We start from the raw sequence: 113,791 nt of genomic DNA, 5'->3' as shown, positions 1-113,791 counted from the left end.
AAGTTTGAGCATTACTACTTTATGGCCGAAAACCATTTCAGCTCATTGTTACCAGCTCAGTCTGCCTTGGGCACCAACGTATTCTGTTCCTAATCCTGTAGGAGCCTGCAAATTCAATTAAAATCTGGTGTGACTTCCTGAAAATCACCAGTTAGGATGACTGCATTTCCTTAATTGGGCAGGATGGCACATGTCCTAAAACTTGCTGCTGTATCATATTAGTAGCTTTTTTTTTTACCACCCACAGTCCAAGAAAAACGTCCTCGCTCTGTGGTCATCATTTCTTCTGTGGACTTTCAGCTCTCACCGTGTGTTTTCTCAGTATCATGTGCATGGAGCAGGTTGCCTTTGAATGTCATGGTTATTGAGCAAATTTGAAAATAAGTGGGTTTGCAGGAGTCAGAGTGAGAAGTTAACGGACTGTAGGAGGCATGAGTCATAGCTGCTCTGAGCTTCAGAAACAGCTCAGCTTGGCCAGCTGTGGGCACCTGCCTCACATTTTTTAGCAAGTGAATCAATCCTTACTCCCCTAAAATGGGTGGGACAGGGGTGAGTTGGGAAGTCTTGAATAAGAAAGTCCACATTTAAAAACTCTACCTTAGTATGTCAGTTTCACTCGAGGACAGTCTTTGAGGGCTGGTCATCCGTCTGAGCTCACGGGAGTGACCGGAAGCAGGAACTACAAAGATGACAGAGGTTGGAATACAAAGAGTCTCACTTTTGCTGCTAGAGGTGCCCTGAAGGGTCTGCTAATACTGCATATTCAAAACCAGGACATCCTTAATGCTTCATCCTTCTTCTCACTTCCAACATCAAAAAATTCACCTGTACGTTTACACACCACGCCCCCAAGTGTGTTAGGAGGAAAAAGTTTGTAATAGAAAGAAGCTGACAAAAAGAGGCATAGCAACGTGGTTAGGTTCCATGTGTACTATAGTGATCGCTCTAGAAAGCAGCTCAGACATGTCAGAGATGCAGAGAGACGAGAAGGCGAGCAGTTCCAGGTTGGATCCACCATTCAGCCTAACACAGGCATCTTCAAACAGGAGTTGTCCAAAGAGACTCCTGGATTTCGTAGCTCCCTGAAGGATGCTGTGGCCTGTGATCTTGGTGGGGCTATGAGGTTAGGTATAGAGCAGGGGAGTAGATGGAGGAATGTTCCTTTTTTTCCCTGCTTCATGGCTTTCCTTCTTTTCTGTGTCCTTTTAGTATACCTTACAAGGATCCCCAATCGTGACTCCCTTTATGGTTGAAGGACCCTACTATAAAAGGCCCTTCAGCTCTTAGGCAAATGCAGAAAGTTGAAGACACTCTACACATGCCTCTGAGTCGTAGCTCGGAGTTAAGATATTTGCTCTTGTGATCCCAGTGGCCACCTCTGGGAAACTCTGAGGGCTCTCATACCCCTGTGTCTAAGCTGCTTGGCACTAAAGGAACATAGATAGATACTAGCTAGCTCTCACATGAGAAAACCCAGCAAGGTTGGCTTTATCAGGCCCATATCGAGTTTCCTGTGAACATTACAGTATAACAAACCCCAGGGTCTCTTCTCCTGAATAAGATCCTCAGGGTTGGGACAAGGAGAGAGAAAGAGTCAGCTGTAACATCTCTGTGCCCCAAATCGTCGTGTGTAACCTTGCATCCCAGGCCCCAAAGTCACCTCTGTCAAGGACATCTTGTTTGGTGGAAAGTAAATATTTTTCTGAAAGTTGCCACTCACCACCTGGCTCTCATCTGGGGGGAGAAAAATTAAATTGATACATATGACAAGCCAGTGGCAAAAACAAGACCTTGACATTTTGTTTCTATTCTAGCTTTACCGCAGAAACAAAAGCAAGACAGCGAATTTGAATAGATAATAGAAGACCATGACAATTATACCCATTATGTCTTTTTTCTAATTCTAGAATCTATAACCATTACTCAAATATTCCTCCAGAACACAACTAAATACTATTATTTCACACTTAGTGTTAAAGATATTTGGTTTAAGTATTTGGAATGTAACCGACTCTAGTGTGGTCAATCCTAAACAATTTGAAAAGAACAGTAGGTGTTAGCCTAGCAATAATCCAGGGTCTAATGGCCACCGGAATGGAAATGCATGGATAAAAAAGGACACAGGGTATAAGGGAGATCTGCTGGGACCTCTCTCACCCCGTTGGTTCCACTAATCTAGCTTGCCAAGTCTGGTTTGGTTCAACTGATCTGGCTTGCCAGGAACATAACACCTTTCCCTGATCTGTGGGTGCCCCTCCCAGAGTGGTGTTACAACCATGTATTTTTCGAATCTGAAGCAAAAACTTGAACTCAGAGGGAAGAAATTTTATGAAGGAAATCCTCCCTAAAGTTATGGTGTTCACTAATTACTCTATTCAACCAACAATTTATTGTCTATCTGCGATGCATACTACTTGTTACTCAGGCATTCACTTCCAGATGTTGACCATTCGATAACAGCACAGAAAAATCCACAAACTTTTTCCTCTCATTTTGCCTGGAGGGAATGAGGGCTTTGTACTCCCCCCGCACGCAGGTGTTTCCTTATTCAGAAAGAGGGCTGAAGGCTGCTCTAAACAGCGAGCTTTGTCATCTCAAAAACAGCTTTTCTTAGAGCAACTCTACTAATTCCTTGTCCCTTTCTTCGCACATTCAAAACTGACTCTATAGGTCTGGGGCTTAATTGGAGAAATATTTTAAATTCCACTGATAGGTGGCCCTTCACTGGTTCTTGGAAGTGGAAAATATTTTGCTTTGGTTTTGAAGTAGCTCCAGGGACAATGCACAACATTCAACCTCTTGCAGCGAGTGGTCAAACAGCTGCAGGTTATTACAGGAGCTGGAGAATATTCTGTGTTTAAAATGAAATTTCTACACCTTACAGCAGCTGCAAAAAAGCCTCTAGGCAGCAGGGGAAAATGGCTCCCATGAACAAGGGCTTTGGAAACGCTACACACCAGGACAAAGCCCTCCTACTGTAAGGCCGGGTGAAATTTGTCTGCATCCCGCAATCATTCCATGTGAAATCTCTAATTAAATTTACTTATTTGGGTCTCCAAATTTCCTTCTCCAAGCAAGCACAAGGGTTTGCTTTCCATCCACCTACTCTTGCTTTTGAAAAAGCCGGTCACGTGATGAACCATAACTATTAATGAAGATACTCACTAAACAATGTATATTTAGAATATTCATCCCTGCTGAACTTTCCTACATTAGCATCAAAATGGTTGGAAAAGATAAAAAGCCATAAGAATTCCAGATACCGCTTTAATCCTAAAGCACAGAAAACCAAATTAATTATATTTCCAAGGCACTCGAGGGCATATTTCTCTTGCCCTGCAAAAATATAATCCCGGTCCCTAAGAACCTTACACCTGACATTTCTCTTGATTTAATTAGATACAAGAAAGGAGCAAAGCCACATTTGAATGAATGAACATGAATGCCTAATTATTTGTGTTGCAAATGACTGCATGTTTTCCTTACATTTGTGTGGCTTGCCAAGTCTTTCGCAGTATTTTTAGCTATATTATCTTATTTGAATTTCACAGGGATCTTATGAAGAAGACAGGTGACAAAAGGGACTGTCAACATTTTGCAGGTGAGGAAATCGAGGCCCCAAGAAGCCTCCCGGCTGAGAATTGGCAGTGGGGCCCTGCACCGAACGCAAGGATTTCATCTTTGCTGCTCTCCAGGAGGAAGTGAGGCGGTTTGTTCGTGCGGCTAATAGTTGTGTGTGAAAGCTGTGGTGCAAATATGCAGGAGCAAAGTAGCCAAAAGATTTAAAAAGAAGAAAACAAATGGAAAGTGGACTAAGGGAGAGGGGGATGGGAGGAAGTGAAGAAATCACACTAAATGATGTTTCAATGCGGCAAAATCAGCCCCGTGTGCCACAGGGCGGAAAAAAAAAAAATCCCCAGTGAGCAACTGTAATGTGCGTTAACCTTCGTGATTTCCCAAAATCAGGTAGGTGAAAATTCTTTGGGTGGCACACAAACTAGTCACCAGGCATTGCTTCTAGAAGAATCTGTAGTCGGTGCATGGGGTAATGATGAGACGCAGCTTTGAGATGAAGTTCACCTCTGGGACCAAGTGAGGAAGTATGAAAAGATAGCGAGTGAAGTCAGACTAAGGATAGTCAGTCAATTATTGACTGAGGAAATGGAGAAGCCCCCGCCCCGGACCCCCGCTAATCAATGTGTTATATCGGGACATCTATATAAGCCTATCTGAGACTGAACGTCGTAAGTGTTATTACCACAAGGAATAGGAATCATTGCGTTTGCTCTATGTAGGGAAGGACAAGTGTTAATAGGGGAGAGATGGCTGAAAGACGCCCTCTCAAGCGAGGAGCTAGACGGCCAAATTCAGCAGCGGGTGGGACAGGCGTGGAGAAGTAAGTGGCAGTCACAGATCCCCTATTGTGAGCGGGATTTTTGTCAGGTTTCACGGAGCCCCGGGGTGCTCTGATTTCGTGCTCCTCGGGTCAGCACCTAAGGGACCTGGATGACTGGAAGGGGCTGCTGAAAATGGAGGAAATAGTCCTTGGGAAGACCTGTTCCCCCTTATAAAGGAATAAATTGGTGTTCTGGTTTATATTTCAGGTCTTTGGGGACAGCTGGTGTGAGTCTGTCCTCCCATGATGCAACCAGTTCTGGGGTTTCTGGATCAGCAAAGCAGAACCCTGATCTTTAAATGTGATGAGTGTGCCAAGGCCCTTTGCCCATTTTGACCTGCCTGCCTGGGGGCCAGCCAGTCTTCTTGGACCACGGCCCTGCTGATCTCCCTCTGTGACAGTGGACATGGTGCTTTTTTTCTTTTGTTGTTTAAGTGAGTAATTTACGCGTGGCAGACAGGGCAGTAGCCTGGTTCAAGGGCAGTGGGAGCCTCATACGGGCACTGAGAGAACAGGGGTTGTAGTCTTGGTGTTACCCTAGTCATAGCTTTGATCTTTCAAATTATTTAACCCCAGTCTAGGCTCCTCATGGATACAGTGAAGGGATTTCATTAGATGATAAATGTAATTTGCCCAAGGTCACTTAGCTGATCAGTGGCAAACAGGCCTTTACTCCATTACCCTTCCCCTACCTTAGTCTACTTCTCCCCACATAAATTTGGGAGTAAAGACCAGATTGGAGGGAGGGTTCCAAGTGGATAGTAAAGTAGTTTGAAGTGGATTTCGCTTCTCCTTAACTAGGATGGAATCAGGGTAGATTATGCATAGACTTGTTACTTACAAGAAGGCCCTGCCAATAAATGATCAACTCAACCACAACTCTCAGCTTTCTCTACCTCACTGGACACATTTGGAAAATCATAATGATAGAAAAGATTTGCATATTGCATGCCAGGGTAAATGCATGGGGCTGTACATGGCCACTCCCAGGGATGAGGGACTCGATATTTTGGCCCACCTGTACCCCATTTGCTCAAGCACACTGGCTGGAATGTTCTGTCAAATGCCCTTTCAAACCAGGGTGCTACGAGAAGTGAAGCCAGATTATGTCATCTTCTCTTGGGACCTGTCTCAGATTAGTAGGATAATTTTTTTCTCATTCAAGGGCTGTAGGTAGGAAAGAACATGTTTCCTTGGTTTGGGGTTTTTCTGTAAAGTGGGGACACATTCTATAGACTCTTGCTTTTCTCTGTATTGCTTATTTTGTTATTGCTTTTCTCGACTTCTGTCATGGCTCTCATCTTCTTGCAGCATGATTGATTTAATGGCAGAGCATGTTTTGTTCCTTAAATGATTAACATCCTAACAGAGGTCGGGATGCCAACTTCCATCCTTCAGTATGCTCTATCAGTGTATGTACCATTGAAGGCAGAGTCATCCTTATCAAATCTTTTCCTGTAATACACTCAAAATTTTAGGTCTCATCTCCAAAGCTCGTAGTTTTGCATTATTATTAGATACATAACTCACTTGAATGTTACTGTTTTGATAGCAGAGGCACAAGATCAGTATACATTAGTCCAGTTAGGGCTTTTTTTTTTTTTCTTCTTGTTCACTTTTTCGAAGTATAGATTACATACAGTAAAGTGCTAGCACATTTTTTGTACAACATCTTGGCTGTCTTGGAGCTCCACACACATCTGTATGCCTCAGCAGGTCTTTTCGGCTACCTCTCAAGAATTAGGCATTGTCCTGGGTCTCTGCCCTCATTTTCCATTTCTTGCATTCTGATCTTTATCTCTTCCCCCTTATTTCTCAGAACCCTGTGTCTGTTTTTCCCATGTTCTTGTCATGTCCCTTTTACTTCCTCTTTTCTTCTGATTTTTCTTTCTTCTCTTTAGGATTTATTCTGTATTTCTGACAACATTTCTTTAGATTTCTGTAGTGTGATAATTACAATAATTATACTCATTACTCTCTTTCACTTTCGCAAGGGGCTACTAAGCTTCTGACCTCTCTGGGCTTATTATCCCCAAGTCATGAGAGGTCCTCCTTCCGGCTCGGCTGGTCCCACATCTGAAGGGTGAGGCTTGAGGATGGAGCTCAGAGGCAGTTCCTAGTGTCGATGTCTGGGCTATGGGGTTTCCCAGTCAATGAGGATCAAGATGAGAAGTGTGAACCACAGTATGAGAACAACAGGGTGGGAAAGCTTTGGCAAATCAATATGCAGGGCTGGCTGCTCCAAGTGGGAGGTAGGAGAATAGATTTGGAGAAAGTCCAAAGAGCTGTTGAGCAAGAAACCAGAACAGCTGCTTTTATGGTTCCTGTTCTAGTTACCTATTGCCATATAACAAACCACCCCAACTTCAGTGGCATAAAACAACAAATTATTGTTATCTCTTATAATTGTAGGGGTTGATTTGGCTTTGGTAGGCGGTTCTTGCTTGGGGTCCTCCATGTGGTTGAAGTCTGGTGGTGGCTGGGGCTGGAATCTGGGGTTAACGCTTCCTGTCAGCAAGGATTTCAGCTGGGGCCACCGGGAAACTCTCACGCATGGCTTCTCCATGTGCTGTGGGCTTCCACACAGCATGGCAGCTGGCCTCCAAAAGCACATGTCCGAAGAAAAAGCCAGGAGCAAACTGCATCACCTTTTAGGATCGAGTCTTAGAAATTCTATAGTATCACTTCTGCCATACTCTGTTGGCTGGGGTAGTCACAAAGGTCCACCAAGATTCAAGGGGAGGAGATACAGACTTCACCTCTTAACGGAGATGATAAGATCGCATCGCCAAAAGAGTACGTGGGGTGGGAGATACTGTCATGGGGGTCTTTGGGTGATACAGGGGGCTACAATCTGCTCTCCGGCCACAATGACTCACACCCCTCCCACAAGCAAAATACACTCATCCCCTCCCCAAGACCCCTAAGTTTCAATGCTTTATGGAATCAGGACACGTCAGAAGGAAACAAAAATGAGGATTTCCCTAATGACTCTCTTTTATGAAGGGACTCCCCTTCCTATTCTCTCTCCCTCTCTCTTTTTTTTTTTTTTTTTTTTGAGAGAGACAGAGAGCCTGCCCAAGCGGGGGTTGAGGAGCAGAGGGAGAGGGAGACAATCCTAAGCAGAGTCCCTGGTGAGCATGGAGCCTTACCCAGGGCTCCACTTCAAAACCCTGAGATCATGACCTGAGCCAAAATCAGGAGTCAGATCCTCAACAGACTGAGCCACCCATGCACCCCACTCTCCCTATTCTTTTTATCAGAAAGAGAGGGTTTCTCTCGGATCTTTTTCTGTCTGTGCAACTTAAGCTGTTCCGAGTTTCAAGTTGTTGTGAGTTTATGCCAAGAGATGGGGAAGGAAAAACACCCCAGACTTCTCACCACCTTATTGGCCTTTCTTGGAGTTTTGATTTCCCTCCCTAATCCTCCTGCTATTATTACCTTCCAGAGTTCTCCTTAGTTGCTTTATGTGTTCTGCCTAGTGTTTTTAGATGTAACCAGTGGGAAAGAGACTATGGAATCTGCTCGCTCCATCTTTACTGGAACCAGATCCGGAAGCCTTTTCTTAATTTTAGATTTGTTTGCCATCTGAGAATGAGAAGCCATTTTGTTTTCAGACTCTGCAAGTCCTGTCACCTTTATAATTAATTGTTTGTTCTTTAGCTTATCTTTATAACTCTCTCATTTTATTGTAGGCAGCTGGAAGAGGCCAGGTGGCACTTTCAACACTGTGCCTGGAAATTTCCTCGGCCAGATCACACAGTTCATTGGTACGTTTTCTATTTTCCAAGTTACCGTGGGTGTCAGTGTTGCTAAACTTCCCTCAGCCACTCCATAAAAATGTCTCCTTTCTTTCAGATTCCAATAATATTTTCCTCATGTTTATTTAAGTCTTTGCTGACAGACTTTTCAAGGCCAGTCCCAAAGCCAGTGCACATGTTTTAGGTTTTTGTTGCTGCAGCCCCCACTCCGGTTCCAAAATCTGTATCAATTAAAGTTTGATTGGAGAAGCAAAACCACTTTGAGTGAAACAAGGAGTTTATTGTAGGGATTAGAATGTACATGATTATGGGAGCTGGTTAAGCAGTCTGTGCAATCTGTTGTCCCTGCGTCAAGATGTGGGTCTGAAGTCAGCAGGCTGGGGAGGCTTCACGAGGGGAAGACGGATGCGAAGTGGAGCTGTGAGGAGCGCAGGCATGGACTGGAACCTGCCCCGAGGAGATGGGACCTATAGGTCCCACGCTGGGCTTTTCTGCCTCCGGTCCTGACTTCGACGATGAAGCAGACCTGCAGAAGAGCTGGTGCCCTTTGTCATGGAGTTATTTACAGACCTAGCCAGGATTCAGAGAAAGCTGGAGCAGCGGTGAGCCAGCAGCCACACGGCACGGCGTGCGAGCTGCCACCGACGCCGCCTTCTGCTACAGTCATGGCCGCCGCGTCACTTCCGCCTTCCGCAGGTTGCTCCCTTCGTCCGGGAAACATGGTTCCGGCTTAGCTGTATTGACGTGGTACAAAGCCACTACGGTCCCAAAGGCCCCGGCTAGGGAGTAGGGGTACAGCCTGGGAATGCACCGTGTTTGTCCGTAATGGCAGAGCCTGCCCCTTGGAGCATTTGTGTGAGTCCAGGGCAAAGAACTCACGAGAAGGTGTGAGGGTAAGTCAGTGCTTATAAACCAGGGCTACCAGGGAACCAACGCATAAAAATGAACAAATGTCCACAATAAATTTTAATAAAATAGTATTGAAATAATTATTCATGTTATTCCAGCATATCCCAAAGTGATCATTAAGATATTAATAAGTTTTCTGCATTTGTTTGCAAGGGCTACCACAACCAAGTACCACAGACGGGGTGGCTTCAACGACAGAAATGTATTTTCTCACAGCTCTGGAGGCTGGAAGTCTGAGACCAAGGTGTTGGCAAGGTTGGTCTCTTCTGAGGCCTCTCTCCTTGGCTGGTAAATACCTTCCTGCTGTGTGTTCGAATGGTCATCTCTCTGTGCCTGGACCTGTTTGGTATCTCTCTGTGTCTGTGTCCTAATGTCCTCTTTTTATAAAGACACCAGTCATGGTATTAGGGCCCACTCTGATAACTCCACTTGGACTTAATTGCCTCCTTAAAGACCCTATCTCCAAATACAGTTACATTCTGAGGTACTGGCGGTTCAGGCTTCAACATATGAATTAGGAAGCCCATAACATTTTCTATTAGTACAATAAAGTTTGATAAATGCTACATGCTAGACTTTCTTGAAAATTCACGAAGTACATTTGTAATGAAAGATTACACGAAGTCCAGTATTCATCTTTTGCACACCCCATTGTTTTATACATTTTTGGTAATCCTAAATTGTCTTTCATCCTCTATACATTGACTGGGAATATCGACCTACTGCATAGTGATCTTATCTGCAGGCCGGTGCTGGTGGCCAGGAAGGGAAGGTGGACATGAGGTAGAGGAGAGGCCGCACACACTGGACCCCAGGTCTGTGAAGTTGGTCTGTCACCACCTCCAAGTCTCTAAAGGCACTTGGTGAGTTTCTACAGTGATCTGTGCTGAGGGAATTGGGTTTGTAGGTGGGCAAGGAGATTGGCTTTTGATGCATGGAACTGTCCCCTCCATCTGTACCAAGGAGATCTTCCAGATTGCTAAGGGCCTGGAGTTTCCCTGCTCACCTACAGTTGCTGGCCAGCAACCTCTCACCTGGCCCAACCCCAGCTCCCCACTCTATTCTCTTGCTCCCTACAGGTGAGAACAAGAGCAGAGCTGTGGATGCCGCTGGGGTGTGACAGACAGCTGGGCAAGGGTCCATCCAGGGAGGTGTGGGCAGTTGGGCTAGCTCCGCAGAGGCATGGAAAAAAGAGCCCCCTGCCATACCCTAGCATGGACATCCCGCGTACCACCTGCTCAGGCCTCTCCTGGGTCGTGGCCTACTTTCTGTCTCTTACTCTTACCTTCCCAACCTGGTGCTCAGCTCAGCTTTTCTGGCTCAGGCTTTGGCTTTCCTTCTTGACTACAACGAGGGTTGCTTCTCCAGGCCTGGGGCCCCATGCTGAAAAATTCCTGTGGCACCGGCCTCGTACGAATTATCTACTAAGTCAGACCCCAGACGCTTCACTCTTCAGTCACATGAAGATCCTCACTGTGACGTTGGCCCCTGGGTTCCATCTGTTCTTGCATATCTTGAATGATCTCCAGGACCCCGTTAGACTTGTCAGCTTCTAGTGTTGGCTGTCCTACAACACTGGTATCTTTTACAACCTAGTGAAGACAGGGCTATTTTTTTTTTTTTTTTTTTTTTAGAGAGAGAGAGAGAGCACAAGCAGGGGGAGAGGGAGAGGGAGAAGCAGACTCCCCAGTGAGCAGGGAGCCCGAAGCAGGGCTCGATCCCAGGACGCTGAGATCATGACCTGAGCCGAAGGCAGATGCTTAACTGACTGAGCCACCCAGGCGCCCCTGAAGACCAGACTGTCTTACCAAAGGGGACATCTCTGTCGTTACTGACCCGGCCGTTTCAAGCAGCAGCAGTAGCTTCCCTTTGAGCAGCACACAGAGTGCTTATCTCTACACACAACCACCCTGAAAGATAGAGCATATTGTCCCAATTTCACAGATGAGAAAGCTGGCTTCCAGAGAGCAACTTCATACGGCTAGCAGGCGCCAGAGCATTCACTTGGCCCCGCGTCTCCCGACCCCAGGGACGGGGCCCTCACGCAGGCTGTAACAGACTTACGGTTGATGTTAAAACCCGCTCTTGGCCCAGCGCTGTCCCCGGGGACCATGGATTTATTGCACATTCCTCTATTTTCCAATTCACACTTTCCCTTGGTACACCCAGTTACACTGCAACACCTCCTAAGGCATACCCCATTGGCCGAACTGCTTTGAGAAATAGATTGTTTTTAAATTAAAACTGCCACATAAATGTGAGCGGAGGTACCAAGCATTTCTCCCCCCCCCACTTGACCTTGATCTGTTATCTCTGCGGCTTTCTTTTTCAGAATCTCCCATCCTCATCTCGCCTCAGAGAGGCTGCCCCCTGCGTCTCAGTGAATGTACTTGCATTTTAAGCTGACAGCCCCTAAGATCTTACATGTATCTTTTCTTTATCTATTTTTCAAAATATTTATTTATTTATTTTAGAGAGAGAGAGCATGAACGGGGGGGGGGGGGGACGCAGAGGGAGAGGCAGAATCTCAAGCAGACCCCGAGCTGAGCATGGAGCCCGACGCGGGGCTCGATCTCTCAACCCTGAGATCATGACCGGAGCCAAAACCGAGAGTCAGACATGCAGCTGACTGCACCACCCAGGTGCCCCTTCTTCATCTATTTTCAGAACAAAATAATACACTTAAGGACATAACAATTTAATTAAAAAGTCTCAAAATACACACAAAATTGTGAGAGTTGTCACAGTAGGATTTATTAAACAGAATATGGTGTTCTTGGGGCACCTGGGTGGCTCAGTTGGTTAAGCGTCTGCCTTCGGCTCAGGTCATGATCCTGGGGTCCTGGGATCGAGCCCGCTCATTGGGCTCCTTGCTCAGCAGGAAGTGTCCTTCTTCCTTTCCCTCCCCCCCAAACTTGTGCTCTCTCTTGCCCACCCTGCTGTCTCTTTCTCAAATAAATAAATAAAATCTTAAAAAATTAAAAAAAAAAAGAATATGGTGTTCTTGTCTTATGGTATTTAGAGAAGGCCCATGAATACTTTCTATTCTTTAAGACTTGGTTTGCAAAGCAGTTTTACAAATGTTTTCTCATTTGATCCTTAGGACTCTGAAAGAGGATTAGGCAAGTTGGTATTTTACAGAGGAAGCTGGCTCAGAGTGGCCCAACGACTGGCATGGTCCTGCAGCTGATATGGAGAGAGGAGGCCTCCTGATCCAAGATCTGGGCACTTTGACGACACCGCAAAGTGCATGTTTTTACCTATGATCCAAGGGCTACTGTGTTCCGCGCACCAGTGTGCTGTAAGGATAGAAACGTCATCCTCCTTTGCATTTCCATGTCCACAGATTACACCAAGAATTCCGGGCTGTGCACCTGCTTTGCTGGCTATAATGGGATAGAGATGTGGCTGAAATGGCATGAGAGGAGTCTCTGAAGCTTCCTTTATTCCCTCAAGTCTGGAAGATGGGACACGCAGTCTGTCCTCCAGCCTCCTCGAATCCGGGGTGCGACAGGTGAGGGACATCCATTTCACCCCAGCTGCAGAGGGAATCACCAGGTCAGTGGAGTTCAGAGCCAACCCTGGCCTCCAAAAAGCCTCTTGTTTCCTTGTTGCTGCCGGATAGGAAAGGAAGAATCAGAAATCCAATCTCTTTATCCAGGGATCGGAGACTGACCCTTTCATAGGTGGCAGATACAATCTAACAGTACGTGACTTTCTGCTGGTTTTGCCATGATAATGAGACCCTATGAGAACACACTAACCGTGTGGAGAGCTGGAGAACATTCCAGGAGGAGGGAACAGGAAATAGAAAGCCCCGAGGAAAGAATGCACAGAAGAGAGACCAGTGTGACTAAAGCAGCGTCCGGCAAACGTTTCTTGCCAAGGACCACCTAGTGGAGACCACCTAGCCGTCCCGGATAATGCATACACGAATGAGCATGGCTGGGTTCCAATAAAACTTTATTTATGGACCCTGATATTTGAACTGCCAATCATTTCCATGTGTCACCAAATCCTGTTCTTCTTCTGGTTCTTTCCAACATTTGACAAATGTAAAAACCATTCTTAGCTCAGGGGCGGCTCAGAAACAGGTGGTCAGCTGTTTGCCTATGGGCTGCAATGTGCTGACCCCTGAGCTGCGGCATCGTGCGTGAGTGGGAAAGAGAGTCATCCCAGATGAAGTGAGAGAGAGCTAAGTAGGTGCAGGCCAGACCACACGTAGAGGTTTGTAGGCCATTGAAGAGAGTGTGGATTTCATTCTAATTGCTATGGGAAATGCCTGAAGGGGCTGGAAAGCAACAGGATCTATTTTAATCACACTCCGGTGCATCTGAGTCCAGAATGGGCTGTCAGGAAACCGAAGCAGAAGCAGAGATACTAGTAAGGAGCCTACTCCAGCAGACCAGGCAGAGATGATAAAAAACTGAAATGGAATTGGAGCCTCAACCTCAAAGGGAATGACCTATCAGAGTGATCGGAAGGTTAAGCATCTGGCAGAGTGCCTGGCACATAATATCTACTCAGTAAATGTTAGTTCTGTACACTTCCTTCCTTCTTTGGTGGTCCAAAACCTGGGAATATTGGTTTGGTCTAAGTCCCTTAGAAAAATGGGTCATTCTGTGAAAAATAGGTCAGATAATATCATTAAAGTGAGTGTCTAAGTTTTGTTAATGAGTCTGTGATAGGATACGTGTGTTGGGGGTAGCTCGAGGTGTGTGCATTCATATTTGTGTTGAGCCACATGAAATAGCTAAAATGTGTCTACTGATTAGGGTTTATCAAGATCACTGGCCTTATTATTGCTCTAAAAACACATTTAATCTATTTAGTTGTCCTCATTAAAAGTCTTAATATATCAAAAAGATTTTTAAAACTTATTCGTAGGTATAGAGAGAAAAAAAACAAAGCAAATACTAGTCTTTATGTGCCATTCCATTTACGCGCCGTTCCATTTTCTCCCAACCCCTTGATCTTTCCTGGCATTGAATAGGAATAAAGATATAAGATCTGAAATTTGTCTGATAGTGACAAGTGATCAACTTGGAAAGGGGATAAATCACCCAGAACCCCATATGGGACCGCATAGGCCCATGAAGTTGAGAGGAGGTACGATGAAATTCTAACCAGCCCAGAATCTGGGTGTTTTTGTTTTGTTTTGTTTTGTTTTTGTTTTTGTTTTAGATTTTTATTTATTTATTTGACAGAGAGAGACACAGCGAGAGAGGGAACACAAGCAGGGGGAGTGGGAGAGGGAGAAGCAGGCTTCCCGCGGAGCAGGGAGCCCGATGCAGGACTTGATCCCAGGACCCTGCAATGATGACCTGAGCCGAAGGCAGACGCTTAACGACTGAGCCACCCAGGTGCCCCAAGAATCTGGGTGTTAAACGAAATAATGTACAGTTGTAGGGTTAAAGATCTTACATCTATTTGATTTTGTGTACTTTGAAAGATAGGGGTGGTTGATCAATAGTGAGTAACCTTGTATATACAGCAGAAGCATAAAAACGGCCATAGTTCTTGGCCTCCAAATGTTCTGGAGGAGAATCCTTCCTTGCCTCCTTCTGTTTCTGGTGCTCCAAGCATTCCCTGTGCAAGCTCTCTCTGCCTTTGTCTTCCCGACATTTTCTGTGTATGTCTTCTCCTCTTCTGTCTCTCATAAGAACACTTGTCTTTGGATTTAGGCCCACCAGAATAATCCTGAATGATCTTATTTCAATTTCCTTAACTTAATCATGTCCACAAAGGCCCAGTCTCCAATAAGATCATATTCACAGGTTCGGGGTGTCAGAACATGAACATGTCTTTTTGGGGTCCACTATTTAACCCATTACAACGGTGGACTCTGTCTTTTTTGAAAAGTTACTTTAGGGGATCAGCAGCATAATTTGCCTACAGACAATGCTCAAGTTGATACATTGCCCTGGGATTATTTCCTAGTTGATTCCAGTATATAAATCTTGTCTTTTTAACTAAATTCTAAGTTTTATGTCCACTACAGGGCTTTTTATTTGTTAAGTTTTGGATTATTTACGCATTTTTATATGAACAACAATGCTGCAATGAATACTGCACGCCTTTGCTTATATCTACTAAGACAGCAATACAATGAACATCGAGAAATGCTGCGTTGAAAGTGTATGGGAAGTTTACGTTAAGATACGTATCGTCAAGTTGCCGGACAAAGGGGTTGCACCGATTTTCTGTCCTACAAGAGGTGTGTGAGAGCATCTGTTTCCCTTGAACTTGCAGAAAATTATTTCCCATCAGGCCTTTTGATCTTTGCCAAAATCATTTATTAAAAATTTTTATTTTTAAGGATCATTTACCTAATTATAGCTGCAGTCAAATATCTTTATAAAATGTCTATTATCCATTTTTTTTTTCTGTGAAATATCTCTCTTTGTTTATGTACTTGCCCATTTTTCTATTGGAGTTTTGGTCTTTTTATAAGTAGAGTTTGGAAGAAATTTTATTTATTTTTTATTTCATAGAGATTAGGACCTTGTTATATATGTTACAAATATTTGTTTTCAGTTTGCTATTTGTCTTATTATTTTGTTTATGTTTTTTCATGTTGAATTTAAAAATATTTATGTGTAGTTAAATTTAAATTTTTTCTTCAATGATTTCCAAGATTTTGATTTTATCCACTCCAAGATATTTTCTTCTTATTGTTTTACAATGTCATGTGAAAAAGAAACCTTTAATTTACATTTTCTGGTTTTTTAAAATGTCCATTTATTTAAACAAAAAAACGAAGAACAGTTCACCTATGTCTTCCACCCGCCCCCCCATGCCTTGCCTCTGGCAATCACCAATTTGTTCTCTGTTATTTATGAGCTTGTTTTGTTTTGTTTTAGACTCCACATATAAGAGATCATGCAGTATTTCTTCTTCTCTGACTTACTTCACTTAGGATAATGCCCTTGAGGTCCATCCATATATTTGCAAATGGCAGGATTTCATTCTCCTCTATGGATAAATAGCATTCCAGTGTATATATGCCATAATTTTCATATCCATCCATAGATAGACACTTAGGTTTTTTCTGAATCTTGGCTGCTATAAATAATGCTGCAACGAACATGAGGGTGCACATATCTTTTTGAGTTAGTGTTTTAATTCTTTTCAGATAAATTCCCAGAAGTGGAATTCCTGCATCATATGATAGTTCTATTTTTAATTTTTTGAGGAACTTCTATACTGTTTTCCCCAGCGGCTGCACCAATTTACATTCCCACCAACAGGGCACAAGGGTTCTCTTTTCTCCACATCCTCATCAGCACTTGTTATCTCTTGTCTTTTTGATACTAGCCATCCTCACAGGTGTGAGGTGGTATCTCACTGTGGTTGTGATGTGCATGTCCCTGATGATTAATGATGTAGAGAATTTTTTTATGTGTCTGTTGGCCATCTCTATATTTTCTTTGGAAAAATGTCTATTTAGATCTTCTGCCCATTTTTTAATTGGATTGTGTGTTTGTTTGTTTCTTTTGAGTTATAGGAGTTCTTTATATATTTTGGATATTAGCCCCTTATGAGATACAAGAATTGCAATTATTTTCTCCCATTTCAATAGGTTGCCTTTTCATTTTGCTGATGGTTTCCTTTGCTGTGCAGAAGCTTTTTGTTGTAGTTCCACTTGTTTAATTATGCTTTTTGTGGGACGCCTGGGTGGCTCAGTTGGTTAAGCATCTGCCTTTGGCTCAGGTCATGATCCCAGGGTCCGGCATCGGGCTCCTTGCTCAGCGGGGAGCCTGCTTTTCCCTCTCTTTCTGTCTGCTGCTCTCTCTGACAAATAAATAAATAAAATCTTTAAAAAATTATGTTTTTGCTTTGTGCTGCTTTTTAAATTGAATTCATCAATCTGATCATTAACTAGTACCGTTCCATTGTCTTCTGGGCTTGCAAAATTCTGATGAGAAGTCTGCTGTCTTCTTTATTTTTGTTCTTTATTTTTGTTCTTCTCTGTATAATATTTTTTCTTCTCTTGCTGCTTTTAAGATTTTTCTCTTTATCATGCGTTCTCAAAATTTGATTATAATATACCTTACTGTGTTTTTTGTTTGGTTGGTTATTTTCCTTAGGGTTTGCTGAGCTTCTTGCATTTGAGGGTTTCATCAAACTTAGAAAACTTTTGGTCATTATTTCTTTAAAGATATTTTTTCTGGTCTCCTTTCTCCTCACTTTCTGGGGCTTCAGTTATGCATGTGTCAGATTGCTTTGCATTTCCCAAAGATCACGCAGTCTCTGTTTATTTCTTCCTTCAGTCTTTTTTTTTTTTTTTTTAGAGAGGGAAAGAAAGAGAGCACATGTGAGCGATGGGGGAGGGGCAGAGGGAGTAGGAGAGAGAATCTCAAGCAGACCCAGTGCTGAGCATGGAGCCCGATGCAGGGCTTATTCTCACCTCTGAGATCATGACCTGAGCTGAAATCAAGAGCTGGGTGTTCAACCGACTGAACCACTCAGGCACCCCTTTCAGTCTTTTTTTTTAAAGATTTTATTTCTTTATTTGTCGGAGAGAGAGAGAGAGAGAGAGAGAGAGAGAGACAGCACAAGCAGGGGGAGGGGCAGGCAGAGGGAGAAACAGGCTCCCCACTGAGCAAGGAGCCTGATGCCGGACTCAATCCCAGGACCCTGGGATCATGACCTGAACTGAAGGCAGCCACTTAACCGATGGAGCCACCCAGGCATCCTTTTTTTTTTGAATCGCAGTGCTTTATTTTGGATAGGTTGTATTACTATGACTTCATATTGCTTTGTCTTCTGTTTTTAAACTGGTGCTAATCCTATCCAGTGAATTTTCTGAAACTTGTTTTAGAACATTTTTAGATTTACAGAAAAATTGCAAAGATAGTGCAGAGTGTTCCTGTATATTTCTCACCGTTTCCCTTTTTGCTAACTTTTTACATTACTGTAGCACATTTGTTACAAATATAATGAATCAATATTGATGCATTACTATTAACTAAAGTACATACTTTATTCACATTTCCTTAGTTTATCCAAGGTCTTTTTCCCGTCTGGGATACCACATTACATGCAGTTATCATGTCTCCCTAGGTTCCTCTAGGTTGTGAGCTTTTCAGACTTCCTTTCTCTTTGATGATCTTGACAGTTTTGAGGAGGGATCTTGTGGGATGTCTTTCAGTTTGGCTTTGTCTGATGTTTTTCTCATGGTTAGACTTAATATATGTGTTTTTTACTGCTGTGGTAACAAATTACTCCCAACTTAGTGGCTTAAATAGCACAAATTTATTTCTTATGGTTCTGTATATCGGAAGTCTGACGTGAGTCTCACTGGGCCAAAATCAAGGTGTCAGCATGGCTGTGACCCTTTCTGGCAGCTCTGGGGAGACTCTGTCTCTTTGTCTTTTGCAGCTAGAAGCCATCTACAATTTCTTGGCTGGTAGTTTCGTCCTCCATCTGCAAACCTAGGAGCTCTCTCTGACCCTTCCATCTCTCTGACCCTTTTTCCACTGTCATGTCTTTGTCTCTCTCTCTCTCTCCCTCTACTGACCACAGAGAGGGTCTCCACTTTTAAGGACCCATGCAGTTAGTTTGGGTCTAGCCAGATAATCCAAGATCATCTCTCCGCCTCAAAGTCTGTATCCTTAATCTCATCTGTAAAGTCCCTTTTGCCATAGATAATATATTCACAGGTTCTGGGTTTTGAAAGGTGAACATTTTGGGGGGCCACTATTTTGCCTGTCACATTGGAGTTATGGGGTTGGGGGAGGAAGACCACAGAGGTAAAATGCCATTCTCATCACATCGTATTAAGGATGTATGCTATCAACATGACTTATGACCAACGATGGTAATTTTGATCCTTCAAAGAGCCCTCGTTTCTCCTATGAGAGAATGGATTTGGAAACCAAGATCTGGGTGTGGGTTCATCTAGTTAAACTTTTTTTTTTCAGATGGTGTACTTTTTATATTAGAAATTTCACTATTTGGTTTTTTTTGGTATCTTCCATGTATTTCCTCATTAAGTTCATGTTTTCCTTTCAATATGTGTTCGTGATTCTAAGAGCTTAAAAAAATCCTCATCTACTAAGTTCCATCATCTGGGGCTTTTATTTGGGTCTGTTCCTATTGCTTGATTTATTTTCCCCCTTGATTATGGGTCACATTTTCTTAACTTCTTGGCATGTTTAGTAATTTTTTATTAGATTTTAGACACTGTATTTTATGTTGTTGACTGTCTGGATTTTGTTTGCTTTTTGTCTTACCTTAATGAGTTTTTGGCTTTGTTTGAACAAGTAGTTTTACTTGCGTATCAGCTTTATCCCTTTAAGGCCTGTTTTTAAGCTTTGCTAAGACATACAGAAAGTAGCCTTTACTCCAGGGATTGTTCAGCCCTACCTGAGAGGCGTAAATGCCTTGGATGATCAGTAAGCCCTCTTCATTCTGCCTGTTGGGGGATGGATGTTCAATTTTAAGGTCTGTGTGAGCTCTGGGAATATTTAATTTGCCAGTCATTCCTTGTCCAGCATTTTGGAGTACTGGTTTCCATATGCCTGGTTCAGGAGTCAGCAAACACTAAAGGGGACCATACACATTTCTGGAACTTTTTTCTATATAACTACCTCTTTTTGAGAGCTCTGCCTCACAACCCCCGGCCCCTCAGCCTCTCTGACCTGTCATATTAGTTTCCTTACTCCCTTTCCTGGTTCTGTTTGATCCCCTCCCAACCCCCACCCCCACCCCCCACCCTATCCCCGGTCACTGCAACCACGGTGTGGAAATTGCCTCTAACAGAGAGCACAGCATTGGCTTATTTGTTTCCTTTTCTTCTCAAGGATTCCAGTCAATGCCTGAAACCAGTTGTTTCATGTTTTGTCCAGGTTTCTAGTTACTTACTGCAGGAGGTCAAGTATAGTCCTTGTTACTTTTTCATTGCCAAACTGTCTTTTCTGTTCTTCATTGTGATGATAATCTTGGTATAGATCTTCATATATCTTCCTTCGCACATTGTGCCAAATACTGGGGTACGTTTTAAATTTGGAAAATCATGTTCCTCAAAATGTCCTGAGGAATTTGCCTTATGCCTTTACTAATTTTTCTGTCTACTGTTATCTTAATTATCATTTTTCTGGAATTTCTTCTAGATACTGAATATCTTGAATAGAGCATTCATTTTTCGTATTTCTTTCCTATTTTCCATTTCTCTTATTTTATTGTACTTTATGTGAGATTTACTTGACTTTGTCTTCCAATTATTCTATAGAATTTTAAACATTCTGTCTTAGTTTTAATTTCTGGGAACTTTTTCTTGTTCTCCACTGGTTCCTTTTCTATCATTTTGTTCCTATTTTACAGATGCAATATCTTCTCTCATATCTTTAATGATGTTAATGAAAGGTTTGTTTTTTTTTATTTTTAAGTTTTCTTTCCTGCATCATCTTTGTTGCAGGAATTCTTTATTCTTTTTATTTTCACTGTGGTTATGTTAAGGTGTTCACTCTTAAGATTAAGGCACCAAAAAGCTGACCCAGCCAGAAGCTCTTTGGACAGGAGCTTATACACTGGTGGTCTTCACTGAGGCAAACTGAGGGGACCAGTTGGTTTTCTACTGAGGCCCTCCAAATATCACTGTTGGCCAGTATCTCCTCTGGGGTAGCAACCTCCAATCTCCAATCTGGGAATTTTACTCTGGATGTTGGTGTTCTGGGTCTGAGAGCGGAAGGGAGATGGAGATTTCACTGTTCAGCATACAGACTACCTCAATTCACCTGCTTTAAAAGGAACTCCACCTCTGCCCATCTCAGCATTTGGAGGGAAAGAAGTCAACGAACTGCTTCGGAATTAGATAAGGGTGGAGAACTGTAAGGACCTAACTGCTCCTTAGATAGACTTTTAATTTAATCTTGCTGCCCCTGCCCAGTGTTTCCTATTCCTGTGTCTTTTCTGGGTCCTGTGTGGAAAATTAGCCCACTTCTCTTGGATACCCCTCCAACTCCCTTTGCAGGTGTGAAGGTTTGACTTTCCTTCTCTCTGCTCAGTCTTTGCTCCTTGCTCTTTGTTATTCCTCTTTCCAAAATCTATTTCCATATATTGTGGGTATGGACATCACTTAGCTTCCTAATGATCGATATACATTTCTGTTACCTGTTCTCCCTGAAATTTCTTGGTGAATTTTGACAAAAGGTGGTTGTGTGGGTTTGTGTTTACTCTGTTATTCTGAACTCAAGAGTCTCTCACATTTTTGTAGCAGAAAACATGACTCGCCATATATGGATTCTTAGAATTCCTTTATTTTTGTTTAATTAAAGCCTAAACTTGGAGATAAATTGAATTTTAATCTAATTTGGGCTTTATATAGGCTAACAGGAAGAAATAATGTATATAGTGAAAGGGTCATAGGCACACCATCAAACATCTGGATAAAATACTAGGTTAGTGCACAGGTGGGTGTTTTGCCTACACGACCACAAGCGAAACATCTAGACAATAGGTATTAAGTTTCCACCAGCTGTTTGGTATCATGGAATAGACACAGATTTGTAATCAAAGTCACTTGTGAGTGGAATGCTGAGTTGATAAGTAAGCTGAGACTACTCTTCTGCACATCCTGAACATGACCATGAATAGGTTCATCACCATCATTGTATCAGCTGCCCATTGCTGCATGCCCTAAGAGGATCCAAGAAATTTATATCTACAGGCACTGATCTGGTGACTGTAACTTTTCTCTTTCACTCCTAAGGAATCAGTTGAAATATCACAGGGAAATAGTTTTCCATCTATAGTTTCAGAGGCTAAAGATCTGCCTTAGAGATCATAGTAAACATATTTCTTCCACATGTTGGATCTAGGAGTCTTTCTCTCCACCCCCATCTCCAATTTTTAATGGAAAAAGTTAGTTCCTAACTCTATCAATACATTTAATGTATACTTCAACAAAATTTCTTTGGCTTAAATACAGAACTAGCTTGGACTATAGGACAAGATGAGTTTGTTAGATGGGTGTTCTCTGCGGGATGAGAGGACATTTTAAAGGCTGAAAGCTTCTGTCAAGGCTTTTTAAAGCTGGCTATTAATCACACACACAAATACATATTTTTAATTACTCTATTTTTAACCTATTCTTTAAGGTACAGCCCAAATCCTACTACCTTGGGGAAGCCTTCTGAGCTTTTCCTTTGGTAGTTCTGGCTATGCTTTGTTGTTTACTATCTGGAATTGTTCAGTTTTGTGCTGATGAAAGTGTCATGTTGATATAATTGATGTCTATCTCCTGGTGAATAATTCTTCGGAAGAAATACAGAGAAAACTGGACTAAGCCACTCACTTTTTCAGAGTCCACTGAACTAGTGTCATGGACTTACAAGCAATATTGAGCAGAAATGTATACAGCATTTTCTTAAAAATGTAGTTAGCAGAGGGGCACCTGGGTGGCTCGGTCGTTAAGTGTCTGCCTTTGGCTCAGGTCATGATCCCAGGGTCCTGGGATCGAGCCCCACATCGGGCTCCCTGCTCCGCGGGAAGCCTGCTTCTCCCTCTCCCACTCCCCCTGCTTGTGTTCCCTCTCTCACCGTGTCTCTCTGTCAAAATAAATAAATAAAATCTGAAAAAAAAAATGTAGTTAGCAGACCAGACTCCGTTATCTGCTTGCTTCCTTCCTATGAGTACATCCAGCTTGCCTGGTGGGAAGCCATGTTAGTTCTTTAAGACGATGTTGGAAAATTCATCAGTATAAAGCAGAGAACCCTTAAGGAGAGCAGGGCTCATGCTGGCGTGAGAACAACACCCTTTATTATCACATTTTTACACTTTAGGAAAGTCTTCCTTTCCATTTAGGTAGGAGAGATATACAGAAAGGGCTAAGGTGGGCCATTCCCACAGGGAGAGTAGGCAGATCCCAAAGGGAACTGAAATGCCTGCCTGCTTAAAAGTGTCTCCATTGTGGGCCTATTGGGTGGCTTTGGATTAAAGCACTTTTGCCACAAGGTGCTTGAAGTGACATAAACACATGGACAGTCAAGAAAAATCTACTTATAATTAGCTATCCAGAGTAGTACACACACACACTATCCTAACAAAATAAAATTCAGAAATCGGTGATTTTAAATTTTCTCTTTATTTTGCTCTATATTTCCAGATTTTCATTTTAAAATTATCATTTTTTCTCAATACAAAGATAAATAAAAAAATTAATAACTCACTTGTCCTCAAGGTGACCAATATTAACAGCTTTGTATATATACCTTTATCCTTTTTAATTCAAACATTTTTGGGGGGGGTCTTTTTTGGAGGTTGTCTTTGCAAAAATAAGATCATAATATGAACATTTCTTTGCATCGTCATTTTCATTCTTTAAAATACATCCTGGTCTCCTCTCTAGATCAACAGAAAACCTTAATGTGTTCTTTCTTATTTGTGCATAGCATCCCATAGAATAGATCAACCACGGTTTATTCAATTATTCAGTTACCGACAGACATTCAAGTGCTTTCCGATTTTGTCACTACAAAATAGGCCTGTATTGCTCTAATATTCTACAATAATCATGTAATACTTATATTAGAAAATATTATGCAAAACATAAAAAAAGAGAAAGATAATTAATATAGAGTCAAGAAACATACTGGAACCTGTTTGCCGAACAAACAGGTAAATAAATGTATTAAAATGTTACCTGGGAGTGGAGCCACCAACCATTTCTGTCTTGAGATAATCATTTCATTGTGGGCCCTGTCTCCCAATGGAGCCTGCAAATGCCTTGAGGTCAGGAACCAGGCCTCCTTCCTCCTTGTCTCTTCCAAATTGCCAAGCACAGCCCTGCAGAGGGCAGGCAGTCCCAGACCCACACAATCCAATGGGCTCCAACAATATCCTTGGAAAACAGCTGTTAAGATTTCAGAATGAAAATTTCCCATGTGTGCAGTGTTGTGAAACTGGATTCCCAGGCCGGCCCACAAATTCCCCTTTTAACCCACAATGAAGGTAAACTATATTGCTTATATTGTTATAGTTTCTTCTTAGTTCTGTGGTAAAATGTATTCTGAATTCCAAATGAGCATTTGCAGGCAGAGAACCCTCTTCTACTGAGTGAGTTCCTGTAGAAGAGAGGGAGAGAGAGAGGGAGCGATAAAGAGAGATTCTTTCCTTCACTGCCCTCAAATGAGACGCTTTCCCTCCCTTTCTGCTGATCTAGTTGTATGTGGAAACTGAGCAAGCAGAATAGGAAATGTGATGACTAAATATGAAAGTGCCAGAAAGACGAAAAGCAAAAAGAACAAATTTAACATAGAAGTTTGATATTTTTCTTAGAGTCTTCATTCATGTTTGAGATCTAAGAATTTGAATTTGATTGCTAAGAATATAGTAACTGAAATTTGCATATAAGTGAAATGAAAATTTATAATTAGAAAAGATTCTTTAGTTGTTATAAATTTCTCTTAATTCTTACTCTTTTTCGAATAGCATATTGAAGCCATGATGTAAATGAAAACAAAAGGTTATTTACATATTAGTGATCATGGGATGTATCATTGATTAATAGCTATTTATCTGGATATACATTATAAGTTTGTTCTTATGTGTTCACTTGAGAGTCAATATTTGAACTCTTAGATAAAAACACAAAATGCGTTTTAAAAGCTGAATGTTTTAATAAAATAAAAGATTAGGAGAAACTCCATGGCATTTGTAGGAAAAAATTATCTTCCATGTAACTTAAAGAGACACAGGTTTAAAAATTCTTAAAAGAATGTAGTGTAAGATATAAGATATGTTAATCAGTGCTTTCTTTTTTGAAGTTCTATGGAAAAAACTAGCTAAAACTCACAAGTACTTTATATAAACATCATATATCAAGAAATATTTTCTGAAATCACCTATACAATATTATTTAAAATTTTACATTAATAAAAGTAAAATCTATCCTCAAAAAATGTTAACTTTTCAATAGGAAAAAAAAATTATCCATAGTTCCATCACTCAAGACAATCACTATTAATGTTCCGCTGTACTTCCGTTTGGTCTTACTTACATCTTTGGGGTGGTCATACTGCATATGTGAACTTTATTTTCCTTTTCCCCTCAATATGGTACAAATATTTCCTACTATCATACTTAAATTCATCATAAGCAAAAATACCAACAAAAGGAAAAGTGTGTATGTGGTAAAACCTATGAGCACTGTGAAAGATGACAGGCTTGGGGGTCATGTTTTTTGTTTCTCAATGAGGGAAGAAGGGCTGTCCAAATCTAAACTTTCATGAATGACCTTAACTGCATACATGAAAACAACTGGTCATGATTCTTTGGTTCTGCATCACTGAAAAGATGAGAAGTTCTCATCAAGATGGGAAGTAAAAACAAAGAAAAATGGGAGACAACGGAGCAAGTCAAGTGATGATAAGCCTATAATGTTGGTACCTCTAAGGTGGCTGGCTCTGCTCTATGGACGCTCACAACCACCTCCTGTCGCTTGGTGTCTGTATTTCTTTCTCTCCTTCCATCTTTAGTGGTTTTCCACTTACAGCTGGTTGTGTTTTATTTTTTCTCTCTGATTATCTGAAAATGAAGTAAAACTAACAGTTTTTGTGGCTGTTAGTTTTTAAATTAAAAAAAATTTTTTTAAAGCAACAGGACCTTCTCCCTAAATTAAGCCTACTCAGAACCTCAATACGTAAAACAGAAAAAAAGTCGACCTTTTTTGGTTGTCAAGAGAGGAGTGGTGCAGAAAGCAGGATCCACAGCTTGAGGCTGAGAAAATACGTGATGGGCTGTTTAAATCAATATTTGCTTTCAAATTACAAAATGTTCAAGGCAAACCATGAAGTTTTACTTATACTGATTGTTCTGCCAACAAAAGTTCAGTTTTGTGAAAACGATTTATTACATGAGGAGTTTCTGACAGAAAAAAAATCTGAACATTTTTAGAAATCAAAAAACCGATATAATTTGGAGCCACTGAACTTTGGAATGAATATTGATTTTTGTGGTGACGTAATCTCTGAAAATGATCACTGTTCACTCAAAACAGTCTGAGGAAAATGCCTGGAATCTATAGTCGAATATTTCTCCTCTTTTTCCTTCTTCTTTAAGGAAAGTTTCTTTAGGGGTAAAAAGAATGAAATAAAAACTTACTTCATTTCTGGAGATGAGAATCTGGAGAGAAAGCTAACGGAAATTAAATATTTTAACTGAGGAATTAAAAATGAATATTAAAAAGACAAAACTGGGGGCGCCTGGGTGGCTCAGTCTGTTAAGCATCTGCCTTTGGTTCAGGTCATGATCCTGGGGTCCTGGGATCCAGCCCCGCATCAGGCTCCCTGCTCAGCGGGAAGCCTGCTTCTCCCTCTGCCTGCCGCTCCCCCGGCTTGTACTCTCTCTCTCTCTCTCTCTCTGACAAATAAATAAATGAAATCTTAAAAAAAAATAAAAAAGACAAAACTGTTTCAGAATATCATAAACGTGTTGTATTTCCTCAGCAAATCCAACATGTAATGAATTGAGAGGGCAATGAAAGAACAGTTGTAAATTCTCCTAAGAAACCAACAAATTAAGAAATCCTTGCACTGCACTGCTGTATTTCCTCTGCCCCAGGGCTTTAGTGCATAATTGGTACCTGTTATGTGTTGAATTGTGTCCTCCCCAAACCCCCTCCCCCGCCGCAACCAAATTCATATGATGATGTCCTAACCTTCAGTACCTCAGAATGCGACCTTATGCAGAAACAGGTCTTTGCAGAGGTCATTAGTTAAGATGAGATGATACTGGAGTACGGTGGGCCTCCAATCCAATGACCGGTGTCTTTATAAAAAGGAGAAGTTTGGACACAGGTTCACTCCCGGAAGAACACCATGTGAAAATGAAGGCAGAGATCAGAGATCATCTGTAAGCCGAAGAATGCCCAAGATTCCTGGCAAACCACCAGAAGCTAGGAGGCATGGAGCAAATCCCTCCCTCAGCCTCAGAAGGAACGGACCTTTTCCTTGTGACACCTTGATCTTGGCCTATCAGCTCCCATAACTAGGAGACAATACATTTCTGTTTATTTCAGTTGCCTGGTTTGTGGTGCTTTGTTATGGCAGCCCTAGGGAACTAACACAGCATCCTCTAGTTCTTTTTATTTTTTTAAGATTTTATTTATTTATTTGAGAGAGAGTGCGATCGAGAGACAGCACAAGCAGGGGGAGCAGGAGAGGGAGAGGGAGAAGCAGACTCCTCACTGGGCAGGGAGCCCGATGCGGGGCTCGATCCCAGGATCAAGACCTGAGCGGAAGGCAGATACCCAAGCGACTGAGCCACCCAGGTGCCCCTATCCTCTCGTTCTTTAAGCCTCGGCTCAACTGTCAGTTTCTCCGAGGAACCTTCCTTGACCACCTAGATCTGCCAGTATTTTCAGTCAAAGCTCTTGTCTATTTCCTTCAAAACACCAAGACAAATATGTAACTTTTTTATTGGTTGGGTTGTCTGTTGACATTGACCCCACTGGGATTTAAGCTCTGGGAGAGCAGAGGCTTGTCTTGTTCCTACAGCCTTCAAGCAGCTCAGTGTCCCCAGCGTGGCCGTCACAGGCCTGCAAAATGTCACCCACTCGCCGCCTCAGTGCCAAGAGTGGTGTGTGTGTGTGTGTGTGTGTGTGTGTGTGTGAACTGTCTTGCATGTGTTGGATTTAGGGGAGAAGAAGTTTTTTCGAGGAAGTCAGAGACTTAAAAATACTCTCAGTCCTTTGTTTCATGACACTCTTCTGTCTTTCTGACTGGCAAATTTCCAAACATTTGCAAATAGAATGAAGGGGGTGTCATTCAGAATGAGGATGTTGGGAAGAAAGAGAACACGCTGAGTGTCATCGAGCTTCCTATGCTATGTGAAGAGCTTACAGAAACTGGAAGCTGTAACAAAAAATTCTCCAAATATCCAGATCCAGTGAATCGTGTGGTTTGCTGAATTTATGTTAAAAACTTTGTTTCTTTTTTTTTTTTTAAGATTTTATTTATTTGACAGAGAGAGACACAGCGAGAGAGGGAACACAAGCAGGGGGAGTAGAAGAGGGAGAAGCAGGCTTCCTTCCGAGCAGGGAACCTGACGTGGGACTCGATCCCAGGACCCTGGGATCATGACCTGAGCTGAAGGCAGATGCTTAACTCACTGAGCCACCCAGGTGCCCCTGAAGTTTATTTCTTGTTTAAAATATTTTTAATACTTGAAACTATTATAGTAATTCTTTCTAAAGAACCTCAAGACAGAACTATGGATGCCTTTTCCTTTTTTTTGACACCTTTTCCTTCTGACTTTAAAAATAAAAGTACTACTTTATGCTTTATCACCTTGGCGAAGTGATGAATATTTCAGAGCTACTTGGGGATGGAACAGAGAAATTTTAGCAAAACAATGTATGAAGTTGTAAAAATTGTAAACCTTCCTTTTAGACAAGATAATCTCTCTTTCCCCCCTTCTCTCTCTCTCTTTCTGACACACACACACACATATACACACATACACACACACACACACACACACACCCTGGCAGTTTTTTCTTTCGTTTATTTACTTTTAAAGATTTTATTTTTAAGTAATCTCCATACCCCACATGGGGCTTTGAACTTCCAACCCTGAGATTGTAAGTCACACCCTCCACTGACTGAGCCAGCCAGTTGTCTCTATCCTGGCAATTTTAAAGAATATTTTTTCCCTTACTTCATCAGAACAGGACAAAATTAATATTTATTACTAAGGATTGGGCAATATATCGCTCAATTTAAATTCATGATTTCAGAGAATAATTGCAACAAAATAGACCTCATTTCATTTTCTAGTAAAGTGGGAGAAACCATTACATGAGGTAATAGTCAAGATCTTCTCCAACTTGATGCCTCTGATCCTTGAACTTTGATTGAGGGCCTTTTCAATGTCATTACAGTTCTACTGTCCCAACTAAAATCTAACTTGACTGTCTATTTATTCAACGGGGACTGCACAGTAATATTCTTTAGAGTTCAGGACTATGGACTATGCCTCTCTATTGGCCCAACTGCTCTTGCAAGTGTGGAATACTCATTTTCTGTATTTTATAATCCCCTGAATTATAGCACCATGGAGGGGAGCCTCTGTGGCCAGAACAGAGTGGTATCATTGATAAGGTGGAGAAGATTGGGACATCCATTGACAGATGGATGAGGGGCTACTGATTTAATCACAACTATAAATACTTAACATTATAGTGAGCGAGCCATCTTTTTGCACATTCTTAACTTTAACGTACATTTCTAAAGGCTGTGATTATAGATGGAGGGGATGCTGGGATACTGGGAGATGATGTAATGGAAATTAACATGACAATTTACTAGACTGGAAGAAACCTTCTCGGGATGCAGAGATTTCCAGTGGTTTTGGTTCAGTGCTGTATTCCCAGTGCTGAGAAAAATCTGTGGGCACTGTGTAAATGTCGGCTATTTGATTGATTATTTTATCAAACTCTTCTTGTTAGGAAAATAAATGAAAAACCCATTTGAAAGGGGTTAACCTTGAATGTATCTTTAATTTTCTTCCTTAGCTGAAATCCTTCATGGAGACATCAATCTCTACATGTCCAACTAATCACTGCTCTTACTCAACTTCCCTGAAAAGAAATTAGTCCTAACGCATGCAGGTAGATTTTCTTTTAGAAGGTGCTATTCCCCAGGTGAAACAACAACAGGCCTCACTCAGGAGATCACTCTGGTTTCATTACATAAGACTGCTCGCACAGTGGTTTTTGTATTAGACCAAGGGGTCTGGTCAGATTTCTTTGGGATGGCAAAGGTTACTTTCTTCAGAGACTTTCAAAGAGGTTATATTTTGCTATATTGATCCATTTTCCACAGAGATTTATGACTGTACGTATCTCATCAAAGGGCCAAGAAATATTTCTTGCCTGTGTATATCAATACCATGTGGATTTTTGGGGGCGTATTTATACTTTTGGTCTGTAGCGATACGTCATCAAGGTCACAAGAATAGAGTGAAATTCATCTATGCTTTATGTGTTTATGAAAAATTGGAAACAGTACCCATGCCTCTGGGAGCTCCAGGGGGCTCAGGAAAGGCAGGAGTCAGGGATGTCTGCCAGTTTGCTGGTGGGTCAGTGAGGTGATAAATATACAAGGTTGTTGGGAAAGATGTGATGAGTTTCGTTTTAGACGTGCATAATTTGTCAAACCCGAGGAACAAGCTACAGACTTTGGATCTAACACCAAATAGAGCTAGCTGAAGCTCTGGGCATGAGTGAGAGCACTCAAAAAGAAAGCACGTGGAATGAGAAAATGGAAGGGTTTAAGATGGAATGTCTGGAAACATCATAATTTAGGGGGCCGGCAGCAGAAGAGAAGCCAGCCAAGAAATAGAACAGGACAGAGGGAAGTCACACACACATCATGGAAAATGGGAAGCACAATGGGCATTACTACATGATACAGAGAGACCGCGTCGATGAGGACCTGAAATGGCCCTTTAGGAAAATTAAAGGAAGAAATACATAAAAATAGCAGCAGCCCGATTCCTGACTGGTGACATGCCAGGTGCCTTATTTTCCTCTTCCAACTTTGCTGCATTTTCTGCATTCTGTACAGTAAGTATCGGTTACAGTATATAAAAAAATAAAATACTCTGATAAAGTCTAAAATATTTCATGAGACAAAAGGGGCAGGTAACTATTAATTCACAAGTATTTGAGCGTCTGTTTGTGCTGGGCACCATGCGAAGGATGAAACAACCGACAAGAGGATAGCTCTGTTGTTTTACAGAAAGGGAGGGCATGACAAAAGGGAGGAGTGTGGGGCTCCCGTGGCCCAGTTGCAGGAGATGAGGCTGGAAAAGTAGCTTGGTGCCAGATCATAATGGATTTTTTATATATTTTGTTAAATAACATGGACTTCATGGGGCACCTGGGTGGCTCAGTCAGTGAAGCGACTCCTGATTTCGGCTCAGGTCATGATCTCAGGGTTGTGAGACGGAGCCCTGTGTCAGGCCCCGCGCTGGGCGTGGAGCCTGCTTACGATTCTCTCTCTCTGCCCGCCCCCTTCCTGCACCCCCGCCCGTTTGCTCTAGCTCTCTCTCTCAAAATAAATAAATAAATAAATAAATACTAAAAAAATATGGACTTTATTCTGAAGGCTACAGAGAGGTTTATGAGAGGCTGAGTTAGGGTTGGAATCGTGCTTTATTTGAAGTTAATCTTCTACTGAATCGGACGGTAGTGTGGCCGCTAGCCTGGGGGAGCACATCGGTGGGCATGGTTGGAGACAGCCGCATAACTGAACGCCGGCGGTGCAGTGGGGACGGAGAAGGGGCCAGGTCCACACGTATTTGGGAGTCGCATCAACAGGCCATTGGACGTATGTTGGGGGAAAGAAGACATCAAGAACGACTACTGGGGTTTGTAACTCGCGTCCCTAGGTGGGCAAAGAACGACAGCTGCCCTACAGACTTTGTCTATAACGCCCTCGTTGCCCGGAGCGGTCAATGTTCTAGGAAATAAGAAAGCAAGTGTGTGTGTCAGATAGTATTATAGGAGAGGGGAGAAGAAGCAATGTGCATATGTGAGATCTATTTCTGAGATCACAGCAACAAAACCGAATCGTAAACACTCAGCTGTCTCCTCATCACATATGCATACTTGGAGACTTTTCTTTTTTTCCAATCTACAGAATTCAGTACTTCTGTGGCAAAGAGGGATGCTGGAGTTACGTTTTTAGAAGGGTTCACATGTAAATAGCTATGGCCTCCCAGGAAGGGTCTTTCCTGGTTGGGTAGAGAAGTTTGGGAGAAGGCTGATTGAACTGCAGTTGGGGGAAGAAAGGGATAATTAGATGAGAACTGACACTGTTAAGGCAAAGGATCCCAAAGCGGTAGGTCTCAAATGAATCCTATCAGTGTGAGCTAACACACCTTGAAGGTGACAGGTGCTGTAGTTGTAGTCTTGCATTCTATCATTTATCCCCGTTTCACAGCACTGAAAACTGAGGCCTTAGGTCGTGCAACTTGACGGAGCATGCCCAGCTACTAAGTTAAAGAGGCCAAATCTGAATCCGGCTGAACGTGTCACAGTACACGAAGCATCTCTCCTGGACCGGCCACGATTAAGACATACGATTAAGACAGCTCGAAGTAAAATTAACTCACACATGAACTCTTGCGCATCTCCTCCTGCAGGGAAGTAAGTGTAAGTTCTGTCGCAGGGGCGCTAAGTCAGTCTCCAGTGTGCTGCTGTAGACCGACTAGGGGAAGGCCTTCCTTATCGCCCTCACCCCCCAAACAGAGCGCCTGGTGGCGCCCGAGATGGCGGCAGCCCTCCAAATGGTTACACCCTCAGCTCCTGATGAGGGTTCAAGTAAGGTTAAGGTCGCAAGTCCTCGCCTGGCCCAGTTCTTGCATTAATATGGAAGTAATGCTGTCTTGCCCGTTCATTGTTCCTTTTATTCCTCGGAGGCGGGCATGTTACAAAGCGAGTTTTTAGCCACTCTGAAAACAGCGGGGCTAAACACCACTTACACCTGCCCCACCAACCGGATGACAAGCGCCCCCTTTGCTCCCCCTGCCGCCCTCCTGCTCCTTCCTTCCTTCCCAACCTTCAGGTAGCCCTGACGAGAGAGGCTCAGGTACCCGCTTTCCTCTCCTACAGCCGCTAGCTTCGGGCCTCAAACGAAGCTGGGGCCCGGTCGCCCCCACCCCCCATCCCCCCCCCACCCCCGGGCCTCGAGTGTGCGCGCGGCGAGTGTGAGCGTCCCGGTGTGCCAACAACAGACTCACGAGCAGCCGCTTGTTGCTCCCGCTGCCGCGACGCGGGGAAGTGAAAATGAAATTGACTTTTCCGAGAAATGATGAAAGCGGCGCAGCCCGCCAATGAACAGCCGCGGCGAACTTCCGCACCTCCCGGCCCGGCCGCTCGCGCCCTCCCCCCGCCTCCACCTCCCGGTTGCACAAGCTTGAAACAAACACTGGGGAGGAAGGGCGGAGGGAGGAGGGCGGAGGGGGGAGGCGAGGGAGGGAGGTAGCCAGGCGGGGAGGAGGGCGGGGGGTGGGGGGATTTCCAGCCTCAGCTCTTCGCAGTTTCCTCTCCTTGTTTTGCTTTCGATCTGGACTGTTCTCAGGCAAGCCGGGGAGTAACTTTTAGTTTTGCTCCTGCGATTATTCAACTGACGGGCTTTCATTTCCATTTCACACACCCTAGCAACACTTAAACCTTGCGGAATTGTATTGGTAGTGTGAAAAAGCACACTGAGAGGTAACATTTTTCAAATAATAGTTGTGACTGTGCGTGTGTGTTTTTCTCGAGGGCATGTTTGTGAGGACTGGCGGGGATGTGTGTGTGCGCGCGTCCTGATGGTTTGACACAGTGTTTTGCAGACGGAAAATGCTGGGGTTCATAAATATTAATACCGGTTTTCGGAGGAACAGTCGGCGCTCTTAGGGATCATCCGATTTTAGGGGAAGCAGGTTCTGCTCCTGTTGCCGCTGCTGCTGAGGCAGCGAGGAGGAGGAGGAGGAGGAGGAGGAGGTAGAGGGAGGAGGAGGAGGAGGAGGAGGTTGGTGGAGGTTTAATTTCACTTTTGGATTTGCAGATGCGGAGAGGTGGCTCCATGGACACAGACCTGCTCTGTGTGATTCTGCGCCCCAGGTGTTGTGTGTGTGGGTGCAGGTCCGCTGGAGTCGGGCCTCCTTTTAAAACAGAATTGTCGGGTGCATGTGTGTGCGTGTTTACAGACGCCGTCGCCACCAGATCCGAAGCAGGGCAGCGGGTCCTTCTCGGTGTCCGGCGGCGGCGCCTCTCTCCGGGCAGCCCCAGCGTGAATAAGCAGGAGCCCGCCGTCCGCCCCGCTGCCTGCGCCCCGCGCCCCGGCCGGGAGAGGCGCCTCGCGCCGCGGCGAAAGGAAACTTGGTGGGGCGCCCCGCAGCGGTCCCAGGGCTCGCCGGCCCGCGGGACCGGGGGAGCGGCCGCGGGCGTGGGGTGCCAGCGGCCGGAGGCGGCGGGCGGGCTCCGAGCGGGGCTGGGCGCCGGGCCTGGCCGGCACGCCCGGCTTCCTGGGAGCTGGGCCGCTGCCGCCACCGCCGCTCCGGAGGGACGCGGCGTCCTCCTTCCCGCCGGCCAGCGTCCGGCCCGGCCCTGGGGCTTTGTCACTGCACTTGTCCAGGCGCGCGGGGGGGCTCCGGCGGCGCGTCTTGGGAGGGCGCCGCGCGGAGGGGGTCATCCGCCCCGGCCGCGGCCTAGCGCCGGGCGCCGCCGGGTCCCCGCAGGCGCCCCCGGGCCGGCCTGGCGCGCTGGGCCTGACCCGCCTCGGCTACGGAGCGGGCGAGGTGGGGGCGGGGAGCCTCCGGGGACCGAGCGGCGCCCTGCTGGCAGGCGTGGGGGCGGGCGTACCCTGGGGGTCCAGGGGCGCGGGCAGCGGCGGGGTGGGGACGCGAGTGCCCGCCCCGCGCCCTCCGACCCCGCTCTGGGCGCCGAGTGGCATTCGCCCGCCGGCCGAACGTGGTTGGTGCACAGCCGTGGCCGCCACTTCCTTTCCGCCTCGCCGGCCGGGCTCGCCCACCGAGCGCTGCCCGCCGCGGCCAATCGTGGCGCCCGCCCGCCCGCGGCCGCGCTCAGTACCCCGGCCTGGGGGCCGGTCCGCGAGAGGGGCTCGGGAAGCCTCCGCAAGTTCGGAGGGCCTCTGCATGTAACTGCATCCCCTCGCCAGGACGCGCCGGCATCTGTCTTTGGCCCCAGGTCTCGGTACGTTTGCCGCCCTACCCCCTTGCCCTGTTGGAGGGGGAGAAGGGAAGGAGGCTGGCAGCCCGAGCCGGGCGCAGAGACCGTGTTCCGGGCGCCAGGTGAGGCGCCCGGGTCCGTGGGTGTAGGCAGAAGCCTGGGGCATCAGCTGTAGGTGTGCCCCCTGGGGCCGGCACTCGGGGTGGCCACAGATTAGCGGCGCGGCGTTCGCTGGTTTGCAACCGCTGAGGGGAGTGTTTGGAACTTGGGGACATTTTACCCTCTCCTTCCCTCTTCTGCCTCCGCCCTCCAGTGCGGGCGGCGGGTAGTGCTCCCCGTTCCTGGTTACGGTATAAAAACGCAGAGTCTTCCTACAGGAGGAAAAGTGCTGGCATTTGCCTTCTGCTACTGGCCTCCCTGTTGCCGCGACTGGGTCTGCTTTTGATGAATGGCTAGGGAGGGTGGAGGATAGTTAGATTTCCTGTTGTGGATTTTCAGGAATCACCAAGGCTGCTGTCAAGCCTGCAGTCATTTATTAGTGTTCAGACCGATTGCAAATTGCACTGGAGCTTAGGAGCCTGCACTTTTTGGTGCTCGCAGGGCAGGTGCAGACAGGGGTCTGGTGACAGACTGAGCTCGAAAGGTGGATCGTCTTGATGTCAGATGCGCGCCCCCCTACCAGGACCTGGAGGGGGGGGGGGAATCCCTGTTTCACTTCAGGGGGGGGCACACAGATTCAGGATTCTTGAGTTTTCCCAACGCACCATCCTTCCTCTTTTGGAGGGGGAAGGGATCGAAATAGAAACCTAAAAAATTCTGGAAAAACGTGGCTTTTCTAAGGAAACTTCGGAGATGGAATACTTAGAAATTAAACGGGCATTTCTGCGGGGTAACCTCGGAACGTCTATTGACTGATAGATGGCAAAGTCCGGAATTTCGCTGTAATAAGTGAATGATTATAATTTATAACTCAGCCTGTTGTGTGAGAAGTTAGATTTTGGCCTCTTGGATTCAGGAGTTCTGTTCTGTGATGATTTGTAATTGCTTCCCAATATTAAACATTTATATACTTCATCCTCAGTGAGTTGTCTTTTTTCTTTTGATCTTCACAAGTTGAAGATAATTTTGCATACCTCAGACTTATTTACCTGTAAAAATGTCATCGTAATCAAAAGTGAGAGTTTGTAGTTAAACTGGAAGCAAATTATGGCAAAGAAATGGTTGTCCTAAGGTCCTGACAGCTCTAAGAACCATGGCCCCACTTTTTTCTCACTCTGCCTCCTGAAGTACTTATATTAGGCGGATGTTCAATATACGAAAGCTAGTTAAGGCTGTTAAACTCACAACTAGTAGTGGAACATTCGAGACTTCGGATATTTAACTTTTGATGGGCATCCATTGTTTCATGTTTGCAAGGACACTGTCCTTTTATTCGTAGGATTATCGACTATGAGCTCTGTTGTTTCTAGAACATTTTCACACAATTTCCTTTTGATAAAGAGCAGAACTCTAAATGGGGTATCTGGGACATGGTTCTGTTTTGTGCTTTATACCAAAAAGGGCGTAAAGCAGATGAAGGACCTTATTTATTCACTTAATAAATATTCCTGGGACATTCACTAGGCACCAGACACAGTGCTAGGCTCTGTGGGTTCAACTGGGAACAGGAAAACAACTTCCTTACCCTCTGGGGAAATTGTATTTTAGTGGGTCAGCTGGTAATACACAACCGAAAGATAAATAACAGTGATTACCGTTTGGGGGTTAGTTCTATGGAAGGTGATAACAGTACTTTAAGTGCCTGTCTGGTAGGGTTGCTTTGGGGAACAGACGAGATCCTGCGTATGAAGGAAGGTTGTATGCGTTATAGCAATCTACAAATATGTAAGGCATTACCTTTCAGAATTCTGTCATTATTATTAATGTGAAAAAGCCAGGAAATTGGGACTGTGGATTGAACACTGACTTTCTCTTAGAGAATTTGCAGCAAAAAGGGATTTACTTCTGAGAGTATGTGGATAATGGCAAGGAATTAAACACAGAATAGCTGTTTTATGTAAAGCATCAAAGAATTTAACAGTGAAGTATAATATTGTCAGTGAATTTTTTCCTGTCAGAAGAGAAGTTAGATGGTATCCATGGAGACCAAATGATATGGAAATAACAGTGATACCAACGTATTCTCTCTCTTTCTCTGTCTCTCTCTATATAAACATCTTTTCAGGCTCAGTGTGCTTTAGTCTGAAATTTCTTTACCATTGCATCATTATGTTTATTACAGGTATGCCCCAAGCTGATTTTAGTATTTTGCTATAACATCTTTAAGGAAATTCGGTTAACTTTAATTTATTGAATGCTTACTGTATGCCCAACACTACGTATGTGAAAATAAATATAATGAACAGTATATTTTTCGTAAAATATAACATCTAAAAGTACATAAAGTAATATATAAACAGAATGTAAATTGCTGTGAAGTGTCAGTTTTATTAATAAAATCATTCCCCCATGGGTTAGGAGGTCAGGGCTTTCTGACATGTCCTGCTTTTGTCCTGAATGTGATCAATATTGGGTGCACGATGTCTGCCCAAGGCAGCGTTGAGGGATGGCCCTTAAGGAAGTGGCTGGTGGGAATGGAAGTGAGGAAGTTTGAATAAATCTTGATTTTTCAGCAAAGATTGATAAATTATCTATAGGTTCCAGATTTCAGCGGGAAGCCAATGTTTTGCGTAATATACCAGATGAAATACACCAGCAGCAAATCCAGCCCTTTGGCACCTGATGCCAGGCCCTAGCCTGTCCTGAGGACTCTGCCAGGCCCTGCGCGCTACAGGCAGCAGGCCTCTATCTTCCGGTATTTTACCTTCAAGCCTCCTTTTTCAACGATTTTCCTCCTCACCAGCTCCATCTTTTGACAGACTGTCCCTGAAATAAATGGTGTTTAGTTAGGAAGACTCTGATGCCTGTTTTTGCTATGAGAATTGCAGAAGACTTCTTGGCACAACTCCCGATTGACCTAGGAGAAATAGCATCCTCAAATCTGGTTGATCTAATTCTGGCCCAAAGTAGAGAAACCTGACGTTTTAGATCCCGGGCAGCCTTTTTGTTAGATAAACTCATAGTCCCCTTAGGCCTTCTGAGTTCTGAATCTAGCCCAGGACCCCTGCCGGCAGCAGGAACTTTTGAGTTCTGCTGGGGATCCAGGGATCCCAGGATGTGAACCATTGTAGTAACCCAGGCGCTTATTTTACTGAATGAACACAAACATGTACCCTTCTATCTCTAATTTTTTAAATGCTTGTTGACACCCAGCTGTGTTCAAGGCTCTGTGTAGTGCAAGGTGTGTGAACTCAAGTGTCCAGGGGCCTGGAGTTGACTTGCAGCCCTTTCGTTAACTCTCCCAGTCTCTTCTCCTTTTGGCACCTTAGTTTTCACATCTGTAAAATGGGGCTGTGTGGTTCTGTTACCTGTGGGGTATGGGGCTCCTGTGCATCTCAGCATCACCTGGGAGGGAAGGGGCTTTTAGAAGCCACAAAGAACTTTTAGGTTTAAGACTGTCTACAATGCCTTCCTCTCCTTGATTCTTTTAACCCAAAGAACCCCCACCCCCACCCTCGTAGCAAGCCTCTGTTATCCACCAGGGCCTCCTGGATCCCTGTCCCTCAGATGCGTGGGCCAGAGCGAAGGCAGAGAACCACTGAATCATGATTAGGATCTCTTCTCAGGGCCAGATCATTTATTTTTGTATTGTCTCAGGCCATGCTATGCAGACCTGTTTTCCACATTTTATTTGAGTAGGGAATCCGTGGTCACTCTCCGTCGGCTCTGTTCATGTTGACCTTGCTTGTCATATGAAAGTGATATTAGTGTGATGATTGTGATCCTTTGAATTTTCCATTCTGAAGAGGCAAGAAGGACTTTGCTTTATGGGTACGTCTCTTGGTCTAGGAAGGCCATCAAGAGTTACGGGTTTGTTTTTTGTGTGTTTCTGTTTCAGCTCATATTCCCCTTTATCAGTGTAGTATTCAGCTCCGATAAACAAGAGAAAACTGGAGTCGAGCATTGTCCCCATTTTTATGGGAAATAAAGCTTGTGCAGTTCTCTCTGATGAGGGATTCTGAGCATGTTTATCTCAAGGGCAAGGCCAATGTCGTTCAACAAAATATCTTCATTTAGGTTTTTTTGTGTGATAAAGTTCTGTCTAATTTTCATTAAACCAATATTTTTGGGAGTCAAGTACTTGCTAAGTAATTTTCATAAATAATTTCTCTTCAGGCACACTTAGCAATCTGTTGCTACACTTGCACACCCAGTGTGATGGAAGGAAAGATGAGCTTCCAATTTAATTTGTTGTTATTGAGCTTATAAATGTCAGGTTTGTGTAGGATCTAAAGAAATGTTTTATAGATAGAATACACTGTCCTGGCCCCATAATCTTAGAATCCTGCTGACTTTCCCATTTCATGAGGTTGACATTTTGACTGAGAAGAGACTGCATACAAATTGCTTTTTTTCAAGTAATATCTACTGTGTTATTTTTGAAGAGAGCTTTTTTGTTCTCCTTACCCTAGAATTATTGAACAGGATGAGAAGAATTACAGTGGTGAGAAGAGTGTCTCAACACCTGGATAGGGTGTTAGTGGGTCCGCGGATGGGTGGGGTAAGAGTGGGAAGGGCACTGGAAGGTGACACTTTTGGGGGCTGAAACGATGAAAAAAGAGAATAAAGCGTAGGGTAGAATAGTGCCTACTGAACTCTGGAGTGGGAGGGAGAGAGAAGAGGGAATCAGGCAGGTGGATTTTCTGTCTCATTAACAAATACCACTGAAGGAATTTCGGGGTGGCAGGGAGCAAGTTGGTAGTTAATTGATGGGAACTCAAGGTCAAGTTGAAATACTAGAGGACCCCCCCATTTCCGACTTTGGAATTAAGCCTTTTTATCCTGCCGGAGGTAAAGTCTGATGGGAAAACCACTAGGCATCAGCCAACTTGAGGCAAGTGAACAGGAGGTTGTGGGTAGTTATTCCTTAAGCATGGTTGAAGCCTTTCAAGGTAGGCATGCCCGGGGCTGGAGCAGATGGAGGAATTGCTGCTCCGACTTAAGGCCTCAGACTTGGACCAGAATGGCCTTTGGAGGCAACCATGGGCTCCGAAAGGAAGATACATGGCGATACAAATTTTTAGAAATATTGTAATCGCTCTCTTAGACCCATGCTGGTCTTCCTCTTAGACCCATGCTGGTCCTCTGGGCTGCTGTTTTATTTTTGTCAGGTTGTAGGGGGTGACTAGGAATCAGGAAAGCAGAATGGGCTGATTCCGTGTTCCTCTAAAGAACAGGTGGCAAAGTTAAGGCAGAGCCCGACATGCCATCACTGGGTCCCGCAGGTCACCCATGGTGAAACTAGTTGGGGTTTTATGTTGAAAGAAACCCTCTGGGGTGCAATTTGGTGTTAGAGACTCAAAGTCTTAAAAATGTCAAACCCTCAGTCCCAGTAATCTCACTTCTAGGAACGTACTCATGTGAAATAACCGGAGATGGGACAAGGATTTATTTGTGAAGATGTTTATCGAATTAGCTTTTGTTATAGTGCAAATTTGGAAACAATCTAAATACCCACAATGGGAACACATGTAAATGAACTCTGGCACAGCCAGATGATGAGGATGGATAGCTAATAAAATTCATGCTTTTGCATTTAATGATGGAAAAGTGCTTGTGATGTATGTTGAGTGGAGGAAAAGAGATACTTAATTGTGACCTTAATTTTATTTTAGAAATGTGCGTGTATTCGTATATACATCATTAAAGAAAAAACTGGCAGAGAACATTTGAATGGTGCGATCGAGGGTGTTTGGCTTTCCCCCCCCCCTCTTGAAACACTTGGATTTTCCATATTAATATAGCAGTACAGTTCCTTTTATAACCAGAAAAATATTCTCAAGATAACTCTGAAGTGTCCCCTCTGGCCTTACCTTGATAAATGTTAAGATCAGGACATTGCTGAGGAGGATGCTGTAGGTGGATGTGGCTTTTTTTTTTTTTTTAAGTAGGCTCCACACCGCAGCATGGAGCCCAACGCAGGGCTTGAACTCACAACCCTGAGCCCAAGACCTGAGCTGAAATCAAGAGTCAGATGCTTAACCGACTGAGCCACCCAGAGACCCTTGGATGTGGTCATTCTTGAGCTCTTTCTGCCTTGATGTATGGAGCCAGGATCTAGAATCTGGGCTTTCCCAGCTAGTGCTGAGAGATGCCCTTGTCCCTATTCAGCTACTTGAAGCTACTGAGATTGAGGGCTCCTTGGTGAGGGTGGGACACACTGTTTTGCCAAAAACTGTGTGGGGGTGGTCACAAATGTTACCCCACTTCACAGATACCTCCTTTATGTATGTGAAACCACAGAAACAAGACACTGGAGTAGGAGAAAAGAGTTCTTTATCGACCATTATGGCCAGGTCAACAGCCAGAGTGATGTTGCAGCTGCGGACACCCATTCCCAGACCCTCAGGTGATGCTGTGAAAACAGGTGGAACATGGGTGTGGGCTATGCTCTGTAGATGACATCGAGCAACCCAAGGGAGAAACCGAGAAGGAAAAAAAAAAAAAAACCCATCTTTGCTCCTGTGAGAGTGGATGGAAAGGATTCAGGGTTCTCATCCCAAACTTTTGGAACATGAGGGTTTTTCTAGAAGTATTCCTAAGATTTGGGCTTTGTGGCTTTTGAAATGTCCATGCTTAGAGACAGGTCTTCCTGGCACCCTGGGAGCTTAACCCAGGGACCTAGTCACGGCTATAACCGGTTGGCCCCCTGGAATGGGTAAGAGTATAATCATCCTCTTGGATCAGAGCAATTAATTTAGACAAATGGCTACAGATCCAATTCTTATGGCACAGTGAAGAATAAAATGTTGCTAGGGGACCTGAATGCAGACGTGTCCTACCTTGATGTCATATACATTCTCTCTATTGTATACATTCCTGGGTCTCGGGTGGTTAGAGAGTCTCATAGGAACACTGAGGAATCCAGCGAAGTTTTATTTCTTCACACAACCTTTACTGGAGAATGACTTAGTGTGACTCCATCAGAGTGTGGCCTAAGATTTTTCACAACTGCAGAAACCTCCAGAATCCCTGATTTGTATCTGAAAAAAAAAATTAGAATAGTTTTGATCCCTTTGTAGATCCTGGAGACATTTTTGGATTGTTATGAGCTAGTATTGGCTATAACCAGAGGCAGAGGCAAAGTACCAAAGCATAGCTTTAAAAAAAAAAAAAAAAATACCGATTAGGACAACACTGTCCAGTACAAATAAAACATGAGCCGCATGCATAATCTTTAATTTTCTAGGAGCCACATTAGGAAAGTAAAAAGAAAGCGGAAAAATTAATTTTAATATTTTATATAGCTCAGTATGTCCAAAATATTATCATTTCAACATGTGATTCATATGAAAATACTGATGAGGTCATTTACATTCTTTTTTCGTACCGAATCTTCAAGATCCAATGTGTCTTTTATGCCCGGAGCACATCTGAATTCAGCCTGACCCCATTTTCAAGAGTACAATGGCCACAGATGGCTGCCATGTTAGTTGTGGTCCAGGATTAGGACATGAAGAAAAGTATGGGGGAAAGTTGTCATCCGAGGACTGAACCTAACAGGACTGAGGGAAAGCAGACGTGAGTGGTCATTTCGGTGATGCGGTCATTCGGTGATAACTGCATGCCCCTCCCCACCTCCCCAGACAAACCTCACCTTGATCTCTTCAGCCTAAGATACCAAAATGCTCTGGATTTCTTTAGAAGCAACACACTGCATGTGCCATTGCTTTGGTGATCAGCCTCAAACATCTTGAACCTTTTCTGGCGCCTTGAAACTGTTAAGAAAAGTGTTGATTCCTTGGGTTTTTCCATTTATAACACCTACATGGCAAGGGATTTGTGAGCTAGGCTGGTGTTGTATTCCTTTGCATTCCCCACCAGTACTTGATAAGCAGTAAGAACTAAATAAATATTTGTTGATCTGATTTTCAGCCCTGAAGCAAAGTTTAGCTCCAGAAGGCTGAATTCCAGTTCAGGATGGATGGCACAGATCTGTGTTGGGTTAGACACCTAATGGTATATGTACTGGGCACGTAAACATTGAGATTTGTCGCTTTGCGTTAGGATTTGTCATTTTGTATTAGGGGTTCAACATCCAGAAGGGGAAAAATTGTTTTTTTTTTTTCTTCTCCTTTGTACCTAGGACTTTAAAACAATCTTACCAGCCCCTTTCTCTGACATTTAAGTTCCAATGAGTATACTAATGCCTCCCTGTACATATAGATAAGCTATAGTCACCGATAAACCCGAGATACATATTTGGGAGCTGCTACTTTCTTGGTGGGTTAGTTATTGACAATAACTTTATTATTAACAAACACTTAGCCATGACGTATAAGCAGTGAAAGTCTTTTAAAATCAAGTACAATATTTTACAGTTTCCTTCATTTGTTCCCTCTGAGTATAATTGTTGGGTTGAAGCAACAGACTTCTCCACAGAGCCAAGGCAATTTATTTTTACTGAAGCCTACCTAAGAACTGCTTAGGTAGCTTTTCTCCACGAGATTAAATACGACCTTCACTGAATCATGTTTTAGCAGGGCCAGCAGCTAGAAAAATAAAGACTAAACCAAACCTCTAGCATAGAAATTCCCAGCTGCTCAGGGGGTCAGAGCTTTCCTGATTGCTTTCTACCAATGAAAACACTGCAGATGAGTTTTAAGTGAATTCTCGTAGGTTTGGGGATTTGCAACTGACAGAAGAACAGGAAAGTATAATCTCACTTTAAAATAGTAATCCTAAAGGTAAATCTTTATTGACTCTTTTTGGGGAATGTTGGGATTTTGTTCATATGGGAAAACTTAACTCCTGTGCACTGTTCAGCTGACCTTGGAAGGTAAGGTCCTCAGGGTGGAATGGAGACAGAGGAGCTGGACATGAAGCTCTTGCCCCAAAAGGGCACTGTGGGCTTGTGGGGTGTTCTGGGTATTCCCAGGGACCAACACAGATGGCATTGCTCCCCTTTCTTCTCTCTGTTATAAAATGAAAGTATAAATGGGGAGCCTGCCAAGGAGGCCCCAGTAGGGAATGTAGATAGATGAACTGCATTTCCACTTCTGGGTGTGGTCATACTGGTGAGTCGAGAAGTCAGGATGAATTTACAATATTGTTGGGGAGGATGTGCCACTCTTACAGGTGCTTTTCATACATTAAGACTTAAAAAACTTTTTTTTTAATTTCTTTAAAGTCAGGTTGCAATTTGGGTTGAGTCCTTCAACTGGAACAGTGGACTGTTTTGATCATTCGTTCATTCAGTTAGGTGTTTCCCCAGTGCTAACTACATGGAGAGGGAGGTACAAAAAGGTAAAAAGGTATTGAGCTTGGATTTGAGTTAGCGGGGTACAGGATCTGCGCTCCCAGCTACAAGGATATGACTGCAAGGTTATCACTAAATTGAACGGCTACGTAAAACAATCGAGCCGCTGGGCAGGTACGACCCCTGTTCCGGAAGTGCTGTTAGGTAAGGGTGAAGACCCTCTAGAGGTCTTCATGGGCCACGTGGCCTTGTCTCAGAGCCTACGGGAAGCAAGAGTACTAACACGACACCTTTTTGGCTGGGTGTATACATTTTAATTCCTAAAAGACAGATCCTTAATAAATTATATAACCTACTGCTTTGCCGTCGCCGTTGTTTCTCGACAGGTCTTCCGCATTTAGTCTGGCATGTAGAATTCAGCTGTTGCTTGGTCTCTTTTATCATTCAGGAAACCCATGTGGGTAAGTCCTGCTCATTATCTCTGCTCTCGACTTCCCTTTCCCTCAAGGTAGGCACTGTAACTAGCAGAGCTGCTGATAAATTTTACTGCTCCCATCCCTCCCCAGACGTTGGTGCTGGGAGAAGCTAACCCTTTGCATGTCCAGGAGAGGCTTTCTCCCAGCTTGGTTCGAGGTGTCATCACCATGAACAGGAAATTGGCCCTTACTTCATTTTTGAAAATCCTCATTTTCCGTCCCTTCCCTCTTTTGCTCTCGTTCTTTGTGTGTGCGCGTGCACGTGCCCCTACGCGTGCGCACACGTGTATTTGGCTAGTGAATGCTTCAAGTTGCCTGGAAGCAAAGAATAACTATCATCCATAACAGGGCTGAAGGAAGGGGTGGAAGTAGCAGTGAATCCATAAGTGCCTGTCTGCTTATTTTTTTTTTTATTGTGGTAAAAGTGACATGACACGAAATTTACCATTATAAACATCTTTAAGTGCGTAATCTGGTGGCGTTAAGTGCGTTGACAACGTTGTGCGTCCCTCACTGCTCTCCACCCCAGAACGGACTTATCATGCCAAACATGATAAGTCAAACAGAAACTCTGTACCTACTAAACCATAACCCCGCTGCCCTCAACCCCTGGCAACAACGGTTCTGCTGTCTATGAACTTGGATTACGCTAGCCGCCTCATGTAAGTGGAATCATACAATAATTGTACCTTTGTGTCTGTCTTCTTTTTTCACTTCGCAGAACGCTTTCCAGGTTCATCCCTGTTGTAGCAAGTGCCAGAACTTCATTCCTTTTTAAGCCTGAATAGTATTCCCCCATTTTGTTCATCCATGCACCTGTTGATGGTCACTTGGGTTATTATGACCATCTAGCTATTGTGAAGAGTGTGGATCATATAATTCCATGTTTTAAAATTTTGAGAAACTACCAGACTTTCTCATGGTGGCTACATCATTTTGCATCCTTCTAGGAATGCATGAAAGTTCCAGTTTCTCCACATCCTGGCCAACATTTGTTATTTTCTGTTTTTCAGGTTTTTTTTTTTTTTTTGATGCTAGTCCTCCTAATGGGTGTGAAGGTAGTATCTCATTGTAGCTTTTTTTTTTTAAAGATTTTATTTATTTATTTGAGAGAGACAGAGAGCCCGAATGATAGGGAGTGGCAGAGGGAGAGGGAGAAGCAGGCTCCCCACTGAGCATGGAGCCCGATGCGGGGCTCGATCCCACATGACCTGAGCCAAAGGCAGATGCTTAACTGCTTAACCGACTGAGCCGCCCAGGCGCCCCTCTCATTGTGCTTTTGATTTGCATTTCTCTGACAGCTGGTGATGTTCTTGTCCATTTGTATATTTCCTTTGGAAAATGTGTGTTCAAATCTTTTGCCCATTTTTGATTTGGTTATTTGGGTTTTTTTGTTGCTGAGTTGTAGGATTATGTCATTCTTTTCTGTGGGTTCCCTAGTGACGTGCTAGATGGTCTGAAAAGCTAACAATGATCCCCCCTCATATAGTATGTGTAGCATGGGGCACAAAATCATTTATAACATTTTGCAATGCAAAGTTGATAAAGCGCATGATAAGTTACATTGCATGAAGTAAATCAGGGTGGATTGGTAAACGGGATCAGATAAAAGTATTTAATCTTCTCAGAATACTAGAATTGGAAGTTTCCTTAGAGATTACAGTCTGCTGCTTCAGTTTTTTAGCTGGAGACATCAAATGACCTGCCCAGGATCTTGTGGCCAGATGACGTACTCAGTATGTTGTGTTGAACTCTGTAGTAAAGAATTAACTTTTTTTGGTGTTGTGTTTTCAATTTTAAAATTTCTGGTATGAGGAAACACATAGCAGTGCTTGAATACGGTAATGAATTAATTTGTAGTGGGCTGTTCATATGGTGCTAATGAAAAAGACCCTCAGGTTCATCACCATTGTGGAATTAGGATAAAAGTGAGTAAAAGCAGCCTGAGAATAACACTTGGGGCATGAGCATTTAAACAGAATACATCCAGTAATGGCTTAATACTACTACTTGCGTGGATGAAAAAAATTTATTGCTGTAATAACAGACCTGTAAAGTAAAATGAAAGCATTTGTGTATTTATTGTGAATTATCGACCAAATGAGGAACCATTTATTTGTTCTTATGCGAGCTATAGGAGATGAGGAAATTCAGTGAAATATCACAAATGTACAGCAGCAAATTTACTCTTGGTTTGCTTTTATGTCGTGCTCAGATTTTTCATTTCACTTGATCCTTTTGCAGAGTTGGTCTTTATTAAATCATACGGCCTAGCAAGATAACATATGGATTGTAACTAAGAGCAAGTTGTGACTAATTGGGAAGAAGATACATAATGTCTCTGACATATGGCGGAGGGAGGGAACTTTATATTCCCTTCAGGTTGGGGGCCCAGGCTTTCAAAAGAGTCCTCAAAATTTGCCTCAAGGACTAGGAAAACAAATATGATCCTGATGAAATGAAGTTGAAGACTCCTTTCTGCAAGCACACATTTTAAATGAAACTCTCGGGAGAATTAATTCCTTCAACACACCTTTTTGAACAGTGTGTGCGAAGCCTGGTGCTTGTGGAGACGTCAAGTTGACAATTTCATGTTCTCAAAGAGCTTATCATTTACTCAGAGAGACAGGCGATAGAAAACCATCTGTCGTAATGAAAAGAATGAAATGTGTGCTTAATAAAAGCACAGCAAGCCAAAGGATCTGTGTCTTTGCCCAGAGAAATGGGGGTGTGCTTCGCCCTGGACTTCGACACCTGCCACAGGAGGATGGTCGTGGCCATTGGTGGCAAACGGGTGAGCAGGGCGTCTTTGGTTGAGGGAACAGTCAGAGCAAACAAAAGATGGGCTGAAGATTCCTTCCACTCTTGGCGCGTGGAGAGTTGTCTGGTGGGGCAGGAGTGGATGGATCACGGGAGTGACTGGGTCGGTCCGGGGGACCACAGCCACCTCAAGGCATGTGCCCATAAGGAAACGCTTTGTTTTGAGCATAGAGCAAGTTTTCTGGGGAGGGTGGGGTGGTGGTGACTGGGGATTTGGAACGTTGTCCCCTTACATTTTAGAGAGTGCTAGATGATGGCTGTTGGCCAGGTGTGGCAGGGCTGTGAGCCTGCCACATTTGAGAGGAGGTGGAAGGGGGTGTGCGTTCGTCGTTTCTACGCACGATGGGCATTGCAGAAAGGACCAGATTGTGCTTTTGATGAGAACCAGGCCTGCCTTTGAGGTGCTTTCGTACGTTCCCAAGAGGAAGTAATGCACAGGTATAAAAATATTTTTTTGTGCTTTCTTTTGTTTGCTTTGATCTGGTTTATAAAGAGAGTGAAGTGATTATGAATAGGTTTACAGTAGACAGTTGTCCTTAATACGGATGAGAAAGCCAAGTTAGAGAACCAAGAGAGTGGATGGCAGGGTGCCCCAAAACAGTGCTTTAGCATAGCAGAAATTTTCAGGCTAGGGTGTCCTGTTTGCTTCAAGAGTGATGGGGATCTCGCTCTCCCCTCGGGAGTGAGACTGGCAGTTCGTGGTTGGGTTAGGCCGCTCCTCCCCGCCCGGGCATGAGGTATGCTTGCTCACATTCTCTGAGTTACGCCCCCTGAAGGCCATGCGAGGGCTGGTTCGTGGATCGTTAGGGTCAAGCCCAAACTACAGGGACTCCAGAAGCCCAGAGGAAACTTGACGACATTGGCTCTGCCATGCTGAGGCTCCTTCCCATCTGCGTTCCCTCAGCAGGGCTGAAGTCAAAATGGTACCACCGTCGGGTGTGGAGGCCATGTCAGCCTGGCTGACTGGCTGGGCTGCCTTGATAGCATATAAGGGATATTTGCTGGGCTCTCCAGTTCCCTGTAGGGCTGAGGTTTGAAGATCTCATTCAAAGGCCCTAGCTTTTTCTGGGTTATATTTCATTATATCACATTCTACATCTATTATTAATGACTGCCTGCTCGACTCCACTGATAAATTTTGGAGTGCTGTCATGTGTTCCTCAGGGCTCAGCAAAATGACTTGCATATACCCAATACTCAACAAATGTTGGCTGCCTTAAATTATGATGATTGGCCTAGTTCTCCGTTTATTTCCTGTCCAGACATGGGCCCATCTGTAGTACCTTAGAGCTAATAGGACTCATGTGCTGTGTTGCCTAGTAAGGAACAGGACCAGACGGCAGGTGGAGAGCACATCAGCCATGTTTGTATGCGCCCTGGGGTGTATCGGGGTGTTTCCCCTCATCAGTCAACAGGGACCTTTGTTAAGGTGCAAGGACAAATGGCTGTCTATTAATTAGCTCTGCCACTTCTGTCCCCAGGGCACAGCTTCTCCCTGTTGCTGATGGTTCAAACCTGCCATGCACACTTCCTCCCTCCTGCCTTTATTTGTTATTCTCCCTTTTGTCTGGAATGTTCTTCCTTGCTTTACACCTGAGGATCCCTTACCTCTCCGGGCCCAGGTCAGATGCCCCCTCTTCTTGGAAGCCTTCCAGAGTTAGCTCTTCTGGGATTTTACACAATACAGTACAACTCCCCCAAAATGCCTCGCAAAAAATTTCACCTATATAAAACTCAGGGTCACACTATTGTGAAGCTAATGGAATGGTGTTGGGGGCAGGGGAGTCTGATGCGGAGAAGGAACCACGACCCAGTGGTGTTGAATGCCCTGTTCAGTTATCACAAGCTCTGTTAGATCCTGAAGTGCATCATCGAAAGTTTTACCGTCCTCATTTTTTTTTCTCTAGTGTTACCTGCAGGACAAGATACCTCATTTTGGAGTTGTTTGCTTATGTGCCTGGGTCCATCATTGCAGGGTCAATGCTGAGGACGGAGATCACGTCCTAATTTCCCTTGTGCTGCCGCCCCACCCCCCGCCAAAGTTTGTCACTGTGCTTGGCACATGGGGCCTTTTACACTACCTGGCTCAATAAGATTCTTTGAATGAAAAGTTGAGTAAATGTAATTCAGAGGTTTGTTAACATACTAAGCTCAATTCATCTGGAAAATATTATGAAAGTAGTAAAATTATTCTTTTTTAGGTTGCATGCTTCTTGTAATCATTAACCCTCCACACACTTGTTTATCACTTATTCATAATAAGTTCTTTCCATCACAACATGGATGATAGTTCCTATCATCTGCTTTTTCCTCCCCGCCCCCTGCCCACCGTGGAGGGATCCATCCACTTCCTTCTCGTTGGTTTGCATCCCTCTCGGGGAGCTTCCCTGGTGTAATCTGAAATTGGCCTCTCTACTAAGAGGGCAGAGAGAGATGGAGAAAGGAGCAGGCCAATCCTGGTTGGTCGGTGGCAGTTTTAATAAGCAAAGGGAACTTGCATAGGAAGGTTGTCTTGGAGGCAGCAAGACAATTGGCTCTCTGCACCCGCCCGCCAAACCTTACACGTTTCTATGGAGGCCCTGGGTTCAGTCACATACACGGTGCAGGTGTCCTCAACATTACATCGCTGTCTCAAGGCTGTGACCTTGGAGGAGCCTCTGGGAGCAGGAAAGGCAAGGAGAATGCACATTCCAAGGACAGGGGATGGGGCGAGGAGCGTCCTATTGCTGGGGTCCAGCTCACAGTTCAGCCGGCAGTTCCGTCTCTCCTGTGACCTTCTCCAACACTTATCAGTAAACAGTTACTACATATGGTTATTTGCAAGGCACTGTGCTTGATATCTGGGGAGGTTTAGAGATGAATAAGATGAGATTCCTGCGCACAAGGACTTTATACAGAGATATGCCTGTTTTCAAATTCACGAAGCTGTGAGCTTTGGGAGGAATCAGCGGGTGGGATATGAATTCGGGAAGGTGGGACAGGCTGAGTTATGGCTCAGAGTTTATTCAGGGGGCCTTTTGGAGCTGCTGGAGGATGTTGCACCGGGTCATATAATAATAAACAGAAGAAGAAGGAGAAGACGAGAAAGAAGAAGTAACCTTTATTAAGAGCTTACCGACTGAGGGGACAACTCAAAGGAAATCTTCAAAGGAAAAATGGCCCCCAGGGAGACTTCAGGCACAGCCTGTGGATGGGGACTGAGGGAGGGAAGCATTTATTCTCGTCGAGGGGGAAAGATAGACAGTTGCCTTCAAAGTCAACCTTTTTCAGAGCAAATTCTTTTCAGGCAACTGTTTTTCGGGATGGCATGGGTTTTCAACTTAGTCTGCCATCAGTGGATTTAAAATCAGATGACAGTAAACGATTTTGTCATCTGATGCAGACAGATTTTCTTAGAAGGTTCCGGGATGCTGGCCCTGCTGAGAATCCCTGTGACTTGCCTTTTCAAACCTCAGCCTTGAAAGCATTGCCCTCTCTTCTTTCCTTGTGTGCCCTTGTCTTTTCTGTATCCCCAGTGGGACAAAACACGCCCACTGGCGGTCTGCAGAGTGTACCAAGGACTTGTGTGATAGCAACAGTTCGGGGACTTCAGGTCCTTTCTGTCTCCTGCCATGCTCCTCCTCCCCAAGCAAGTGTGTGCGTGGCTCACTCACCCACTTCGTTGTCCACACTTTTCTGACACGCACCATCTTCTTGAACATCTTCCCTACTTTCCTGGCATACTTGAGGACCAAGATGTCTTTTCTGGGCTTTCGTTCTGCTGACTTAGACGGGGGGCCCCAGGGACACCAGCCTATTCGTGGAAAGGGGGACAGTCTTAAGTGAACTCTTCGCTTAACTCCCCAAAGAAGCCTTGCCTTTCAGAGTGCTTTACTTCTGTACTGCAAAGGCAGTGCTCAGAGGACATGCTGATTAAGGGAAAATTAGGGTCGCTTGTTTTCCTGTTTTCCATATGGAAAGAAGGTTTGAACGTGCAGGATGAGCCTGAGTCCATATGCTTGGAAATCTGTCCATGATTCTTGCTTTGCTGAATTGCAGAATCAATGCCATCTAGGTACTGGGGTCTGGGCCCAAACACACCCAGAAGTCACAGCGTGATTTCTGCCCTTTGAGGTCCTCATTGCCTTCTATGAATTCTTCTGGAAAATACTTGGAAAAGGTGATGGATTTAAAAATGCTCTTAGATGTTCATAATTTAGATGTGTCTGGGGAGTAATTTATCTGTGCTACTGCATACAACTTTCTTACCTTCTTTTTTTAAGAAAGAATATTACCTTTGCATGATAATTGTAGATTTTTTTTTTTTTTAAAGAAAGCATGTTTCACTCAGGCTTATTTAAATCTCTTGGGAAACATTCCTAGAAGTGACGTGGCTGGGTCAAAGGTTGTCATTTAAAATTTTTAATACCAGCACGCCTGGGTGGCTCAGTCTGTTAAGCATCTGCCTTCGGCTCAGGTCATGATCCCAGGGTCCTCGGATCGAGTCCCGAATCGGGCTCCCTGCTCAGCAGGGAGCCTGTTTCTCCCTCTGCCTGCCGATCCCCCCGATTGTGCTCTCTCTCCGATAAATAAATAACATCTTTAAAAAAATAAATAAAATAAAATTTTTGATACCTATGGCCCAACTGCTATCTGGAAAATTTGTACCTTTTTATACTATAACCCATGCATGATAGAAAGAGCTGTTGTAGATGTTTTACATGTTTCCTCATCTCTAATCCTTGCAAAGGCCTGTGAGGACAGATAGGGTGAGTAACCTGCCCAAGGTCACACAGCTCAGAACAGATAGAGCTAGAGTTGGGAACGAGGCATCTCGGCCAGACTCCATATTGCACACTCTTGCCTTTTCTGCTCTGTTACCTCCATGGCAGCTGGGGGGGAGGGGGGCGGGGAGAAAATGAACGAACTCATGCTGTGATGAGACTCTTCCAGCCTCCTATGAGTCCCTAGGTATGGATTTAATCTCCTTCGCCCTCATTCTAATGCGGCAGATTGGATAGGTGCAGAATGTTTTCCCTGAACCAAAACCTTTGGTCTGTGCATTCTTAATGAAACTGGGTAATTCAGAAATAGTCACTTTTAGGAAGGAAGCACCAGGCCTTTCCTCATTTCTCGCCTGCCTCGTTCTGCAGCCTGCAGGCTAAAAACAGGGCCAGGGCAGCATTAAATCTTGTTCCCTGACGACCCCTCTTCGTGCCTCTGTCATCACGTGGTTGCCGGCAGCACCCGACGGGCAGTTGTCAGGTAGAGGGGGGAAGGTTCTACAGAGTTTTGTTTAGGGACGTCAGCTTTTAAACCCCTGCTTATCTCTGCTGCTGGATCTGGTGTGATAGATCACACACCCCAAAAAGTGTTTTCATCAGCGCAGCCCTGGGGTCATACAGGGTCAGACGGCTCCCATTTTAGAAAAAGCCCCAGACAGCTCACTTATCTCCTTGTTCAATCCTTGTTTGTGGGTAATTTGTATTCTTAATTGTACCTCCCTCAGAACAAAGACCAAATGAAACAAAGTGTTGGAGAGTGCTACAGCTCTGGCTCTGTGTTTTCTGTTTTTGTTTTTGTTTTTTTAAGATTTTTTTCTTTTTTAAATTCATTTATTTGACAGAGAGACAGAGAGAGAGCACACAAGCCGGGGGGGGGGGGCAGCAGTCAGAGGTAGAAGCAGGCTTCCCTCGGAGCAGGGAGCCTGATGTGGGGCTCCATCCCAGGACCCCGGGATCATGACTTGAGCCGAAGGCAGACGCTTAACCGACTGAGCCACCCAGGCGCCCCTCTGTGTTTTCTTTCTGATCTTCCAAGCTCTGGGTGACTGACTTGAAGGCTCTCGTTCCTGAAATGTTCCTGACTCGAGGAGGCAACTGTCAGACAGAAGGCGGTGTCCCCAGTAAAGCTTGGGAAACATACTAGCTTGGTTTGAGGACCCAAAGGGCACACGGGGATGAGTACTGGCCGTTCAAGGTCAGAGCCTATTTTTGGACACTCGGTTCTCATGATAATGGAGCTCCGTGGTGGGGAATCAGTTCTGGCAAGGGCTAAACTGCGTCTTCCTGTTCCTAAAACGGTAATGATTATGGTGCCTGCCTCATAGGGTTCCTGTGAGGGGTAGTGAGATCATGTATAGAAAACACAGAATTTAATACCAGTTGCATCGTGGGTGCTCTATAAATAGTCATTGCCGTCTATCGACACCACCATCATTATCTGCTAAAGACCCAGGACAGCTTTTTTTTTTCTTTTTTTTTGAGGCAAGTTTTGCCTTTTTAATGTGGATATTTATAAACAGTTCAAGTCAGTAAATGTAAACACTGGTACAAGTGCTTTGGCCCTTATGGTAGGAAGGTCTCTGGGGGCTCTTCACCTAGACCATCGTTAGCCTTAGTGTGTTTTCTTTCTTTACGCTTCACACAGGAGAAACTGTGTGCACCAGGATCTCGGACCTGACTTTCTGCCCACGTCCAGCTTGTATTGTACTTCTTACACGGCGATGATAGTTAGGCCCTTTCATTCAAAGTCATTTTAAGCGATTAAAAAGAAAAACACAAAAATGGAGCAGGGGACGCCTGGGTGGCTCAGTCCTTAAGCGTCTGCCTCCGGCTCCGGTCATGGTCCCAGGGTCTTGGGATCGAGTCCTGCATGGGGCTCCCTGCTCAGCTGGGAGCCTCCGTCTCCCTCTCCCACTCCCCCTGCTTGTGTTCTTGCTCTCACTCTCTCTCTCTCTGTCAAATAAATAAATAAAATATTTAAAAGAAAATGGAGCAGGTAGACTTTCCAGACAGTTCTTTGAGTAAATGTGCATTTGTGCCACTATAAGTATTTAGTGCTTTTGGTTCCGATGATGGTTGCCACAGAGCAGTAGGGCTTCTTCTTCTTCTTTTTTTTTTTTTAATTAAAAAAGTGAAAATATATCCATATTGCCAGGGAGGTCTCACGTAAAGGCAAGAATAATTTTTAAATGGCTGCTTAAGATGGCAAATTTCATAAAAAATGTTCTGCAGAAGTATTTCCCTACTTTTTAATGTGCAAAAGAAGTTTGCATGAAACTTTTCCATTTCGGGACTAAAACTGTGCTATTATTATTCACTAATTTAAGCATAGTGCATGCCAGATTAATTTATAATGTAAGTACAGTTTAAGGAAGAAGATGCTTATTTCCTTGTATAATATGGGAACACTAATATATTCCAAGGGTAGAAATAACTTGAAATTAATTACAGATCCCACATCTCCTATTTGCAATCCAAAAAGCCCTGAAAACTGAAAGTTTTTATCATGACTCATTTGGCAGGATGGTCTGCCCCGAATTGGCATGCTGCTGCTCATAGCTTTCACTCATCCCAATCAGTGTGAATGTTCATGTTTTACTGCAGAAATATTGCTGTGTTGGATTAACGGGTTCTGCTCTAGACATTGCTGGGGGTGTTCTGGTTCCATGTGGCAGATGCACCATATTCTCTCTGGTATCCCCACATGGCTGAACTCTGAAACCTACCTGGTCCGAGGATTTTGAATAAAAGAGCTACGTTCTCCCATAACCAGAACACCCCCACGTCCTGGTTTTTCCAGGGACAGTCCCTCTTTACATCTGTTCAGAGGCAAGGTATAATTATTAATAAGGCCCCATTCACACTTAGAAGTGTTCCATTTTGGACAGTAAATGATTTGGTCACCATCCTGACCATCGATGAGTTCTTGGTAAACGGCCGGCGCGGTGCGGATGGGCTTTGGTAAGTTTCTAGTGAGCGATCACACATACAGCTTTGAAATAAACAAGGTTCCACATTACGTTTTGAAACCCTATGATAATTTGAAGCACTGTTTATAAGAAAGAATTTTTAAAAGGTGTACACCCTGCTGCTTTCTTAGACGGGATTCCCTGCAGCATGTATGTGTACCTTTTCATTTGGCAGATCCTCACTTTCCTTATTGTAATTGCTTGTGCACCAGCCTTCTTTTCCTAGTTCTCAAGCCCCTCTCTGTTCCCCCCCACCCCGTCATGATCGTTGATGCCTGGCATACGTGGTAAGCTCATGGTTTATTTAAGAAGCCTCAGCCTTTGCCATGCTCTAGGACCTGGGAACAGAGCGCGGTGAGCAAGCAGAGATGCTCTGGGGCCTCATGGAGGTTCTCATCAATCGGGGCAGACAGATCTGGGGGCCTGGCCTGGAGAGACTAAGGAGGCTTGCTGGGAAAGTGGTTCGGGGAGCTAAAACGGAAAGAGTGTGAGGTCGGGCAGTGAAAGGGGCAGAGGCCTTGGGGCAGCCCCACTGGCTGGAGGTTTGAGGAGGAAGGACAGTAGAGGGAGAGGAAACTGGAACCAGCAGTGGACTTTAAGCAGATATCTGTGCTTTCGCAGGGGGAGGTTTCTGGCTGCGGGGTTGCTATGAGATTAGGGCTGGAGGGCAGAGCTCACGGAACGGCTGCCTGGCACTGGCTCTGCTGCAGGAAGGAATTGTTCCTGACCCACTGGGGCACTTTCTATTCTCACAGTGCAACAGTTATTCTCTTGGAAATCTGTGCTCCGCTCCTGCCTCCGAGGCCAAAGTCGTTACTGCAATGTTCCGCCAAGTTAGAGCAAGTAGAACTGAAGGGTATTCAGGCTTCCGAATCCTGCAAGTTGAGAAAGTTGTAAATGAGAAGCAAGCCGCAAAACCCTTACTCACGGTGGGCGTTTCGGGAGCCAAGCGCCTGACAGGCTGAGGGGGGGTAGCCGTCCTTGCCAGAGGGATGAAACTATGCTGGGAAAGCCCGCTTTGGGGACACCGGATGACCACCAAGAGCTCCTGCAGAAGATATGCTGGTGCGGGGCCTCGGAAGGCCGGCTATCTGGGAAAGGCGGTCAGGGGCAGCCCAGGCTTGGGGGCTTCTGACTGCTTTACCTTTGCTGCTAACTTCACCGACGGGGTGAGGCAACGTCCCTGGGACACCACCCTTGTGTTTCCAAGTGTAGATAGCTGCTAACTGCTGTTAAATATTAGTACAGAAGTTAGGAGGTCAATGTTTCATGCTTAACTCCGAGAGCCTTCTCTAAACTATGTACGCGAGCTCCTGGTCACTTCTGGTTTTCCAAACAACCTGCCATTTAAGTGAATTATGGACCATCACTCCTCATCTTTCCCGGGAAATGAAGCGTCGAGGCCCCTCGTTGAGATAATTGTTGCTTGATGGCACTGCCCCTGATGGATGGACAGATCTCGTGATTGATGCGTGTACTTAATCCAGTCGTGGTGCCTGGACTGAGAAAAAACTGCCAACCGTTTAATTGAAGCACCAGAGAGGGACTTTTCTAGAATTTGTTGTATTTGCAGAAAAATGTATTTGCTGTCGTTTCCCCCTCTGGACGGTAAATCACTCACGTACTCCTGCTCTCGTCTTTCTCACCAAGTCTTTTTCCTTGCAACTAATTGCAGACTTACACGGTCGTTGCAAGAACACTGCAAAGCATTTTTTCCCCCCCAAAAGAGTCACTTGCCAACATGACGTCCCATCACTCCTGGATGCTTGAATGTGTCTTTCCGGCAAACAAGGGCATGCTCCAACATGGTAATGTGCAGAAGCAGGCCATTGACTTAGTGCCGCCTAATCCACAGACCCCATTCAGGCCCTCCGGTTATCTTCACGGTGACCTTCATGGCAGAGAGGTCCGACCCAGGCTCAGGTGTCCTGTGCCCTCCATCTTTCCGTAACTTCTGTGATCTTGAGATTTTTTTTTTGACGGTGACAAGCCTGCTGTCTTATAGAATGCCCATCCGTTAGGGCTTGTTGGCAGTTCACTAGTGATTAGATTGAGGTGGCGTATTTTCCGCAAGAGTATCACGGACACGGTGCTCCGTTCTTACGGCATCCTCTAGGTAGTGAATGACCTTGACTTGTGTCTTTACAGGTGATGTTCATTTGATCATTTGGCCTAAAGAGGTATCCGTCAGGCTTCTCCTTTGTAAGGTTATTCTTTTTCCTTTTGTGATAAATACTTTATGGGTGGGGCGCCTGGGTGGCTCAGTTGGTTAAGCGTCCGACTCTTGATTTCGGCTCAGGTCGTGATACTCAGCGTCATGAGATCGAGCCCCGCTTGGGCTCCACGTTGGAGCCATGGAGGCTGCTTGAGATTCTCTCCCTCGGCCCCTCCCCGCTTTCATAAAAAAATATTGTGTGGGAGGTACCTCAAGACCTTGTACGTGTCCCAGTTCTCGGGAACCTTTAAGTCCCTGGTTTTAGCATCCACTGATGTTCCTGGTGGTGTGGTTACTTCTTCGATAGCTGCCGAGTGGTGATTTCTGGTTCCATACTCTGTCCACCCTTACTACTTGGCATTCTGCTTTATAGAAGAGCTTTCTCTTCTCCCTGTTTACTTTTTCATTGATTCCTATTTCATTCAGTGGACCTTAACACACTTTCATCAGTATTTTGATGTTCAGATTATCCCCGATTTGGCTGGTGGGAGCCCCTTGGCTGCTCTGTCCTCTTGCTGTATCCCCAGAGTTCTTTGGACACTTCCTTACTTTCTGGTCCTCCAAAATGGTTCGTGTTTATCTTTTGCATTCTCTGCCCTAGACCTGCAATCAGCCATTTTCCCAAGAAGCCATGATTCCTTTTAGAACGGTATTTAGAAACTAAGATTTGGGTATTATGTGTGCTTACCATTAGCGGTATGTGGCCGCCCCCAGACCTTCACAGTGGGCAGGGAGTATATGTGCTGTATACAGACACAGATTTGTACATCTATATTTATTTCTGTATTTATCGAGATACATGATGAACTATGAATTCGGTCCTTATTCTCTTCCAACATCTGGGATTATTCTAGATTTCTTCCTCTGTTTGAACTTCCTTCTCCAAAAGTGAGAAACCTGGCTCCCATTATCCTTAACGTATTAAGTAATTTACTCAGTTGCCTGTATGTATCTAATCCCACGTCCCCACGGCCTCCCCGTGGCAATGAGGTTGTCCCCCCACCTCATTGCTTGGGCTCCTGTGCTCTGGATGGGACTGCTGCCCCTGGACAGGAGCCCTGTCACCTCACTTGGGCCCTGACACCCGACTCTAGGCTTCCGTCTCCCCCAGTGTCTATTCTCGCTGCCCCACACGGGCTTCAGTACTCCCCATGCTACAGGTCACTGCTTCCTTCCCCTGCAAGGGGACAGCCTCTTCATGCCAGGACCCCACACTAGCAATGCTTCTGCTCTGCTCCCCGAATGTCTACTATTTTCTGATTGTTAGGGCTGCCATAACAGAGTAGCACAAGCTGGGTGATTTAAACAACAGAAATTTATTGCCTCATGGTTCTGGAGGCTGGAAGTCTAAAATCCAGGTGTTGGCAGGGTTGGTTTCTTCTGGGGGCTCTAAAGGAGAATCTGCGCCCTGCTTCTCTGCTCGATTTGGTGGCGGCTGGTAATCTTTGGCATTCCTTGGCCTGTGGATGCATCTCCCCAACCCCCATCTCTGTCTTCATACAGCCGTCTCCTCTCTGTGTATGTGTGTGTGTACACATTTCCCTCTTCTTGTAAGGACACCAGTCATGTTGGATTTAGGGCCCATCCTAACCCAGTATGACCTGATTTTAATTTGATAATATCTGCAGAGACCCTATTTCCACATAAAGTTATGTCCACAGGTTCTGGGTGGACATGAATTTGGGGGCCACACTCTTCAACACAGTACATCTGCTTTGCACAGTTCCAGCTAATGGGTTTTTGGATTACATCGTCCATGAAGGGAGGGAGGGGGGAGGAAGGATAGACAGAAACTCCGTCGTTCTGAGAAGAGTGTTCTTTTTTTTTTTTAAGATTTTATTTATTTATTTGACAGAGAGAGACACAGTGAGAGGGGGAGCACAAGCAGGGGGAGTGGGAGAGGGAGAAGCGGGCTTCCCTCCGAGCAGGGAGCCCGATGCGGGGCTCGATCCCAGGACCCTGGCATCATGACCTGAGCCGAAGGCAGACGCTTAACGACTGAGCCACCCAGGTGCCCTGAGAAGCATGTTCTTTATTGCCATATTATACTTATTCTCTGATCTAAAATTAGAGCACCGTGCTGCCATCAGGGCTGTTGGAAAGCTCAGGACTTGGAGTGAACATGGGATGGCACTCATTAGGATGTGGCTTTACGATTCCTCCTGGGGATTATACCCCCCCACCCCCGAGACACCCTATGCTGTAATGGATGGCAGCTTTTTACTCACTGTTGAGCAAACCTCCTCACCTGGTCTGGTGCTGCTGGGGTCGGGGTGCTCCCCTGGCCCCTGGCCGCCCAGTTCTGGGCCACACAGCTGTGTCCTGGTGCGCGTCGTCAGTCCCGTACCAGGCGGCGCTGGCCTCTGTGGGAGTCGGCTGGAGCATTTGTGAGGGGTGAGCTCTGACCATGGTCATGAAGGGCACCCTGTGTCAGCACCCCGACTCAGCAGCCGTGCCCAGCATATCCTAGGAGTGTGTTGCCCTGCTTTTTTTTTTTTTTATCACTTATTAACTTGTATTATATTCTGAACTATATTAACTTAAATATTACTTATATGGAATGTATAAAAATACATAGAATATATACTGACATATATTAGCTCTCTGTTAACATATATATGCTGATGACTTTCTCATACAAGTGAAATACTCTTCTAGAGGCACGGTTTTTCATTATTTGAGTCTACCGCATGTTATGCAACCATCTCCATACTGTCTGGTGTTTGGATCAATTTAAATTTTTTGCTGTTGTCAATGATGCTCCGTCAAACATCCTTGACCAAAAATCTGTGTCGGTGGAAACTATTAACTATTAAATATCCACTGTTGACCAGATAGTAGGCAAGGCACTTTACACATCTTATTAATCCTACCACAAACTCTAAGGAAGTTATCCCCATTTTACAGATGAGAATACTGAGGCTTAAGGATCTGGGGTTCTGCTGCCCTCTGCGTTTGGTTCCTGAGGCAGTGCCCTGGGGAGTGGCCAGCGTTGCTGAGGGAAATACTCCCAGACCTGCATGCCTCCCCCAGTTTTGAAGAAAGTGGTGGACACTTAAGAGATTTCTGAGTTTTTAGAGGAATGGCAGGTTGAATTCTCAGTTAGGGTCACAACTCCCCAGTTCGAGTCTCATATAGGGCATGGTGATAAGGATGTGGCACTAGCTCCTTGGGACACAGGCCTCCAAGGCCTTCCCTGGTCTCCACCCTGCTCATGGGTGGCTGTGCTGTCCCCAAGTTATGGTGCCTGTCAGCCCTGCATCGTGGCCACCATGCTACTCAGTGACAAATAAGGGTAGTGCAAGGTCCTGTGGCGATCAGAATCACTTAGTCCAGGTCAACTTAATTAGCGAAGAGTCAGATAAGATCAGTTATCATTAACATCCAGCTATTTCTTGGTTCCACTCTCTCCGTATGAGCAGGAAGGCTGTTGTGCTGAGAGTTGAACCTGCATTGGTCAGGAAAAGCTTTGTGGGAAGGGTAGATTTAAAAGTGGCCCTTCATTCCGAGAGGGAAGTTAAGTTGGTGTGGGCGGATGTAGGACAAACAGGGTGTGGAGGGAGTACAGATGGAGGCAGGTTGGCGTGGCGTTTGCAGGCATGAGGTCTGGCACTCGTTAGAGGTCCTGATACTAAAAATGAGGGAGAAGCAAAAGGCCCTCATGGCCCGTGTTTGCTCTGCATATACACTGACAGGGTGGAAATTGACAAATACCCCAAAAGCTTACCACCTGAGTGGTTTTCAGTACCTTACACGGATGTTTATGCAAAATGTGCATTGAGGTGGTAGAGCATCTATGGGTCTTACATGTGCTTAGTTCTTGGGGCTCATCAAGAATCACTCATATGTGGAATTTAAGAAACAAAACAGATGAACTCAGGGGAAGGGAAGGAAAAATAAAATAAGACAACATCAGAGAGGGAGACAAACCATAAGAGACTCAACTCTAGGAAACAAACTGAGGGCTGCTGGGGGTGGGTTGGGGGAATGGGGTACCTGAGTGATGGGCATTAAGGAGGGCACGTGATGTCATGAGCACTGGGTGCTACATGCAACTGACGAATCTCTAAATTCTACCTCTGAAACGAGTAGTGCACTGTATGTTAATTAATTGGTACAAAAAGAAAAAGGAAGAAGAAGAAGAAAAAAGAATAAGCTGGGCAGGTCGCCCGTTCTTCCTTCCCTCCTTTCTAAAGACTGCCCAGGACCCAGGTGGCCCATCTCTGGGCCAGGTGACCCTGTCTGAAGCAGAGACCTAAACAACTGGAGAACGCACCCAGTGACAAACACACAGATAACAAACCCTCTGGTTCTCTCCCATTGCTTTCTTGAACAGGAGATGGAGATGAAGGGGTAGAACGTAAAAAGATCGTTTTATTTTGGAGTGGGGAAATATTGTTTTCCTAGTACAAATTACAAAAATAAAGCTCTGGCTGGACAGAATACACAGTACGTCTTGCTGATTTCCACCAGCCAGGAAGGTACCAAGAGGGGCAGGAAGTACGAATTAATGGGGGGTGGTGCTGGGTAATGGAGGTCCGGAAGCTGCTTTCTATGCATGGGGCCCAACCAGTGTGGCTGGAGCAGTGCTTACTGGCCACGGGGCTCTCTCGGCCCCGGGAGCCCCTTCAGCACAGGCTCCCAGTGCGGACACTGCGTCAGACTGGGAGGTACTGGGCCCTCCATGCCTCTTTATGTGGACCCCAACTTGGCCTCATGGTCCAAAGGCCAAGTAAGGGCCTAAGACCCCTTGTGTTTAAATTGTGAACTCAGCCACTCCATAGCTCTGTGACCTTGGGCCAGTTACTTTTTAACCTTATGTGTCTCAGTTTCTTCTTCTGTAAAATGGAGATTTTAGGAGCACCTACCTTACATGATGGTGGCAAATCAAGTGAACTAATAATACTCATAACAAGCTGAGAACTTGCCTGACACTGTTGAGCACTTAAGACTCATCAACTATGGCTCATATCATTGTCACGTAGCATGGGATCCTGGGCGCTCTGGACCTGCCAGCTGGTGGTGTTTTCAAGGGCCTGCAGGTCTAAACAGGGATACGAGTTACTCACACAGAAGCTCCCCGACTTACCAACAGGTTGCCTTCCAAAAGGTGATTAAGCTTGCAGAGCGTGAGTCAGACCTTTTAAAACCAGGCTTTTCTCAAAAAAAACAAACCCAAAACAAAACCAAAAACACCCCCAAAAAACAAAAAAACAGAAAAAACAAACAAGCAAACAAAATAAAATAGGCTTTTCTCAAAATAGAACAGTTTCAATGTCAGGTGGCTCACCAGCCTCTTCAAAAACCCCACAAGGGTGTCCTAGGCAGATATTTTGTTTTGAGCAGACACCTGAGCACTCACTATGATTTGGCAAAACTAGAACTGGCCTTGAAACTCTGTGTCCATCTGGTGTGAATGGTTCCTCATTCATACCAGCCACAGTTCAGGTGTTCAGTGGCCACACGTAGCTGGTGGCTCCCTTGTTGGACTGTGCGGGTACAGAACGTGTCCAGAATTGCTGGAGAAGGCTGGTCTGTATTTATCAGGTGCCTGTTTGATGCAAAGTAGAAGTCAACACAGATGTACATATTAACATATGTAGCAATGTTAACCCAGGCGTCGGCTTGAAAGGAGCATAGGATATATATTGTGAGGCAGTGTTTTAGGAATTCAAGGGAAATTTTGCAGAGGGGTGGCTGGCTATTTCCAGGCTGGGCATTTCTCCCAGGCTCTAGCCTCGGTGGATCTAATGGCCCACCCAACACTTTTTTTTTTTTTTTTTTGATATCCCAAAAATATCTCAAAGCCAGTAGACCCAAAACCAATCTCAGTATTTCTTCTCTTAAACCTTCCACATTCCCCTTGTGGAGAGTGGCATCACTACCCTCCTGGCCTGAAGAAGGAAAAAAGGAAGGCATGGAAGTCCAGATACGTTTGAAGAGGGAGAGGAGTCAGAAACTCAGAAAGAAGAGCCTGGTGGTGTCTGTTTTTCTCTCTGAAGTGAGAGGCAAGAGCCTTTCCAGGATTGATGAGTGTGGCCGTGAATTAGGCAGTGTGGAAAGATCTGAGATCACTCCTGTGGGGTACAGCGACAGGGGCTGATGAGGGAGAAGCAAAAAAGATGTGCAGATAAACCATCAACGTGTCATGGTAGAGTCGGGACTGGGCATTATTCAGCCCAGGCATGAGTTTGTGACACATGAGCAAGCAAGAGGGAGGAAGTGAGACTCATTTGTTAGTGGAGAAGTGCTAGAGCAGCTGTGTTGGGCAGAGAATGGGGCCAGAGAATGGGCACTCTGGGGAGACGGGACAGGGGAGTGGGGCTCGTTGGGCGGGGATGGGCGGCAGGGCTCTGGGCCCCCTCTCTGAAAAGCGCGTGTCTGCATAGACAAGAGTGTGTCCCGGGTTTCTTCAAGGCTTGCTCTCTGGATGGAGAGAACTCCTGTTCTCTTTAGGCTGCATTGAGAACTGTTTCCTAGAATGACTGTTGGCTCACCAACAGTACGGAAAACCAGTGATATATTTTGGTGTCTTTTGAACACACACGTGGAGGCCATAAGTCAGTTTCGGTTGCAGTGATGCAGTGCAAGTTACTATCAGACGCTCAATCACACTGTTTCAGGTACCAGAGTAGTTTGTGGTCAGAGACAGGGAAATTTTTGTGAAGTAACTATGGTAATATCTTCTGAAAGGAGATAGAAAACACATCCAATAAGAAAATTGTGGGTAGAATGGCGAATATGCAAAACTATAATTTGGATGATTCTCAGTATGGGAAACTTGTTCTGTGGTATTTAAAGGCATTTTAGAATTCTAATTTCATATGTATTTATATTCTCTTCATGATGAAATCTATTCACCATTGGGTCCTTGTTTTCCTATGACTCATTTGGAGATGTTTATTATACAAATGGGATCTGGAAGGCCATTGAGCTGATGGTACTGAATGGCAGGGATAGCCACATGTAGCTGCATATCCAAATTGCCCTGGGATGATAAAAAAAAAATTCCTGGTTCTTAATCCCTGGATATTCTTATTCAGTGAGTCTAAGAGGGGGTCAGGGAGTCCTTTTTTTTTTTTTTTTTTAAATTCCCCAGGTAATAACCGAGCAGGGAGCCCGATGCAGGGCTGGATCCCAGGACCCTAGGATCATGACCCGAGCCGAAGGCAGACGCTTCACTGACTGCGCCACCCAGGCGCCCCAAGGTTGAGCTCTTGAAAAGCCCACATAGTAGGAGCATTCATGGTGGAATTGCTTAAAACATTGAGAAGAACTGGGCTAGAGACCAAAATTATTAAATGAATCCGTGACGAGCATCTTTCAAAAGTTCGATAAAATAAAACAGTAAGTGCAGGGAATGAGGATTACATCACTGGTAACAATCGATTTCGCTTGCGTATTAACGCTCCTGAAGTTTAATAAAACTTTTTGAAATTGGTTTTGCATCGGTGCAGGTAACATGCACACTAAGAGGCCTGTCTTCTCTGGGTCGGGTGCTCATCCCAATGTTAAAATGCCTTCCTGATTTCATGACTGGTAATTGTTGACTTCCTCCTCCAGGGTCCCACCAGAGTGTGCAGAGTGATGTGAATACTGTAGGCAGAGACGTAGTATTATTAAGGTTAGCCAACCGGGCGGGTCTCAAACCCCACCCTCAGATTCAGAGTCCTATTATCTTAGGTCTGACCGCGATATTTTCGTGCCAGGCACTTGCTGTTAAACTTCTCTCGTGCTTTTCACGTCTGTTTTCCGGGACTGCGTACGGTTCTGAGGTTCGCCACATCCTTCTCTTCCGCTTCCTACTTTCCACCCTGACCTCCCCCTCCCCCTGCACCCACAGGTGCACACACATCGTGCACACACCTGGGGAGCGGTTCGGCCAAATAAAATGCCTTTTATGCCCCTTTTGACCACAGTACCAGGATAATGTAAAATTGGAAAAAAAATAAAATAAAACAACCTTACCCTTACTGGGGGGGGGGGGAGACTCTCATAGTTTGTATTGTGTGTTCACATACGTTAAGACTGAAGTGCCATAAATTGATTTCATGCCCCAGTGTTTGAAAAACACTGGCCTGGGGGTTTTTGGCATCTTCTTTGGAATCAGGTGGATCCGGATTTGAATCGTAGCTTGACCACTTAATAGCTCTGCAGCTTGGTAAGCAGCTTCATTTCCTCATCTGTCAAATGGAGGTAAGATACTATACCTCATAGAGCTTGTTTGAAGATTAAATGAAGTAACGCGTGAAAAGCCCCCGGCCTAGGGTCTGATTCCTACGAAGCACTTGGACAAGTGATGCGGACAAGGAGGGCGATGATGATGGCGAGGATTTTCGGTTTTCAACTCCAGCCGCCTTCCTCTCCACTCACGTAATTTTGAACTGGAATTTTTAACTTTTGCCAAAAGGGTACAAAGGTCGGTGTGAGGAGTGTAGAATCTCATGCAAGAGGCACTCGCATTTGGGGAACGATTACCGAATGTTCAGGAAAAGTTACTACTAGATGTCGCTAGTACGTTCCTACACGGGGCTTGCCCCTTGCGTCACTTTCTGCGCGTTCCCGCAGCCTCCACGCGGGACCCGAACAGTAGCCGCTGGCTCATCTCCTTGCCTCCGTTTGCCCCTCTGTGACTGCTATACGTGACTAATCTCAGGCTGGTACCCAGCATTTTAGCAGCCTCTGTCCACCAGTTGGGCTGGGCGATGGGGGGTACAAGCCTTGGTCCCTCCTCTAGGGGCTTGGGTGACTGCGACATGGTTTTTTCTTCTTTTTTTTTCAAGTCACCTTTTCAAGCTACGCTTTTCCTCCTCCCTAAAATGGCGATAACAATATTTAACTGATACGGGCCGGTGTGTGGATTAGCGATGATTCCTGTAAACCACCCAGCCCGCGCGGCTCACCTGCTCACCTGCCCCCCTGCTCACCTGCCCCCCTGCTCACGTGCTCTGCTCGCGGACTCTCACGAAGCTCCACCCACATTGGTGCCCAAGTCAGTTGCTCCGCCCACGTCAGCAAACCCACCTTCCCCGGTCCTGCCTCTGCCCTTTATACCAGCCTTCACCTTTGCCTGGCTTGCTTGCCACCCTCTCTGTGCCTGGACTATTCCTCCCCATCCTAATAAGCTCTTCCTGTGCCGCAAAGCTTTCCCTTACCAACCCATCCGATAACGATTTATGGATTCCTCACGAACTAGTTCCCGTAGTTGGCAATTAATCGTATACTGCCTTCTGATCTCTAGTGCAGTCTTTTATTATCATAATTATAGTATTATTAGGTCGCTTTATAGGATTTATGTCTCATACCCCCAGTTAACTTATTAATTCCTTGAGGGTAGTGATCAGGTCTCACACATCTCTGAATCCTCCCTAGCGCCTAGCAGAGTTCCTTGCAATAACCTGTGTTTAATACATATTTGTCCATACGCTGGATGACTGGGTACTGCAGTAGGAGTACCTGCCGTAGGAGCAGAGGGTCCCAGGTTGGAGCTGAGAGAGGTTTCGTCGATGAAAAGAGATTGGAGCTAGCTTTTGTTAGGAGGGCCGCATTTCGGTGGGTTGGGAAGAAGGGTGGGCACATGGCTGTGTGGGGAGGGCTATCAGGTTGACAAGAGCCCTGGCAGGTTACTTACAAAACAGATCAATGTCCCAGGTGCTGAAGAAATGGGATGGAGCGCGGCGGTGGTCAGACTCACGCTGAAGTCCTCTTCAAAGAGGGCTGCGTGGCGCCCATACTCTCGCCTTCCCTCTTCCCCAGTTTGACCCACCTCCTGTGCCCCTGCAACTGGGATCTGATGAGCTGTGGGGCTGCTGGTGGAAATTCTTCTTCTCTGAGTGAAGATGCTTTTATTTCCATTTCATTCTCAAAGGAAATTTTTGCTGTAGCTCAGCTTTTTACAAATAGCAGCTTTTTCTTTGAGTACCTTACGGACACCCTTCCGTTGTCTTTTGTCTCCCGGGGTTTCAGTTGAGTAGCCACGGTAAGGCTTCTGGGTCTTGGGGTTTTTGTTACTCGTTTTTCGAAGGTGATGCCTGTTTTTTCCCCTCTGGCCGTCTTTAAGATTTTTCGCTATGGTTTTGGTTTTCAGCACGCGTACTGTAGTGTGGTGGTATTTGTATTTGTCTGTTTGGGGTTTGTGGTAAATTATTAAATCTGTGGTTGGAAGATAATTGGCCATTGTCCCCAAATATCCCTTTTGCCTCATTCTTTCTCTTGTCTTCATGGACCTGCAAACTGCCCATATTTTAGATCTTTTTACCTCAAAGATAAAATCTGCTATGGGTGCTATCTTCTTTTTAACATTTTCCACCCTTTTGTCTCTTAAGTGCTTCATTCTGTTTATTTCCTTCTGACCTGTCTTCTTCTTCTTATTTTTTATTGTGGTGTCTAATCTATTAGTAAACCCATCCGTTGAGTTCTTAATTTTAATTATTTGCCCTTTCGTCCTAGAATTTCTTTTTTAGTTTTTAGTTCTTTACCAACGTTGTCTATCTTGTCTTTTATGTAAGGTAGGCATACTTGTTTTAAAGGCTGTTGAACATGTTAGGCATACTTGTCTTAAAGACTGTGTCTGAAAACTTTTGTTATCTGTGTATCCCTTACATCTGTATAAGACCTGTGTCTGAATCCCTGTGGGTCTGTTTTTGTTGTCCATATTTCATTGATTTTTTATTTTGTTGTCTTTTATCCTTGTATTCTCAGCTATATTGATTGTGTGTATGAAAAACTCCAGAGATAATATAAATCCTAGGATAATGTTGTCTTCCTCAAGATATGATTACATTTACTTCTGGGAGTTCCAGATTATTTTAATTTGATCAGGGATTGAGGTGATTCAAAGCCAGGCTTCAGTCTTTGAGGTTAGTCTATTTCCATTTAGTTTTATCCCAAATGAAGCGTGTGTGTGTGTGTGTGTGTGGTTTCTAGACTCTCTTTTCCTAGTTAAGTCCTGATCTTCAATTCTTGTCCGCCTTAGTCACCCAAATGTGTCAGAAGCTTTGCTCAGCCTCTATGCCCTGGAGCCTCCTATTTGGGTAATTGGCAGGTGCCCCCAGGCTAGGGGAAGAATGCCCCAAATGTCAGGCTTACCTTCCTGGGTTTCTTTCTTCTTCCCGATCCTGCTCTCCTCTAATTCTTTGCTACCTTCTTAGTTCTCTGATTCTTCTAAACAGATTTAAAAAAAAACATGTTTTGTGTAGGTTTTCTTGTTATTCGCCTTGGGAGTTAGATCTGAATTACCTAATTGTGTCATTAGCAGAAGCGTACCACCCACCTCTCAGCCAAGGATTTTATTATCTTAAATCCAGCGGGGATGTTTACAAGTCTCTGGAATAGAATATTAACATGATTTAAGTGGTATTTTAGGAAATTTAATATGTCAGTGGTATGCAGAACAGACAGGAGTTGGGAAAGGCTCAGGAAGTAGAACAGTTAAGAGACCATCATAACTGAGTGCTTTCTAGGGTAAGAAAAAAGCAGGTGTTAGGGCTTCTGAAGCTGGGCATGTCAGAGAGATCCGAATGAGAGTCTTGGCTCTCCTACTTACTAGCAGATTGCCTTCAAGCAGTTCCTTTACCTATCCCGTCATCTATAATACAGAATACTAAATAAAGTCCCTACCTTCTAGGGTTATAAGAATTACACGAGAAACTCAGGAAAACTGGTTTTAGTGGGTTGGCGTATAGTATGTGCTCAGTGAATAGTAGCCATTGCCGTTACTATTCCAAGATCCAAAATTCAGTTGTTTAGGTTAAAATTCAAGATCACTGTTTCTGGCCCTGAGCATGACCATACCATTGTCAACTTCATGGGGGACTGTTCACTTCCTATGAGTCGCAGGGAATAGCTTACATGCAGCATCACTGGTATCAGTGATATTCTAAATACCCGCCATGTACTGAACTGATTTAGAGGCTGATGCCATGGCTTTAAAGATGATCCCAACCCCACATCTCAAAGGTATAATGATGTGTGATTTTAGAAAGTGCCTTTTGTTGGGCTCGAGGGTAGATGCTTCGTATTTTAGTCTTAAAGAGCCATAGTTCTAGCATTTCACTTTTTTAAAAAAAAAGATTTGTTTATTTACTTGAGAGAGAGAGAGCACATGTGAGCAAGAGGGGGTGGAGGGAGAAGGAGAGAGAATCCTGAAGCAGACCCCCTGCTGAGTGAGGAGCTGGACGTGGAGCTCCATCCCAGGACCCTGAGACCATGACCTGAGCCGAAATCAAGAGTCGGACCCTTAACTGACTGAGCCACCCAGGCGCCCCAAGCATTTCACTCTTAAAAACAACCCAGGGCGCGAGCATAGAAGCTTACACAAAAAATAAACCCGATAATGAGCTTTCATGTCACAAAAGGATTCCTGGAATCGTGGATCACTTGAGAAATTATCTTTTTGAAACCTCTCATTTTCCTAGATGATCGAAGTGCAGACCGGAGGGTTTGGGTGACTAGCCCAAGGACACACACTAGTAACGTCAAGGTCAGGACTGGAACACGTGTGTCTCGATTTCTGGGGGACTGTGGTTCTCTTGCCAACAGTAGCACCTCTTTGTCTTTTCTAACCTGTTCCATGCCTTCCCCGACTCCGTTTGAGTTTCCTGTGGCCCGTGGGACCAGGTGCCTCTGGGAAACTCGCCTTCCAAAAGGAAGACCCATCTGTCACCGTAAATTTCATTGACAGAAGCTAGAAGATTCATGCCAAGGAAGACTTTTTTCTCAGTATCTAGTCTCTGACCCTCTATGACTGTCCTCCCAGCCTTTTAATCTCTGGAAATCTCATTTATTTTTTGTGTCAACTGAAGGATGAGTTTCTGGCGCTAGGCTCAATATAGAATTCCACCTTCGCTTTCTTCCGCACAAGTCAGGACGCGCGCTCAGCTGGTGACCACCATGGGAGACCTATGGCAAACGGCACCTGTGTTCTTCCGTGTCAGGCGGCAAGACCACTGGTCGTTCATTACCTGTTTAGTGTGTGAGACGTGGGGCCGGGCTCTAAGATCAAGTATACATAGAAGAAGTATCTTCGTGTGAAAAGATTAGTTTTTTCCCCAGTGTGTAACATCGGGGAAGTCCTAGGTGTTTAAAACAAAACAAAACGGAGAACCTGAAGTAAGAGAAGTCCTTTGTAACAGAGCTTGTCCTACTCTGAGAAGGCGATACTTGCGATCTTTGCTTTTCCTAAAAATCTGCTTATGAGTAATGACAGTCCTAACTCAGTCCTTGAGTTAGGACTGTCATCACACTTGTGTGATTTCCACAGTGTTTTGGTTAGGTAACTGAGAGACCAAGGTTTGGCTGAGCTGTGTGTCCTTGTTAGAAAGGCCCAGCATGTAAATAAGGGATGGACCAACAGAGAGGTGATACAGAACGCGATACGCTGAGCCTAATGGAGGGGCTCTGCTTGCCAGAATGACCAGACTTTGCAGGAAGAGCACGGAAGAGCAGGTGGCTCATAATTAAAAATAGAAGGCAGTCTAGAGCCTTGCTCCTCAGAGTCTGGTCCAAAGACCTTGGAGCTTATTAGAAAGAGGGAATCACAGGGCTCACCTAGACCTGCCAAATCAAGATTTGTGTGCGCATTTAAAGTGGTGAGGTACTGGTCTGGATTTTGTAGTCAGCTCTTCCCTTTACTGTGAACAAAATCGATCATATAATTCGTTTGCATTAATCCTCAGTTCTCCCTCCTGTCTTGGGATGATGATCACAATCCCTCGGCATGGTTCTCCAGGCCCTCCCGCCTGTCTCTGGCCCCTTCTCCGTTGCCAGCTGCGTTCTAGTATCATTCTGTACACAGGACTCTTCGTGTGGTATGGTAATCTCTTCCTTCTTGTTCCCTATTAGACTAGGAGTTTCCAGATGTCTTGCCTTTTCCTGTTCCTGGAATATCATTCTCAATAAACGATCTTGAAAAGGTGGATAAACGCATGAGGGACTGGAATGACTTGCGAACCACCAAGAGCAGCAGTGTTGGGGGCCCCTTTGGACTGTCCCCAAGCCTCCTGTTACTTATCTCAGAGAACGGTGGCCTGAAGCCTCCACATGTGTGGACAGGGCCGACCAGCAATGGCAGCCTAGCCTGGCTGACCTTCAGAGCTGGCCTGGATCTTGTTTGAATATCTCCTGGGTGGAAGGCAGCATTTGGGCTTTGTAGGAATAGTAAAAGACCCTACAAGGGGTAGAGTTCCTGCTCTCAAAGCACTTACAGTTTGGTTAGGAAGAGAGATGTACACAGTGGAGGATAGGAATAAAGACAGCGTGGAAATGGCTGCTCTCAAGCAATGTTTGATTCTCAAATGAGCAAAGTAGGATCGGTGCGTGTTGGGGGAAGTCTGGGCGGAGGATTGGGCTAGAGTGGTCTGGGAAGGCCTGTGCAGAAGGAGGGCAGAAACTGGGTCTTGGAGAGTGGGGAAGGACGGGCAAGGCCTGAGAAGGAGGAGCAGCGAGCGCAGTGTGAGCAGGGATTCCGAGGAGGCCTCGGCAACAGAGAGTGGATCTGAACTGGGAGAGATGTGCAGGTTCTAGAATCGAGTTCTAGAAAGTCTTCAGGCTCTCGAGGCCAAGGCTCCGACGTAGTGATGCTCGCAAGCTGGGGGAGCGGGGGAGGCACAGAGGCGAGGGAAGTCCTCTGCGAGCTGGAAGAGAGAGTGACCGAGACTTGGATCACTGCAACCCAAATTCATCCCAGTAGAACTTTCGGAGCTTGTTTTCGGAGGAGGAAATGAGTAAAAGAAGGAAGATACAGCTGAGGGTTGAAAAGAGAATGATGTCACGCTGCCCATGAAGTCTTATAGAGTGGAGGCTTGAATGGACCTCACCTTCGCTTTTGAATCCCACATTCCATTTAGATTTACAGGCAAATAGGCTGAAGATGAGTGCTAGACAGTACTTTGTTAGTGATTGCACTCTGGCTGTATTTGAGTGGACAAGGGAAAGCCTATCTAGAAATGCATCTGGAAGGAGGGAAGAGGGGCAGGATGTGGGCTGGGGGAGGAACTGTGTTTAGACCAGGCAGCTATTTTCAGAGGGAAGGTTAGCTAAAGGGAAGGGGGGAGGCTCTCAGGTCAGAGGGAGGTGGCCTCGAGGGGGGACCCTTGAGGGAGGGAGCCAGAGAGCGCATGAACGTGCGCGCCGAGCTGAAGCCAGAGCAGAGATGCTGCCGGGCTCTGAGAGTAGATAGGACGCCAGGCGAATTGATGCTTTTAGACTTTAAAGCATGAAAATTGGTGGTTCAGAACATTTCTGTCACCCAGATACCCAAAAGCCAGAATTGGTTCTAAGCACTGTTTTCCCACAACTGTTTTGCTCTGTCCACCCTGGCCTCTGGGAAGGGTAACACCCAAAGGTATTTGTAAACTGCTGGTCCTCCCGATGCCCACCTGATGCACCAAAGGGCTCTGCTACACAGCCGGGTTGGGGTGGGGCTAAGACCTCTCTTTAGGCCAAGTCCCTAGGGTGTCCAGGCCCTCGAACTAGCAGGGTTTCCGCCAGCCCAGGCCTCCTACACCCATGGGACCTTCTCAGCTGCGAGCCGGCCTGGCCCGAACCATTGCCCCACTGAGACAGCTCCTCAGGACTGAGTGTAGTCTAGCGGGGCAGGACCCCTCCCGCCCGCCCTGGCCCTCCGATCCACCGCCCACGTGAGCTGTGTGGTTTTGGGGAAGGGGACAGCAGAAGGGGGTCAGGCAGGGGTGTAGAATTTCACAGTGCAGACCTGACAGTCACTAGCAGAATTATCTGATGCTGTGTTTCTCTTCTGCAAAGGGTACCATGCCGGTGGAAAGGATGCGGATGCGCCCGTGGCTGGAGGAACAGATCAACTCGAATACGATACCAGGGCTAAAGTGGCTTAATAAGGTAAGTGTGTTGGGTACCTCTGTGTGTGTGTGTGTGTGTGTGTGTGTGTGTGTGTGTGTGAGAGAGAGAGAGAGAGAGAGAGAGAGAGAGAGAGGTCCTTACTAAAAGACATGCACGTGGACCGCCAAAGTAAAATTGCATTCTTTGTGTTCAAAATCTTAACCTTATTTGTTACAAAACCAGCCAACCAAAAATGATCTGTGTTATTGTTTAATGATTCTTACCCCCTTCCTTCTCTAAACGCCTCTCTTACTTCTCCTGGCTTCTAGGATTAGAGAACATGGAAACTCTCGGGTTTTGTGTTGGGAATGGAGCGTATTGGCTCTCGTCTCAGTGTTGTCCGTGTAAAGAAAACTTTTTGTTTTTTGCCTTAAGAAAAAGTCTTCTCTTTTTATCGTGACACACTGTTTGTGTGCCTACCCGTCCTAAAAAAGTAGGCTGTCATTTACAACCCCCCACATATGTACATAAATACACACGTACATAGATCCTCCCTTACTTTACCAACCTCAGACTCCCAGTCTAATTGATCCTACCTGCTAGGAGTGAATCAGGAAGAGAGTGGATATCAAAATAAAGAACACCTGAAAATATGTAATTATCACCTAGAAAAACAACTAATGTATCATGCCTTCTTTAAAAGGGCCCAAGGGAGAGGTTTCCCGTTCCCAGGAATATCGCAATTCTTCTGAGTAAATTTCCTTTTCCTCTTCTGCCTCCCTCTCATTTTAATCTTAAGGACCCGATGACTAATTCAGCTGGTCAGGCTTTATCTTTGTATGGCGTGCTCGAGAGCTTAGAGCCCGGTTGTGGCCCACTTCTAACAAGAGTGGAGGGTCCTGCAGCATCACTGTGCTTACTCATTATCACTCCTGGCTTCATCTTATCTTTTCAGATATCTCTTGAGCCTTATTTCCCCTCGCCCACTTATTTCTTTTTTCACTTATTTTAAATGTAATGGTATTGTATTTGAGCACATCAGTTTCAGTAGGTCCTTTTCTGAAACGAGGTGGGGTAAGAAGTGAATTAGCAATAAGTAAACTGTATGCTCGCTTCAGGGGAACTGTCCTGTATCTTAAGGTCTTATGGCAAATAATTTCTTTTTCTAGGCTTGCTAAATCCATAGTGTTTCAGATGTGTATCATGGAGGGGTTTTGTAATCAGCCTGCTCCAAAGACACAAACAAGAAGTCAGGTTGGGTCGTGGCCCCCTTGGTTATAAGGAAGGGGAGAGTGTCGTCAAGCAGAATTGAAGAAACATAGGGTACTCAGTAATGATAATAATCATAAAAACTAACGTTTATGAAGTGCCAGGTGCTCATATAAGCAAGACATGTGCATTAACTCACATAATCCCCACAATGGGGGGAGATACTATGATGTTTTCCATTCTACAGACGACGAAGCCAAGGTACAGAGATGCGAAGTAGGGTTATGTTTTAAAGGACAAGATAGCATCGCCTATATTGATTTAGAGTGACATTAAAATAGAAGTTCCTGGTTTCTGAAGAGAAGTAATTTTTTTTTTTTCTTTTTAAAAAACACATCCATCAGTTTTGGCTGGCTTGATACAGGGGCAAACTTACCGTGTTATCATGTCCCCTGTATGATTAGGCACTTGATAGGGTGCAATTAACTGTCCTTCTCGTAGGTTGAATTGTGGTCCGCCCCCACCCCTGCTCCCCACAAACGGTATATCCACGTCCTAGCCCCTGGAAACTGTGGATACGTCCTTACTGGGAAGAAGGGTCTTTGGAGAAAGTGAAGGATCTCAGGATTACCCTGGATTATGTAGCTGGGCCAGTCTGATGACGAGTGTCCATATAAGACAAGAATGGAAGGCCATGTGGAGACAGAGAGGTTGCAGAGGTACAGCCATAAGCCAAGGACACCGGGGACCACCAGAAGCCGGAAGTGTCCAGGAAAGATTGTCTTTACAGCCTCTGAAGGGAATGTGGCCCTGCCGACATCTTGGTTCTAGACTTCCAGCCTCCAGAACTGTGGTAGGATAGATTTCTGTGGTTGTAAGCTGCCCAGTTTGTGGCAGGTGGTTACGATGGGTCTGGGAAACAAACACACCCTCCTACGGTTGCTTCCTCACTGGGACTCTCCATTAAGACACCTCTCCTTCCATCCACTTTGTCCATGTTTTTCTGATAGACAGCTAGAAAGGGAATGGATTCCTTTTTGTACAGCTCTATACTTGGCCCCTCGCAGGTGGCTCTCCCTGCTGAGCTTCACTCAGCCGGCTCTTGGCTTGTGAGTTCTCTTTCCTGGTAGGGCCAGAAAGGAGACCCCTTACCCACCTGGTCTGGCCGCTCTGCTGGCTCTTAGCCTGTGGCAGATGACACGTCTCAGGAGGCCCCTGGCACAGGAGGCCATGGGCACCCGAGGCGGGGGGGAGCCAGTGGGGCAGGCGGCCCACGGGCCTGGGCCAAGTGTGCATGTGGCTGTGTCCATGCGCACGGGCAGGGCTGTTCCAGTCATTGTGGACCTCGGATGGCGTCAGGGACATCTCTCCATACCCACACCTCCTCAGGCCATCTTTTTATAGGTTTCTGTTAACTTAGGCTTTGGCATTCATCTGCCCACATAAATATTTCACTGGAGACCTTACTATTATTTCCTTCTCTTTTTTTTAAGATTTTATTTATTTATTTGAGAGAGAGAGAGAGAGAGAGAGCAGGGGGAGGGGGAGAGGGAGAGGGAGAGGCAGACTGCCTGCTCAGCAGGGAGCCTGGTGCGGGACTCGATCCCAGGACCCTGAGATCATGACCTGAGCCGAAGGCAGGTGCTTAACCGACTGAGCCACTTAGGCACCCCCTATTATTTCCTTCTTATTCAGAAGCATTCTGCCTAAGAACCCCTGCTTGTGTGTTCAGTGGTTTGAGATCACCGTAAAATCTCTTCTCCCACAGAAGGCTGGTTATAACTCAGAAAACTGCCTGTGGGGCTTTGTTACTCCTCACTTATGCCTTAGCTGCCTTATTCAGAATGTGTTGGTGGTGGTGGCGAAGCCCTCTGTGCTGGAAGGCCTCGGGGGCAGGCCAGGAATGTCTTGATTGTTGCTGCTCTCAGGCTCGGTGCTAGGCCTCCTGCCAGACCCTTAGGAGGTACTAGGTGAATACTGTTCCATAAGTAAATGGGAGAATAATGTGTTGCTTGAAGAGGAGTAACATTGGCGACTGTGTCTTTGTGCTGTTAAGAGAATCGGACTTAAGAACATTGGGTTGGCAGTTGTCGTGTTTCTCTCAAGTGGAGAGTCCATCATATTCGGGACATTCTTAGTAAGAGACAGACCAGTGGTCAATGAATGCCTCAAATTGGTTTCCATCTCTTATTCTCAGTACATGTGGAGGAGGATGGTGATGGTGTGTGTCCTCTGAAGGAGCCGCGAGGAAGTTTGGGAAAGCAGCCTCAGCACAAGCTCCTGCAGACGGCCCGGGCTTGGGCCCGTTACTTTTTATTATGAGTATTTGCAAACACACGAGGCAGGTTTGAACAGTCTAACGACTAGAAAGAATAGCATAGCAAATTCTCATGTAGTTTCCAAATTCACATCCAGATTTAAAAAAATTAATTGACATTTAAAATACTTACGTGTCTGTGTGTGTGCCTGTGTGCCTGTGTGCCTGTGTGTGTGTGTGGCATTTGAAAGCAACTGCCTGACTGTGTACATCTGTAAGACTTAAGACTGTCTTCTGCATATTCACAATACCATTATAAATTGATTAACCATAAATTACTCATCGTTAATCATAACTTTTAATATCATCCCCGCGCCGTCCGTATTCCGAATGCCTTAACGTACTCCCCAGAATGTGTTTTTACGATTGATTTGTTCCGTCAGAATCCAGAGAAGGCTGTTCTGACTCAAAGTGTCTCCTGATTGTCCTGATGATGAACAGTAGCCCCTCCTTTTTTTTTACCCCCCCCTTCTTGCTTTTGGACTTGTCGAAGAGGCCAGGTCCGTGCTGGATTGGTCCGAATGCTTGCTTGTGGTCTCTCTGGGCCATTTCTTGAGGAAGGAACGAGGCAGCCACAACCGGGTTCGTTGTTTCTCCTGTAGCTCTGATTGATTCCCACTCTGGTTATGGACACGCTCCTTGCACGTGGGAGATCGGCCTGGACCCTGGGGGCCCGAGGCCACTCCCCAAGCATCTGGCGTCAACAGTTAGTTTCAGACCTTACCCTTCTGTACACTTTGAAAGCAGGCTTGTGCTTGTGTAAATGTCAGACCATCTCAGAACAAGGTTAGGAGTCCCAGCAAAAATAGCAGAGTAAATTGGAACATCCTATAAATACTGGGGGAGAGAAGAGGCAGAGGAGGTGAAGAGAGCTAGTTGCCATTTGGGGCCAAGGTACCTTCTGCATTCCTCAAGATAATCTTAAATGTTCTTCTCAACTTAAGTACTGCTTCTCTCTCCTTCCCTCAGGTGGGCAGAGTCCTCTCTCTCTGTATAAACATGGGTAGAGTCTGGAACATGCTCTCCCTCCAAACATGGTGGGCACAGCCTATGTGGATGGGGCTACTCAGGGCTTCTGACGGCACAGACTGATGGCCCAGAGTCTACATAGACACAGAGCGACGCCATCACCATCCCTAATAGGACACACTGATCGATGACCAGAATGTTTACTGGTCAGAATCTCTTCCAGTTTTAAAATGAGTCTCACCTTCTTTATCTTTCAGCATCGTCTTTAAAAAAAACAAAAAAAGCAAAAAAAAAAAACGGGACGCCTGGGTGGCTCAGTTGGTGAAGCGACTGGCCTTCGGCTCAGGTCATGATCCTGGAGTCCCAGGATCGAGTCCCACATCGGGCTCCCTGCTCAGCGGGGAGTCTGCTTCTCCCTCTGACCCTCCCCCCTCTCACGTGCTCTCTCTCTCATTCTCGTTCTCTCAAATAAATAAATAAATCTTAAAAAGAAAACAAAACGTGATATGTTTATTAGCAGTTTATTTTTTGCAGTATGAAAAACTAGTTAAAAGTGACGTGTGTGGTTTCTTTTTAATTTACCACTTTAACTATTTTTTTTAAGATTTTATTTATTTGACAGAGAGAGACACACAGCAAGAGAGGGGACACAACACAAGCAGGGGGAGTGGGAGAGGGAGAAGCAGGCTTCCCGCGGAGCAGGGAGCCCGATGCGGGGCTCGATCCCAGGACCCTGGGACCATGACCTGAGCTGAGGGCAGATCCTTAACGACTGAGCCACCCAGGCGCCCCACCACTTTAACTATTTTTAAATGTGCAGTTCGGTGACATTGTCTACTCACAATGTTATATACATCCATCACCACTAGAATTCCAGAATTATCATCACCCCGAAAGGAAACAGTTGGCCATTAAGCAGTCACTTTCCATTGCAAAGCATTTCAAATCCTTTCCTTGTGCAAGGCATCCACTAATCTGCTTTCCGTCTCTTTGGATTTGCCTTTTCTGCTCATTTCACATAAATGGAACCATTCACTATGTGGCCTTATGTAGAAAGCTTCTTTCGCTTAGCATGATGTTCAAGGTTCGTTCGTGTTGTGGCACCTGTCAATAGCGCATTCCTTTTTGTGACTGAATAATATTCCATTTGTGCGTGTACAACATTCCCTTTATCCATTCATCAGTTGATGGACATTTGGCTGTTGTGAGTAGTGATGTTATGAACATTCACGTATAAATAAATACTTGTTTCAACGCCTGTTTGTAAGTCTCTGAGTGGAATTACTAGGTCATGTGGGCACTCTGTGTTTAACTTTCTGGGTAATAGCCAAATTGATTTCCCTAGCATCTACACTGGGTGACATTCCCACCAGCAGTGTAGGAAGGATCCAGTTTCTCCACATCCTTACCACCAACTTTTTATTAATTAATCAATTTATTTATTTATATTATTTTATTCTAGCAACCCTGGGGGTATAGGAAATGGTGTCTTGTTGTTGTTTTGATTTCCATTGGCCCAATGATTCACAGTGTTGGGTGTCTTCATTTGCTTATTGGCCATTTATTTATCTTCTTTTGAGAAAGGTCCACTCAGACCTTTTGCCCAGGAAAGAGGATCCATGGATGCGTGGTGGATAATTGCTAGGTTTAGTCATTATGTTTGTGGGTTCGTGATTTGGGCATAGTTTCTATGGGACTTGATTTGGTAGGGGTGTGTGTGAGAGCACACGTGTGCACACACAACTGCATGCGTGCAAATGCTTGAAAAGATCTACTTATCAGAATCAACTTTGTGTTTTACGAGATAGACTTTAGATTGTGTCCCCTCCGGAACTCCTGTGACCTACAAAAATGTGCAACAGCAGATTCTATAAAGGGTCTGCGCCTTTAAGCATAAACCTTCAGATCTGTTTTTGCACTTTTGGGAGAAGTTCTTTCACCAAAATAAATTTATTTATTTATTTTTTTCATTTTCACGTGAACATCAGAAACTGCCGTAAATGACTTTGCTCTCTGATTTTCATCTACATTAAAAAAATAAAATTTCACTCACTCCTTGGCTGATCACTGCTCTTTGGAAATGGCTAACCTGAAACCATGCTATCTCGGTGGATGAGGCAGAATGAACAAGGAGGGGTTTATGAAAAGTCTCTCGCTTTCAGTTATTTAGTAACTGAGTTTTAAATGCAGTAGAATTTTCCCTTTTAACGGTTTTTGGGGAACTCTCAAATATTCTCAAATATTTTTGGTTCAGGCTTCTGTAGAGGCATTGACTCCCTTAGGGGGGGTCTGTTGGGACCCTTTCTGTCTTTCACTGTGTGAGACCAAAGTGGTGGAAAATCCCTACTGACATTTTCTTGCCTTCCCCAGACCCCCATCCCTAGAAACTACCTGAACTACCTTTAGGGCTAAAAATACACAGTTATCCTGGGCTTGGTTTCCACAGAAGTCGGGACAACAGATGTGTCATAGGGTGGGAAATCTCCCCTGGGAGACAATATGTAGTGTGATTAAGTGATTGAATATGGGATCCTGTGGCCTGGTTTTGAATTCAGACACTTGCTCTGATCATTTCCTTGGCTGTGGAACTTAACTCTGTTCCTCAGTTTCTTCAACTGTAAGGCCGAGATAATTACATACCTGGAGCTCAGTAGGTTCTTGCAAAAAATGAAACTGAGACCACATGAACCCGTGGGAAGTCACATGTAAAGAGCCATGAGAACTTAGTAAATGCCGGGACCGTCAGGAGAGCTGGCTGAAGAAGTCGCATGTGAGTGTGACTTTGTTTCTAAAGCGCTGCTAGTTTCTAATCCTGTGTTTTAAATGCCAGGGTTGATTTAAGCTATTTTGAGTTACCTCTCGAGCAGTAGGAGAGATGGAAAGGGCCTACTGTAAGAATTGTACCAAGGGACTTTTCTCTAGAAAAGTAGTATCATCTCCACCCATTTAATACATCTTTGTTTGCACTTCTTGCTGTTTCCTGCAGGGCAGTATACACCCAGGGGTTAGAAAATTAGACCAAATCTTTTTCTGTTGGCTACCCGGTAGACTGAGGTATTGGATCACTGTGGCAGTGACCTCAGATAACCCCAATTTCCCTTTAGCAGCTCAAATGGGTGTCATTTTGGAAAGTTGCCTAAGTTTTAATTTACCTAAGGCGACTAGAGTTCCTCTCTAGCAAATGATGGAAATCAACGATAATCATAAGCATTGGAGGTTTTAGTCAGTGGCTTTTATCCTCTGTGGTCCTTCAAGGAAAAATGGCATAGATAACGGAACACATTGGCATATCCCCAAATCAACTCCTTTGACCTTGGAATGCATTCCTATTCTGCTAGACTCCACACGCCTCTGAATCTCTCCCGAATAGACTGTCAAGATCTGGGGCCCAGTGGGGAGGCGGGTTTGGTTCCTAGTAGATTTTACTGTAGACACTCAGCAAACCCAGTGTCACTTAATAGAGAATCTTACTGGCTAAGACGTAAAAACCTTCTGTTAAAGGTGGCTTGAATTCCATGGCTGCAGTCTTTTTTTTTTTTTTTTTTTTTTTTTTTTTTAGGAAAAGAAGATTTTCCAGATCCCTTGGATGCACGCGGCTAGACATGGGTGGGATGTGGAAAAAGATGCACCACTCTTTAGGAACTGGGCAATCCATACAGGTATTAAAGCCCCCCGCATCATGTATAGAAGCAGACGTTGTTGTTTATTGTTACTTTCATGCCTTCATTTGTTTTAAAATATTTTATTTATTTATTTGGGAGAGAGAGAAAACAAGTGGGCGGAGGAGGGGCAGAGGGAGAGGTTAGAAGCAGGCTCCCCGCTGAGCGAGGAGCCCGATGTGGGGCTCGATCCCAGGGTCCTGGGATCATGACCTGAGCCAAAAGCAGACGCTTAACCCACCGAGCCACCCAGGCGCCCCAGTGCCATCTTTTTTTTTCTTTTTGAGATGTAATGGACAAATAAAATTGTAAGATATTTAAAGCGTACCAGGGGATGATTTGATGTATGCGTTGTGCAAAGGTTCCCCCCATCAAATTAATTAACACATCCATCACCTCTCATATTTACCTTTTACTGCTTTTGGTTTTGGTGCGAGCACCTTGACATTCTACTCTCTCAGCAAATTTTGACTATACAATACAGTGTTAACCGTTTAAAAAAAGTTTTTTTACTACATACATGTGGCTTATGGCCTCATGAAAATAGCTCTGAAAAACCCGTGATGTGTCCCCAGGCACATCCAGGACACGTGGGGCCCAAACTCCATCACTCAGAGGTGATGTTTTGCCCATCCTATAGAAACTTAGTCCTTAAATTTCCTGTGAATGTGGGATTCTGATTATGTTCCCCAGAAACTTATCTGTTCTGGAGTGGTAAACTTGGTTTGAATTTCTCTCTCCAAAAGATAGTCAAGAATATATTTATTTATAGTAGAATTTAAGTAGGGAACGCTATTTACAGGAATAGACTTTTTACTAATATTTGAGAGTCAGATGGAAAAAGGAAGGGACACTCTGGTTTACCTGGGCTTAAAGGCCTCCTCAACCTGCCACCTTTCTTGGTTACTTACCTTGAGTCTCCGTTCTACCATTATCAATTTTTTCTCAAGCTGTTAGGTCGAGCCTGGGTGACGAGTTTATCCCAGTTTGCCCAGAACAGTCCAAGTTTTAAAACAAAAATTCTCACATCCCAGGAATTCGGCCTTGGTCACAGGCAAACCGGTTGGTCACTGTAGTAACCTGGAATTAAGAAGGGGTCTCTGCACTACCTGGCCGGCAAGCCTATGTTTCCAGAAACTTCTGTCTATTTTTTCCCCTCCTTTTTCTTAACCTTCATTCTTCTGGCTATTTTGTTAGGAAAGCATCAACCGGGAGTAGATAAACCTGATCCAAAAACATGGAAGGCGAATTTTCGATGTGCCATGAACTCCTTGCCCGACATCGAAGAAGTCAAGGATAAAAGTATAAAGAAGGGAAACAATGCATTCAGAGTGTACCGGATGTTGCCCTTATCTGAGCGACCTTCTAAGAAAGGTAGATACTTACTGACTAATACAGTGGTCACATAATATATGTCGTAGTACCTCTATGGTTTCTTTGTTTCCGCATCTGTGGTCACTCCGAGGATAGAACACTTATCCACACTGCGGATGATAGTCCTCCCTTTGCCTTGCTGGGGGAAGTGACCGTTAGGTCACCGAAGGCGGTCGGAGAAACATGTAGAATTTTGACCATGTGTGGATTAAAGTATGCATGGGTTCATCGAGAGTTCCAGAAAGAAGTGAGGGGAAAATGTTCTCTGTACGTTCCTCACGAATTAACCCCAGACTGTTTTTTGTTGCCACAGGAAAGAAACCAAAGACAGAAAAAGAAGACAGAGTTAAGCACATCAAGGTAATCTTTGGTTGTTCAGAGAGAAAGCCAAAGTTGTGACCATATTAATGATTCTTATTCTGTCTCATAAAACCAAGTAACGTGATCTCTGTGAAGTATTTAGTCTTTCTTCTTTGGCTTTTTTGTTTTATGTGCTTTTCGTGTCTCCTCTTAGGCTTGTCCCCTCAAGCAGACTCTGGTACACGTATCCCCTGCCTAATCCAATTTCACTGAGCAGTTTATGAATGAAGTCACAAATTCACACTGAGCTGGACTCCAACCTCCATCTGGTCCCCACGACCGTTGCCAGCTGGTCCCTTACTTCTAGCTGAGCTCCAGCAACTAGCTCCTATCTGATCATATTAAGTGTGTTTCCAGGCTATTAAATAGATCTTAAAGTCTATTAGGTATTATATACTTACATTAAAATGTATCACCTATGTGTTATGCTTATATTCCATGACAGGCCCCAAGGTTGGGGGCATGGAGGTCCGTTTGAACACCCTATTAGTGTGGTTCTCACCTGCATCTCTCTGCCTCACCTCCGAACTAACAACTAACTCTCATGACTCCCCAAGCCTTTCCATAGGGATGTGTGTGCGTGAGCCTTCCAGAAGGCTGTGTGGTCTGGAATCCCCTGCGGTGTGAGGATCTTTGTGCCTAGATGGCTTGGCCCTTGTTAAATAGTCAGAGAATAGCCCAAACCTGTGCAAAACTGAGGATGAGCTTCAGTTGCTGAGCCAAGGGCAGACACTACCACTCCCCGACCTACAGACCTTCAGAAAGAAGATTGTCAGATTGTCTTAGGGTTTACGGCACTCCGTTTGCAGATGGAGAAACTGAGGTTCAAGGGAGCTGAGTGACGCACGCGGGCCCAAGGGCGGTGGCACACGTGGCCGAAGTCGTGTGGTCACTAAGAACTGAACTTAAAGACGATGCCAAGTACTCTTGATTCCTAACCCAGAATCGCTGTCAGAGGAACAACCCCAACTGTCCAGACAACACAGTGTTTAAAAACAAGCCAGTTAGTCCAAATAGACAAAATACAACGATATTTACTTCTGATACAAAGTTAGACTTGTGAAGGTAGATGGAATTTGAGGGGCAGCTGAGATAAACTGTTAAAATTTCGGAAGTATTCACCTTCCCTTCAAAGTGGAAAACAAATATTTTCAGCAGAATATTTCATATGTGACACGTCCAGTTTCACTCTAAATATTTTTAGTTTGCGGCTTATTTTAAATATGGCACAGTGCTGAGGCCTAATTTTGTTTTAACTTTTTTATCGTGGAAAAATTGCAGGCACACAGGAAGGAGACACCCGAGGAGACTTTGCTCTGTGACCATCACCCCAATTTCCACATTAATCAGCTCGTGGCTGTTTTGTTTCAGGGGTGGGTGCCGCCACCCATCTCCCTCCAGCCCGTAGGAATGACCGATATTTGGCCATTTTTGACTCACAAAGCCATTTCATATGGTTCAGCGCACTATTCTGAAGCAGATCCCACATCCTCTCACTTTCCCCCCATAATTATTTTAGTATATACCTTCAAAACATGGGCACTCTTTAAAAAATAACACAGTATCATTATTGCATCTGAAGAATTAACAGTAATTTCTCAATCTCGTCAAATATCCAGTGTTCAGATTCCCAGTTGCCTCATAAATGATGTCATTTTTATACAGTCTGTTTTTCTGAATTAAAATCCATATAAGGTTCACATATTGTGATTTGGGGGTTATGTCTCCTACATTTTTTATTTTATTTTATTTTTTAATTTTTTAAAAAGATTTCATTTATTCATGAGGAACAGAGAAAGAGAGGGAGGCAGAGGCAGAGGGAGAAGCAGGCTCCCCACGGAGCAGGGAGCCCGGTGCGGGGCTCGATCCCAGGACCCTGGGATCATGACCTGAGCCAAAGGCAGACACTTACCGACTGAGCCACCCAGGCGCCCCTCTTACATTTTTTCTTAATCTATGGGTCTCCTTTAACATCACTTTTTAAAAAATTTATTTTTCCTTGCAATTGAAAAAAAAAAAAAAACTAGTTATTTGTTGTATCAAGTGTCCCAGAGTTTGGATTTTTTCTAGGGCCTACATTTCAATGGGTGTTGTTTAGTCAGAAAAGTATGATTTCCCCACAAATAGGTGACTTTGAAGAATTTGCTACAATCTTGAGTATGACTGTGTCATATTTACGACTGTTTTCATAGCATCTAGCTCCATGCCTGGTACAGAACTGATTGCTAAATAGATGCATAAATAAATATAACGTGTGAGGCAGGAGTGGGGGTTTTACATCGCTGTGCAGATTTAGTTTCATAATCTCAGTTAACACACAGTGAGAACGGAGTAACCGACGTTCACTTTCAACAAACCTTGCTCAAACATACCTTCCACGCCCCATCGAATATCAGATGCCAATAATAAGAGGACACCGTTAGTTTACGTATGTCTAAGCAAGAAAAACTGCTTGCAATGAAACCGTGGCCCACAATTGATTACAAGGCGCATTCTGTTTTAGGGCCGTGGACATTCGAGGAGATGCGCATTTTAGAATCGATGACACCGGGTGTTCTTATAAGCACAGGACATGGCGGTGTCTTCCAGGTGGCCATTGAGTTGAGCAAGTTGTGGAAGGGACAGCCCCGGGTGAGGCTTGGCCACGATGGCCCAGGAAAGCAAGTGAGAGCTTCCTTCTTAGATGGAACTGTGTGAGTCAGATTCCATCCCAGCAAAGTGTATATTGTGAAATCCTCCGGTGACGGCAGTATGGTTAATACCTGAGGTTAATACCTCAGAGGGACATTGTTCCTTCAGCAGAAGGCAGGCAATTCATCAGAAAGAAACACAGCCTCACTTTTGACTTTAAATCGGCTTGCCTCCGTCCCACAGTGTGGCCTCAGAACACAGATGAGGCCAGTAACCTTCCCAAGCTCTAGCTTCCCGACGCCATAGCGTTCGTGAAATGTTTCGGTAGAATGTTTTCCGAGAGAACGCTCCAGCTTGCCCGGAATTGTACAGTTAAAAAACTTTATCCTTACTGAGCTATTAATACATTACTTTTTGTTGTCACCACGCCCAAGCTCTGAGTTAATATGTGCCATGCAAATGTGTAGCAGGAGAGACCAGATAGACTTCTTCCACTGAGAATGTTTGACTTGTGTGGAGGACCAGGTGGGAAAATTTGCTATTGAGACAAGCTCCTCCTAATCCTCATTCAGTTCGAGTTGAAGTTTTAACTCGCCCAAATCATGTTGAGAACATGTGGGCTAAGTGTCAGAATTTTTCTGGGGTCACTCAGGCAGTGTATCTCCATATTATATGTTCCCTCAGTAGATAGCTTCCCCGAGCCCGGGGAACTGAGGCCTACTGGCCATGTAGTAGGTGCAGAAACTCTGTCTCAGTATGCTCCGATGTTCTCTTTGTGAATATATATGCTCTGAACTCGGTGAGCTGGGTTTTACTGGAGCCAGGCCTTGCCTGTGTGGAGGTGACTGACCACCCGAGGAAATAAGACTTAAGAGCCACAATAGTGAACAATACTATATTGTGCATCATGAGCGCATGTACGTGTTTCAAAAAAATGTCACAGGGCCAAGATCAGTAAGGAGAGGAGGGGGTAAACAGAGGGGTGGTAGCTGCCAGTTTGAGCCCCTGCCAAGTTCTGAGCTCTAATGAATATGTCATCTAGCTTTTCCTGGAGTGGGCAGGTCATGTCCTGTTCGCATACGAGGAATGGGAGGCACAGGGGGATGAGTAATTTCTCCAGGGTAGCACTGCTGGGATTTGAATCCAGGTCAGTCCAGCTCCAAAACCCACACGCTTTCACCACACCTGGTGCCTCTTGGTCTTTTGGAAGCTGTGGGACCTGAGCCAGGCTTTGGGGCACGGATCGAGTAACGTGGTGGTCAGTCCCCAGCACCAGGAGCGTCACGTGAAGGCCAGGAAGTTAGAGTCGCTGTTTGGTCTTCCCTGGATGCGTCAGGAAACTGGCTTAATTAGAGCAGGAGTCTGTGTGAGGCAACAGTGGGAAACCAAAGACCGTGGGTGGGGAGGATTAGAAATTAATTCTTCCCACCTCCTAGGATTATTTGCAGATGAAACATGCATGCTTTGAAACTATAAAGTGCTTCCAGATCAAAGCATTGGTGCTATGTGATGGGAACTGTATTCGAGGAGAATCTCTCAGGTCACCTGGTAGGGAGCAGGCCCGGTCTGTATTCGTTCTGAATGAAGACCTCCAAGTAGAAGTTACAGAAAAGCAGGTACTGGTTTTTAGCAGAACCTTCTAATCGAGCTGTTGGCTCTAACAGTGACTTGAGCTGGATTCAAAGCAACGTGCTCCCTGTCACTGTCCAAGGACCACCTGTGAGGGCTGGTACTGGAGCGATCCTGTCATTGGTTGGAAGAGGTCTTCAGTTTTTGAACCTTTATCAGATGGAAACACACACTGGCTGGCAGCCCACTTGAAATACAGATAGAATCAGAGCTGCCCCGGATGGAGCAGGAGAGAAGGCTTGTGTACCTCCTTCCGCTCCTGGTGGCTCTTGAGGGTACTGCTCAGCGTCTGAAGACTGGGTGGCTGAATAACCTCGATGGGTGATACTGTGAAGTGGGGCTTGGTTGAACTGCTTGGGTATAGGAGTGGAGCATGACGGAGTTGATATTTAAGGGGGGAGGTCTTTCTCATGGCGGTCGGAAGGAGCGGAGGGGAGAAGGGTGCGGTGGCAAGTGTAGATGAAGACGGTGGCCCTCGGCACAGAGAGGGGAAGGGTCTTGCTGGAGAGGATACAGAAGATGCAGGCAGGAGTGAATCAAAGTGTCAAGGCTCCTAGAAGGGACTGTTGGCAGGGGAGCGTGCTTTGTGAGGAAGAGGAAGAGTTTAACTTGGAACGTGTTGAGTGTGACGTGACAGAGAGCTCTCTGAAGCAAACGTCAGGTGGAAAGAGGGATCCGATGGGCCCAGAGCTCAGCCAAGTGTGGGAGTGCAGGCGTGTGGTCATGTACTCAGGCACGATACTGGAGGCCTTGAGAGCAGATGCCTTCTCCAAGGAGAAGCTGTATGAGAGGAGTACGGAGACCCAAGCACATGACGAGGAGGAAAGGGAGCCAAGGAGAGAAGTCAAAGGGAGGTTGCAGTGAGAGTAGGAAGAGAAGGCAGACGGTCGAGTTCCAGGGAAGGAAGGAAGGAGGGTGTTGTAGGACTGGGCAGGAGGCATCAGCCTGTTCTACTAGTGGCCTCATTGTGTGGAGTGTGCAATCCCCTGGGCTACTTTTTTTTTTCTTTTTTTTTTTAATTCTTAACTAGGCCCCACGCTAGGCTTGAACTCATGACCCTGAGATCAAGACCTGAGCTGAGATGAAGAGTCGGGTGCTCAACCGGCTGAGCCACCCAGGCGCCCCGTCCCTGGGCTACTTTTATGAAGCCCAGCTGTCAGCCTGAACTTTTACTTAGTAGAGAGGCCTAGAGATGTCCTTAAATTTGGCTTCGAGGAGATGAATTAGGGTATCTCTGGTAGCAGGGGGCTGGGTTGTAGATGGAAAAGCTCCGGCGGCCATTGTATTTTGCCGCAAGGAAAAGGACATCTAGACAAGGGGCTGTGGCCCAGGGATGAGATGGATTGGACTTGGAGCAGAGGCTGAGGGGCCCTTGCTGTCCTCTGACTCGGGCCCACCCCCCAGCCCCTCCAGCACGTGCAGCTTTTGAGACCAACCAAGGATGTATTACGTTAGAGGTCTAAAGAGAGTGTGGCTCCTTCCCTTGGACTCTCTCTCTCGTCCCAGTTTGTTTTTGCCCCAAATCCCTTAAACTGCAGGCCGAACTTTAGATCCTATACCGAGAAAAAAGGTTCTTGGGCATAAAGATTTGGCAGAGTTAAGGCACCATGGACGGGTCTGAACCTACGCATAGTCTTGGTTTGGTTTTCTTTGGGGTGGGAAACTAGTTGATTCACAGGAGGGCCGATGATGTCTAAAGTCAGAAAGAGGAGGCTAGCTGAGGATTAATCAGCCCAGGCCATGGTACGGCAAGGCAGGGGACAGAGCGGGAGTGGGCACCACACGGGGCCAGGAGATGGCCGGACAAAGACTTCTCTGCGCATGTTTCATCGAGAACTGTGCACCCCTTTCCTTAATTTGAGTTCCTTGCTTCAGAGAAAAAAAAAAAAAAAAGGTATATGGTCGAGGTTTGACTAAGTACAGTGGAGATCTTTGTTTTGCACCCTGAGTGGAGACCTTTCGGAGAGATGCTGGCTACATCTCACTGGACAGTGTACTACACTGGCCTTCCGGAGTGATAGTAACCATGAGATGGTTTGCACTGAAGACTTCAGAAGCAATAGGGCATTTTTTGAAGTGGGTTGGGAGGAGCAAAACCATGTCCGAAATAGTCCGACTCGGTCTCCGTCGGTAGAGCGTACCGTTCTAGTGGAGAAGTAGTGCAGGGTACGAGGTAGGGATGCGGTGGGGGAGGAAAACCGTGCGGAAAGTAGTTCTGTCTGAATCTCTGTGGGGATTTGTGCAGGGTTCATCAAGGCAGAAAGCTCCTGGAAGAGGCTCATGTTGCGTGACCAAAGACTGAGTTCAGTTCTTGTATCTCCTTAGGCTAGAAGTAGTGTGATTTTGGAAAATTAATTTAGTCTCTGAGTCATAGTTTTCTCAAGTGGAAAGTGATAGAGGTATCACTTGCCACTAATTAAACGGTAGATCATGTGAAACACTTAGAGGCCTTCAGTTGAGATCAGAATAATTTAGGTTTTTAAATATATGCAAGTCTGACTGCCTCATTACTTTTATCAGAAACCTAGAAGCGGAATGAGCAAAAAAAAAAAAAAGAAAATAACCTGACAACAAAAGGAACCCATACAGATTAGCAGGTCTTTTCATAATTCCTTCAGATGTTCTGTAGGTGGTTCCTTTTGGGCAATCGAGGAAAAGGAAGTGGCAGAACGAAATGGGGGGCATGACCAGGGGGCGGAGGGGGACATGGAAAAGGAGCCCTTGAGTAGGCAGTGAGAGAGACTGGTGCCACAAGAAGGCAGAGAATTATAATAACGACGGACAGTCATGTTTTCAAGAGGGACGGTGCGGTCCTTCCTCCCTGTTGGATGTCAGCGTGTGGGGTTGAGGGGCAGGATCTGGGGACAGGTCACTCACTGTACTTCACAGCAGTTTTATTGGCCTTATTTATTTATGCTCGGCTAATGGGAAGCGTTAGCTTGGTAGTAAGTGGCAGGTGCCTATTTATCTCATTTAATCTTCACGCCATCCCTGGGAGGTGGGTCCGTTGCCCATCCTCAGTTTACCGCTGTCTGCAGAGCCCTGGAAGAGGCTCCAAGAGGGTTAAATCAGGTCCTGCATCCAGCCTGAGGTGGAGGAGCCAGGCTCCGACCCCTGCATGACTGCAAAGCCTGACGGATGACAGGCTTGTCATACCAACCCCGCAGGAGCCTGGAGCTTGAGGCCATGGCTGGAGTGGCGGCCAGACCGACCACAGACTCTTAACACAGGCATGGGGGGGGGGGGGAGGAGAAAGGTTGGAGGCTCAAGTCACAGGCAAGCGACTTTTCCCCAGAGAGGCCTCCTAAAAGGGGGAAATGCAAGGTGCTGCAGGAGAAAGGGGTAAAGACTCCACCCAGGGGGGCTGGCCTGGGCCCTGGGCCCCTCCTCTGTTTGCCCTTTGGTGCCTCTTGTCAGCATGCATGTGGGAGTTTTTTGGGACCGAGCTGGATACTGAAGTGATGTCTTCCAAGTTACAGTTCGTTACCGTGATGGGAGTTTGCCAGGTTGGGATCATGAAGGAGGAGGTAATTTCCCCCTCCTTCCCTGTGTGGCTTCCCTAAGATTTTGGGTGGAGGGGAGGGGGCTCATCACTGATTACAGGTAGCACATAAATAAACTGATAAGAACACCCTGCATGCCTTAGAGATGCCCACCACTCTGGACTTTTCAAAGCACAGGCATATCTACCTCTAATGATCTTCTGTTCCCGTCCTGTGTTCTTTTCTGCCCCCACTCTCCATCTTGGTTTCCCAAAGGGGCTGTCCTGTGTGGCTTTTTTTGTCTGACTCGATTGCTATCCTAGACGCAGATGCAATCTTACCTTGAGGAAAAGCTCTCTCATCAACATGCTGAAAGTCAATGTGTACCTCAGGACTGGCTCCCCCAGAGTCGGTTGGCTCTCTCAGAGGTTGGAGGGTTCCAGGGCACTTGAATAAAGCAGAAGTGAGAGCCACACTAAGGACGAGGAACTTGATGCATCATTTCATTAGCATGAACGAGTAGCCCCTCGGCCTATCTGGGACATTCAGACGCTCGAAAGACATTTGTGTGAAGCCATGGGTGTGGGATTGCCCAGCTGGACTCCACCGGGGGAGGTGGCCTTCTCCACAGTCTGGCCCTTGTTACCGGCCACCTGCCCAGTGACAGGTGCTCAGGTGGCCAGGGTCCAGGGCAAACCTTATCTGAGGAGAAATCATTCTCTTCAGGAGGAAAGTCCCCTGGCTTCCTGTTCTTGGCCCAGTGGGGGAGGCAGACCTTTTCCTCAGAAATCATTGTAAAGGAAGTGGCGTGAGTCCTTCCTTAGGAAGCCAGGAGTTGACCCTTCTGAGCACTCCCTCCCTCGGGGAAGGAAGAACTAGAAACTGGGCACACGGTTCTTTCCACAGACAGTTATGCAGCCCTGCTGAACCCCCAAACTATCGCCTACAGGTGTAAGCCTTTCATAAAAGCAAACCAGATGTGCTCCTACCCTTTCCTCAAAGGAAAATGAAAGTAGGCAAATACCTGGCAGTATATTATCCGTGCAGAAATGTGCTGCTTTAGCTTCAGGCTGATTTAAATTAGTAGGGAATGCATTCAGGGGATGAACATGACCCTAGCAGTAAAAATAAATAAATAAATAAATAAAAGGAGACAGAGGATAGAATTTAAGCTAAGAAAAAGGAGGGGAAAGGAAGTGTTCTCAATTCTTTTTTCTTTTCTTCTTCCTAGCAAGAACCAGTTGAGTCATCTTTGGGGCTTAGTAATGGAGTAAGTGATCTTTCTCCTGAGTATGCCGTCCTGACTTCAGCTATAAAAAATGAAGTGGATAGTACGGTGAACATCATAGGTAAACTGTTTTGACATCTCATTTTTTATCTACGCAAGCAGCCCCCTGGGGTCTAAAATTTGTGAAACGTGATTTGAAATAACGTAGTCAGTGGGAGGAGATCTTGGAACCATCTCAACATGCAAAGTTCCAGCCCCCAAGTTTCAGGGCTGAAGAATAAAGGCCTTTGAGGAGCAGAGAAAGGAACTTTTGATGGGTCAGCCTCAAGATAATAGTCCAAGAGCGACTTCCCAGGAGACTCAAGTAGATGAAATGGGTTTTCTCCCCCCAGTGGCTCGTGATTAGCGTTTCTCCATCTTTCAGGGAGCGGTCACATGGACAAAAGTGTTATTCTTCGAACTGGGGAATAAGGAGAGGGAAGACTGTCCTCGCGGGTCCTTTCAGAACGTGGCCCGTGGCATAACCTGCCACAAAACTGGTGCTCATCTTACAAATGAAGGAACTGAGGCCCAGGGACCTGTGGCCAAACAGCATGCTTTGATTCCACAAAGATTCTTGAGCACCGTCCACAGACCAGACTCAGTGCTAGTAATAGGTTGGGGCACAGGGCAGTCCCCATCCCTAGTTCCGTGGAAGGAGACAGTTCCTAGTTCGTGGAAGGAGACAGTAAACAAATACGGCCACAGGTAACTACAGTGCTAGCATGTGTGGAAAATGCTGCAAAGAAAAGAACAAGGGAGAATATCTGGGGCCAGATTTAGATGGGAGGCTTCTGGAAGCTTCTGGAAGGAGTGGCATTTCCTCCTAAGTGGGTGGGTGAGGGGGAGCCCCGGGACTGCCAGACGTGGAGCCCCACGTAGGAACCCGCCTGGAGGGCTGAGGAGGTCCAGAGTGGGGGTGAGCCTGGGGAGAGGGCACAAGGGTCTGTCAGAGAGGGGTGGAAAGTGGGGTGCTGGGGACTTTTCCAGCCATGGGAAAGGACATTGGGTTTTATTCCCGAACTGCTGCTGGAGGGTATGTTGCAAAAAAAATTTTTTTTTGTTGAAGTATGAGAGACAGGCAAGTGCACAGCTGTTTTACACACACACACACACACACACACACACACACACACACACACACACACACACACACACACGATGTACACCCCACCCCTTGGAGGGTTTTAGGCAGGAGGGGGACCAGAGTGAATTTCATCTCAGCTGGATCCCACTGGGCCACGGCGCTGAGTGGATGGTGGAGGCTCTGCAGTGAGCTTGTCTTCCAGCTCCAGCCCCCGAATCCAGAACCAGGCTTGGCCCTTGGGCTCCTTGTGGTCCATTAAACTTTCCTCCATTCTGCAGACTGTCAGGGCTTCTGATGCTGGTAAGAACCAGCGAGATCACGTAGAACTAGGAGAGCCAACCTCCTGTCCAGATGCCTTCACTTCCGGACCCTTGGCTGAGTATGGACAGGAGGCCGCACATGCTACAAATGTCAGGGCCCCGGGCCCTCTTCCCCTGGGTTTTGGAGTTGGGAAGTAGGCTGATGTACGCGGGGACTCCCCTGAACGCTGAGGGCTTTGGCAGAGGGCAGTGTGAGGGAAGGATGAGGGCCTATGGCTGCCAGGCCGCGCTCCCCTCGGTGTAGCAGAGGTCTCAGAGACACAGTGTCTTCTCACTTCCGCTGGGGAGTGAGGCCTCACCTGACCAGCGCTCCCCTCCTGTGTTCTCATCTGTCTCCCTCTCCTCAGCGGGCGGCCTCTGGAAAGCCTTGCCCGTTCAGCCCTGTAAAAAAAAAAAAAAAAGAAAAGAAAAGAAAATGTTTGCCAAGATTCCAGGCACCTTTTCTTAAGATTCAGCTCTGTTGAGTGAGCTGGTTGGTTTTGAGCTCTCCTTCATGTATGAGGTGACTTCAGCCTCGGATACAATGGCGAACAGAAGTCACAGTAGTACAGAGTTTTCTTTACCTTTTTTTTTTTTTTTTTAAACACATCTGGTTGAGTCTTTGGCATGTAAATTCTCTGTCAGGTTGATTGTTCTTCGCCCTTTGGTATGATTGCTGCTATTGGGGTTGGTGCTAATTTAATGAGTCCTTAACCTCCGGGGCAAAGACAGATGCCCAGTTTGGTTAGAAAATCACCTGCTGGATTAAATGAGTCTCTTCCTTGGCCTAATAATAAAATAATAATGGAGGGCATAAAAGGAGTTTGAATATCTCTAATTAGTTGGTGGCCCTTACAAAGGTATATAATAATACCCCAGGTGGATCCATGCAAGTATTTTAAAGAAGGGGGTAATTGGTGATCATTGTTAACAGTAGCACTGCCTTGGATTTTAAACCCTTCATAGAGCTTTTGTCTTCACTCCCACCGTGACCATTAATTAGCCATCCCCAGCCCCTGTGATTCGTGGACAGAGGTGAGAAACACAGGGATTCTGACTCCAAGGCCACGGTGGAATTTGAGAGATTCTCTCTCGTCCTTTTAAAAATGACACCATTTCTTGCTTTCAGTTCATGCGTCTCTGAGCCCGGAGTTCAGTCCAGTTTCGTCTTCAGGCACCAAGAAGAAAGCTTCCAGGTGTTTTTCTTTCTGCTTTTAGAAGCATATATGTGGATAAGATTGAAATTGGGAACTGAAATGGGTGTCTTGTATGGTAGCAGTTTTTCACATGGTCTGTCGGTTCTTAGCGAGGGAAATGGATTGGAAATCCGTAAGTTAATTCAGCAGAGGCCAGCTGCCCAGTACCTTTTTGTTCCAGGGGGGGTGGACGCTATTGTGAGTGAATCCAGTAAGTGGACGAAACCGGGAATCCAGTAAGTGGACAAAACAGCGGCCCCGACCCGGGAACTCTTGCTTGATGGCTGCCGTGGTTTACTTTTATCCTTGCCACGAATGATGCAGCGGGAACACGCGCACACAGGCACACACCTGTGGCTGTCGGCGGGCTGGCCGCTGGTCTTGCTGTCGCCTTGTCCTTAACAGCTCAACGCACTTTCCAATTGAGCCAGTTGTGCTGAGACCCCCGAAAAGGAGCGCGGTGTCTCAGCACTTAAGATGTGTCTTCGAATGTTCTGTCTCTCCTGGATGATTAAATGGCCCAGGTGAGCACGCCCAAAGACCTAACCCTGCTTTGCTTTGAAGGGTGGCAGAAAAAAAAGAAAAAGAAAACTCCTTATTTTTATTTTTACTTGTCTTTAGCATTGAATTCTTTTTTGCGTGTGGTGACTTCTGTTTTGAGGAAGCGGAAGACGCCAGCAACATGTTGAATTGTTCTGACAATAGCCTGTTGGCATCTTGCCCAGGTTAGCGTGCTTTTGCTGAGCCGTATTGAAACCATCTCCAGGCCAGTGTAAAAAGTTTGCAGGTGCGGACGCTCTGTCTGACTTGCCTAGGCAGTGCTTTATAACCCCATTGTGTTTCTCGATAAAAGGTAACCCCACCCTTCAAGAAAGCAAAGATTGCTGTGGAACAGGGAGGCTATTCATCATTCCCAGGTCAAGCAAGCAATCCTTAGTGATTAGACATATAGCCATTAGGAAATAACGCAATTTGGATTTTGTCTGCCCACAATGCACCTTATAGGATGTACTTTTTTTTTTTTTTTTTGGTAATGACTTCCAAATTTGACTGACTTGAAAAGTAAAGCTTGAGTGGCTCTTTTAGACAAGCTTAGAAACTCACGTATCACCAGGGAGGACTTGCAGCTGCAAAGAGAACAGATTCACAATGTAGAGACCACCTTCGGGTCCCCACGAGGGCCCTCGTGGTAATGACTCAAGGTTGGCAGCCTCTGACACCCGAATTCATAATGATTTGAGGATGGCCAGAAGTGTGACGCTAGGCTGTAGAACTGTGTCTTCATCTTTTTCCAGCCCCTTTGTTCACTCTTTTTTTTTTTGCTCTTTTTCCTGGTGCTTAAGATGTAAAAAAAAAAAAAAAATCCCTTTACAAGATAAATAATAGCTTGAGGTGGATCTTTAGATGGAAGGCCCCCCCCTCATTTAGGGGGAGGGAGTGAAGGTCTTCCGTGCTCCTTCTCGGTGGGTTGTGTGCCGTGCCTCGTGCCTTCTTCGGGGAGGGCTGAGCTCTTCACCTGTCTGGAGACAAAGCGTCCAATTTTACCAGAACTCCTAGAAAACTCTGAGCGATATGAAACTCCATGTGAGATGGGAAACCCAAATGTCACAACATACCCAGACCTAGAGCCGATAGTGCACCGTATTTTTCTTCAGGGGACCGGACCTGGGGAAGCCTGGTCACCGAGGTGAGACTGCATGGGATCCTCTCAGTTGCCATGCGCCAGCACGAGCCTTGGTAGTAGTTTGGCTATTGCCTTTCAACCTAGAGAAGGTTTTGTTTGCCCAAGAAGCCTGCCATCTTTTTTTATGAGGCTATAGATTTCTCACTTCCGCTCTCCCTTGCCACCACCTCATTTATAATTAACCATCAGCTCCTTCTGTCTCCCCTCATAGTTCTCAAATCTAGCCCCTTCTTTCTCTTTCTGATATTACCCCCAGTCACCTTCACTCTTGCCAGGGCTCTCCCCCCATTCTGCCCCCTCCCCATTCATTCTCCACATGGAGGGATTTTTTTTTTTTAACTTTTAATTTTTAAAAATTTTTTTAAAAGATTTTACTTATTTATCGGAGAGAGAGTGAGAGCACGAGCAGTGGGAGGGGCAAAGGGAGGGAGGGGCAGGCTCCCCGCTGAGCGGGGAGCCCGAGGCGGGGCTTGATCCCAGGACTCTGAGATCACAGCCTGAGCCAGAGATAGACACTTAACCAACCGAGCCACCCAGGCGCCCCAGGATTTTTTTTTTTAAATGCCATTCTCACCATCATGTCACATTGCCCCTAGATCGAAGACCTGAGTCTCTCTTGTGTCCCCCAGAGTCCCGCTACCTGGTCCCTGCCGACCTCTTTTAGATTTGTTTTTGAACTTGAATTATTCTGAACATTTTGACTTCCATGGGCCTATCCTTCCAGAAAGCGAGGTGGGCTGTGCGTGTTGCCCTTGCGGAGCGGCCGTGAGGGCTCATCCACACAGCACAGAAAGACATGGACGTTTGGTAGCTCTGCTGGGAAGTGTAAGCTGCCACCCCAAGAAGTCTCACCCGCATCTCTGCTCCCAGACCATCCACCCTTGAGATGTATTGATTAACTGGACTGAGATTTTATTGGGGCAGATAATTTGCTCCCCATTACGGTGGCACGTGGCACTGTTTTCTCGTGGGAGTGAAGAGGATATACTGCCCCAGTCACATTCCTGCTTTGCCCTGACATACAGCAGCCTGTCGAGGTAGGCACAGGCTGCAGCTGGGGCGATCTGGCCCGTGCAAGGACACAAGTCCATTCTCTGAAATCATTAACCCCACGGTGACCGTCTTTCGCCGTCTTTCCCACCATTGCTTTTGGGCATCTCTCCCAAATCATGGCTGCATTTTATTTAAAAATAAATAAATAAAAAGCACACAGATTAGAAGTTAAAAGACGTAGGTTCTAGACCTACTTCTGCAGCTTCTTTGCTTACCACATGACCTTGGGCAAACTCCCTAGCCTCTCTGAGACTCGATTTCCTGAAATATAAAATGGAAATAATAATAATTCTGATCCTGTCTACCTCCCAGGGTTGTTGGGAGCACAAAATGAGCCTAATGGAAAAATCACTGTGTAGTTAGAGGGTGGTAAAGTAATATTATGATTATGATGTTATCAAAATCGTATTAAAATGTATTTGAGTAAGGAAGGTAGCCTCCATCAGCGCTAATATTAACAATTTCAATTCTCGAACTTTTGGATAGGATCAAGAAGAAACTTCTCTCCTTAGTACCGTGGATAGCCTGATTTTCTATGCCCGCTGATAAGCTTTATGCTCAACCCTACAGCCACCGGGTGACCTTGGCAGTCTATCTGGCCTCTCTGGGTTTCCAGCATCCTTTAGCTATAAAGTGGTAGGACCACCCCACTCCCCTTCCAGAGCCCCTTGTTTTCAGTTCTAATAGTCTCTGCTCTTAAGAGATTTCTGGGAAGCATGGGGGCAACTGCTTTCTCAGGTGGAGGCCTACATTAAATCAGCAATTGTTAATAAAGTTAGAATGACCTTTTAAGGAACCAAACTGGTTCATCAGTAAGCGGCCATGAATAATATTGTTGCAATTCTTAGCAACTAGGTCCAGATAAAATTACATTCCTGTGGGTGACTTTTTTCCTGATGGGCTGACCTGATGTGCTGGAGAAGCTTAGTGGATTCCTAGCCCCTCTAACCATTGGAGAATATCCTTGGCACCCAAGTATAGAGCTGCTGAAAAGCAATTTCACTACTGGTTATGAGCCCAGAGTCTCAGTAAGGTGAAATTCCTAAGTTTTTATCCTCAGATGGGCTTAGAAAGCCAGGAGCAGCCCAGTGGGAACTTGATGAGCTCTTTCGGTTGGGGAGACCGCCCTGCAGAGTATTTGAGTTGAGCCTCGGGGTCAGAGAGAGTGGAATTTGACTCCTGGTTCTGCCACTTACTGGCCGTCTGACCTTGAATTAATATTTAACTCTCCACGATGCCTTTCCTCATGTCTAGAATGGGGACGATAATTATACCTTCCTCATGGGGTCATGGAGTCTTCCAGGTGGGAGGTCAGGGCTGAGTGGGAAAGGCAAAGGTAAGTGCTCAGGAAGTGTTTGTTTTTGTTACTCTTATTTATGTCAGGGTACTCGGGTGCCCCACGCGGTGGCAATTTTTTTTTTTAAAGAGTTGATTTATTTATTTGAGAAGGAGGGAGAGAGAAAGACAGCACAAGCAGGGGGGCGGCAGGCAGAGGCAGAGGCAGAGGGAGAAGCAGCCTCCCCGCTGAGCAGGGAGCCCGATGCGGGGCTCGATCCCAGGACCCCGGGATCATGACCTGAGCCGAAGGCAGACGCTTAACCAACTGAGCCACCCGGGCGCCCTGCATGGTATCACTTCTGACTTGATTCGTTGTAGCAGATTGCTAACAGTTTGCTATGTGAGTGTCTTTTTGACTGTCAGGAGTCAGTGTTACTGTCCATGTCGTCACTTGGGACAAAGGCTGGTGGTTCAGGGAACTCCTGAGTGAGAGAGAGATCAGTCAGTTGATTAGGGCTAGTGCCTAAAGCACATGCAGAGAAAACATCCCAGACGTTGGACATTCCTTCCTTCTCCTTTGGGCTTGCAGCTTGTGAGTTGGGCCCCCGGTGTTGTTCAGATGTTAAGTGAAATAGCATAAAATGAACCCCCTTTTTTTCAAAGATTTATTTATTTATTTGAGAGAGTGAGAATGAGAGAGAGAGAGTACATGTGAGGGGGGAGGGTCAGAGGGAGAAGCAGGCTCCTCGCTGAGCAGGGACCCTGATGTGGGACTCGATCCCGGGACTCCGGGATCATGACCTGAGTCGAAGGCAGTCGCTTAACCAACTGAGCCACCCAGGCGCCCTAAAATGAACCCCTTTTTGTGTACAGTTCTGTGAGTTTTGACAGAAGCGTGTGCAACCACCACTATATTCAAGACCCAGGACATTTTATCAACCCCAAACATTTCCTCCCCTTACCCCCAGCTTCGGGCAACTACGGCCCCCTCTGTCTCCATCACTTCATCTAGGTTCTGAAAAGCCCCCTTGCCAGAAGTCTTGAAATTTGCTAGGAAGCATTCACTGTCACACGCGGTGTTTCCAGGTGGTTGTGATCTCCTGCGGGACTCTGGCTCTGGTCGGTGGGCCTCGGTCTGTCCACTCGTCGGTTTGTTTAGCAGAGCTCCATGGAGCTGCCCGCGGGCGTAAGCCATGAGCCTGTGCTGGGATTTGGTACAGGAGGTTCTAATCCCAGTTCCCAACTCTTCTCGGGAGCCACCACTTGGTTGGGAGAGGAGGCACGCAAATAAAAAGTTAAAGGGAGATACATAGAATTAACCTGCGATACGAGGCAGAAAGTCAGGAAGTGGGACAGGGTTGTGTCACGTTGTAGTTTTGGCCGAGCAGTGGGGACAGTGAGGGAGAGGCGCTCTGGAAGGAGAGGACCGTCTGTTCTGGGGTGGCCAGGAGAAGGCTCAGAAAGACGGAGGCATTCTGAACACTGCCCCTTGCTCACCCTCCCCTTCCAACCATGTGTTACTGCCTCAATGAAGCCTTTGATTCCTCGGACTGGAAAAAATTACTCCACTTTCTCAACTCTTTTCCTATGGCCTCTCCCCGGCCCCCTTCCCTTCTTTTTCTTTTCACAACTGCCCTAAACTTAACCTCTAGAGCATTCTGTGCTGGCCCGGAGCCCTCCCAGAGTTCTCACAAACCGGGCCCTTGCCTGGATTGTTCGTGCTCTGCCCCTCCTCGTACTTGACAACAACGTCTCTTACAAAGTAGGTGCTCAGTAAGCACACCTACCTACAAAGTAGGTGCTTCCGTGAGTTGAATGACCGACTCAGCTGGGCATTTTGGGGGAAAAGCAGCGAGGGGGAGAATTCCTGGTCAGAGCAAGGGGCTGTTGGGAGAGGAAGACATTTGAGTTGCTGCCATCAGGTGTACTCCCAGCTCACTTGCTGTCTACTTGGAACGACAGGGCAAAAGAGAGTTGGACTTTGGAGTACTGGAAGTTAGAGTGGCTTCGATTTAAGTCGGCATTTATAGAAGACCTTAACTGCCTTAGTGGGCAGGGTATTGCTTATAGCCAGCCCCTCCTCAGACACACGCATGTGCATGTGCACGCGCACCCCGTTTGGTTTCTCTCTGCCAACTGCTTTTAGGATTTGGGAAATCTTGTTTTCCTGCCATTTTATCTTCCGTGAGAGAAGAGGCAGAGGAGACTTGGGAGAGGTCAGTGTCGGCGCTCCGTCTGTGTCTGGTGAAAGGCATCATTGATGCTCTTCATGCTCAAATAGGATAGTCCAGAGGATAAAATAAGAATTTGGGAGTCTGCCTGCCATATATAGCCTGCCTTCCTCTTCTTTAATTTTATCCCCTCCAGGAGAACCTAAACAACATTCCGTTTCCCTTCCTCTCTGAATGCTGTGGCTTTCTGGATGGTTATCACATCCCCACATCTCCTTCCCCCAGCCTCTTGGGTGCCTTCCCTCGCTTCATTCCAGAACTCCAGAATTCTCACTCCCCTCTCAAGCCTTCTCTGAATAGAATCAGGTCATGTTTTCTCTACCTCGTGCTGGTCATTTCGTCTCTCTCCAAAAAGTAATTAAAACAGGAACTCATTTGTAAACAAAAATACTGGAGCAATTAAAATGCTGAGCAGTTAAGACAAGAACTTGCCCAGGGTGGCAAACTTCTCAAGAAGATCGGGACGCGATGGCCTTTTTGCCTAAACTGACGGTCGAGAAAACGTGAGGGACGGGGAGCCCTGCACAGAACCTGAACTGTGTGACTTTGGGGAAATTAATCTACCTCTCTGTGCCTGAGCTTCTTAACTGATAAAAGGATTGGGGCGGCTTGCCTGTCATTGTCCTGGGCGGCAGTGTTAAACTAACGTGCACAGGCATGAGTAAAATGTTGATTATGGTGGCAAAATATTTTGAGGCCCTTGGGAAAACATTGTTATTCCTTTGTTGTTTCCATTTGTTTATCGATGCCAGTTTTCAGGGATACTTCTTTCAGTCAATTGCCAACAGAAGCATAAGGTCAGTTCTGTTTAAAAGCAGGGGAGGGCGTTAGGAGCATTCAGATTAAAACCACAAGGAGATACCGGTACACCCCTTTCTGAGTGGCTGAAGTAGGAAAATAGCGACAACACCAAAAGCTGGTGAGAATGTGCCTGAATTAGGTCATCCATACATTGCTGGGAATGTGAAGCAGTGTAGCCATGCCAAGCAGTAGTTTGGCAGTTTCTTGTAAAATGGAACATGAAGTTACCATGTGGTCCAGCAATTGCACTCTTGGGCGTTTATCCCAGGGAAATGGAAACTTACATTTATACAAACCCTGTACACAAATGTTCTTGGCAGCCTTGTTTGTAATAGCCAAAGAACGGAAACAACCCAGAAGTCCTTCAATGGATGCATAGTTAAACAGACTGTGGTATACCCATACCAGGGAGTATTACTCAGCAGTGGAAAGGAACCGGGTATGGATGTACATTACACAGCAGCGTGGATGAATCTCCGGGTAATTACGCTGAGTGAAAAAGCTCCTCTCACAAGGTTACTGTGTGACCTCGTTCATGAAACATCCTTGAAAGGACAAAAATTACGGAACTGGGGAACAGATGAGTAGATGTCAGGGGTTAGAGATGGTGGGGAGGAGAGGCTAACGGGAGGTGGGTATAGGAGATGCTTATGATGAGGGACCTGTTCTGTATTTTGACTACGCTGGTGAACACATGAGATGACATATGGTGAGCACATGAGATAAACACAGGAGATATGACATACAATTGCATAAAACTAATGGCACACACATATACACACACACAGAGGAGTACGAGGGAGACTGGGAAAATCACAGCAAGGAGTGTAGAATGTTAGCAGCGTCAGTATCCTGATAGTGTGCTAGAGTTTTCCAAGATGTTTCCATTGGGGGAAACTGGGTAAAGGGCACCCAGGATCTGTGTCTATTATTTTTTCCAACTGTATGTGAAGCTACAACGAATTTGAACTAAAAAATTTAATTAATGAAAAGTTGAGGCAGGATTCAGAACCAGGGCGGTGGGAATTCATCTTCTCGGTGTCCTGGGAGCTGGTGTGGCAAATCTGTGTGAGGCTTGGGAAAGCATTCTGTCCCCGTTGTTCTGATATTTCCTCCCGTGGTCACGTTGCCTGGAGGGTAGGAAAGGGCTGGGAGCATGAACAGAGCCCCCAGAGCTGGAAATGATACAGTGGAATGGATTTTGGTGGTCCTTTCTCCTTAGTAAGATTCGATTATGTCTCTCTGGACCCAGGACCTGGAAAACAGTACAGCAGCTTCCTTTGGCGCAAGAGCAGAGGACAGAAATGGGTCAAGTGCGAAGCACTGTCTATGTGGCCCTGGGGCTAGCTCTGGGTGCAGCCTCGGGCCCTGCAGGCTTGGCTATGACTGGATCGAGTTTGGGACATTGCCACATGTAAGCACCATTGGCCAGCGTGCTGGAAATAGCCTCGGGGAGCCAGGTTCCTGGCAAAGCTGCTTCTCTGGAGACATTGACCCAAAGCTAAGGCCATTCTTCGGTTTCACGGCCGATGACATGTGGTGACTGAGAATCTGATTCCTGACTCTTCAACTCTTTTGGGAAAGGTTGGCTTTCTTGAGAGTGCATGCTACAACGGTGAGTCAGGCATCGGTGCATGATGGCTGTCTTGTCTTTGAAGTTGTAGGACAGTCCCATCTGGACAGCAACATCGAGGATCAAGAGATTGTCACTAACCCTCCGGACATCTGCCAAGTTGTAGAGGTGACCACCGAGAGTGACGAACAGCCGGTCAGCATGAGTGAGCTCTACCCTCTGCAGATTTCCCCCGTGTCTTCCTATGCAGGTAAGAGGGTAGGTGGGAACCTTTGGAGCTGAGCAAGGATGGGTGGGGGCAGTCCCTCAGTGTGGGACCACCCGCTTCACTGCACAGCAAAGAGCCTCTCCTCCGTCCTAGGAATTATTCTTGCTTTATTTTCCCCACGGACATCTTCTTGGGTACTTGTGTTCTCAGAAGACATGGCCACAGCATTTCTTGACTTGATCACCCATAACGTTTTCGTGCATGACTAACAATATTTCTTGGGAGAAGTAGTTCTTCAAAGTCTATTTTATTTGCACAAGTTATCAGAAATCCAGAAGGGTGTTTTCAGTGGAATCTGAGTTTGACCAAGCTGGATGGAACCTTGAAGACCATTCCTTCCAGCTCCTTCGGAATTTTTGGAAGTGAAGGCAGATGTCCTAGGTCAACACATGGCCAGTGAGTGTTTGGGTCAGGACTTGAACTCAGCCTTGAGACCCGGAGCCTCGTTCCATCCCACCATGTTTACTCGATTCCATTTATTTTCCCCGTCTCTTTCAATTCAGGGGAGCTTCTAATCAGGCCAGGTGCCTGAGCCCAGATACGATTCCCCAGGGAAGGACCCCGTAACGACCCAGGAATTGACCCAGACAGTCCTAGGATTAGAACAGATTCGGGTGGTTCTTCCATCTTTACAGCACAAAGTGGGGGCTCCCTTGTCTACCACCGTTACATCGTCTTACGCTCTCCCATGATCTCTGCTTAATTTTCAGGGGACTCGATTATAATTAGAAATATAAATTCTGAGTCAATGTTATTGCTTGCAGACATTAAAAATAGAAAGCAGAGGCCGTATCCCGAGGAGCTACCGTCAGCTCGAATGCCCGTTCAGGAATCTCCCTAGTGTCCTTGATGTGCCCCCAGTGTCCTCCAGTTAGGGGGCCGCTCCAGTGGCTGGCACACAGTCAGAATTAGAATTAGGTTGATTCAAAGGACAGGTTCTTTGTGAATTGTCAGCCACTGACCTAACCTTCTGTTTTCTGAACACCAGCTTTCTATATTTTTAGCTTATGTTTTCAAATTGCGGTGAAATGGACATAGCCCAGAATTGGCCATTTTTGCTGTTTTTAAGTGCACATTTTGGCGGCAGTGAGTGCATTCGCCTTGTTATGCAACCGTCACCACCATCCAGCTCCAGAACTTTCTCATCTTGCAAAACTAAAACTCTGTCCCCGAGAAACACCAATTCCCCTCCCCCGCCGCCCCCCCCAGCCCCTGGCAACCGCCCTGCTCTTTCTGCCTCCATGAATTTGGCCGCTCTGGGTAACTCCCGGGAGTGGAATCATACCACCTTTGTGATGGGCTGATTTCACCTAGGGTCCTCGAGATCCTGACTTCCTTCTATGCCAGGAACGTAGGAGGAAAGTGAGAGGGAACCTTGGCTACAAGAAGCTTGTAATCAGTCAGAGAGGCTAAGCTGCTCATGGGTTGTTTTGTCATCACGCATTGAGCCCCTACCTGTGTGAGATCCTTGGTGGTCTTTGCCAGGCCCCATTGATGATAATTATTATTTGCTGCATGTTTGTGGTGCCCTGGGAACTGTGCTCCATGCTTGGAAGCGGCTGACTTGCTTCATCATCAGGAGAATCACCCTGTCAGCCTGGGTATCATCGTTATTCCCTCTTGAAAAATTAGGAACCCAAGGCCAGTGTGGGTAAGGCAGCGTGTCGGCAGAAGAACAGTGGTTCCACCTACATGTCGCTGGTTCCAGCAGCCCGGGCTCAACCCTTCCCCGGTAACGCTGCCCTGGACACGTGCACAGGGCTCTGGGGTGCAGAACGCACCCACATTCCTGACCTCCAGGACCCACCAAAGGAGGCAGAGCAGCGTGTTTATGCCTTAATTTTACAGTTGAGATAACACTAGGCTACTTTGCATATATTTACACAGCTATGGCTGAAAACGTGTGACTTTCTTCTGCATCATGCTGTTGCATGTGCTGTTTTAATTTTTTTAAGGGCTGGAGCCTCAGAATAAACTTTTCTGTTTATCTGTTGAAGCCTTCCTGAAGCCTTCTCGAGGCTTCCACAAAGATGTCGTCTTGCTGTTCTGCCCTCAGTGGCATCTTGCCTCGGCAGAAGGATCCCAAGAACAGCTGATCCGTGCAGAGAGAGATGAAAATTTCATTACCCTTTTCAGGACATTTGCATCGGTTTGCAAAGAAGGATCGCAGTGCCAGGCTGACGGGCAGAGGGAGTGTGGTTGGAGGCTGGCTCTTCAGTCTGGCCTTTGGTTCTGTCCCTTGTTTTCATTGTCTGAATTCTCCAGAACCTTTTGGAGTGAGGCTCGTTGGCTGGAGCCAAGATGTTTCATCACTGCCAATTTTCCAGAGCTTACAGACCCGAAATTTACCTGTTAGGGACCGTGGCTGGTTGAGGTCTTTCAGTCAAGGAATTTTATAGCATTCTGCTGGGAAAGGCAGCTTTTGAGTTCGTTCACCCTTCCTACTTTATGTTCCCCAATAGGATAGGCTGCTTGTCTGGGTTGGTGGTTTTTTTTTTTTTTTTTTTTTTTTTTTTTTGGTGATCAGGTTCCTTTGTTTGGACTGAAATTCAACTGAATTTCAACTTCCTCTCACCATTTCATTCACTTGCTTAGGAAACTGGTATTTGGAGGTTGTTGTTTGTGATTTTTTTTTTTTTTTTTTTTTTTACCCTGACTGATCACTGAAGTATAACCACAGTCCGTTTTGCAAGTCCATCTTCTCTATGGTCTAAATTTTGTGGCAAGCGAGAAAGGAGGCGGTTTCCCTGAGTGGATGTACTTGCAGGGGATGTTTTAAGACAATATAAATTTCTTGTTGGATTCTTAGAACTTCCATCATGCAGAGCGATATCCCAGAGCCCAACCTTGGGAAACTCCAGAGGACAGTCACTTTGTATTTAAAGGTCTTCTGTACGGTGGCCTCTTGCCTGATGTATGTATGGCACCAAGATTTTATTAGGTTATGGAGGGTTTAGTAAAAGAAAGCCATAGTAGGATTTTTGTGGAGGACTGGACAAGAGGATGGAGAAGAGTGTAATAGAAAGGATTAATTGGTTATAACCGAGAGAGTGGAGATTGTCAGCATCTGACTAGCAACTGGCACTGAAGACTTTGGGTCCTCAGGGAAACCATAGCAGGCTTGCATTTTGTTGGGTGGGGCGAAGGTAACAGTGCTTTGAAATGAAGAAGACTCTGATTTGAACCTTTTGGTTGCGCTTTCTAGTGAGTTGAGGAAAGGATCGAGGGAAGGAAATCTTTGTCCATCTTATGAGTAAAACTTGTTGAACAAGAGCCTTCCGGAAAACGTACCGGGATGTCAGAATGCAAAAAAAAAAAAAAAAGACTTTCACATTAAGCCTCCTGTCTCCCTCCCCAGAATGTTCCTGAGGTGGTTGGACAGTAAGAACGGGGCCGAAGTGGCGCGTGAAGCTAAGACTAGTGCCTTCTCTAGAACAATCTGTGAGATCAGCCCGTCCCAGGGTCGATCCCCATTCCTCCCACAGTCACTTTCAGGGAAACTGGGACCGCAGCATTGAAATGAGCTACTCGTGTACCTGTAACGCCCTGCAGATACTTCCCACTTAGTCACGCCACACTAGCGAAGCAACTCCGGCATTTTTTTATTCCATTGTATTCACCACCAGTAAAAAAACAAATCTAAATTCTTCAAAAGGGAAAATGGAATAAGAGTGCAGGCTGATACTCAGCAGTGGCCTTCATCTGGATGCAGCAGGTGCCGTGAACTCATTTGTGATAATAGAAAGGGATCTTGAGAATGGCAACAGTGAAGGAAAGCCAAGGAAACAGAGGAAGAAGGGCCTGTGTGCACCCAACAAACCAGTGATGTCGGGGTAGCCGAGAGAGCCAAGCTTATTCCAGAGAGAAGGGTCTCAGGTCCTCCGGCCGGAGCTTGAGGCGTCTTGTGCTCCTAGGTGAAAGGCACTCAGGGCCATTCTTTTAAGCAATAAAAACTAGAAATCTCAGCTTGCTAATATGGAGAGCCTTTAGAGTGACTCCAGAAGCAGGTGATCTTAATTTAGAAGCCCCTCTCTCGACGAACATCTGCGTTAGCTGAAAATGTCAGTTCAAAACATGTATGTCTTCTCTTGTCTCAGACTGGTTCCCTGAAGCTTTGAAAACTGAGTCCTCGGGATGCCTGGGTGGCTCAGTCGTTAAGCGCCTGCCTTGGGCTCAGGTCATGATCCCAGGGTCCTGGGATCGAGCCCCGCATCGGGCTCCCTGCTCCACGGGAAGCCTGCTTCTCCCTCTCCCACTCCCCCTGCTTGTGTTCCCTCTCTCGCTGTCTCTCTCTCTCTCTCTCTCTCTGTCAAATAAATAAATAAAATCTTTAAAAAAAACAAAACAAAAAAAAACTGGGTCCTCGAGGGCAGTGAACATTCTGGTCATGTTCACGGTCTCTGCAAGGGCTTACCAAGGAGTCTGCCCAGGGTCTGCCTTCCACCCCCTCCCGCAGCTGGGGCTGGGGCAGGATCCCAGAACCCTGGTGTTAACTGCTCATTTCCATGGATTTCCAGCTGCCCCCTCCCCCGCCCTGCCCCACATGCCTCTGGCGTGTGTTTGTTTCTGTTTGAAGAGGAAAAGGAACAGAAGATGATGGTATTGATGGAAGGTAATTAGGAGCAAAGAGGGTCTAGACGCATATGAGAGGAAGAGGAACCCTGGCTTCAGAGCACAGAGAGAAAGCTAAGCATAAAAATGGAAAGGGGATCTTGAAATTTCAGCCCGGGCTGCAGGAGCTCTCCCTGCGGGGAAGCAGAGCTGTTGTGCTCAGCGCTCGGAGCCCGGAGTCAGACGTGCAGTTGTGTTTTCTCTCCTCTGTGCTGACTCAGGCCACAGCTTTGGAAGGTTTCTCAACATCTCTGTTCCTCATTCTTCTTGGGAGGGGCCATACCGATCCCTGCCTCCCTGGGATACCGCGCCAGCACGAGGGTTCTGCGAGCAGGCTTTTTAACTTGTTTTGCTTGTGGCGGCTGTGGCCCGTGGGCCTCGAGAGCTAGGGTCGTCGTCAGCCCAGGCGAAGCCTTCTCTGGACGGCCGTCGCTCACCGCTGGGGATGCTCTGGGGAAGTCTGCTCCGTCTGAGGAGAGGAGAGGCCCAGCCCATGCTCTGGTTGCTCCCGGGGAAGCCCTGGGGTGGGTGCGGGGGAGACATCACTGGAGCAAGGCTCCAGGGCGGGCCCAGGGTGGTCAGCACTCTCGCTTTCATCGTTGGAGGGATGAACCTGTGGCTCAGTTTATCCATTTGTTCTTTAAGTCATAGAGATTCTGCTCTGGAGGCTCGGGCTCTGCATGGTCGAAAGGGCTCCGTCTGGGCTGGAGGCCTCGGGTCCCACCTGTGCCACCAGCCAGATGTGAGCCTGGAGGTCAGCTGCTCCGTAGGTTTGGGGCGGAAAGAGGTAGAAGGTGCCAGAGCACCTGAGCTCTTCTGCATAAAGGGGGCGATAGGAGTTGCTTCCCACCGAAGATTTCTGCGGGGGCTAAACAAGGCCTGCGTGCCCAGTTGCCGGCTCTCTATAAACATTCCCCATGATGTGCTCGCTAGGCCTTGGCTGCAGAGGAAGGACCCGGACTCGGGGCTCTCTAAGGCTCAGTGTATTTCTCTACCCTCTGTGTTTTCAGCTATGGACACTGAAGAGCTGCACACCATCAATCTTTTATTTAAAAAAGATGAAAAATATTTCACTTAAAAAATTTAACTTAAAAATTAAATGTTTTAATTAAAAAAAATCTTGTATTATACGTACAGGTGATGTGTGATCGCTAGCTATTGACTTAGACTCTGCTAATCTAGCCTGTTGTGCAAATCCACTGTTGAGCAAGGCCGATGAGCTCAGGACAAAGGTGTGCTGTCATTTATTGAGTGTACACGGTGGGCCAGGCCCTGTGCTAGGCCTTTTCCCACACATCCTCTCACTGATTCATCACTTAATCCTCTTGGGAAGATGTCAATACTCCCGTCTTACAGATGAGGAAACTACACTCTGAAGTTAGGGAACCTGCTCTGTGTCTCGAAGCTGGCAGACTGAGTCAGGATGGTAAGCGAATTAGTTGTCTATTGCTGCATCACAACATAACCACAAACCTTAGTAGTTTAAGACAACACACATTTGTTACCTCCCCGCCCCCCCCCCAAGTTTCTGAGGGTCAGGAGTGCAGGCATGGCTTAGCTGCGTTCTCTGCTCAGCATATTGCCTTCACAGACCTGTGGTCAAGCCATGGTCCAGGGCTGCTAGCTCGTCTGAGGGTGGGATGTCGCGGAGGACGTCCACGTCTAAGCTCACAGGATTTGGGGTGGAATGTAGTTATTTGCGGGTTGTCAGACTGAGAGCCTCGGTTTCTTGCTGGCTGTTGGCCGGAAGCAGCTCTTAGTTTTTTTTTCATGCAAATCTTCCCAACATGGCTCCTTGTTTCCTCAAAGCCAGCAAGGGAGAAAGTCTCCTCACGAGACAGGATTTGGTCTTACCTGACATAGTCGCATACATCCCACCGCTCACGGTGTTCTGTTGCTTCAAGCCAAGTCGCAGGTCCCAGCTACATTGCAGAGGAGGGAGTCCCAACCAGCAAGCAAACACCAGGAGATGAGGATCATGGGAGCCACCCTAGAATCTGTCCACCGCAGTAACCCGGGTGGAAGATGCAACTTTATAAACCCAAGATATAAGTATGAAAGGGATATGAGGTAAAGGAGGGATCCGAGTAAGTGGGGGTGATCCAGGAAGGCTCTGAGTGGGGACTGAAGTGAACTCATCGACAGGGATTGGAAGAAAGCACGAGTGGGGTGTGTGGATAGAGCAGCCCTGAGGAAAGAGGGTGACGTGGGCACAGGAGTGAGCAGAGGTCCCGGGGAGCAGAGAGCAGATTGGCACCGTGGGGCCAACACCCCAATCCTGGGAGGTAGCGGCCATGAGAAAACACAGCCTGGCCCTTGGAGAGGGAGCTACCCCGCGACTCTTGGACGAAGGGCCAAAATCAGAGAAATAAAATCCACCCTAGCATCTCCCAAGTACAAGTGTTTATTGAGCCTCACAAAGAGGGTGACGATCATGAGTTCACTGACCCATTTCTCCTTTGAAAAAAAGAAGTGCTGATATATTTTTTAAACACTGCCTGAGCCTCACCACAGTTTGAGCGGCAGGAATGATAGCCCTGTGTTTTTCTCTCTGTGAACAGAAAGCGAAACTACCGATAGTGTGCCCAGTGATGAAGAGAGCGTCGAGGTAAGCATGGCGGCCGCCACTCGGCTCCAACAGACGCTGTGGGAGTGTTCCCCACCAACCCTTCGGGTTCCTTGCTGCTAGTTACGTTTCTCCAAGTGTGATCAGGAGTTCTGCTGGAGGATTTTGTGTGTGGGTGTGGGTGTGTGTGTGTGTGTGTGTGTGTGTGTGTGATCCAATATACATAACATGAAAATTTGCCGTACTTTTGGATTTTGAAGTATAGATTTAAGCTTTGGGAGCTGAATGGGAGGAAAGAGAGTAAGGTGTTCCCGTTAGAAAAAGAGGCTCTGACGGCAGGAACTGGCGACTGAGGTGGAGGCCAGAAATTGTTGATATTCTCACCACTACGCACGTCCTAATTCACCAGCAGAAACAGAAGGGCCAAGTGGCCAAAAGCGGTGACCGGAAGTCACCGGCAGGAAGTGCTAAGCCAAAGGATCTCCACGGTTACCTGGAGTCCCCTCCCTCTGTAGTCCGTGCCCGGGGGCTAGGTGTGTGTTCAGTCCGCTCCAGGCTGGGCTCCCACAATGGCAGGAAATGGCTGTAACCTCCGGCTTTGTGTCTGTTTGAGAGAGAAAGAGAGCGACTGACTGACTGACTGACTAATGGTTGTTTCAGTTCGTGATTTCCCAGTATACTAAACACTTCAAGTGGAGTCCAGGAACTCTGAAAAGACAGGAAGTGTAGATGCTCACAGACATTCCAACCCTGTTTCTTCAAGGTCAGAAATTCCATTGCCTTCTTTGAGTGAAGCCACCCCCCCCCCGAGACCCCCTATTTGCTTGGCACGCTGGAGCGCTAAGCTGTACCTGTTTGAAAGCAGTGGAAAGGCGCTCACCTTCTGGGTTCCTCACTTCCCTTTCTCTGAAAGCACAGATTGACTCAAAAGGCTGGGTTGGGCCGTGAGTGAGGAAGCAAGACTCTCTGACACACCAGCCGTGATGACCTAAAGCCTACCTTATGATCAGGCTGGGGGGCCAGAGGAGAGGGGAACCAGAAACCAAGTTGCTGCTTTATTTTCCTGCCTTCCTAGAACAGTTTTGGCTATTTTTCTGGGAGGTAGCAAATGGGAATTGATGAAAAGGGAAGAGAAACCGTTGCTTGGGATGTGAACAGCTGGGTGTGGATCTCAGTTGAGGGATGTCGAGTCGCTAAGCTTCTGTTCATTCCACGCCTCTTCAGAAACTCAGTGAACACACCAACGTGTGGGAATGGAGTTGGGGGGTGGGAGGCATCTTTTTTTTTTTTTTTTAAGCCATTCGATCGAAGGCAAAGAAAAAAAATATATATCTTGATTCTTTTGTTTGAAAGGGACGACCACACTGGCGGAAGAGGAATATTGAAGGCAAACAGTACCTCAGCAACATGGGGACACGAAGCACCTACCTGCTGCCCAGCATGGCGACCTTCGTTACTTCCAACAAACCTGACCTCCAGGTCACCATCAAAGAGGAGAGCTGTCCGGTGCCTTACAACAGCTCATGGCCCACTTTACCAGACCTGCCCCTCCCTCCCTCCGTGACCCCAGCGCCCGGCAGCAGTCGGCCGGACCGGGAGACTCGGGCCAGCGTCATCAAAAAAACATCAGATATCACCCAGGCCCGTGTCAAGAGCTGTTAAGCCTTCGACTTCCCCTGGTGGTTGTTGGGATTTCTTGGCTTTGTTTTGTTGTTTGTTTGTATTTTATTTTTTCTCTCTGACACCTGTTTTAGACAAATCTAAGGGAAAAAGCCTTGACAATAGAACATTGATTGCTGTGTCCAACTCCAGTACTGGAGCTTCTTTTTAACTCAGGACTCCAGCCCATTGGTAGACGCGTATCTCTAGAGCCTGCTGGATCTCCCAGGGCTGCTCCCTCAAGTTCAAGGACGTCATAGGACCAACACTCACACGGGCAGCGAGGTGCTGCATTGCCTGTGGTCAAGGCCAGCATGGTGGAGTGGATGCCTCAGAACGGATGAGAAAATGTGAACTAGCTGGAATTTTTTATTCTTGTGAATATGTACATAGGGCAGTACTAGCGACGTTGCAGTCTGCTTCTGCACCTTATCTTAAAGCACTTACAGATAGACCTTCTTCTTGTGATCTTGCTCTATTTCTCAGCACATTCAGCGCCCCCCACCAACCCCTTCGCGGCCCTTTGTCCCGCTTCCCGGCCCATCCCACCCAGTTCCTTTCCTCCTTTTCCTCCCCGCAAAGGCTGTGTTCCACATCCCTGAGGAGAAGAAGAAAATGAACTTCTCCACAGATGTCCCATTTTTAAGACTGCTTTAAAAAAAAAAAAAGAAAGAAAGAAAAAGAAAATCTAATCTGCTGTGCTTGAATGCCACGCGGTACAAAGGAAAACTATCATGGAGATATTATGCAAATTCCCAGATTTGAAGACAAAAATATTCTAATTCTAACCAGAGCAAGCTTTTTTATTTTTTATACAGGGGAATATTTTATTCAAGGTAAAATTCTAAAGAAAATATAATTGTTTTTTATCTTTTCTACAGCAAATTTATAATTTTAAGATTCCTTTTCTTGTTTATCAGCAGTTGTTATTACATCCTTGTGGCACATTTTTTTTAATTTTGTAAAGGTGAAAAAGCTTTTATGAGCTCATGTAGCAATCAAATTATCCTGTGGATTGATAATAAATGAATATGATATATAGTTAAATTTTTAATGGGCATCATGCCTGACTTTGTCTGTGTCTACTTGAGAGTACCACCATGGGACAGGGGCGGCAAAGTATCATTGCTTCTTGGGGATCAAAACTTTATCCCATTTCAACCACAAGAAACCCTGGAGGTGTCTTACTCTGAAGATTGAACGGCCTCCACTTTCGAGTGCGCACCCCGAGCCAGGTGCTCAGCTGCGCGTGTAAATGAGCTACCTTCTTCACTCGTCAAGGTTGTGTCCTGGATCGGGACTTAGCTCCATTTCACATGGAAGAAATGGAGGCTTCAGATGAAAATGCCTTTACTCAAGGTCACATGGGTAGTAAGAATCAAGGGCACAAGTGAAGGCCAAGTCTGGTGTGACAGCGGAGGGAGTCCAAAGCCACCCCA

The 113,791-nt window shown here is 45.8% G+C and overlaps 1 protein-coding gene and 1 long non-coding RNA gene across 9 annotated transcripts; one reads left to right on the top strand and one right to left on the bottom strand.

The window, feature by feature from the left end:
• Positions 1-10,688: 10,688 nt before the first annotated feature.
• LOC114206132 (uncharacterized) lies at positions 10,689-32,874 on the bottom strand. 4 transcript variants are annotated; one of them, XR_015767730.1, is made up of 6 exons: positions 32,818-32,874; positions 31,957-32,214; positions 26,729-31,535; positions 23,714-24,134; positions 12,327-12,680; positions 10,689-10,976 (listed from the first exon to the last, which is right to left on the bottom strand). It is a non-coding gene; the product is annotated as an uncharacterized LOC114206132 (long non-coding RNA). The 4 variants fall into 4 exon arrangements; XR_015767729.1 differs by lacking the exon at positions 10,689-10,976 and having other exon boundaries at positions 11,796-12,680; XR_015767728.1 differs by lacking the exons at positions 10,689-10,976; positions 12,327-12,680 and having other exon boundaries at positions 23,137-24,134.
• A 238-nt stretch (positions 32,875-33,112) lies between these two features.
• Positions 33,113-113,399, top strand: IRF2 (interferon regulatory factor 2). 5 transcript variants are annotated; one of them, XM_028099765.2, is made up of 9 exons: positions 33,113-33,292; positions 73,117-73,209; positions 81,204-81,303; positions 82,501-82,677; positions 82,991-83,037; positions 92,011-92,128; positions 103,340-103,498; positions 110,689-110,735; positions 112,047-113,399. In XM_028099765.2, the coding sequence occupies exons 2-9, from the start codon at positions 73,123-73,125 to the stop codon at positions 112,353-112,355; spliced, it is 1,044 nt and encodes a 347-aa protein (XP_027955566.1). In that variant the 5' UTR covers positions 33,113-33,292; positions 73,117-73,122; the 3' UTR covers positions 112,356-113,399. The 5 variants fall into 5 exon arrangements, with proteins under 5 accessions (XP_027955566.1, XP_027955567.1, XP_087877035.1 ...); XM_028099766.2 differs by having other exon boundaries at positions 33,114-33,292; positions 103,334-103,498; XM_088020909.1 differs by having other exon boundaries at positions 33,140-33,158; positions 103,334-103,498.
• Positions 113,400-113,791: the final 392 nt, after the last annotated feature.

The sequence above is a fragment of the Eumetopias jubatus genome, unplaced genomic scaffold (genome assembly GCF_037043125.1).
Source record: "Eumetopias jubatus isolate StellerSeaLion01/CBP00866 unplaced genomic scaffold, mEumJub1_p1.0 scaffold_2, whole genome shotgun sequence".
Lineage (NCBI taxonomy): Eukaryota > Metazoa > Chordata > Mammalia > Carnivora > Otariidae > Eumetopias > Eumetopias jubatus.
Note: the sequence above shows the minus strand (reverse complement) of the source record. Positions and strands in the feature narration are given on the sequence as shown.

Excerpts from the sequence above, each read along its gene's own strand:
- IRF2 (XM_028099766.2), top strand. The coding sequence starts at position 73,123 with ATGCCGGTGGAAAGGATGCGGATGCGCCCGTGGCTGGAGGAACAGATC. Across the intron at positions 82,678-82,990 it reads TGAGCGACCTTCTAAGAAAG|GAAAGAAACCAAAGACAGAA; the intron begins GTAGATACTTAC and ends TTGTTGCCACAG. Across the intron at positions 110,736-112,046 it reads GTGATGAAGAGAGCGTCGAG|GGACGACCACACTGGCGGAA; the intron begins GTAAGCATGGCG and ends TTTGTTTGAAAG.